Source organism: Mytilus edulis, chromosome 14, assembly GCF_963676685.1.
Source record: "Mytilus edulis chromosome 14, xbMytEdul2.2, whole genome shotgun sequence".
Classification (NCBI taxonomy): domain Eukaryota; kingdom Metazoa; phylum Mollusca; class Bivalvia; order Mytilida; family Mytilidae; genus Mytilus; species Mytilus edulis.
Window position 1 is genome coordinate 55,345,286 of NC_092357.1, and position 112,902 is coordinate 55,458,187.

Genomic DNA, 112,902 nt, shown 5'->3' on the forward strand with positions numbered 1-112,902 from the left:
AAATCACATGCATTTTAACATTTGCTGAAAAGTATTTTAATGCATAAGTTTTTTTACCCAGCATTTTATAATTTTCCTTATAGTAATCTTAAAATAGAGATTATGTCAAATAACACATGTATACCTCTTGTCAAAATTGGCAACTTTTTTACTATTTGCCATTTCGTGGAAAATTAGAAAATTTATTTAAAGGTCATTTGCAAATGCCTGGAGTAAAAATATAAACAAATGAAAAAAATAAAAAATTGCCAGAGAAATTCAAAGGCCCCTTAGATGGATAGTTAAGTTGACAAAGACTAACGAGTCCAATTTATATTTTCAAATTGAAATACAAAAGTTCCAACTAGCAACCTAATTCTTGTCAAACGGAATAAAATGCCATACTGTGTATGTTCAGTAATTGGGGATGATTAGTGGATAGCAATTCCGATGATTTATCCTCTGGTTTAGATTTGTTGATTTCCCCGTAGCGGAATCATTAATCGTCATGCGAACATGACGTCAGAGTAGATTGAACATCATCACCAGACTTGTGTCGGCAAAATCAATTGGCATTATTGTCAAAAGCACTTTTCCAATATTCATTAGATATATGAATCTTGTCTATTTATACAGAGTTTTTCCAGGACAATGCCTCAACAGACATAGAACTGATCTGGCACAATTTTATTAATTGCGTTTCAGTAAATAACTCCAAAAAGATGCCATTCAGACGCGATTTGGCAATCAAGAAAATTATATACCACTGTCAAAGTACACGCTTTTATTTTGTCATGTTAATGAAAAGTAGTGGAAAATCGAAATTAGATAATATTTTGCTATCTGTTACTTTTTTTTAGGAAAATTAACTCTTTTGAGTTGACTGACTGTAGATTTAATGAAAACAGGGAACCATCTTACTGGAGAGAAATTAGTCTCTTTGTTATTGAAGTCGACATTAATGAGATTTCTGTTTGACAGCAGACTTTTCTTTTTAATAAGAATTCAATTTGATATCGGGTTGAATTGGTACTGGATAAACCTTGGGAACTTAATTTGTATTGAAAAATGCTATCTCATTTACATTAAGATCTATAACAGTACATTTAGAGATGAAAGTTTTCCATTTATATCTTTGAAAAAAAACCAAGAACATTGTACAATTCATAGGGAAGAAAATGAAATATTGAGAACATTTTTTTTGTCAAGAAGACAAGAAAATTTAATTACACATTATTTTAAACCCCAAAAAGACATATTCACCGTGATTCACTCAGGCACAGGTCCTCAACAAATGAATATTTAAACTATGAACATAGGTTTTCAACAAGTGGGTTATACTATAGACATAAAAATTGAGAATGGAAATGGGGAATGTTTCAAAGAGACAACAACCCGACCTAAGAGCAAAACAGCAGAAGGACACAATGTGTCTTTTATAACAGGGATAAATCCACACCCAGGGGTCACAGTACAATTAAGTTCAGTGATAATTGCAAGCTCAATAATTGTTAAAACTGGTTTAACAAAATGTCAGCAGCACCAAATTTTTTAAATGTTACAAAAAAAAAGATGTAATTAAAAAAAAAGGGGGGGGTCAATGATTGAAAAGGTTACAATTTAAGTTTGCCTCTTTCAGGTTTTTGGCATGAGCTGTTTTCTGTTTATTGGTCACTATGTTGTTGAAACATTCCAAATTTCAACTCTTTTTTTGGTGTTAATTATAGGAAGGGCTATGCTACTGGTAGCAGTGCTCTTAAAATCTTTAAAATTTTTGTAAAGTTCTTTAATTTTAAGTAAATGTTTTATTTTATAGCCATTTAATTTGTTATATCAATGGTCTTCATCATTTGGATTTTTGAACTTCAGGTGGCAGTTATTCTAGTAAATCTGAAATGTAATGTGTACACACATCATAAAATAATATTCTCAGTAGAGGATCTGTCTGACCAATGGGGTAGCTAGGAGGGGGTTGCAGGGGTTGGAATGTTCCTTTATATTGGACATTCAATGCATTTGAACTGGGACATATGGTTTGAACCCCTCTTTTTCCTGGGTAACATCAACCACCCCTTTTAAAAAGGGCTGGATCTGCCCCCCCCCCCCCCCCCACCCCCACCCCCCAACCCCCTTCTGCTCAATGATTGAAAATGTCAAATGATTTTAAAATATTAGTCATTTTGAAAAAAATATATTCTAGTTTTCCCATGCAGATGCTTATAATTTCATAATAATCATAGATGGCGAAGAACAATAGAGCTACATTTTTGCAGCTATAATATTTGTAAGAATACATATCTAGAAAGTTAAAAATACCAGTTTTTGTAATTTGAAAGGTGTTTTTTCATAAAATCTAATCTATTTTCCAACATGAAAATTTGATAACATTAGCAAAAAAAATCCAATATTGACTTGACCTGAAATAAAAACATTTTAATTTATATTTTTTTTCTTTTAAAACCTGTCATGTCCTTGTAACTAAAAATAATCAAATGTCCTAAATTGAAAATAGTATTCTTTCACAAAACCAAGCAAACTATTTGAAAACATCAGTCATAATAAAGACTTCTTTGTCATTAATTTATTACTAGTGAAGTATGCATTATGATGTCATTAGTGTATGCTAAGAATAAGATGCATTATGATGTCATAAGTTTATGTGCACACAGTATTTGTGTCATGGAGACAGGAAGTGACATCCATTATGTTATGATGTCATAACTTCTAGTAGTCCTGAAAGTGCAGCTCTGTTGTTGTTTTTTGTGTGAAAAGTTATGCAACCACAAGGAAGCATAACTTACATGAAACTTGTGAAAGCTTTTGGAAACAATATAAACACTTGGCATGGCTGAACGCACTGGTTGCATGTGCCCATGCAGCTGTTTGAGGAAGAAAAACAAAGTCAAAGATAAGGACTTGCCAGTGCCAGTGGCTATAAAAATAACAAAGTAAGTTTGCATTTCCCACTGACTGACATTGCAACTTTAAAAATTTAAGTGTATGGAATAAAAAGAGAACTTAAAAGACCATTTTACCTAGCACTGATTCTTTGACTGTACATAATCTTACTCAAAGCCCATATACTAGAGTTTAGCTGAATCCAAAAGTCTCATCATTGACATCAGGTTAAGAGGGGAAGGAGTTGGCAGGTTTCCTTAATTGTCACATGTTTTATTGTATATGCCTTTTAAAAAATACCTGAATACCCATCTAATTGTACAAACTGAAAGTAAGATTATCATGCATCAACCATGTGATTCCCCCCTTTTTTTGATGATATACATTGGGTGTGTTTTGTATATAAGTGCCTGTTCCTTCACAATCAACCCTTGTGTGCATGCCTACAGTACAGGGTCCTGTAATGTATTGTAAAGAACAGGTATGTCCTTTCAATGATAAAGTTCAGTTCTTTTAGTCCAAAAGTCAAATGCCCCAGACTGGTAAAATTTTATTGAGACTAGTAAATATTTGCAAAACTTTTTTAAACATATAAGAAAAATCTCTGAATAATGGTCTTCTGATAAGTGGTTGGAAAAAATGTTGGTGCAGGTGCTCTTCTAGTCTGTGGTTGAGCACGAGACTGAGTCATTTGACTATATATAGTAGCAAAAATATACTATAATATATATGTTCTATTGTCTGCTCTTTGGTTGGGTTGTTGGCTCTTTGACATAATCCCATTTCCAGTCTCAATTTTGTTTTGAAAGTATGAAACGAGACATCCAAAAAAGTAATCATATTTATTTTTACTTATTTCATTTAAAGATTTTTTCAGGTTTAAGATGTAAATAGTCAACTAGTACTACTGTTTATCCTGTACCTTTAGATATTTCAATTTTCTGGGAAGGACATCACTATTTTTAATGAGTAGACATTGATAGATAAAATCAAAGTGTTTAGTTTGTTTTTACAAGGCTGCTTATATTTTTTTTCATGATTGCAGCTGGTACTAATCAGTTTCAAGCTGTACAAGTCCTTTTGAAAGCTGACTTGTTTCTTGTATAAAATATTTAAGACTGTTTTTATATTAATTCCTTATCAAATGAAGTCTTAAAAATCATGTTCATTCTTTTTTCTAAATTTTGTTTGAAATTTAAATTAGCTCTCAGCAGTTTCCCATCAATAAAAAATAACCCTTGTAGTATTTCAAAAGATCTTCTCTCCTATCAGCTTAATTAAGGTAGAAAGCTCTAAATTCTTTTTCTGTAATTCTATTTCTTAAATTCCGTAAGGTTTCCGCTAATTGTACACTGCGGGAATGAGAATGGAACAATGTATAGTAAAGTAAAATCATAGTACCAAAGGAAGAGACAAGATAATGAAATCTTCAAGAAAAGAAGGATAATTCTATCTATCATCCGTAGGGGGTATTGTTGCGTTGGTTAAAATCGATACCATACAAGCAGCTGATTTCATCATTGACGAGGTCTGCTGTGTGATTTTCCTATTGAAACAAGTTTTTCTTCATTTTCAGATGTCAGTTTCTCCGTGTTATAATAAATTTGCCCCATATGGCACGTTTACTTTTGACTTGTTTCTATTTTGGAAAGCTGTAATTATTTTTCCAATATTGCAGATGAGAAATATCCATTTATTTTCTCACTTTTTTCGATTATTCTTGTCACAGTATTATGCAAGATTATTGGGACAATCATTATTAACCAAAGATTTTCAATAACTGAAAAAAATTGCAAATGAGTGAAATTATAACATGTCAATTAGACAGCAACCTTTCAAAATTGGGAAAGTACAGAAAAGCATGAGTTTATGAATAGGTTTTACATTTAATCTTTTAGTAATTTTTGTTATGCCCAATTGTTTATGTTTTTTTTGTTAAATGATAATTAAATTAGATTGATTGATATTATAGTTGCACTTTAGTCATATTTCATTTCCAAATGTGTTTTAAACACAGTTTTTTTTATGATCCAGAAATAGTTTTATTTTTTCCATGTTCAAAACAAGTAGTACACAGGTACTTTGAAATTTGAAAATTTTCTAGTCAATGGACAATAAAGAAATTGCTGATTCATGTGGTCTATGCTTATCTCTAGGTTACTTTGCATTTAAAAATATGTCTGCAAAAGTTAAGTATTATTATAAATAAAGACTCCTCTAAGTAAATTTTGTGACAATATTGACACCTCATGTGTAATTTTTTGTACAGCAAGATTTCAATATTTATATAGTGCTTTTGGAAAACATTTACTGATTTAAATGTCCTTTTCTCGTGTTAAAAGTTGAGCCTTCAACTTGAGGTTCCTTCACATTTAAGATTTTAGTTTAATTCTTTAAGCATGTTGTTATTTTAGTGATTTTTTCCACACAGAAAAAATTGGATTAAAAACAATTTTGAAATCATCGTTCATATTCAAAATATATTTTTATTAGTGTATAACTGTATATTGTCAGACTGAAGTAATTTCAACAGCTTGACCTGTGCTGGGTGTATTAGTTCTAGTGTTCATGTTATGTTCTAGTGACCGTCTGCAGTTGAGACACTTTATATATTTTTGAAGTAAAAGCACAAGTTGCCGATTCGATTGCCTTATTGTCGAAGGTTTAGCTTATTCAAGGGAGACAATATTATGAATGAACACCTTGTGAAATATCTTTACAGGCGTCTCTGTGATGAAGATGACGAGCTCAGTGAGGTCGAGCCGGATGCTGTTCCGAGTGAAGTTCGGGATTGGTTAGCCTTGACCTTCACACGCTCCATGAGCAATATCAAAAGACGAGGGGAAGAAAAACCAAAGTTCAAAAGTGTTGCTCATGCCATCCGGGCCGGTATTATGGTTGACAGGTAAAATTGTTAATCTATAAATTATCAAAAAATGTATTTATAATTGTGAAGATCCCCTTTAAAATATTAGATTCCTGCCACCAAAACTGTAAAAAAACCAGCAGCCAACAAGCTGGACACTCAAGGTTAAGAGACACCATAAATAAAAAATATATCATCAAGGTATTACGGTAGATAAATTATATGGCAGTGATATCTCAGATCAAAAGAAAAATTGAACTAATTTTTATTTTCATGTGTCTGTTTTAGAGTTGTGGTTTTACAATGTTCATGTTTGTTTCCTATTTCTAGTGAAGACATTAAGAAATTAATACTTATTCTTTGAATATTTAATAAAATATATTTGATATGTTTTGTCCCCATATTTTATTACTCTTGATCTATTAGTAGAAATATGACTATAGATCAAGATCTGTCAGCAATAAAGGAATAAAGAGAAAATTATAATAGTTCATTTGAAAAAAACAACATTTTTTTATGAAGTGCATTTTGAATTGCTAATGTAACAAATTGAAATGCTGTATTTATTTTGAAATACTTTCAGAATTTACAGAAGACTTTCAAGTTCAACAGGATTACACGTTCCACCCCATGTTCTACTGTTATTAAAGGTCAGTGATTACACATTCCACCCCATGTTCTACTGTTATTAAAGGTCAGTGATTACACATTCCACCCCATGTTCTACTGTTATTAAAGGTCAGTGATTACACGTTCCACCCCATGTTCTACTGTTATTAAAGGTCAGTGATTACACATTCCACCCCATGTTCTACTGTTATTAAAGGTCAGTGATTGCATGTTCCACCCCATGTTCTACTGTTATTAAAGGTCAGTGATTACACGTTCCACCCCATGTTCTACTGTTATTAAAGGTCAGTGATTGCATGTTCCACCCCATGTTCTACTGTTATTAAAGGTCAGTGATTACACATTCCACCCCGTGTTCTACTGTTATTAAAGGTCAGTGATTACACGTTCCACCCCATGTTCTACTGTTATTAAAGGTCAGTGCCATGTTTTTACAGTTTTAAAGCAGTTTGTATAAGGTTAAATGGCCAATTCTAAAGCTGTTAATAAAATATGAATTATATGTCAGTAGATAGAAAATAAATTAAACAAATAATTTTTTTTATTTTCAAAAGTACGCAAATTACAATTATACAATAGAAATACTGGGATTCGTTATCATGAAAAACTTAAATGAATGGGGATTTGATGTTTTTGTTTTTCTATTTTCAGCACTTGGATATGGGATTTGATGTTTTTGTTTTTCTATTTTCAGCACTTAGATGAATGGGGATTTGATGTTTTTGCTGTGAACGATGCCGCTGATAATCATTCTTTGAAATTTGTTGGTTATGAACTCTTACAAAAATATGATATAATTGCAAAATACAAAATCAACAGCACTGTTCTGGACACTTTCCTGTTAAATCTTGAAATAGGATATAGCAAATATAAAAACCCTTACCACAACCTTTTACACGGTGCAGATGTTGCCCAGAGCGTACATGTGATATTAAACCAGAGTAAATTAGTGGTAAGTATTTTCTAGAAAAAAAGTTTGGTGATATATTTTTCACTAATATGTGAACAGCATTGATGGTCTTGTGGTAGCTTGTTTGCCTCTGGTACAGAAGGTATTGGGGTTGAACCTCAATCATGTCAAACTGAAAACTTTGAAATTAATATTTGGTGCTTCTCCAATTAAAGTCGTATAATATTAATGTAGGAGAGTCCAGATGTTTTTTTTTTATACCCATTTCTTTATTTTTTTATACCCCTGCTTTAAAAAAAATGGGGGTATACTGTTTAACTCTGTCTTACATTCCTCCTTCCATCCTTCCATACAACAGTATGTATGTCCGTTTGTGAATAAATTTCCGTCGCATCTTTCTCAGAAACTAAATAACAAGGATTTCTGAAATTTGGTTTTATGTATATATAAAATAAGTTAGTTATACTGTGTGATGCGTTTTTAGATCCATCACACAACAACTTCCTAAACACTTTTACACATGACATCCAAGTTGAACTTTTTGTCACATTTTTCTCAGGAACTACATCACAAGGAGATCTGAAATTTGGTTTCAGGGTTCTTAAAAATCAGCTATACAGTGTGGTGTGTTTTCAGATTCATCACTTGACCCTTTCCTCCATTGACATTCTTTTTTTTGAATACTTGATTTGCATAGGATTTTTCGATAAAATGCAAAAAATATGCTTTAAAGTATAAACAAATTGCAAAAAACAAATATTTCATCAAATAAATTCAGGTCAGATATTCTAATGAATATCCTTTTCATATTGGATACAAATTTATTAAGTCTGAAGCAGACACTTAGTAGTCAAAGTATTTCAACTGAGGTACTACACAGGTGTCAAAAGGCATCATTATTGAGTAAAGGGGGTGGCGTCAGAAGGCGTCACTATGGAGGAAAGGGTTAACAACTTCCTGTTTACTGAACACGTACATATGTTTATACTATTAAGATTATCCACTTGCCACAGGGGTATCATCTGTGAACTAATGTCACAGCTTCACTTCTTTAGGACCATTTTTTTTCTGTAGTATTGGTCCAAAATTCTTTATTCTGTAAACCCAAACCATTTGAAATATAAGAGAGCAACAACACAACAGAAACACAACATTAAAATGTAACACACAAAGAAACGAACTATAATAAATGTATAACAATGGCCATTTTCCTGACTTGTTACAGAACATTTTAAGAAAGAAAAATGGTGGGTTGAATCTGGTTTTATGGCATGCCAAACCTAGCCTGCAATACAATCTATTTCAGTTATTTATAAAATATGTGAAAATTAACCCCATTTAGACCCTTATATAAAATGTAAGTTACCAAACACATTGTGGATGAAGAAAACCGAAGTCTGAGCAAATGCACTGTATGTTTAAAATTAACATTAACAAATTATTTTTGTAGCATTGGTTGACAGATATAGAAATTTTTGCTACCATTATTGCTGCTTTGATACATGATTATGAACACACAGGAACTACAAATAACTTTCATATAATGACAGGGTAAGGATTCATTAATGTTCACAAATACCAAGGTTATAGAATGTTTACATATACCAAGGTTATCAGAATGTTCCCAGATACCAAGGTTATAAAATGTTCACAGATACCAAGGTTATATAATGTTCACAGATACCAAGGTTATCAGAATGTTCACAGATACCAAGGTTATAGAATGTTCACAGATACCAAGGTTATAGAATGTTCACAGATACCAAGGTTATCAGAATGTTCACAGATACCAAGGTTATCAGAATGTTCACAGATACCAAGGTTATAGAATGTTCACAGATACCAAGGTTATCAGAATGTTCACAGATACCAAGGTTATCAGAATGTTCACTGGTAGACATAAAGATTATTTAAACTAAGAGCCTCACCCGCAAAGTGGAAAGGGATTAAAATAAGTTTGCAAAAACTTGTTTCCCAATCCACTATAAATAAATATGTTTAAACTAAGAGCAAAAGTAATTTAAAAAAAAAATTAAGAACCTTATAGAAAAGACAACAAAAAAAACCAAGAACAGTCACCAATGTTGTTAGTCAGAAGGACAGCAATATTTCATAAGAATAAGGAGATGTGGTATGATAGAGAATGAGAGAACTATGTAAGCAATTAAAGGCAACCGTACAGCCTTCAACAATGAGAAAAAAAACATGTTGTGTGGTCGGCTGTAAAAGGCCCCTACAAGTAACAATTTAGAAAACTAATTGCCTATTTTATGAATGTTGTCTATTCTTTCATAATCTAATAACTTTTTAGAATTATGTTAAGTGTTGCTAAATCATAATAAATAATTTAAAATCTTTTTTTTTTTCTTTCCATAAATTGAACAAATTAGCCAGATTTTAAATTATTATAAAAATCTGCATTTCAGGTCCGAAGTAGCTCTGTTGTACAATGACAGAGCTGTATTAGAAAACTACCATATCAGTGCCTCATTCCGAATGATGAAAAACGATGACAGCAATATACTTAGTAATCTCAGCAGAGAGGAATTTAAGTAAGTTTTTGGTGGCTAATTGTAACTGTTGAATAATACGCCCTTGGATAAGGAATTTTATGGAAAACTGCACTGATGGGGAAATCAAAGCTTTCATCTCTTGTAGGATATTTATGAAAAAAGTTTTAAAAAAAATAAATATATATATATTAGAGTTATTGCCCTTGGACATGTAAAATATATGTATCTGGGGGTAGCATTGGATGGTGTTCTTGAATTGTCATGCATTTTGTTTCTTGTACAGTTTCAATTTACAACCAGTCAGCTTGCAAATGACAATGTATACTTTAGCATGTTTTGTTTAACATATATGATGTGAACTAAAAATAAAATCTTTCCGAGTTATCTCCCTTTCTACAAATTTGTAAAAATTTTCCATTACAGTTTAGGAAAGGGAAAGAAATGAATAATAATAGTTCTTTAGTGACTTAAATGTCACCAAGGATTACATGCTGCAAAAACTATGAGGTTAATTGAAACTCAATAGAAAAAAATATGTTATCCTTGTAAACAAAAGAGGGGGGGGGGGGGGGGGGGGGGGGGGAGATACCAGAGGGACAGTCAAACTCATAGATCGAAAATTATTTGACAATGCCATAGCTAAAAAATAAAAAGACAAACAGACAAACAAGAGTACAGTAATGGATTATATGGGTGTAAAATATTGAATGGTAATGCATTGTTGATACAGATTTTTATATACCTTTCTTTAAGAATACCATAATTCAGCCTTCACGCTTCAACTTTTGAGTCCACAAGCCAGAAGCTCAATTATTTGAAAATTTTAATTAGATAATGTTTGCTTGTAGAGAAGAATTTTAAATTCTGAAAACAATTTTACAAGCCAATGCCGTAGGACTTGTGGTTAGCTTGAAGACTGCGGCATATATTGAGAATCGTACTAATTTTCTGTCTGTTTATTTCCAGAGAGTTCCGTAACCTGGTGATAGATATGGTTCTCGCTACAGATATGTCTTTCCATTTTCAACAAATTAAAAATTTGAAGGGTTTGCTGAGTATGCCAGAAAGGTACGCTATCTTGAAAGTTCTGTCATACCTTTATTTTTTCTGTTAAATTCGTCACTATATTTGAAGAACATATTATTTGAATAAGAATTTTTTTCGGATCTGATACATTTAACAATTGAAACATCTATGAAATTGAAGAAAATTACAAACTATGAGACGCAGGACTCAACAAAACCTATTGTTGGGAACCAACTGTCACTAAAAATTATGTATACTCAGATTCTATTTCCTTTTTTGGGTACAAATTTTAGTAACACACATTTATGTCTTATGTAATCCTTGTGCATGTCTGATATATTATTTTAGTAGAATTGTCCAAACATGCATATTCTTAAATGAAAATAATAGTTCCCCATAAGAGTGTGTATATGTACAAAATATATATTTATGTGTGTTTTAATGCATAAGACCCATTGGTTGCCTTCGGCTGTTGTTTGCTCTATGGTCGGGTGGTTGTCGCTTTGACATATTCACCATTTCCTTTCTCAATTTTATTATAGGTTGCACTTTGTAAATGCTGCTTCTCAAAACACGCCTCTTTTGGGGAGATCTTGAATATTCATAGAAAATTAATTTTGTTTACATACTGGTTCTCAGTTATGCTCTCTGTGTTCCATCTCACAGAGACATAACTTGGGAATGTTACCAGTAAATAGACATGTGCATATTGTTTACATTGAAATCTGTGGTAACCTTTCATTCGAGGTAGGGGTAGTTAAGAAAATTAGTGTTAGTTTAAACTCTGAGAAGTTCACGGCATATAAACGTTAAAAATATGCCGCACAGCCCTATATTTTGACCTTTTAAAAAAAATTGTGGTGCATATGGACTTTTAATTTTAGGATAAGATTTTTTTCAAAACTTCATAGTAAAAGTGGTACAGTTTTAGCCGTAAAAGGAGTTCCTATAGGAAATTGCATTGTCAATATTTACAGAAATGCAACCTAAAGGGACAGGTGACAGGGATGTAACAAAATGTTTACATGAAAAAGAACATTTTATTGATTGTATTATTTATTCTAATATGACGTGCTTCATTCCGTTTGTGAAGAAACCCATGCTCTAAATCCAATAAACTTAAAACACTTCCAACCTCTTAAATGGTGCACATGTTGTTACTTATTCATTTATGATGACTGTAACGTGTTACAATTTGAAATTGACATATTTGACCTAGATACGACAACCGTTCATGCTGGCTGTTCAAACTTCTCCCTCTGAAAAGTCATTGCCAGTAGTTTGCTTGTTTACAAACTAAAAAAGGAGGTTCATGAGCCTACAGAAACGCTCCGCACTTATACACATCAGACATAGATATTACCTTAATTGTCCTAATAAGAATCGAAATAATTGATGCAAGCTATACTATATTTTTTAATTAAAAACTATAGTTTTCCAAAAGGAAAATCCTGTTGGACAATTTTTACTGTATCACATGGGCCCTAATTTAGTCAGTGATTACTGCGAGACATTTTTTAAAGAGATTGCATGGCCTTAGAATGTTGAAAGATTTTTCTTATGTTAATATTTCATTTGAACTTCAGCATTGACAAGGCTAAAGCTTTATCCATGGTGCTACATTGTGCAGATATAGGTCATCCTGCAAAAGAATGGAATTTGCATTACAAGTGGACAAATCAATTACTGGAAGAATTCTTTAGACAAGGAGATAGGGAAAAAGAGTTAGGACTGCCATTCTCTCCGTTGTGTGATAGAAGTGGTGTGCTTGTAGCAGAGTCACAAATAGGTAAGGACAGGCAATCAGACCAAGAAAGGCATGTAGCTGGAATCACATATATCATGTAAGGTGGTACATAACACTACAGGGAGATAACTCAATCTATTGTTAAAAAATTATTTAGCCTCTCAATGATCAAAATTAGTGTTTACCAAATTGCTATGTATCCCAAAAAAAATTTCAAACAAAGTGTGTGGTTCAATTTTTTTTGAAATTTTTATTTTTTTGTGAAATGTTCAAAGTAAATATTTTGTCAAAATTGTAGGAAAACTAAAAAGACAAATTGATTTTGGTGAATGTGTTAGGTACCACCTTAAGGACTGGGATTGAATCAAAACCTGTTATTCACGCTCATAAATTTGTGTGAACAAATTTCATGAAGATGGCATTACATATTCATTCCAGTGTAGACTTCGCAGTGCAATTTATCCTGCAAAATGGGTTCATTTAAGTAAAAAGGTCAATGTATTTGAAATTTTACAAGAATGTGAGTTTCTTGCTAATTCTATTTTTGATATCTGCTGATGATATATTTATTGTCAGAAATTATTAAAAGAGACACAAATTGACAATGAAGCCCTACAGCAGCAAAGTTGCAAGTTGCTATTTTAACTCAATATCAAAACACAAGTATTGTATTGATAAAAATAACTGTAATTATTGTTGATCATCTCAACAAGATTGATTTTCTCACTTGACCAATGGTAATCTGTTTATCACTATAATATTTTACAATTACATAACATAACATTGTTTATTTCATTGGCAATGGACACATGCGCCCTTAGTTTCTAGCGATAATTTTTCATATCACTCTACTGTGCTGAAAAAGGAAACTATCAGTCAGTATAAAATTCAAAGGAAAATTTCATAAAATAGTGATGTTTCTTTTTTTACAGGTTTCATTGACTTCATCGTTGATCCAAGTTTTCAGGTCATGTCAGAAATGTTGGAAAAGATTGTCTCCAATTTATTGAAAGAACAAAGAAGTGGTTCTGCAACGTCAATCAATGAAGATCCGGCATATGACGTAAAGAAAGACAAAAGTACGAGTACAACAAGCTTACACTCTTCAAGTGGATCATCGCGTTCATCAACTCCTAAACTTCTTGGTTCAGGTAAAGGAGCAGGTTACTACGACCTAAAACCCAGATTTATTGGTCCCTACCTTTAGTATAGATTTTTTTTTACCCCTGCTTGATAAGTTTAAACATAAATAATCTGAGGCGTCAGTAACCTGAAAACCTGGACTATGTTTCAAGAACCATGATTTAAATATCAATATAAAAAAAAAATGTATATGTAAAAAAAGAAGATGTGGTATGATTGCCAATGCGACAACTCTCCCCAAGAGACCAAATGACACAGAAATTTACAACTATAGGTCACTGTATGGTCTTCAACCATGAACAAAGCCCATGCTGCAAAGTCAGTTATAAAAGTAGTATGTTTGCCAATATGACAACTATCCACCAGAGTTAAAATGAAGAGGAAGTAAGCAGTTGTAGGCCATCAAACAGCCTCCAACAATGAGAAAACCTGTACTGTTTATTGTTGTCTATGAAAAAGCACAGATATGAAAAATATGTAACAATTCAAATGACGATTAGAAAAGGCGTAATTTATTACCAAACATTTTACAGAAAAAAAAGATCATCAACATAAACCAAGGACGTCCACTTAACTGCAGGCTCCTGATATGGGACCGGCATATAAAGAATGTGACAAGGATAAACATGCTTGTGATTGCTCAAACCTTCCTTTACCTGGTGCAGTGGTGTAACAGCACATCATAAGAACAAATTATAAAACTAGTTGCAAGAGGTTTAATTCAAAAGATCTATACGATGGACAAAAACAACTAACATAAAAACAATAGAGAAACGCACAAAAAAGTAGTACTTTGCCAATTTTGCAACTTAAATAGATAAATCATGAATAACCAGAGTATAAATAAATAATATACAGTAGACTCAATTATTTTCATGGATTGATGAAGAACAGCATTTTCGTAGATATTTAATTTTGTGGTTTCCCAAAAGTCTGCATATAATCATACAGCATATTTGTAATTCTTTGAACATTTAAATTCGTGGTTTCCTTATACCAACAAAATTCACGAAAATCGGTATCCAACAAATAATAATGAATTCACAGTAGATTAAATCAAACAACCACAACAGATTTAGATTATAGTTTCAGGGGAGATATTTAATAAAGTGATTATGAAGTTTGAGCAACCTGTTTTGCTATCTAACAAGCATAGGCCTTAGAAATTGTAGTTTAAATTCTGAACAGATAGAAATTTTACAAGAATTGCCTGTTGGGTCTATCACCAAGCTTGATGACTGCTTATGATATTGCAAGATCACCAAAAAATGAACACAGAATTTAATTATTTATTAATAATAATATTTTTTACTGTAAATTCAGAAATTATTGCGTGCATTTATTATTGCGATTTTGTCATTTTACACTTGAATGCGATTTTAATTTTTACGATTTTGAGAAAAGTCATGCTTAAGTCAGTTCAAATATTACAAAATGCGAGTTTTAATTATTGCGTTTACAACTCAGTCGCATTATTCGCAATAATAAAAACCTCGCAATAATTTCTGAATTTACAGTATTTGAAAATCATTATTACTTGTATAAACTGTAATGATTTTTTTAAATATGCAAACATCAGATATTGAAATAAATATGTGTTTATTTTATTTTTCAGATGGAAAGTTTGAATTCCTAAAGCCCTGGCTTGATCATTTGGTGAAGAATAAACAGATATGGAAAGAAAGGGCAGCAAAAGGTATTTTTTTTTAACAGTTTCTATATATGCTCATCCCTGTTAACTGAACAATCAACAAGCAGTATATTCTGACATTGTGCAACCAAAATAGTATTTTTGCAACATGCCTAGATGGGATGGTTAGATACAGATCTACCTAAAACACAACACTGAATAAAAAAAATTAAACTCCTTCAAACAGCTTTAAATTACAGCAATACAGGAAATACTTTTAAAATTTGCTGATTGTATATTTCAAGGTACCTAGAAATAATTTAATTTTGGATGTAACACGTCTTCTGATTGGCTGACATTATTTTGTTACGAGCCCATAGACATGATTTAGTCATGTGACTGTGACGTCATCAACGTTTTTTCATGGTTTACTATGGTTAAAAATGGAATTTAAATTATAAGAAATGAAAAAAATTTGGTGCACACTGAATAACGCGCGTAGCGGGTTATTTAACAGTGTGCACCACATTTTTTATGTTATTTCTTCATAGACAGAAAAAATATTACAGTCATTCCTTAAATAAAAAATATATATATATTAAAAAGTAATATCTTATATCTTTGACAGATGCAGAAGAGAGAAAGAAAAAAGAGGCAAAAGGAGAGAATACAAATAACAATAACTCAGACACTTCTAGTAAAACGAGTGATGTTAAAACAAATGATTCTCAGGCTAATTCTCCCATACCACTCAATCCTAGCGGAAAATAAACAATTCAGGATCGTAAAACCATAGCTTTGTCACATGATCATTGTATTCATCAAATAAAAAAAATCAGCCATTTTGTTTTCTGTCATCTGCTGTCAATCTGATTGGATGATCTCACTAGTATCTGCCATCTTTAACCTGGTGAACTTTTGACCTTGAAGTACTTAAAAATTTGAATCATGTGTAGAGAGTTCGTCACAACACTGTGAATCTCACCTTGTTGGATTTTATCTGTGATTTAACCGTTGTTATGATTTTATTTATACACATCTCATACAGCTTTGTTTGAATATACATGTTTGTCAAGGTCAAATAGGTCAATAATTGTGGTTATTTAAATAACTTTGGCGTATTTTGGTGGGAGGGAGGGATTTTCTAATGATTCAGGTTTATTTACTAATTCTTTGAACTTCTGGGGTCTTTATAAATAAACAATCTTTTGTTGATATATATATATAAAAATAAAAAATAATATCATTAAAAAAATATAACAAAATCCTGGGCAAGTGAGGATGATGTTTTATTAGCAGGAACCACACATTTTTTAGTGTTTGTTAATTCTAACAGTTTTTGGATGTTTCTGCACTGTTTGTTTTTTCCTGTGCCATATGGTCGTTACAATTTAAAATGTCAGCCATGGGAGGAATTGTTGAATGGAATTTTAAATCCATTAGATGCTAAGATCTGATTTCTTCTTGTAATAAGATAAGAATTTGATATGAAAAAAGATAAAAACTGTTTTTACAAAAAGTGGTACAAGTTGCTAGATTTATAGTTTTAATTTAGATTCAGACTTCAATTAATGATAAGGTGATCTGGGAGGTTGCCTTTTTTAATAGGAGTTAGTCGCGATCTGGGGTTGAAGTCATAAAACTTTGCTCAGTGCTCATAGCACAAAAATCATGCTTGAAACATGAAATCAAACATTTTGATTGGTTGATTTTGGAGTATGAGTACAAAAAACTGACTTGAAAGTTTTATGACTTCAAGGCCAGGAACAGATCTAAGTGAAAATAAGGAAGAATGTCTCTAAAACTCTATACAGCACTGAGTTTCATGCATTTGGACCTAAAAATATATTAAAATTGGAACTTCCTTGCACTACTGCAAAATTTTAAACTGTCAATAGCAGCTACATTTATATTTTGTATAAGTAAAATCACCACTTTGTTAAAGCTGTTAAGTCATAGTGTTCTTTTTTGTTATTTTTCCTTTTTTCTGGTAGACCAAAAATATCAACTTCAATCATATTGACGACTTAAAGTAAATCAGAATAAAAGCAACACAAATTATTTTACAAACAAAACCATTTAAAAGAAATATCACAGAATATATTTGACTAGATAATTCTGGGAAATAATAAGACTGAAAACAGTAATGTTAGTATACAGATCTGAAAAGTGACTTTTAATGGCAGTATATGAAGGGCTGGTTGTAATAGGGAAGTGCAACATTAATTTAAGGGCATACGATACAGTTACAGGGAAGGTAATGACGTTGCTAACGTAATTTGTTATTTTCGCGACGTCAAACTGTGACATATCGGGAAAAGATGCATTTTTTGACTGATTTTTATCCTTCAAACTGATTTAATTTGAAAACGAGTTCATGGACCCCCATTTTATAAAACGGCATTTTGTTTCATTTTGCAGGGAGATTATGTGACCCAAATTTTATAAAACTGTAAATAGAGGATTTTTTTTAATTTTGATATTCATGCAGCAAAAAATGACGTATTTTCCTCAATTCATGAACATTTCATATATATGAGTTATTTCTGAATAAAAAATGCATAACGTTTTCGGATACTTATAAAATACAGAAATTACCGATTATTTAACAAAAAAACAATTTGTGTTTATCTTTTATAACAAAAAAGTTATGTCTTTCTTTCGAAAAAGAAATTACGGCCACAAATCTGAATTTTAAGCAAATATACCAAAATTCGACCTTATTTTACTCAAAAAGTAGCACATGAAGGTATATTTTTTATTACATATTTGATTTAATCAGGTAAAAAATAGCCTTTATGCAAATTTTCACGAACTTGTAAATACAGGGTCAAAACTGTATCGTATGCCCTTAAGCCTTAAATTGTTAATGTATTGTTTTAATTTGTTCACATCATACTTAGGTATAGTTCTGTGGCCTTGCAATAGAAAAACTCCAAACTGCATCTTTCTATTAGATTGATCTTATATAATGGTTTAATGTTTTGAATATTTTCAAGGTTTATTATGGGAAAACTATGTACAATAGTCTTTTCACATAGAGATAATGAACAATAATTTAATTTTAGATGTAACACGTCTTCTGATTGGCTGACGTTATTTTGTTATGAGCCCATAGATATAATTTAGTCATGTGACCATGACGTCATCAACCCTTTTTTCATGGTTTTCTACTGTTTAAAATGGAATTTAGAATTAAATTATAAGAAATGAGTAATATTTTTTCTGTCTATTCGAAATAACATAAAAAATGTGGTGCACACTGTTAAATAACCCGCTACGCGCGTTATTCAGTGTGCACCACATTTTTTATGTTATTTCTTCATAGACAGAAAAAATATTACAGTCATTCCTTAAATGTCTCAAAACTATATTAAGCAGCAGAACTTTACCTTTATCATATATTTAACTAATAATTGTTAAGTTTTTTAATAAGAAAATATATATGCAAACATTTTATTATACAGAAATGAGATACTTGTTATTAGATGCCAGAATATGTACTTGCTCCTCCTGAATTTTAAGTATAAACCTTTTGAACCAAGATTGTTTTCCTAGCTGGTTCTAACCCACCAGGACAATACGCCCACAATTCAAAAAAAATTTGGTATTTAGTTAGATATTGATTTTATATTCATTAATTCAGATTGAGAAATAAAATTTATATAAAAGGTTATTATTGTAAACTTCCCCAAAAAGATCATCAATTTTTAATCTTAGGAATTGTGGGTATAAATTCCAAAAGCAGAGGCCGATTTAGTGGAGGTTTGAGAAAAAATTTTAGTTCATTATATAGGGATCACTGAAGTGTGATGGGAGTGGGCCCCTTTTAGGCAGCTAGTGGGCCCCTAATTATGAAAAATTCTAGACCCGCCACTGAAAAGCATACCAATGGTGTATTTCAATTATTATTGCAAGTTATTCACCCACATTATCCCTTTTTCACATAATTTGTAATTTATTGATTGTATCATCAATTCCCCCCCTCCCCCTTTTTCCCTCCTCTACATCGCAAGGCAAGTATCTCATTATCTGTTGCCTCACAATCATCTGCAACGGTGTGTTTTGTGAGAACTCAATCAAAAATATTGTTTTGTACATAAAGGTAAGATTTGTATATATAAATATATATACAGATTTGTTATACATAATGTACAGTTGTTATAAACATTTCAAACATTTATTTTAACTAGAAATAGAATTAGTCTGATTAAAGTTATATTGAAGATTGCTTTTGAATGTTGATATGAAATGTGAAATCTGAGGGATTCTAAATAAATTAATTTTTCATTAGTTTTTCAACCTTTTTTTTTATTTATTTTGACAGTTCTTTTGGTTATAATGTGTAATTGAAAGATCATCTGTCTTTTTTATAAATTTTATCTCAATTATTTATTTATTTTTGTAACTTTAGATTTTGCACTACATTCAAGCGTTTAGCATACTATTTACTTATCTAATTATTGGCATATTAATTTATTATTGGGACATAGATGCTGTATATAATTATATTTAGAGTTTTTAGACCATGAAAAAAAATTATATTTAGTTTAATAATTACAGATAAATTTTACAAATAATTTATATATAGAATGAATTATATCTTTATATTGTTTTGTTTGATTTTTCCCCAGATTTTCAATTTACATTTTTACATAAAAAAAGAGAAGTAATTTAAAATATAATTTCGAATCAGATTAATATTTAACATTATATACCACAATTTTTTAATCTCATTATAGTCTTTCGGAGCATGTGATGTATGTTGTAGGCACAAAACCATTTAGTTACAACCTTTTTTTTTTCATTTATAGTTGTCTCCCTTTTATAACAACAATTTGCCATAATGATAGTGTATTTGATATTATCTGACTTCCACCTAGCCATGGAAACACTTTTAAATATATAGTATTTTTGTTGAGGAACTTTCCTTGATTGTAATGGGCATTTGATATTTTTTAATTTATGCACGTCATATATAGTAACATTTGAAATGATTCAAATTGACTTCCAATTGTTATAATATGCTATATTAATTGAATTATTAATTGGGGAAGTCAATAACTTAATATTTAACCCTTTCCTCCAAGGATGTTTACATACTTGATAAGCATAGGATTTTTCAATAAAATGTTATTACTTCATTGAGAAAAAAAAAAATTTCATAAAAAGAAATTAAATCAAATATTCTTATGAATATCCTTTTCATATGGATACAAATTTTATTTAGTCAGATGCAGACATTTTGTAGTCAAAGCGTTTCAACTGAGGTACTACACAGGCGTCAAAAGGCGTCATTATGGAGGAAAGGGTTAAAGGAAAATATGATAATGAAATATTTTTCAAAATACTAGTTTCTAGGATTGATGTAAGTAAAATCTATAGATTTATATTAACCCAAATTACCCAATAGGATATGAAAATCAGAAAAGACACATATATATATATGTTTATATGATAACCGACTTGTAACCATTTCTGTCAGTTTTTATTTTATCAAGAAGAATGATGTTTTAGTTATCCTAATTCCAAGACTTAAGTGTTTTGATAAAACCAAATAGATCTGTTTTTATTTATATTACCCACATTTTTAAAGAATGGTTCAGCTATTTAAATTTTTTACACCTTAATTGTGATGTTAAGATAATTGTTTTAAGTGATTATTTATGTACACACATTATTAAAACTTCGTTAGAATATAAATAATTAATCTGTAAATAAAAACATGATTCATTAAATTAAAGATATTAAAATATGAATTCTTGTTTTGTTTTTATCTGTTGAGTGATCTATACAAACATACAAACAAACACATATTATATTAGAGTCTCATCTCTGTCTAATATTTGATGTATTACAGGCTATTTTATAAAAGAGCCACTCTAAAAAGAGTTATAAGAGTCTGTAAAACACACATTGAAATTCTCTATATTACATACATAACATCTATATGTTAGCGTAGTATTAAAAAGCAATTCATAGTAATCATAATCAGAAGATAAAGAAAACATTATATAGAGTTATAACAAGTACAAAAATACACTTTCCCTTAAAATGTACTTCCTGTAAGATTTTGGCTGTGAAAAAAAACAAAAATGATTCATCACTACACAAATTTTTTAAACTACTTTCTACATTACATACATTGTTAAAAAAGATCACTCACAAATTTGCATACCGGTATTCTGGGCATTCGAATAGCACATGTTTTTCATCTTCAATTACATCTATAATAACATTCAAAAGCCAGTGCTGCAGTATTGGGTGATTTCTATTATACAGTGTACAAGTCTTTTTGTGCCAATTGCTATTATTTATACATAATAGCGTGCAATTGTAAAACAGTTATACATTTGCCTTGTAGCAACTTCCAGTTTGTCAATTGATCTAAATTTTACAACACTATTTGTACAAGGAAAATGTTTGTAGAGAAACAGGTCAACACCTTGCAAGGTTCAAAGATTTGAAACATTGAAAATTTAGATATATGAAAAACAACTATGACTTCAAACAAGGACGTATATGTTAGTTATACGTCCTTGCTTCAAATTAGAACTGATGAGCAGCTTACATCTTTTGGAAAATCGTACCAACATGGTAGAAATTTAGTGAAACAGTAGACGTTCAATGGCATAAAGTGGAAGAAATGTTTAAAATGACCAGTGAAAATGTTTTGGGGTTGTAAATAGTTCAAAAGTACCAGGATTATAATTTAGTACGCCAGACGCACGTTTCGTATACATAAGACTCACCAGTGACGCTCATATCAAAATAGCTATAAAGCCAAACAAGTACAAAGTTGAAGAGCATTTAGGATCCCAAATTCCAAAAAGTTATGCCAAATACAGCTAAGGTAAATTGTTTCTGGGACAAGAAAATCGTTAGTTTTTCGAAGTTTTGTAAACAGGAAATTTATAAAAATGACCATATAATTGATATATATTGATATATAACCTTAAGGATATTCTGTCCATATAAGATCACCAACAAAATTCTCCATGAAACAACTGTATCCAACAACATGGATACTCTACTAATGTAACAAAAAGGATACGGATTGGGCATGTTCTCCAAACACCAGCTGAGGACTAGACAAGAGTTGCGATAAGTTGGACACTAGAGTGGAAAGGGAAAAAAGGATACCACAAAACAACTTTAAGAAGAACAGTTAAAGCTAATATGAACGACCACGGAATCGGAATGATTTTAATTTTGATCAACCTTTTTAATTGCGATTAGAACATCTTATATGTATAAGCACAACAGGTTAGTAGAAATGTTAAGAAATATTTTTCCTTTTTTTCACTTTCTGATTTTAATTTTATCGCTTTTTTAATTCAATTTTTACTTTGCATTTGAGTCAAATACATGCATATACATTAAATATAATCTGTTCTGTCCAAAATTTACATATTTTTCGTTTTACATATACTATACATAAAACAACGACAAAAGGGACGATTTTACGTCTCCTATAATTTCCCCTTTATCGGACAGTAATAATCCGGACATCCTGGCATTTAAATTTTTCAATGGGTGATGGAGATAGGATTCCTCTAGATTTTTCATCTATTTGAAGGTGATAACTGATTATTTATATTGTTTATTATTTTTTAACCAGAGGATATAGTATGATAAAAATCAAAATGGAGATATTATATAGTGTCTTTAAAAATATTAAGTGGGTAAAATTACTAGATTCAACTGGTGTCAATATATATCAATTATATTAATTTGCATTGAAGTCTATGGAAAATCAAGAGGATTCTTATCCGCATCACCTCTCAACATTGTTTATATAACACAAATTCTAATCATTGATTGGTCAGTAACATATTGTGATGTCACTGCAGATCTGAGAATTGTCACCATCCTACAGTGTTAATATATTACAAAAACGCGTTCTCTTGGAAAGTGACTGTAGTGAAGTTCTGAATTTCAATGAACGTAATATATGTATTACTGGTAAATCAGAAAGTCAGGAATATCGTTATCACAAATAACTCCAACCTTAACTTAATTCTTCCATATATAAACATCATATGATGGAAGTTTGGCTGTACACTTTACTGAGCCGAGTATTTGAAACACGATCGGTAATTATCGATCGTTTAAACAAACTCATTATAAAATGTTATCAATTCAAAAGTGACCAAAGGTACATGTACCAGGCTTATAATTTGAGTACAACTGACGCGCGTTTCTTCTACATAAGACTCATCAGTGACGCTCAGATCTAAATAGTTAGAAAGCCAAACAAGTATAAAGTTGAGGAGCATTGTTACACGATGATGACTGCTGAACCCATATTTTGACTATTTTATTTATTATGTCTGTTTAGTTCACGCATCATTGTAAATATAACGGAATATGATGAGACTGTCATCCAAGTGAGAGGTTTGGCGCTTTAAAATCAGGTTTAATCCACCATTTTCTACATTTGAAAATGCCTGTACCAAGTCAGGAATATGACAGTTCTTGTCCATTCGTTTTTGATGTGTTTTGTCATTTGATTTTGGCATGTGATTATGGACTTTCCCATTAGATTTTCCTCTGAGTTCGGTATTTTTGTGATTTTACTTTTTGAGAACCCAAAATTCCACATTGTATTTAGATCTATGAATATTGTTTTAATTAGTTTAAATATGGATTTTGTTATCAGTAGAATAAATAGTATTGCTATATATATGGACATTAATGGTTATACAATATTTCGATACCTGTATTTTGGCACTGCACATATCCTGTTTTTCACTGAAATTTATAATGATTTCTTGACACTATATCCATGATATCCATTGAATGAGTCCTGATTGATATGTAAGTTTTAGATACTTCATTTTTTATGATTTTTTATTGTCTTTAAACTACCTGTAAGTAACTGCTACCACTGTCAAATCTGTACTTAGTGTCTTTTTTGTTGTGGTTATGAAATTACCTGCCACGTCCGGTCAGTGTGTTTTGTCAGTTGTTTTCTGCTTTGTATTGATCTGTTGAGGTAAGGCTTTTTCAACTGCTATAAATAAATTGTTCTTACGTTGTACTGTTACACCAAAGTCCTAGGTCAGGAGAAATGTTTTTCAGCTGCAAACTAATTTAGCCCCGCCACAAGCTGTATTTGCCTGCCCCAAGTCAGGAGCCTGTGATTCTGTAGTTGTCATTTGTTGCTGTTGATCACGTTTTTTTCGTTGATTGTTTTGTATACATATATAAATCAGGCCGTTAATTTCACTCGTTTGAATTGTCCTTTAGGGGCCTTTCAAAGGCGACGTTGCTGTATGGGTTTGAATTGCTCATTGTAGATAAACTCATCAGGACTAAATTTTGTATATACGTCAAACGCGCGTTTCGTCTACAAAAGGCTCAACAGTAACGCTCGAATCCAAAATAGTTAAAAAGGCCAAATAAAGTACGAAGTTGAAGAGCATTGAGGACCAAAATAAAAGGTCGTATGGTAACCTATGGTTTTTAACTTCTACATCTTCCTCTTTGATGGCAAACATACTACATCTTATCTTTATACTCCTTTGATGACGAGAGAGAAGGTGAAAGTAAAGCATAACCATTGAACTCAGAATGATGAACACAAATTTTCAACATAGACCGATGGTGAATATATACAATGTATATCTTCTATTGTTGTTTGAGGCATTAAAACAAAAACCTCCATGGGAGAAAATCTCTACTTAACAACGAAGGGGTAGCATAAAAAAGAGAACACTGACGCAATGAGGGTAATTTGAAATCTTATTTTAATTACAATCTTCCACAAGAGTTTGGGACTTCGAATCACATTGTATCAGAAAGAATAGATAATGTTCTAACACTTTCTCTTATTTCTCTTGGAGCTGCTCTGTCGTTTTCTAAAGATTCGCCATCTTGGATATCACTTAATGAAGAAGTTCCATTTAGTCTGCTACTGATCTTTCTCGAAAAGAAAATTGGCTCAGATTTTCTTGGTGGGGCAGATTTCGGTGGTTGAATATTACTGTATGAAAAATCCAAATCATTTGCCGTTCCTCCGATAGATAGATTTGCGGGTCGACATTTTCTATTTACATTTTTTGAGAGAATAGAATTGTTACTCGACTTTGACGCCTTACGAACCGAGTTCCTGGACTGTTTGATCGTATTTGGTGATCCCTTTGTTGTACTTTTACAAATAGAGCGTCTCACCTCTTTAATTGAACTCTGAGAACATTTCGATGAGACCACTGAACGTTTTATTGATTTTGAGGACTTTGTGACTGATACTCTAGTGCATGAATTATTTGACACTTTGTTTGGCGAGATTATACTTGAACATGAACTCATATCAGAGTATTCTGAGACGCTTTCCAGATTCATATTGTTAAGCTGTATTTTTTTATGCTTTTCAATTGTTTCAACAAATTTTGATGGTGAACTACACTCAATGTCACTATTTCTATTACTTTCTTGCATATACAAAATGTTTTCATCTACTGGAAATTTGAAATGAGAAGTGTTCCCTTCAAATAATGTTTTGTGGTTTCTAGAACGACAAGTTTTCCGAGTCCTGCAGCAGTCATCCGGTGCATTGGTAGAAATGCGTTTTCTTTTCTCTTCTAAGCGAATCTTTGAACGACTTATAACCGATTCCAACCGTCTTTCATCTTGAAAAGTACAGTGGTGGTGAATTGATTTCTTTTGCACGGCGGAAACAAAATCGTCATGAAGGAAAACATCGTCTTCATGTTCACTTCCGCACCCGACAGACGTTTCTTCATTTAGTGTATACAAGTTACTATTTTCTTGACCATGTTGACATCTTGGTGATTTTTTTCTGACTTCTCGCGACATTTTTGGAGTCCTCAACACGGCATTTGTCGTTGAAGTTCTAAGATATCTATCCATAAATACTAACACACGCCTTCTTTTGTCTGTTTGGAGTATGCCCTCACCGGCTGCATGAAAAATACACATCAAAGAATTCAAATACAATAAACTTATGTTGAATGTTCTATTTGTTATGTTAAAACTACGGTAAATTTTCATTGTGCTAGCTGGTATTATTGCAATCAGGAAGAAGCATATGAGAGTGATAACAGATTTCCATATGTTTGCCCCTCGCGTTCGATTTTCTGTTACATTGGTTGCTGTAGCTACTCCACGGTCCATCGGTGTCACTCTATTCGGAATAAAAAAAATTGAGGCATTTCTTGATCGCGGAGGAACTGGACTATTTTGACTTTGTAAATTTTGTGCATTGTATTGTTGAATCCTGGTGATGGAGGCAGAGGAAATACGGAATATTTTAGCATATAAAGTAGTAACAATTATTGACGGAAGAACATACATCAACACTGAACTACCTATGTTTATATAATCCATACCATAGTGACGGATATCAAAGCAGTAAAGTAGGTCAACAGTCTCGGTTTCATTTCGCTTTATCATATCCGTTGTAGTGATTCGTACCAAAAGTTTAACAGTTGCTGTTATAAAAGGTATCATGATAAAGGCAACAGCTACGTTACAATAAAACATTTTGGTGATAAGGACATCCGCGTTTCCCTGGCACATAGCCATACGATATCGGATTACAGCCACTACTGTTATACCTATTGGGAAAGCATCCAGGAACAGTGACTGGAGCGTATCTAAAAAAATATACTAATCTATTAAAACGTAAGAAACAGGTTATAATTAAATGGCTGATGAAAATGTAAGAAAGACAATGAAACATAATTAAAAAAAGAAATACGCATACATACAGATATGTATACAAGTAACGAAATAAAACAGCACAAGCAATTAAGCAAGCAAAAAAAAAGACATCAAAATATGAATAAAATGAAAAATGAAATTGTTTTTATCAGTCTTTTCCTATGTTACTCTTTTGATCATACACACGTAGATTATAGTTAAACATAAACTTAAACTATATTTGCTAATCTCAAACATTTGGTTTTGAGCGTTTCTGATGAAGGCAAATCCAGTTAGGCGTCTCGGTAGCACACAATTTATCAAGTATTATTTTAATTGTATATAAATATATCAACGAATGTCAATAAATGTCGTTATTAGAAAGTACTAGAAAATGTTTAGCATGTCTTTATTGACATTTTGTTTGCGAGCAGCTTAAAACAGTTTAAAACATAATAAAACTGTTGTCTTACATTTTGCCATTTGTGTAATTTCGAATTTGGTACAATTTTATTGGCTAACATTTCGATAAAAATTTGCTTAAATAAATATGAGCTCCCGTAAATTATAATTGAAAAAAATAACTAATAGGGCCCAGACGAAAGAGCTTGACAGAACAAACCCGAAAACTAGCTTTGACCTATAAATCGCTTATTAATACTTTTCATCAAAAAAAAGAAAAACACAAAAAAATGATATGTCTTTGTATGGCCTTCAACAGTGAGTAAAACCCATATCACAAGATCCCGATAATTCAAATAAGAAAACTGACGGAAAGATTTGTGTCTAAAATAATGAACGAATAAACAAAAAGGACATTTGAATGAGTTTTCGTTTGGTGGAAATATCATAAAATCAACGTTTATACAACTAAATCGAATCAAAGTCACCTAAACAGCAATATGAAAATAAAGACTAGTATTTTAATTCTGTAGAAAAAAGTATAATTGTCGAAAAATTATTTATAAAAGTGTATTATTAAAATTGCAAGATATTGAAGTGCCAACGATCCTCTAATCTTCAATCTGATACCAGGGTAAAATTAAAGGTCTTTCGTCATCCCGAACTATAATATTAAAATCACAAAAATACTGAAGTACGACGAAAACTCAAAAAGGAAAGTCCCTAATCCAATGGCAAAATCAAAAGTTCAAACTCATCAAACGAATGAATAACAACTGTCAGATTCATAATAAAGTTCTTAGGTACTGTTACATAAAACTCTCGGTTTTGAAATTTTTACAATCATATAGGAACTCAACATCGGCAAGATGAAATAATAAACACAATTATCGACGGAAAAAATCTCCGATACAAAAAAAAGCAAATATGAAATATGAGATACAGCCAAGTCTTATAAAAATATGATTTATGATAATTGAAATTATATAAAACAAAAAAACGTAAAAAACTAATTATTAACCTTAATGATGTACTCAGTTGATCTACTGTAAAATTAAATAAATCAAAAATTCAAAATTGATACTTTAAGAACGAAATTTCAACGAGACCGAACGAGACTGAAAAGTCAGAAGAATACATCCTTAAGCTGAAAGAGTATTAGTTAAGGAAAAAAATAAGCTTAACATATTGATAGGTCATGTAGCTCCTTTTCGAAATATTTGATTTACAAAATATGGCGGGTAAAGGCTGACTCGGACTTTTACCTTATATTTCCATTGGTATTATTTGGGTATCAAATCAAAAGAAAAAAAATCAAGAATCTTCTAAAATTTTGTCAAATGACTTTTTATGAGCTATTCAGTGACGGTCTTATGTTTAAAGATAAATAGGTGTTATGGGGCAAAATATTTTACCTTGTATCGTATTGAAAAACACAAAGGAGTCCAAACATTTGACATTTATTCCAAAACCTCACCTAAGTACATCCTTAAGTATTTCGTATTATTGATACAAGAAAGTAATTAGTAAGAATAATAAAGCTATGGCAAAAAAATAACAAAAATAACAAAAATAACAAAAATTAACAAAACGTTATTGATATAGAAAATGATTATAAAATGTATAATAAGTACATACCCTTTATCACACAGGCTATTTCAGTAGCTAGACCTTTTTGCAAAACCCATGTCTCAGCCGGTATGTAGAAAATAATAGCAAAGATCACAAATATCGTCTTTAAACATTGAATCCTGTCGCTGTTGTTTAATTTGGGTTTGTCGGCTTTTAGTGACATTATGAACATCAAATTGGCGCCAAGACCAAGACAAAGCAAAAAAGAAATGATTGGTGTGTGAATGTTCATGGAATCGAATGAATTTTCCATTTCTATGACTTCTGCTTTGGACGATCAAGAAATAAAGTACAGACAATGTGTCTCCTCAGTGAGTTAATCTCCTTTTTAAAGAAAATGTGCTAATACTTTGCCTTGGTAATTTTCAGTCGGCTTCCAATCCTGATAATATGCCGCGCAGTAAACCTGTGAATCTACGTAGGTGGTGAAGTGTCAACGTCGCCTTTTTTTTTATATGTCAAACATCATGTTCAAATATATGTTAAACTTTGATTTGATCGAATATTTCATTTATTGTGAATGTCATCAAAGTCACTAGAAAAGACTATGACCAGGCAATGAAGTTACATAAAAAATTATATATCATGAATACCGGAAGGAGTAAATGAAAATAAACCAGAAAAAGTGCCATTTGACAAAAGATAATTATATGAAGCTAATGGATACTAAGCATATTATAATAGATGTAGATTCGGCAACCGACTCGATTTAGGCTACCCTTTGAATGATGATGTAGTTGGTTTTTTTTTATACTTGCTTGCAGCTCGGCAATCCTATAACAATGAACAATCTTTTACTTTTCTTCTGGGCATGGACATTATGTCTTAATTCCCGGTGATCTCAAATTCAGAGTGGTCTAAGAAGTCGAGTTACTGTTTCGCTGCAGTAATGGTTAGCCTGTCAACACTAAGGTTGTGGGTTCGAATCTGACACGTGACAGCAGTGTTCGACTTTAATCTTAGTTTTCTAGGATTGTCATTTTTCTTACAGAATGTATATGTTCTCTCCAGGGGACTCCAGTTTCCTCCATAAATAAAAACTAACCGCCACGAAATAACGCATTAGTGTAGAAAGTGAGGTTTATCAGCCACCAATCAATCCATTAACACGACACACTGTTTTGTAAGTAGAGCGTGGAATTGTTAACCCTTGTATTACCAATGTAATTTCAACTAATCGGGCGGAGCTCACGTTTTAATTTGCATAAGGACAGTCTATTTGAAGATGTGTGTGATAAGGATGATTGCCGTTATAATTATTACTGATTTCTAATCACCTATCAGTGTCATAAAAGGAATTTACAAAAGAATGACTGGACACTTCATTGATAAGTTTATCCTAAAGCACCTATCTACAGATGGACTTGGTTTATTATGAGCGAACCGGTTAAACTCCCAGTCAAGTGAAATAAATCGAGTAATACATACACGTGTTCAACTGCAATTGTTTTATATGAGTTGTTTTGTTTAGAATGTTTAGTCCACACATTCGTAATACTAAGTATGATATAAATGTACAAAGGTGGCTGTAAGGAATCACGGTGTTTTGGATAGTTTATCACTTATGGGCCTCGTGTGGATATCATGAATCATTAACAAAAAAAGACCCAACCGAAACAGTAATGAAAACGAATGTTCCTGTACCCTGTCGATACAATTTTCTTAAATATTTTGACAGTCGTGCTTTTCTCTAACTGTCTATGACCACTTCAAGCTAAAACTTATATGTTATAAAAAGATGTTAGCGGGCAACTTTTTGTTTGCATAACGTTGGTTAAAAGGAAAGCATTTCGAATAAAAACAAGAGTATCAAACATCCTCGAATAGTTGACACGTTATGCGAATATAGTATGTTTACTTCTGGATATTCAACGCACGTAAAATATACATATACAAGCTCAATGCATACTTAATGTTTACGCATGTCCATTCGGTAGTGTTTTTTTCTGTTGAAATTAGAAATGTATTTCAACTGTTGGGATTATATTGTAAAAAATCAAAGAGTTGGACACATTTATCGAATTTGAATTGAAATAAAGGATTGTATCGATCATTGAAAGTGGTCATGATTTTTGTAATAAAGAGTTGCTGCTTACAAACAAAATATGGCACCAATGGTACTTCATAGTAAATATATTCAAGTTATCCCTTTGGAAATATCTCTTCCACTGTTAGACAAAGATATTTCCATCTTATCAACGAGAGGCAAAAGATGCCAAAGGGACATTTAAACTCAAAATAAACTCACAACGCCATTACAAAAAAAAGAGACAAAAACACAAACAACAATACTCAAAACACAAAATATAGTAACCCATTTACAGAGTAACACGAACTCCACCACTGGGGTGATATCAGGTGTCATATTTCTTTTTTGATTTTGATATCAAAGTCTGACTTCAATACCCTTTTCTTTATTCACGATTTCAACACCGAAAGAGACTTATATACGGCTTGTTACTTGCTGTAAAGATTAACATCACTAGTTTACTTAAAATTCCGATCGAACCTGAATGCATGAATTAAGACCTACTGAGATTATTGTTTGGTAAGTCTTTTTATTTTTTAGTGTAGCATTTTGTACAATGTATACATATTAGAACACTATTACTTCGACTTACGGCTTTTCATTCACCCTAGATATCTTCCCTCCTTTTTTACGTCACTCCATAGGGAAAAATATGAGATTGTTTATAAATAATAATCAGAACGAAGTAAAATCATTAATTTAGTCTGGCAAAAGCATTCAAACACAGGGAGAGTCATATTTAATTAGTTAACACGAGTTCATAATTAACAATACGGATTCATGTCAGTTTTCTGAGGCTTTCCAACCCTGAAAATATGCAGGAATAGGTCTTTTTAAAATACATTTATAAGAAAGCAATGAGTGTGGTTGTTTTTTATAGATGCTTTTTGTGCTTCTTTGTTAAAAATATTTGTTTGTTTTTGTTCTAATTGAGAATGTGACCCAGTGAAGACTGCTCTAGCCTTATTTTGACAATTTTACCTATTATGTCTGTTTTGTTCAGGCATAGTTGTAAATATAATGAAATTTGATTCGACTGTTATACAAGTGAGACGTTTAGAGCTATAAAGCGAGGATCAATCCATCATTTTCTACATTTGAAAATGTCTGTATCAAGTCAGGATTATGACAGTTGTTGTCCATTCGTTTGATGTGTTTTATTATTTGATCAGGGACTTTCTGTTTTGAATTTTCCTCGGAGTTCAGTATTTTTGTGATTTTACTTTTTGATAAAGCTTTTTATTTGAATTCCAGATTAGAAATACAGAATGTGTGTCACTTTCACCTCTTAATCATTGCTATTTTTGAATATTGCGCGATTTTGATGGTCTCAACACATGCTAATTTGAAGAGGAAATACGACGCACACACGCTGTAAAGTGTTAATTAGGTCATCAAAAGTTATCACACCTATTGGTTTTTTTTCTAAATCAATACATGTACATGAAATAAATTCAAATCGGGTATAAAAACGAAGATAACGGTGCATACATCTTATATATATATATATATATATACAACTCGTCTAAACATCCACCCAACAATGTTAGATCTGTAAATTTGCTTTCGCAAATTTTTGGTTCTTCCCTCGTCGGGATTCGAACCCATGCTACTGTGATATCGTGACACCAAATCGCCTGCACTGCAGCCGTCCCACTAGACCACACGACCAACTGGGCTCTCAAAAAAAGAGCTTTCGCTGGTCGTGTGTTACCTTTCCTCGTCAGTTTTAATCTAGCGGCGTACTTCAGTACATGCTATATAAGGCATGAATATGTTATTGTTACAGATCAGCTAAATTATCTATAGTAAAGGATCATATATATATATTTATAAGCACGTCTTAACCACTGACAACTATATATATATATTTATATGCACGCCTTAACCAGTGACAACTGTATATATATTTATAAGCACGTCTTAACCAGTGACAACTCTACAACAGTTACTATCGTTCCGATCACCGGTGATGGTGATACAAAGCTGAAAACACATTGTATGTATATAGTTCGTCTAAATATCAGCTCAACAATGTTAGATCTGTATATTTGCAGCGACAAATATATGTTATTCCCAGATAGGGATACCAACTCAAGCTACTGAGATAAAATTATCGGAAGATAATAAGCAACCTAAACATTTATATGGAGCGTTTCAAAGCATCATTTACTTTTATTTGGTGTTTCTGTAGAATATTAAGAAAACTTGAGGTGCCATGGTAACTAAAGCTTTTACACAGGAACTAAAGAGGTAAACATTTGATTGGTTAACTTCCTGTTGTGTTTATTTTCTTATATATGCAATGAAATGTTACGTGAAATTTTTACTATAGTACTGGACACGATAAAACCTTACTCATGCAAAGTATATCTTTATTTGAAACAAAGATAAATTCTGCACATTTTTTTTGGAAAAGTGCAAATTTAACAAAGAAATATATGTGGTATGGGTGCCAATGAGACAACTCTCCATCCACGTCACAATTTATAAAAGTAAAGATTAATTGGGAAAATCAAGGGTTGTATTGCACATATTAAAGGAAATTATCTGAGGGGATTTAGTTTCAAACAAATATTGTATGAGAAAATTACTTTGAAATAGGACTTTACCCCGAATACTAGTGGAAAGAGCAAGTCATGTTCATTGTTTTGGGGAGCTTTGTCTAACTTGTTTCTTATTTTTATGCTTTAATTTTATTTTAGTAGCCGTTTTATAAAAAGTGAATCACCAAAAATACTAGAACTCAAAGAAAAAATCAAAAAGGAAAGTCTCTTATCACATGGCAAAATCAAAAACTTTAACACTTTAAATATATAGTTATTAGTACATGTAATTATTTGTAAATAGGACTTTACCACGAATACTAGTGGAAAGAGCAAGTCATGTTCATTGTTTTGGGGAGCTTTGTCTAACTTGTTTCTTATTTTTATGCTTTAATTTTATTTTAGTAGCCGTTTTATAAAAAGTGAATCACCAAAAATACTAGAACTCAAAGAAAAAATCAAAAAGGAAAGTCTCTTATCACATGGCAAAATCAAAACTTTAACACTTTAAATATATAGTTATTAGTACATGTAATTATTTTTGAGGTAGTAACCACAAAATATTTACAAAAACTAAAGATTGTTCAACTTGAATGCCTGGTGGTTTTGTCTGGCTCGCCTGTGGGGTTGTTTATTTTATCAACATCTTATTGTCAGAAACAGTACAAAGAACACAATGGTTGGCAGAAGACTAAAATAATTAACCAATTAAATCGAACTTCAGTTAATGTTTATCTTTAAATTAACAACCCAACAACTCATTTGTGCAAATTTAACAAAGAAATATATGTGGTATGGGTGCCAATGAGACAACTCTCCATCCACGTCACAATTTATAAAAGTAAAGATTAATTGGGAAAATCAAGGGTTGTATTGCACATATTAAAGGAAATTATCTGAGGGGATTTAGTCTCAAACAAATATTGTATGAGAAAATTACTTTGAAATAGGACTTTACCACGAATACTAGTGGAAAGAGCAAGTCATGTTCATTGTTTTGGGGAGCTTTGTCTAACTTGTTTCTTATTTTTATGCTTTAATTTTATTTTAGTAGCCGTTTTATAAAAAGTGAATCACCAAAAATACTAGAACTCAAAGAAAAAATCAAAAAGGAAAGTCTCTTATCACATGGCAAAATCAAAAACTTTAACACTTTAAATATATAGTTATTAGTACATGTAATTATTTTTGAAGTAGTAACCACAAAATATTTACAAAAAGGGAAGCTTTTAATGTCCCTCGTTGGAAAGCAGTGAAAAGTTAAGATTTTATTATCACATGTTTTTCATAAATGAGTGAAAATACGACAAAAATCTTCTTTAATGATCTAAAAATGTGAAATGTTAGGAAATGAAAGGTATAAATGAACTAAAATGGAGATTATAATGAAGACAAAGATGTCCATTATTGGTATATATAAACCTAGAATCATCTTCTATATCAACTTTAAGTAGGCAGATGAGATAAATATTTATAATTTATTGGTCTACATTATATTTTATCATGATGCGGCTTGATTTGGATTTTGGATTTGATTTTTTTCAAGATGTTGCATTTGAAAAAGGGTCGAACAATTATTTCCTTGAATTTGACAGTTGTACTAATTTCAATTCATCTTACATTTCATTGCAATTCGAGTCATCAACACAAATCTTGTGCGTTTCTAAAGCACCATTATTTTTATATTTAGTGTTTCTATAGAATATTTTGGAAACTTGAGGTGACATGCTAACTAAAGTTTGTACACAGGAAAAAAGGGTGATGATTATTTTCTTATACGCAGTGAAATGAATGTGAAATTGTTTGGCTATAGTACTGGACAAGATAAAAATTTATTCATGCCAAGTATTTCTTTATTTGAAACATTTGCAAATCTAACAAATCAAATCAAATCAAATATTTATTCTCGTATAAAATTTTACAGTTTGCGAACAACATTTATTAATACATAAAACATATATACATACATATCAAACATTCACAATAAGAACAGCATCAATGTTTTTTAAAACAAACAAGCTGTTAAGTTTAACAAAGATTAATAGGGGAAAATCAATTGTGGTATTACACCTTTAACGGGTAGTATAGGTGACTTTTTCAATCTTGCATTGTAATTTTGTAAAAACAGTGAACCTAAGGTAAAGATTCTGGAACAAATTACGAAAATTTGATGATGCAGGCAGATAACTTATAAGTATTTATCTTTTTATAAACGTAGATTATTTCTGTTTGATTTTTAATGTTTTTAGATTCAAGTGGCAATTTAACGGGGGAGATTAGTCTGATAATAAACTCGTCATATTTGTATTAACGTCAGACGCGCGTTTCGTCTGCAAAAGTTTCATCAGTGACACTCGAATCCAAAAACGTTAAAAAGGCCAAATAAAGTACGAAATTTTCTGAAGGAATCTACATGAACTTTTGCTATCTTATATTGTAGGCGGGAAAAAACCGTACGGTGACCCTATATTTTTTTGATATTCTCAAAGAATTCTCGTAAATCTATCTTTTAGTATTCTCGTTTACAATTCTTTCATTTAGTTTAGATTTCTTACCACATAAGGCTGTTTTCCCCTGCATTATCTGTTGTCACAACCTGTAGCTTCAGAAAATGCTCGGTGACTTATCATTTTTCTTAATTTTTTTGAGCATATCACAATATATACTACGTTTTGGCAAAGTATGAACACTTTCGTTGTTGTTCCACGGGTTGTATGTCGACTAATATATAATTTGATTGTGCGTTTCTCTAATACTGTGAAAGTACTTTTATTCGTGGGGTACCAATTTTCGTGGTTTTCGTGGATGACTCTATCCACGAATTTAAGTGTCCAACGAAATAAAACAACCATTGACCAAATCGAGACATGGAAAGATCCCCATCGGTAGGTTTGACTACTGATATGATCTAGATAATATATTAAATAACGCAAAATCTAAGAATACTTTAATAGCAGTCACAGAACTACAATTGCATGCAGGATTATACCCATTTAATCTTTTATAACCTAAATTGTACAACTTTTGATCTTTTAATTCTCATAAAAAATATTTTTGATCGATGAAAGTCAGATTTCCGGTATTGATATGCTAGTATGATAAAATGTTCATTTTAATTCTCATAATTCTCGTACATATGGGAAATAATAATTTCATGCTGGGCTTGATTTTGGTAAGAATTATTTGACAACTCAAGATACGTTTATAGCATTTGTTTATGTTACTGTGTTCTTTAGGTGACATGTTTATGGCCTAATTAACACCTTTGGTGGTCTCACTTTACCATGGGTTAATTAGTGTTATCACTACAATTTACACGGGTCTATGTTTACTTTGCAATTACCCTCAATCCAGACTATTTGTAACCTTCTTTCTAAAAGCTTTAATTTTTCAATATTTTTTTTTTTAGAAAACTAAAATCCACGAATTTAAAAACCCACGAACATGTAAATATTGCTCAAACCACGAAAATTGATACCCACGAATTAAAGTACTTTCACAGTATATACTACGTTTTGGCAAAGTATGAACACTTTCGTTGTTGTTCCACGGGTTGTATGTCGACTAATATATAATTTGATTGTGCGTTTCTCTAATACTAGTACGAATGTTCATTTATGTTTGCTTGTGCTGTATTTCTGTCACGTAGTGTTATTTTTAGCGATATTCTTTTAACATTTTCATGAAGCAGGAGGTTTGGGTAGCAATTAAACCAGGTTTAATCCACCATTTTCTCTTAAAATGTCCTGTACCAAGTCAGAATTATTGCAGTTGTTATCAAAAGTTTCGTTTCTATGTGAGTTGGCATTTGCTTTTGTTGCACTTCGGTTTGCTTGCTGTTCCTTTGTTTTCGTATAATGGTTGATTTGTTTTTAACTGGTTTTGTTTTCTCTCAATAGATTTATGACTTTTGAACACCGGTATACCACTTGTTCCCTTTATTTACTAATCGATCTCCTGATAATTTTTCAAAAATTATGACAAAAATAAACATCTTGTCTGAGAACATAGAGAAAACAGAAACTAAGTGAAAACATTAGGTGTTATTTTGTATGAGCAATACGCACTGACACCATTATAAATAAACTGTTGTTTGATGAAAAATGTCATTTTATACAATTAAATTCATCATAGAATTTATATTCTTTGTTTATGTATTCCTTTCTTCTTAGTCTCCGTGAGCCACACTATCTGCACGTTAGTTTATGTGTTTCTAACCTTTAAAGTTACATGCTTCGGAAATATATGTTTCTTTCATTTATAAATAAAAATCATGGTACACATAGACATTTCTTCTACTAGGAATAAAAAACAATGAGACATACACCACAAGCTCAGAGACATGTTTTACTGCATCCAAGCAGTGCAAGATACAAACCCTGCAATCAAAATAAAACTGATGGTCCATGAATTCGTTACTTCTTATAGGAAACATACTTCTGCGTTCACACAGCGCATGAAAACGAACCCTGAAAAAATATGAAATAAATGTCGAATGCTTTTTTTGCTTCCTTGAAGTACCAAACATATGTATCAATACAACAAAGGCAACAGACCCTGCAACAAAATGGTTGAGGGTTGATATGGTGTGTGATATTGAAAAAGCCATATCATATACACTTTATTATATGCATATACCTCAAGTAGATGTTTTTTATGTAACATGACGTCATACAAATTATAGGTTTGACATGACGTCATACAGATTAGGGATTTGAAAGCCTTTGCAACGGTGACTGCAATCGATGACGTGACGTCATACAGATTAAAGGTGTGATAAAGCTTTTGCAACCGTGCTGATATCAATATCATCACGGATGGCTGATACAGCACGCTTGCCAATGATTGTATTACACATACAATTTATCTGTATTTACTACTAAGTATATAAGAAACCTTTATAATTTACAGCATTTCACAAACTGTTACAAAATATAATTTACAAACTGAGATAAATATAAATGTATCTATGACAAAAGCATTCAACATGTTCAATATGATTTAGATAAAGACTATTTAAATCAGAGAGTGATAATTTGTTTCTCTGATAACAACAAAACAACTACACTATTACATCAATAAATATTTACATATCTTTATCAGTTGCAAATCAAAAACATACAATTTAAGAAAGAAAAAAACCATAATGAATTGTTCTGTTGTTAATTTAAAGATAAACATTAACTGAAGTTCGATTTAATTGGTTAATTATTTTTGTCTTCTGTAAACCATTGTGTTCTCTGTACTGTTTCTGACAATCAGATGTTGATTTAAAAAACTACCTCACCCACGAGCCAGACATAACAACCAGGTTTTCATGTTGAACAATCTTTAGTTTTTCTGTGTTATGTACAGTGGACTGGTTTGAGTCTTGTCGGTGTTTTTCCTTTTTGTGTATGCTATTGTCTGCGGTTGTGTTTCTTCGACATTGTTCATCGAAACTGCTCTTTTACAAATTAAAGTTTTTAATTAACAAAACCATGCATAATCTTTACTTAAAAGAACTCAAGATATAAAATCCACTAGTAACTTATGTACTGCATATCAACCGATACGAAGGCTATGCATACTTTACTTTCTTAGTATACATAGAAAGATTTTTGTATAGTTGTTTAGATACAAAATGAATATACATGTAACCTACTCTCTTCCAGTTTATTTATAACAGCCCTGTATGGTTGATAAATCTCTGCTGGAAACTTGCGTGTTTTCTATTTCATCTGCCAGTTCCATATGGACAGAATCTTCTTGTAGAGATTTGAGAAATTCAAAAAATCCCTTTTCACTCCCATGCAATAGTATGTCCATTAGTTTTCTGTTCTTTTGTATTTGTGCTGGACAGGCATTTATCATTTGACTATCAGCTATTGTCAAAATATCACGTGATATTAAATGATCTACTATTTTTTCATGATTTATACAATCAATAATATTTGAATAATTCTTCTGTAGACGAACTCTATAAACTGGAACAGTCCATTCGGACAATCCTACAATTAATTGTTTAGAAGTTTTTATTATCACTTGATGTACATGTACACTCAAAAATAATGATGAACTTTCACGGGAAGTCATGATCATTGAGCATTTACCGCCGAAGTAATATATTATTTTTGGAAAAAAATGAGGAGAAATTTTTTAGGGAAAACTGAGCATAAAAGTAAGACCAAAAAAATCCGAAACAAATACTGTATGTTTTTTTTTTTTTTTTTATCTTTTTAGTGAATAACGGTTTATAAAAACACGGGTCATCCAGGTTAACATTGCAATTCTATTAACGACATAAAAAAATCCAAACCAAGTATACAAATCCCTAAAATAAACAAGTGTGTCACAAGTATTGTATGGTCAGCTGATATGAGCATATCCGTTCCCCCTTTTTTTTGTGTGTTTTCGCATTGTTTAATTTCCTTCGTAATGCTTTGAAAACTGTTGCTTTTTTCTTATTGTGTCATGGACTACTTAGTCTACTTTCAACTTCTTGATTGACACCCTTTGTTACTTTTCGCTTTTAAAACAAAGATTATATCTTTTAAACATGAAATGAAACAAGAACATCAATCTATTTGTTTATTTTTATTACAAAAAAGAACCCAGATCATACCTTTACTTGGAGGTTGTTCTAATGCTTCACATGAACTTTCTTCCTGTGAATCACATTTAAATTCATCAGCTAGATCTGTGTAGCCACTTGTCCGTAGTGCATCAACAAACACTGTATAAGTATGCCCTCCCCTTTTATTTATTACTTCAAGCAAGGCTTCATTCTGATCATCTTGTCCAGCATGCTGCTCAATGCGACGTCTATCATCTGATGATATCACCAATTGTGACATCATATAATCTAAAGTCTGACTGATATCTATATCCTGTATGATTCTCTCTGTATTTAGGAAATATGAAATAAATCTGATAACACTGTTTTACTTTTATAATCATGATCATTTATATTTTTTGTGTATTTTTTTTCTTAATTACTTTTAAATCTTTGTTTGATTGCATCATTAACCTCTGCAATATAGAGCAAGCCATTTTCAGGTCCATTTTGATACATGTTCACTGACAGGCAATGCTTTTGATTATCTTTTAATATGAATGAATTCATCAAATATTGTTGGTTATTATCACAAGTAGGATACTTATTTGATGACTGAATCGGATGGTTCATCAAACAATCATCGATATATGATCATATTCAGGTTGTTGGTCCCATGGCCGATTTTTTTTTATATTGGTTATTGCAGAAAACACATTAAGTTCAATTCCTTTAACTGTTTAAGTGATACTACATTTTAAGAGGTAGGTTTTATGGAAAAATGTGAGTAAAGTTGATCTGACAGTTTATTTTGTTATCGTATATAGTTAATATAGAACACTGATGGATAACTCTGTAAGATTGTACACACCTTTAAATTTTCCCTCTAATTCTACTTCGTATGTCATGTATGATAGTACACTGGATAACTCAATGCGATGCAGAGCTTTGACTAAAACTTCAAATGTAGCTTCTGGACGTCTCCGCCATATGTTTAGAACCTCCTCCGTTTGGCCACGAAGATTTGTCACGTGGTTCATTGCAATGTGTTGCATGTCCACCACTTTTAACCCAAGTTCTATTCCAAGCTGATAAGTTTGATTACCTATATGATTAGGCAGTTGTTTTATATTAGACTCTGATGGTCTCAGAAGCAACACGTCTCTTGGTTGGTCTAAAATATATTCATAAAACCCAATTATTCATCTATTTCAATTACACTAATATAGAATCAACTGACCATTGCAACAGTACTCACCTACTGTGGATTCATTTATTTTCCTTGATACTAAATTTTGTAGATAAGGGGAAACTTAAGATGCTGGATAATCGTTGATTTCGGGGTTTCGCAATAGTCTGAATTATACCTTGTAATACTAGTAGTCTATAAAATGTTGATCTTAGTTAAATATTTAAGTTGGTAGTTCAACTTTTCTCTATGCTATCCATGTAATGTAATATCCCTTGAATAGTAATGAATTTATATTCTTTATCTATATCTACTATATCTTTCAATGGAATAAGTCAACTGACTATTTCAACTAAGTTAAATAATTAAAGATCTTGTATACATGATAAAGTTTGGTATGCATAACTATTCAGATTTGAAGGTCCTCAATACTTTTCAACTTTGTCCTTTATATTAAACAAGTCGAACACGTGCTTTTATTTTGACTAACGCAATCAGCATCCCCCTTTTTTCAGAAGTACACAATAAGACGTAAAACAGTAATTATTATTACATCGCAAATAACCCGAGTAATGCTGACACGATAGTATAGAAAAAATATCGTATCGTAATTCCGAATTCATTTCGTAGTTTACAATCAAATTGATACATCCGCGATTCCGGTTTCTATTCAGACTCGAAAGATGCATGTTGCATAGCATCAATTTTCTAAATAAAGTCATTAAAAGCCTTTTCATTTGTCAACGTTTGCTTTACAAATCTCTTTAACCTTTTACATAACACGTACGAATCGTTTTGTTCTTGCTGCAAATCAGTCATACCGGTAATGGGTTCATGACGTCTGAATTTGATAGTGTATGTGAAAAATAAGCTCCACATCATCGGCACATGATTTTTAACCGCCATAACAGTTACCAAAAATAGCAAGAAAACTACATGGGGACATTCATAGCAATTTTTGGTTATTCTCGACTAGGGGGATCATGCAGGCTTTGCATTTAAATGGTTACAAACGGTAATTATTGAAAATATTTCTATTTCTATTATGAAAATTCAACTAAATATAATTTAAATAAGCAATGATATACCATTTTCGCTATTCCTTTTAAGGAGGGATGAAATACTTTCGATCGCACTTCAATGTACGACGTAGACACGTCTTGTGATGGTGAAAGTTTCTCCATAGTTCAATTTTCATCCATGGAGATCAGTTTATTTTGGAGATCCCTGATATATGTTCACTCTTTTATTTATTTTATTCAAGCGTCACTGAAGAGTCTATAGTAACAGAAAGGCGTGTCTAGCGTATAACATGTAAATCCTGGTTTCTTTGATGAATTTGATTTTTAATTGATTCTAAACGCGTTAAAGTTTATGAATGTTTACTTACCCAACACTTTTTGATTTTCTCTTGAAATCTAGAATAAGAAATGACAATTTTACAAGCATTCTTAAAATACCTTTCACAAAAATTTAATATAATCAATCTTTATGCATTGAATGTTTATCTATTTCTAGACAAATGCATTCTGGTAACAGGAGTTATCAAATAGTTTTCAATATGGGATTTTGAGGGAAATGAGTGAGGAAGCCTAGAATCATATCAAAACATACGACAGTACGGTTATGCAGATTTTAAAACAATTGTATCTTCTAATCGAGTAAAGACATTTCAAATTAAGTGTTCAAATTATAGCCTTTTTCAACTGATTACTTTAAAAAAAAATATGACCAATCTGAACTATTATAATTTAGCATATTATGAATCAGACTTGTTAAACCATCGATTATACATTCACAGATGATAGTATTCAGTATTGAAGTTTAGAGCCTTCGTGTGTTAAAATTTGACACTTTCATTTGTTTCTTTTAACTTGAAATGTGAAATTAATAGATGATGCATTAAAGCAGTGAGTCAAACATTCGGTCTTTAACAGGAAACAACTTTATACTTTCATGCGTAGTGCTGCTAAAGCTATAAATAAACATGAGTCCACCATGTTGATGGTTGGATTTGTGTATCTTGTTCTTTAGTTTTCTATGTTGTGATTGTGCACTATTATTAGTCTGTTGCTTTTTTTGTCTGTTTTGGTCATAGCGTTGTCAGGTTTTTTTTATATGAGTCTGTATGATCCTCTGGTATCTTTTACCTCTCATTTGTATTGTCTCAAATGATTTCTCATAAATTGTAGTGTTGTATAATGAAAACTTGGAGGTAAAGTTTTACTATAGGAATCTCACGTATGGCACATTATCATGATCTATGAAAAAAGATCAAGATCATATGAACCCTTTCGGACAAACGGATACCAGTAACAGTTAATCTATACACCAAATGTATTTGGCATGTGACTCATAAATTGATTCAAACAAATGAACTAAACACAAAAGCTTAACGTTGACCAATGAGCATGCAATCTGGTTTTATAGGTCAAATAAACCATGTACAAGGAACATGAACTCTTTAAAGTCAAACAATAAAAGAATATGGTTGACTATTAAATATTAAATTATGAAAGCTTAATGTTTATATTCAGGTTAATAAACAACATAAGTCCTGACACGGTAGTAAATGCTACAATAAACAACTTAGACCACAAGGCCAACACAGCCCTCAAATAGTTGACATATGGCTATTAGTATCTGATGTTTGGGTTTGACTCCGAAAATTAAAATTTGATTAAGATCAATGTATATAATAGAAATAGAGATCTTACAACAGGTATTAATATCATAGTTGTCCCATCACTAATGATAAGGGAGACGATTGTGTGTTTAAAAAAAATCCAAATCTGTTAATGAAACAAGAAAATGAGTATAAGGATATTGATCATATAACATAAATCATTGGTAAGCAATACAATAGGTCGCACATGTTTACCTGACATAGTTTGTGTATGTCGATATCTTCCTCCTTCAAACTGCAATGAAGCTGCTTAAATGTAGCAGATTGTGTACTCTTCTTCCAATTATAAAGAGCGTTCATGTTTACATCAAAGACCAGTTTGTTGCTTGATTCCTTAATATTATCCCAAGACCTAACTGGATTTTTTTCCTTTAGGTGGATATACATTTTCCTCGTTTCTTCAATTGTCATTTCAGCTGCTAAGCGTCCCAAGTATCTATCATCTGGATTAATATCTAGCCATGCCATATCAAGACCTGTAATATATTGCAACTTACATTACTACAAATTAAACCTTTGCATTATCAACTGCTATTTTTTTCTGATTTATTTTATTTTTTATTTAAATATCTGCTTAATTTAGACCAATACATAATAGTTATCAAAGGTACCAGGATTATAACTTAGTACGCCAGACCCGCGTTTCGTCTACATAAAACTCATCAACATCATAGATTTAAGTTTAATTGAGCTATTGCTCATGAAAAATACTGAATAGAAGGAAATATAGAGAAAACATCAGTGACACAGCAACCGCATGAAATAAATGATATATAGCTGAACCAATAGTCAGAAATGTTAGACAAACGTTATGTTCCTAAGCGCCCCTTCCTCAAATATGCAAATCAATATAAAGATATTATACCCCAAATAAAAATGAATTTATCATAAAAACTTAAAATTGTCAAAGTGAAGTACAAGTTGTGCTCATTAGAACAGGCGCACTAAATTTGAACTTGATTGGTTTATAATTATTCTGAATTCCATCCAACAAGTTTCGTACTTCTACATACTGTATACAAAAAAAAGAATCAAACAATATGTATTCATGTATTTGATTTGATCTGAAGAGGAACTAAAGCCTGGACTGGTGAGGTACATATTCTGTCATATTCGAAATATAAATGTGGGTCTGGCAATATAAAACAAATAAGATTTAATCAACATTTAAATTCAATCTTATGTTGTCAAAACACACTTAGTGATTAATATCATTTGGCGTGTGTTTATAGTTTACTGATTCGTTTTTGAATATCCAGCATCTGATTTGCTTTTAACCTTCTCAGTAGGTATGTAATCATGGGGTTACTGTTTCATTGCTTTGTACACGAATTATCCGATATCCCTTTTATTCATATTGGTTTACATATATTCTTTTGGTTGCCGCATTATTGTTCTCCATTTTGTTGAATACAAAAACCTTTGAAATAGTTTGTTATAGAGTGTTATACTAGTAATACTAGCATATCAAACTATTGATAGTAATACTAATAAATATCTTACCCAGACAATCTTCCTGGCATCTGTCATCCTTCATAGGTAACTGTAAGATAAGTAAAACTAAGTTTATATGTCAATAAATATCTTATGATGTCCTTACACTTAAGTTGATGAACGTGAGCAGCACATATTGGTGTTTTAGTCTTGTGAAACATGTGTTTAAGTTAGCTCAAAATGGACTTTTACCTACCAGCCAGTAACTGCGATATATCATGTATATCTTTTATAGGCATTTTGCGTCAATTGTCAATTGTCTAAATAAAGCCCCCATTATTACTTGAAGCCCTTTCTTACTAATTTAAGGTTTGTGTATGGGCAGAAAGGAGGAGTGTGCACAAAAAAACGATGAACCCAATTTGTTTTAATAGTATAAATCAGACCGCTAGTTTTCACCTTTTATCACCAAGGCCTTTTCACATAGCTTTTGTTCACGACATGGATATTATTTATCTACTTCTTCTTATGTTGTATATTAAGCTTATAACATGTACGTTATAGTATGTTTGCATTGGTAGATATATTTTAATAAATCAAATACAATTTTAATTGAGCAGAATAAATTGATCATACAACGTCATTTATATAGCGTTCAATATAAAACCAATCTAAAATAGTCATTTGGATCTGAACAACCCTTATACATCAATTGAAAAAAAACTATGGCTGTGACTCCCTTAAGTAGAGTTGACTGTAACATATTTGTTTTTCGTTCATTTTTTTTAATATAAATAAGGCCGTTAGTTTTCTCGTTTGTATTGATTAAGATTGTCTTATCGGGGCCTTTTATAGCTGACTATGTGGTATGGGCTTTACTCATTGTTGACGGCCGTACGGTGACCTATAGTTGTTAATGTCTGTGTCATTTTGGTCACTTGTGGACAGTTTTCTCATTGGCAATCATACCACATCTTCTTTTTTATATTAGAATTATTTGCTTGTTAATTTTTCGTCCCTATTTGGTAATAAAGCCCACCAACTGTTTCGTTTCTGAAACACCCTAAGCCTTTAAAACTTCTGTATTGAACTTTCTTAATTAATATCAGATCGGAATAGTACTTTAAACACATGAAGCTAAGAAAGTGATGTTTTTGTATTGGTCGATTTAAAGACTTAATAATACCTTATGAAGTCATTGACAGTAAATCAGTAAATTTTCATGCTTATCCACTGCGATAACAGCAGATTTTTTCAGACAATCTATTGCAGTCAATTAATATCTGTTCAGTCTTTATTCAGATTTGTAAGTAGTCTGTATTTACCTATTCACATTAACAGCATACTGAATTGTTTAACAATCTACTGAATTGTACTGAATTAAGTGCAAGGGAATTATCTGAACAGTGCTGAGTGAACATGAAGGATAAGTCTGAACATTTACTGAATTCTGTAGACATCCAAATAATAGTTCCAACTTTTCATATGTCTATAAATCAAAAATGCCGTTCAAGCCTAATATTCATTTACAAGTAAAGTAACTCTTCGTCTAACAGTAACACATTTTAAAATTCTATAAAAGATAGATACCTTGTCTGCAAACCATCTAGACACAATATTAGTCTTGTGTATTCTATTGTGATCCGGGCATGCCCATTCTTCCTGAGACATGTTCGATCTCAACATGTGGTCAAAATAGCAAAGATCTGACCCACAAACTATACCAATTTGAATGGTAAAAGGCAAATCTCTCGTACAATCAGAATCATCTGAAACCGAGAAATAGAAATTGGAAATGTTTGTAATGGCATGTGTGAGGCATTCCTGAGCTGTTGATGCTATTGTTGGTACAATAGAGATTTGGTTTTCTTTGTGAGAAAGAGAAACTATAATTCTGTTTCCCTGAATGTCAATTCTCATATCGTGTTCATTATCAATTGTAACATCAGCACTGTCTGTAAAGATCATCAGACGACTGGATTTAGTGCTGACTCGAAGCTTCCACATTGATATGAAAGTCGCAATGAACCGGTATAGAATAGCAGGTGGTACAACTTCCTCCTTAAACATATAAGCTAGATGTATGCTTCTGTCAAAATCTATTTGTGGGTTGTCTTCTCTTTTGGTTCTAATTTGGCATGGTACTAAGAAAAATTCTGAATCATTTTCATCGTCTTTTTGTCTACAAATTATGTCCAAATGAACTAACATTTCTACTATATAATCTTTATGCTCTGAGATCTCCTTGAAACAGTCTTGTTTCCATATTTCATGTAAATCCTTTCTCAACAATTTTCCACTCTCTTTGAGGTCTCTTAATATTTCAATGAGATGTTCTGGCCAAAACTGTTCATCAGTAACGATGGAACGTAGCACGTCTACCAAAAATACTGGATCAATTATAACGTTATTTCTCAAGCAAGCTTCATCAAAGTAGATCAGTTTACCTAGGGCATGGTTAACCTTCAGAAACTTCTGTAGCTGATCTGGGGTTAACGCGTGTTTCTCATTCTGCTGGTTAAGGTCATTCAGTTCACCAATGGATAGTATTTTCTTGTTTTCCTCTACTTTTTTGGCTAATTGAAGTTCAAGGGGTACAAACTTGGTTGGCATTAATTCTCCACAACAAGGATGGTCTAATGCAACTTCCACCAAATGCTTCTTCAATGTGTCTAATTCTTCGTCCTCTTTATTTCTTGCATCCACAAAAATAAGTGGTCGATATTGAAGATGTTGTTTTCCTCCATGATTTTCAAAGAGTTTTTCGATTGAGTCTTCTAAAATGTGTCTCTGTTCTTCAATATCACCCTAAAACATACACAGATCAAAACGTTATATATACAATTCTGCTAATCAAGAGATAGTAATGATTTATTTTGTGTACGGGGCAATCTTATTTTTTTTTTCTAACTCAAACTTATTTTAATATATCATAAGATATATAAATACAATGATATACTAGCCGAAATTCTTGACTATTCTTAAAATGGAAATATTAAATGCAACGATTCAAAAATGGGTTGTTTGGTTGTTTAATAGGAGTTAACAATTGAACAAGTATACTTGTATACTCACATGGGTACTTAATGATGTTGTTTTTATGTAAAAGTAGAAAAAATGCATTCAACCCCTGTTTAATGTGTCAAGCAACAGCGGCCATGATTATTGATGGATCAAAGTTCAGATGCACAGAGTTACGCAGAATATTCAGGATAATAATTTTGTGTAGTTGCAGAGATCTTGAATAAAAAGAAAAGTGTTTACAACTTTCTTTTTTTTAAAGATTTATTAAGTCTATAAAAATTACGAAATAATTTGAAAAAAGGTACACAACAACAATACATTATACGTGGTTTAATCGATCTATGTCAACAACAACAGAATCTGATAGCACACATCTGGTTCATCATTGATAATTTTTTGTTGAAAATTACTTATTTCTAAGATGTTAAAAATTGGATAAAAATATTAAACAGTTTTTTTATTATAGTAAGTACTATACTTGTGTACAATCTTTCTGTAGAAATTCAAAAATTTAGGCTGAAAACTGTCAGAGTTTATTATACTTAAATATGTACCATTTAGTAAATCCGACGGCTGATAAAAAATACCGCAAAAATTTTCATAATGACAGGTTCATTTCTTCAACATATTTCAAACTTTTCTGTAGTTTTAGGGATAAAGGTGAAAACCACAGATGAGTTCTTAACACAACATTCAAGTAGGACTTTGTCTTACAGCCTTTGGATGGGGTAAACTTTCCAAAAAAAAACGTGTATGGTGTAATGGTGTATGGAATATAGTGTAATGGTGTAAGGTGTATGGTGTCAGGGGAATGGTGTAATGGTGTTTGAGGAAGGTGTGATTGTGTAACGTGCGATCGGGAATGGTGTGAATGATGGTGTACGACATTTAATTGGTTAAAAACGATGTTCTTTTTATTTTATTTTTTCGAATTGTAAACATATACAATAATAGTAATCTTAATATTTGAAATTCCTTTGCGTTATGGTCAATTTCGGATCGTTTATATAGAACAGGTAATTGTGCATGATGAAATGTGTAAGGTGTATGGTTCAAAGGTGTAACGTGTATGGTGTAAGGGTGTATGGTGTATGGTCAAATGGTGTATGGTGTTAGTGGGAAGTTTACACCATTCAATGACTGAACATGGCAACGTATTAAAATTACACAGTTCTTTAAACTATGTGAGTACTTACTTTTACTTGATCTTTGTGTGTTGCAACAAATTTGATTTTTGGGTATCCTCCATTTTCAGTCAAAGTCTTACAATATGTAAGGACTGAGTTAACCCAATGGACGAGATAAACTGCAACGAAAACACATACATGTCAATATGTTTGAAAGTATAAAATTGCCTTCCAATAATTACTAAACAATAGGCATTTATAAGTAAATGACATCAATTGATTTCAAAAACACTATCTATTCTGATCACTTGAATATATCTTTTCAATTGTTAGCAGCCGTGTTGAATTAAAAAAATTATATAACTTTTCAATCATTTCTGTTGTAAGATTTTTTCATCTTTCTTTTCAGGACAAATATGGTGTATTCCCGCAGACATAGTCTTAAACAATACTGTGTTATTTTCATGAATCGTAAACTTATATAAGCAACAACAGAGTGTACGGAATATGCATAATCATTCTTATACCTATTATATATATATTATACATATACACGACGAGGTGATTGTAGAACATCACAAATCGGTCTTCTGCTCTTTGTGTTTAAATAATAAAAAGAAGTATAATGAAATCTGGATAAAGAAAATCGATTTAAAATCAATGAATAGTTAGTTCGATTTTAAATTAACCAATAATACAAGATCTTGTATTGCTGACCTTGTTGCTGTATATTTTTTTCGAAAAGAGCCTATTGATTATTATATTGAGGCCTTAAATATTCAAAGAGAGCTAAGGCGATCAACAGTTTACCTATATTGTAATACTATAAAATATTTTATTGGTATGTAAATAGACATATTGTTTTACCCATTTATAAACGATATAATACCTGCTGTGTTTCGTTGATTAAGGCAGCCGGGTAAGTCTATATAATCTGGTATTTCATCATAAATACCCTGGCTTCCATTAAAAATCAACACAAAAGTGCCTCTGCTAGATATGAAGAGTTGGTGTGTCAAGTGATATATCTTTTGACCGCCAAAGTCCCATAAATCTATGGGGACAATTACCATTTCGTAATTGCCTTTATTACATTCAGATCGGATAAGTTGAATAATTTCATCCTCTGAAATGTCTAAGGCAGTCAATTTATCGTCCGTGTCTACCTCCCTCTTGTCATATCTAGTAACTCCCTGCATCAAAGCACTGTTATCATCTGGAGATTTCAGATTTGCAACATTTTGACCTGAAAGCAAAATGTATGTTTTTTGTTTTTTTTTTGTATGTAGGAAAGTTATCAAAGGTACTAGAATTATAATTCAGTACAACAGACGCACGTTTCTTCTACATAAGACTTGATATTCATTTAAACAGCCATGTTTGAATACAAATAGATCAATGATACACAATCATAGCTTATTTTATAGATCTTAAAAATGATACATGCACGGACTATATATAGATTTTGACTAGACTAGACCATTTTGCACATAAATGTTAGACTGGGGAATAGAATGTTGTCTACCCTTGGACTTTTCCATTCTAGGCAGTAAAAAACTTATTAAAACTGGTGACGATGTTGATGTGTGGGGTGTATTTAGATGCAAGTAAAAGTAAAAGTAGTATACCGCTGTTCGAAATTCGTAAATCGATTAAGAAAAAAACAAATCCGAGTTACAGACTAAAACTGATAGAAACACATCAAATATAAGAGGAGAACTACGACACGACAGATCGATAGAAACACAACATTAAAAAGTTACACACACAGAAACGAAATATAATATAACAATGCCCACTTTTTCTGGCAAGGTGCAGGACAGTTTAATAATTTAAAAAAATGGTCGGTTAAACCTGGTTTTAAGCATGCCAAACCTCGCGCTTTCATCACAATGTTAAATATATCATTAAAATGACAACACTAAATGACCACGTTCGGAGTGGATATGTGTCGCAAAAAGTAAATGGTGATATCTATGTTCTGGCAAAAAGGTTATAAAAGAGGGACAAAAGATACCAAAGGGACAGTCAAACTCATAAACCCAAATCAAACTGACAACGCCATGGCTAAAAATGAAAAAGACAAACAGACAAACAATAGTACATATGACACAACATAGAAAACTAAAGAATAAACAAAACGAACCCCACCAAAAACTAGGGGTGATCTTAGGTGCTCAGGTGCTTATAAACTTATAAAGGTTATCAGCAGTGCGATAGTTGTCTAAGAACTTCAACTTAAAAAGTTTGCAATTGACCCTTTTCTTATAATGGTAAAACATAGAAATTATAAATACCTATTCAGATAAAGCGTATGAAAGAATCTTGTGCAATTAAATTTCAGATGAAATCAACATATCTTTAATTTTGAGTTCTCTGTCGTACAATTTCACAGATATCCATACATGCATGCACAATTCCTGAAACATAAAAAACTACTTTTCGTTGGACCCCTCAATCCCAACCAGTTTGGACAATAAAAACTAAAAAAATCCATACTTTCTTTTATGGCATGAAACCTTTTGGTACAATTTCATAAAGATCCATAGACTAATACACAAATAATTATCCGGCAACATATACATCGTAGTTTTTTTGTTCCTATTGAACAGTTTGGGCCTAAACCATCAAGATCAATCCTGTTTGAAGAATGTAACCTTGTGGTGTAATTTCACTGCCATTCACTGATTAATCATTTCGGCGCCAAAACGACATTTTTGTCGTTTACCGCTAAGCACGCCAAAACGACATTTTTGTCGTTTTTCAGTAGAACATACAAAGCATTAAAAACGTATATAAAAAACTTTATTCGACTGCCGAAACCATTTTAGTTTTAAAGAAAAATAATTGACTTTGTTCTGTTATTCAAGAATAAACATAAAAGTCTGAAATTATATATTGAATTTTGGGGTTGAAAACTATTTTTTTCTGAGATAATGTGCAATTTTTTACACAATCTATTCTCAAATTATAAACTTTGTATGCCTTTATTTATTAAATTAACTGAATGATATTAGCTCACATGGTTGACTGTAAAAAAAGAAGTTGTTATTTTATTTTTAAATTGTAACGTTTATCTGAATGACGTCATAAAAACTTATGCTGTGTGTGACGTTTATGCGTATAAAAGTGGCAGGTACTTGATATTACTGGAAACGTCTTGCAGTAAAACCATCGAGTTTTTACCGATTTTTACAATGTGAAGTGTTACAGATCGAAATTCATTCGACAATTTGTTTAATATTTTGTTGTTTGTAAATTTATTCAATAAAACTGTTAGTTCAAATTTAGAAGGTTAGCTCTGCAAATAGTCGGTAGAATTCGGGAATATCTCTTTTTAAATGCACCCATTTTTCCTATTTGGGGTTAGCTTCAACGTGGTTTGACTTCACTAACTAGTTTTAAAAACAACAAATATTAAAGTTATAACTTATAATGAATAATTTTGACAATGCCGGTCTTCTCATTGTAAAATAATTTTCTGCTAAAAACAAATAAACTGGACCCGGATTTTTGTATTTATCATTCAAATACTTAATTATGGCATACAATCTGCATATTCCGCCTTATGTGTCCATGTGTCTCGTTTTGTTGTCAATTCAATATTAGAATACATATTCAACTTTGAGTTAAGATCGTGTTTTGATTTACCCATCACTGAGTATTTTTGAATTTATTTTTGTCCTTTGTTACTGTGGGTTTTTTTGGTGCTTGGTCCAATCTTGACACTGGGAGAGATCATATATACATAACTATTGTATAAGGCAGTATGACGACTCGTAGCCTTGTCCCGATGACTTTGGTGGCTATAAGTGAATCATTTGTAACCATACGTACAGCTATCATGACTTATTATACGAACTTCTTCAAAAATAATACTGGTGCCAAAAGAAAATTCTGAATTGTTTATTTTAACAACCATTAGTTAGTGTTAAAAAAAAACAAGCTTAAGAAATAGAATAAAACAATATATAAACACGGTTGGCAGTATGACGACCCGTAGCCTTGTCCCGATGACTTTGGTGGCTATAAGTGACTCATTTGTAACCATACGTACAGCTATCATGACTTATTATACGAACTTCTTCAAAAATAATACTTGTGCCAAAAGAAAATTCTGAATTGTTTATTTTAACAACCATTAGTTAGTGTTAAAAAAAAACAAGCTAAAGAAATAGAATAAAACAATATATAAACACGGTTGGCAGTATGACGACCCGTAGCCTTGTCCCGATGACTTTGGTGGCTATAAGTGACTCATTTGTAACCATACGTACAGCTATCATGACTTATTTTACGAACTTCTTCAAAAAAAATAATGGTGCCAAAAGAAAATTCTGAATTGTTTATTTTAACAACCATTAGTTAGTGTTAAAAAAACAAGCTAGAGAAATAGAATAAAACAATATATAAACACGGTTGGCAGTGCATGATTCTATATATATAAATTACATACAAGCTAATACTAGTTCTGACAATTCAACCTAACTCACGCAATTGATATACGAACTTAATTTGTTTACATACAGAAGTTAGCATGTAGATCAGTCCATCTGATCCATTAAAATTATTACACTATTGTCGTCATTTTGAATCGGTTTTTTTCGTTACTAAGAAAGACTTAACAAGACTGCAATTTAGCTACTTCGTATGACTAAATATGAAAAGGATTAAGAAATTATAATCAATAGAGCTATGGAAAAGGGATAAAAATATAAAAACATATAATGAGGCATCCCTTGTAATTCCAGTGTTTTTAAATGTTTCCGTTTGGTTTAAAAAATCAAATTTTCAACTTGAAAATAAAGGGTCGTCTAAATTTATATATTATTCACACAAGTACAATCTTCAATCTCACTATGGATGATAAATGAATGACTACATTTTAACCCGGGACCATTTATCTGTGTCAGTCAACAGCGTTGTTTTCCACTCATGTCTGAGAGTTGTTTTATTGTCCCAGTCCATTCGTTGTTTTCGATAGTATTTGAGTGTTTTTTTTTTTATTGACTAACAGTTGTGTTCGTTAATATCAGACTGCTAAATTTTAATTTAGGAAGTTAATGGTATAACAAATATGTGTAGCCTCCAATAATATATTCGCAGCCAATTTATACTTTTGCTTTTAGTGTTTGAAATATCGTATAATGCATATGTCCGACTATCTTCTTCTCAGACTGTAAGTTGACCTCTATATATCTTTGTAAATTTGTTTGTGTACTTGAGTTAAAGTCTCATTTTCACTGAGTCTGGCATGCATGGATCTCTTTTTAAAATTGAGAGAAGGGCTTTTAGTGTAAGTCGACCAGTTTGTGATTATGAATATTTGTGCATTAATTAAAATCAAATGCATTACATGAAGAATTAATCACAGAAAAAGGAAAGTACGTCGTCCGTAATTATAATTGGAGTAAACTATTGGTATCAACATATACCTCTTTCATTTCATTAAACTTCAAACTAACTGTGTACATGTCCTAGTAATTAGAAACTATACATCATAATGTAGGAATCAATGAAGGAAAATAGTTCAAGTATTTAGGGCTATATCTATTTTAATGAAATCCCTAAATAAACTCTTGCCAAAAGAATGTGTCTATACGATGAGATAGTTTCTCCTCATTTTTTGCCGATATCACACCAGAGAAAAAGAGGTTCTTATCAGATTTTCCATGTCAACGATCGCAACAAGAAACATACAATTATTTTAGAGACAGGCCCCATTTAATGACATATCTGAGGTTAAGTCAGACATGTATTTAGCACAGCACAGTATTTCTTAAACCTGTACCTTTAATTGTACACTTTTTTAAAACAGTATCTGGAAAAAATCGGCTTACTTTATATAAAAAGGTCAAGACAGTTTGAACCACAGATATTTATACATTAAATTTAGACACCAAGTGCTGCATATAAATAAATATATAGTTAAATTATGAAAATGTGCATTTTGTTGACATCTAAAACATTAATTGACTTGAATTATAGAATACCTAAAAATTAATTAATTTGAGGCTATATAAAAAAAGAAGCAAAATGAATACTAAATATTCACAACTGCATGTACTGGTCTAGTCAGAAAAGTGACATTCTTCAAAACCAAACCAGCAAATCAAAATGAAATATAAGTCACACAATTGTAATGTTAAAGCAAACTTATTTCAGATTATACATTATCAGAAAAAAGATAAGTTATTGTTGTGTATTCATGAAATATTTGCCGCAGAACAATTTATTACTCAATATTATAAGTTGAGACTTATATGATGGTTGAATTATTACAATGCAATATACTGGTATCCCTAGTTTTGTGGTGATATGCAAAGATCTGCAAAGTGTTCAATCGAACTCTTCATCGATGGTGCTTAAGAAAAAACAGAACTGCGCCAAGTATGCAGAAACTGAGAACACTGCTCGTTTATTTTAATCATTAATTTAATGATATCAAATCTTGCATATGGTGATGCTTTCTAGAGGGGAGTAAAGAGAGGAGGTAACTACACGAAAGAAGGCGATATAAAATTGCCATTTAACGATGAACGAACAATTAAAACTTTCTTGCAGGTTGATCTTTTTACCGATTAAATAGTATTCTAGAAAAAAAAAATTATAAAAAAAAAATAAACTTCGAATTTTAGTCTGAAAATTAAACAAAAATCACTGGAAATACACATTCGTTACGTGAACTCAAATTAATTCAAAGGTGGCCAGAGATATGAGACATTTCTCCGCATATATAAGATATCCAATTAATCGATTAAGGAGGATAGCGTGCATGTGCTTGTATGTAATGTGTTGACGTTACGTTACGTATCATTTTAGTAACGTCATTGAAATATGTATGGCAACGTAACCATGTGAAAAAACAACGTCTCGGCGCTGAAAGGGTTAACGACGTTATTGGTTAACATATTCGCGACATGGACAAGGTTAGTCACAACACTAGCAAGAAAGACCAGACGTCCACACAATATGACATGATTTATTTTCACACATAATAATAACAACAAATACCTTTAAATACTTTCTGTTTTCGACTTGGCAGACTGAAGAAAGCTTTTAACTTTGATTGTATTGTGTGTAGGCCTGGCGTTCTGACATAAGACTTAACATCACTTCGATCTTGCATTTCCTCCTCATGTTTTGCAGCCCCTAGACTGGATGTAACTTGACCTGGACTGGATGATACAGAACCTTTGTTTTGGATTTCCTCCCTTTGTTTAGCATCAACAAAATCTGACATCTCCTCATTGGATTTTTCAAGACCTGGTTTTGCTATTTCTTTACTCCTTAGCAAACTTTGTACAGTTGCATTCAAGATAGTCCCTGAAATAATATACAATATAATTATATCAAACAAAGGTTCGTTTCCAAATTTTTTGTTTTAATCATTACAAAATATAAATACACGTCAAGTTAATAAATAATCTTAGATTCCTATATATGGTTAACAAAAGCATAGCATAGTTACATATGGTCACATTGCAAAAAGTAATGGATAACAACTGATTACTGATTTAAATTACCCATGCCTCCATGACTCAATGCAATCTAAAAACGTTTCGAACAAGTAAGTTTATGGCTTTATCTAAGAGTAAACCTAGGGTTTAGGATTGAATGTTGATAGTTGTTTGCTTAACATCCAGTGTCGAATATTTCAACCATTTTCAGGACTAGAACAAGTTAACAATAATTTGAAAAATAGGTCAAGTAAAAGATGCCGTCCAGATAAAAAAAAGTCGGTGAAACTTCGGCTGCAAATGTAAAACGAGGTTATAATGGATAGAAACTTAGATAACATTTTCTTCACTTGAGGCATCGGATTTAACGTCCCCATTCTGAATGCTTGTGAAATTGATACAAAACGGACGCCTCACTATGAGGAAGGTTTCATTGCCATTCGGAAATATACCAATGGTGACAATATTTCTATTCCTCGGTCACCCATTGGGATAGGGATATAAGAGCCATCTTACAAATGTTTTGGAAGTAATTTGTGCATTTTAAATCAGGAGTTACTGTAATAGTCACTGAGAATTTATGTTGATTACATTTGATTTGATTTTTAAATCGATAAAGGATCATCTTAGAGAATGAGACAAGTTTGACTATATAAAGCATTGATTATTTTTCTCAAAGATTTAAAATCACAAGTTTAAACGTAGTTAATTAACATTCAAACATGTTACATTAGAAAAAAATATGTTTAAAGTTTTTAAAATCCTCTTTGCAACATTTAGAGAAAATCTTGAAAGTTTGAAAATTCAACTTGAAAAAAATGAATATCTGAGCTATAAAGTTTTAGAGTTCAGTTTATTGGATGAAGGTCATTAGTTTTCAAATACAAGTGGCAAAATGCTACAAAGATATGATTTAAACATCCGTTCCAGTACCAGCTAATGATAACACATATATATATAACCAATATAAGCACAAAGATAGTACTTGGATAGTAATACACTGTTAAAATATTAAATTAACCGTCTGTTAACTGATAACAAAGGCATTTTGTAGTCTTGGGAAAGGAAACCAATTTGACTTTACATAATGTCGTTATGATAATTCGTCACAAGGGTTATGGTCAAATAATCAATATGTTCGTCTTTATAAACGTGTTCACAGTTATAATATAGGGACGAATAATTTTCAGCTATGCACGCAAATAATGCAAGGACAGACTGTAGAAGGTTTTATGGAGAACAGACTTTAAAAAAAAAATGCCTGTATTTCAAATTCTTGAAGAGTGGGAAACTCAGACTGTCAGATTCCTATTTTTTGAATATTCAAGTTTATAATCAGAATTGTTTTGCCATTTTTTGCTGAAAATAAACGATAATAATTTCTCCTATTCAATTTATCCAAGACACAAAAAGCAATTGTGATACATATTGGCAAATAAGTTTTAGAATAACAAAGAGGAACATTTTGGAGTTTCTTTGAATTACTATCAAAAGTCAAAAGAATGAGTGAAGACCATTTCAGTACACGGAAACCAAGAAAACAAATAATTAAGTTTGATTCAAAATGTAACTGGAGATACAAATTTACCTTATATTATTAATTGAACTTTGACCTGAAATCTTGGTTCCATCTTTTACTCAAAATAAATATTTTACTCAGTTAATTTCTATATGATTATATTCGTAAAATGTACTTACCCTTTTCTAAGAATATCCAACAACGTTCCTTTATATTCATTCCAGCTCTGCCGAGATAAATCCATATACCATCTGTTGACTCTCGCTGCTCTGGAGCCTCATCTCCCACTAGAATTTTGGCTAAACATGTCTTGCCAACACCAAATGGACCAGTAAGAAAAACACGGTTCCAGTAACATTTATATGATCCGCTGCTTAACAGACCTTGAAATTCCATATCAGAAAAAATACCTTTTTCTTCCTTGGGGCCTAAAGGTATAAATCCGAAATTTATATAACATATCTGAAATTGTTAACCTGATGAAAAAGAAACAGACAGTATCAACAAGACGTTACACGTGAAGTAATCCATCATATATTCTTTAATTGTTATACATTTTAGAAATAAATCACAAGCTTACTCGGCTTTATAAAGAAATCAAAGTATCATCATACAGAACAGAGCTGTACGTAGTACAATTCAACATTATAAAGTTCTAGATCAAATGTCTGATCATGCATTGATACACACAAACTGTTTACACAGAGATTGACGGCTATCAGCTTAAATACAAATATATTATCAATTTAGTCACTGAAGTATGATGAAGTTGGCAAGGCCTGAACATGGTAAAGAAACTGAGACGAACAGACAGTTATGTAACTTTATAAAAAAAATATCGTTGTATATTGTTTATGTGCATTCCTTTCAATATAACTTAGGAAGACAAATTGAACATTGAATATTGCTTATTATTTCAGTCACTTGACCGTGTCTTAGGAGGAGGGCCTAAAAAAAAGTCGACAAACTAATAATTACTGATAGAAATGAAAACTTGAAATTGAATATCAATGATTTATCAAACTAAAAGAGGGACGAAAGATACCAGTGGGACATTCAAACTCATAAAGCGAAAATAAACGCCATGTCTAAAAATAAAAAAAAAAGACAAACAGACAAACAATAGTACACATGACACAACATAGAAAACTAAAGAATAAGCAATACGAACCCCACCAAAAACTAGGGTTGATCGCAGGTGCCCCGAAAGAGCAAGCAGATTCTGCTCCATAGGTGGCACCCGTCGTGTTGCTTTATGATAACAAACCCGGTAAATAACTAAGGAAAAACCTGTCAATTGTTGACGCTGTCACTAACAAGGCAATCTCTATATCTTGCTTTCTGCGACTTTCTTTGCAGGTGAAACAATTACGAAACAGTGTGTAACAAAGGAAATCATGCTGAGTTGGTATTACACAATTTTCCTAATATATAACAGTAAGTGACTTCACTACAGATTTCGAAATAGTTACATCATTTGAACATAGTACTAATGAACACCATAAAACTGAAAATATGAAATATTCGTACAGAAGTTGACGAAATCTGGAAAACACATCCTTTAAGAATAAAACCTCATCAATTGACAATGGCTGATAATTTTACACACCAGATGCTCCTTTCGTTCACAAATAATTAATGAATAATTACATGAATTAAACAGGAAGTTATTGTCTAGATTAATTGAAAATTGCGTGTACAATACAGTAGTTTAAAACCTTAAAACAAACAACAACAAAAAACCAATTGCCTATTCATTAAGGAGTACACCAAAAAAATTAAAACCAAAGAAACTAAGCTGAAGGATTGCTGTTAAAAATCCAATGTCAAATCAAATGCATATCCAGGACACTATTGTCAAACAGGAATCGACAGACAAACAGAAATCCCTTTTTAAAAATGATATATCTTTTCTAGTACAACACATAGGAGTCTAAGGATAAACGAATTTACATTGTTAAATAAGGGCGACAGTAGTATACTGTTGTTCGAAAGTCATAAATCGATTAAGAGAAAACAAATCCAGGTTACGAACTAAAAGTGATAGAAACACATAAAAAAGTGGTAAACAATGAAACAACAGAAACACTAAAAAGCAACAAAAAACCAAACGACAATTACACACAGAAACGAACTATAAGATAACAATTGCCATTTCTCTGACTTGGTGCAGGACATTTTAAGAAAACCTGGTTTAATGATTAGCTAAACCTTTCGCTTTTGTGCCAATGTTAAATATACCACTAATATGACAACATTATATGACAGGACTACAATACCAATAAATGGAAGAACATTCAGGAGAGAGAAATACACAAAAAAACAATACGATAGAACATTACGACAAGCTGATAGTTATTAAAGATACCAGGCTTATAATTTAATACACCAGACGCGTGTTTCGTCTACATAAGACTCATCAATGGCGTTTAGGTCAAAATAGTAAAAAAGCCAAACAAAGTTGAAGAGCATTAAAGATCCCAAATTCCTAAAAGTTGTACCAAATATGTCTAAGATTATCTGCCAGGGATAAGAAAATCCTTAGTTTTTAGAATAACTCATACTTTTCAAACAATTCAATTATAAAAATAACAATGTCATTGATATTATTGTTTGACCGGTGTTGACTAACTACAGAATAAAAACAAACACGTAAAAAATCATAGATCAGCACATAAAAACCACCAAACAACGCATTGTATGTCACCCGACTAGATCGATACAGAAAAGTGACGTCATAAGTAAATTTCTAAAAAATTTCATAAAATAAAAGTTTAAGATTACATAAATTTTGTTATAGTGATATTCGATGTATCCAATAACAATGAAAATTACAATACTCTTTTTATAACATTGTGTAAGTAGTTAGATATCTAACTGACAAATGTATTATTACGCTATGTCGGTATTTCTTCTAAATCAAACTGTAAACTAAATACAGCGTGTAAGTTAAGTTGCCCCTCACTAAAATTTTATAAAAGTGATTAACTATCTGTATCCTCACACACAAATAGAACACAACTAAGTTACAATTGCAACTACAAACGATAAGACATTTACCAATATCTGATAAGTATAACAAATACATCAAAACTAAATACCTGAATGTTGGATAATGTCTTATAGCAATGCGAATTCACACTCAGCAAAACAGTAAGAAACGGGAATCGGCCATAATGGCAAACCACAATCTAAGACGTGGTAAATATTTCCTTAGTTAGTTCAGACTAGGAGAGATCGAATGGGTCAACCAATTCGTGATGGTGTTCATAAAATTTACGAAGTGTCATTTTGAATATTTCCTCCTCATTTTATGCGTAAGGAGCACACTCCTGTATATGAAGTCCGTGTGGTGTGAACATGCACGAGCAATTGCGATATGTACACCATATGAAGGGTAGGGAACTGCTGATCGATATTCAAACTAGAATAATTTATGTAGGGGGGTATTTCAAAGGGAACAAAAGTGAGCGGTAATGTAAGGAGACATATAACCAGCTTTAGAAAAGGCAAACAAGTATCTGAGTTCTTAAAATTTACTGGATGGAGTAATCGATCTTCCGAGTGAGTACCTGTGTACACTTTGCTATCCCTCATTTATACCACAAGTATGAGTTGATCGTATGAAATTCATTTTACTTTAAAATCGTTGGATAGCTGTCTCATTGATCTTTAACACTCATTTTATTTGATATAGCCATTTTTTTTTATAAAGGACTTTCCGTTTTCTTAATGATGCATTCCACACATGCAATGATATCATATAGAAAAGTTACCTTTTATGACTTGTGCAAGACCCTTTTGCTGGAGGGCATTTGTGATCACTTCGTGGTCTTCCTTTGCCATGACAGTCTACAACACAACCGATGACATATACAGGTAATACATAGGAAAAGACACATTAACTGAAGGCTATAACTTCCAGAATTTGTAACTAAGGGGATCAAATGGAATGTCTCTTAATCTGCTTAGAACGATTATTAATCATTTTAGGCTACTTATAATTCTCTAATTATTAAGGCCAAGTATTTTTTTCTGTTTCATATTGTAAAAATACAAATTTTAGCTCAGATTATGACTATCGTTCTTAGTTCATATCAATTTTTTGAAGAATATTAAACATAAACTTATGATTAGCGAGTTGGAGAGGAAATCAAATTGCATAATGCAAAGAACTGGTCAGACATTTTCTTGAAGTCATCATAATCACGTTCAAGTGAAGTGAAATATTTTTTTGCTAAAACACAGAGTCTGTTGATAGTACATGTACGCTTGAAATGGAGTGCCGGAGAAAAAAACTTTGACTTGTTGGCTTTAACATAAGTGTTGCTTTAAATTCTTAATTTTTTATTTCACCCTTATGTCACTTTAACGAGAAGTGTCATAAAATAATGAAAATTGCAGTGATGAAGACGCACCTTTTTACTCTATTCTCTACGTTACTCATCCAAGTCTATCAGACACATACAAACTGAATCATACATTAATGAATTGATAATTTAATGTTTGACGAAACTGGTCTTCTGATTGGCTTAGAGAATTTTATTTATCATCTCATATACATAAGTTTGTCACATGACCGTGACGTCATCAACGAATTTTTTTTCATGATTTACTGCTTATTTTATGTGCACCACATTTTTTATGTTGTTTCTTAAGAGACAGAAATAATATTTCAGTCAGTCCATAAATGTATTAAAAACCTCACCAGCCTAAAAATGCCTACCCTTAGATATTGTATTGGTACTTAATCTGTGTTTAATTTATGAGAATAAACAGTATTAATATAACATCTTCTCAAATCTTTTATAAATCAATAGTTTTATACTCTTAAGTCGGTAGTTGTCCAATAGATATCCTTATATTCCTTTTGTCAGAAATCAACCTTTCACCTTTTCAGCAGGCATGTTTTTATCATTAATAAAATAAAATTGACTTTGTCGGGAACAAGCTTCACTGTTGACTGTTCTATGGTCGGGTTGTTGTGTTTTTGACAAATTCCCCATTTCCATTCTCAATTTAATTATTTTTGTAATGCCAAACACTATCTGTTTATTTTTTAACAAAGTATTCGATTTGACTTTTTTAAATTGAACATTACAAATTACAGAGAAGTCTAGATTTAAACAATTGTTTACTGAACACATACCCCGTAACTAGAGAATTGACGCCGCTAAAATTCGACCTTTATTTGTATTTTGCGGAAATAAGCATCGTGTTTCAAGTATTTAGAACAACACGTTTAATAATTACATGCGTCCTAAGCGCTTTTCTAGATTTACTTTGATCATAAACACTCAAAGCCAAATATTTTAAAGCTGAGGATGTATAAGGATCAAAACAGTCGAGGCGGCATGTGCAAAAAATACCTAAAAAAGTTCAAATCCATCTATGGGCAACTTTGTACGAGGGAGTTAAACCCTTAGTTACTTTATAATTTCAAAATTTATAAACGAACAATTTTAGAAAGGGTTTGTTATAAATCATGTGTGAACCGAAATACTGACTACTGAGCTTATCTAGTCTTCATAATATTTGATAGATACATACTTAAATTATATAATGGAAACTTATTTTGGGACGATAGTTCGAAAAGACAAACGAACAAATTAAGGTAACAGTGAATGCACCATAAGCCGCCGCGGGACATTCATCGGTAAATTCCAGACTGTATGAAAATGTTATCAGCAAAGAAAAAACTAGTTCGTTTGTCAAGTTGTCTGTAAAATGTTGGAAAATTTCAGATATTTATTAAATTTTGCTGTTGATAAAATTCAGTATAAATATATACTGTATTCTCTTTGATTATTTCTAACTATTTGATTAGACAGAAAATGTACCTTGAGGAAACTCATGACTTTTTTCTTTCCTTTTTTCTGCTTAGATGAATAGTCGTAGTTGTCTTTATTTGCAGCCAGATCATATGGAGTGATACCCTAAAAAACCAATCTCTAACCTGTATCTATCAATTAAAATCATTCATTTTTACAACAACTTGCAAGTAAAATACAAATAGCATTTGTACATTTTTTGGTATCTATAAGGAGACTGTCCTGATAAGAATATATTAAATAAATTGTGTCTTCTGTAAACTTAATGTATGAGGTTCAAGTCTTATTTCAAGATTAACAAATTGAGTGGTTATCGCATCGGACTACTAACACAATGGTTCCTGATTCAATCCCAGTTCCCTAGTAGATTTAAAAAAAGAGCAGGCTAATGCCGCTACAAGGCAGCTCTCACACCCACAAAATGGAAAATAATTAATATAAGTTGGACTAACTTGTTTCGAAATCAATTATAAATAAATTTATCTAAATTGACATTTCTAGGACACCAGTCAATGTATCAGTGTATTATTTGATTTTGAAGATGTATCTGATCAATTATACTGAAAAAGTAATATGTTATATTATTATAAGTACATTAAGTATGCATACGTCGCTTGTCTTTATCATTAGTGTTTTTATTAGTAACAATTTATACCTAATAATTGTATAAATAGTACTTAATATAGATAGTAGTTTGAGACTGTCATATAATTGATCGGCGAAGTCAAATCCGTAGTGTTGGATTGTTGGTGTGATTTGTGAATGGCTGCTGGAAGTACCAGTTGAATGTCGTAAGTATCTGGTTAATGCTTGGCTGGTACATGTATATGTTCATAAACAATGTCAAGTTTTCATAATGAACTGTAAGTTGTTCGTTATGTCTTTAGAGTCTCTTCCATTTGTTGATAGCTTGTTGTGTCTGATAGCTGTTATGTGTTTTATCAATGACTAAGTTGTTGTCTTTACAATTATCATCGTCTTTTGGTTGGTTGTTGTTAGTGTCTAATGCCTGGCATTTGTTTGATAAATGAATAAACCTTGATGGATGTGTTTTATAAAAAGTGTATAACTGTTAGACGGATGTGTCTGTAGGCTATATTGTGTTTTGTCCAAGATTGTTATATGTTGGTTGTGTCTTTATAAATAGTGTTTTGTTGTACCTAACGACTGTCCTGTGTTTGATTGATTTATTTTTGCTAGTAGTGACTTTTAGACTACTATTGATGGCTGTTGTATGTGCCTGATTGATTAGGTGTTTCTTTTATAATTGTAAGTTGTTGCTTCTGGTTTTATACTAAATCTCTGATAGTTGGTATTAGTTGGTAGTGCTTGATATTTAGCATTGGTAATAATACGAAATTGCGCTGCCTTTGAATTTTTTTTATGGCAGTCGTGTGTTCGAGAGAATGTTTGATGTTATTTGTATCTTGCAATTTAGTCTGTAAAAGTTGTTAGTAATTTCTTTTGGAATCTGGTTATTATTTGCAAATAAGTGTCTAAAAAATTAGTCTCATCTGATCGTTGGATAGTAGCAGTGTCTGATACCTGCCAAATACTGATTGTTAGCTGTGTTGTGTTTGAAGTGTCTGTTTGCTGTCATGTGTTTAATTTAACACAGTAAGTTGTTCGATTTAAACATAATTGGTTGTTAGTTGTTCCTGATTGGTGAGATATTCCCAATAAATTGTTCTTTGTCTGTCTTCTTAAATAATTTCAATTGGATGTTTGGAGTGATTTATATCTGTTTTATCTCTAATTGATGGCCGTTAGTTGTTGGAAGTGTCTTTGTATATGATTGTTATTAGAAATACATGATCTATGTGTGGTGTTTGCTAAGTGATTTTGTTTATTGTTGGCAGTGTAGTTTGTGTTGTTGTCAAGTGGTAATATGTTGTTGATTGTTCCTGATAATTGTCATGTGTTACTTAGTGACCGTAAGTTGTCGGTCGACAGTTGGAAATGCCTTATGGTTCTACCAAAAAGTATACAATGCTTCGAAGTACTGCCTTATGGCTACCTTATATATGTTAGTACAAGGTGTTGCTTGTGTATTTACAATACTTATCTTGTGATTGTTGGTTTAATATGATTGCTTTCCAATTTTTTTAAATTGATATCTGGAAATTGTTGTTTATATCTTCACTATTAAGTCAAAATTTGATACCTGATTGAAATTAGTTGATTGCGTCTTCCTAATTAACAACAAATGGTTGTTGGTTGTTTTCGATGGCTTTTATATGTTTGATTAGTGATTATTAGCTATTGACTGTGTTTTTAAAACTAGTTATCACAAATGGTGATTGTGACTTAATAATTTGTAGTAGTAGCAAATGGTTATTGGCTGTTATTTGTCTTTGTGATTAGTATGTACTTGGTTGGTGACAGTTTCTTCACGATAAGTTTCAAATGAATGTTGGCTGTTGGACTACCTCGTAGCTATCGTGTGATTGATTGGTGACTCTTTTTGACATTATTTTCATATAAATTACTGTAGGCTGTTAACTTGTTTTCAAATGCTTGTTGCCTGTTGTAGTGCTTGATAGTTATCATGTGATTGATTGGCCATATCTTTCTTTATAATTACTTTCAAATAGTTGTTAGTTATCGATCATATGTTTGATTTGTTACTGTGTTATTAATGATGATATAAGGTTGAATCTATGTGATAAGTGTAGCATTAGTTGATGGCTATCGTATGTTTGTTTTTCATATTCGTAAGGGGCTGAGGCTTTGTGGTTGTGTCTTTAAAGTAAGGATTAAACATGTTAAACTGATTATAAGTAGTGCCTGATTGTGAAATTTGTTTGATTTTTGAGAAGTTACAGCAGTGCTAACATAACGTTTTTGCCTTTTCATCATTTGTCTTTTTGTCATTTGTCTTTACAGTGTGTTTAATGATTCGTGATAAGTTGTCTACTTACTGTCAAGTGTTTGGTTCGTGACTGTTTTTGTATGCTTGATGGCTTCTTATAAAGTCTCAATAGTAAGTTTTAATTGATTCCTGAATGTTGCCATATGCTCGACTGGTGACCATTAGTTTTTGGCTGTTTCGCAAATAATGTTTATGTAAAAACTAGTTGTTGAAGACCTTGGTGGTTGTCAATTTTTGGATTTGGGGTTGTGATTATTGGGACTGATGAAGGCTTTGTATCTTTAAAATTGGTGTCTGCATGGTTGATGTAAGTGCATAATGACTAGCCTGAATTTCTTGATTTCATGATTTTATATAAAGAAACACTCTGGTCATAAATGTGTGTTTTACTAGGTAACATACAATGACAAACAAATATTGTAACCAAATCAATTTTGGTGAAATATACAACAGTATTAATATAGCAATGGCTATGTAGTGATTTGTTATTATTTTTTTTTTATAAAGAGGTTGTTTGTTGCATCTTGCTTCCGTCATGCGTTTGATTGGAGACTTTGTATCTTAAGTCTTCTTGGTAAGTCGTTTGTCTTCAATGTCTGGTTGTGGTTGGTTGTATCTGGCTACTGTCATGTTTTCAAATAGTGACTTTGAATGTTATTTTGTTATTGAAAGTTGTGTGTCTTTAATGTTTTTGTTTGGCTTCTAATATGTAGTTTGATGGATGACTTTGCAGCTTTTATGTTTGACTATTCATTCTCGATGTCACTAGTGTAAATTGTTGATGACATGTTTTGAGTTTATCATGTTAGGTGTTTGATTCTTGAGTATTTGATATATTGTTGATTGTATCAGATTGATTGTTTGTTTCAGTTTCAGTTTATTAAGTGTATTCTGGTAATAACTCATTACTGTCATGCATTTAAAATCTTGCTTTGAATCCGTGGTATTTTATTTTTAGTGTTTTGATGTCAGTGCAATAAAGGAATTTGGTGTTTGTAGTACCTTGTAAATGTTATTTGATATAGTGGCTATGTATCCATACACAATAATTGTGAGTATGTTTGAGTATAAGAAGGCATATCAACAATACTGGTAGATCGATAGAAACGTTAGTCCGTGTTTTTTCTTCTTCAATTGTTGACATTCCTCTATTCTGATTATAGATGTTAACATTATTAATTATAAAAAATTATAAAAAATATTATCGTTTTTTATAATTATTAATGTAAACATCTAGATTTCGAATAGAGGAATGTCAGTAATTGAAGAAACAAATCTAAATCGAATAAAGATAAGAATTAAAACTCATCAATAAATCCTATAATTATTCAAAATGGGTTTTCACTGATAAATTAACACTTAGAATATGTCAAATGTTACCTTGGGTGTTATAATCTAGTATATAATGGCAAATATTACCTCGGGTGTTTTAACCTAGTATATGAAGTCAAATGATACCTTGTATGTTGTAACAAATGGACTGATTCCTCCTTTTTCTATTAACCATTTGGTGACAGGTAGATGTCCATACTTAGCGGCCACATGTAATGCTGTATTTCCAATCTATTATATAAAAAAAGAGTCTATTAATTTTGATAGATGTTCTAGTCAATATAGCATAACTAATACCAACTAAATTCACTTAATGATACTAGTTATTCACATCTGTAATATCAACATATATAAATTTTCTGTGCCACAGTGGACAATATATATATATATCATATCAGAATCAGTAGTAAAAACTCAGATATTAAAACTTCCATCAGAAAGCTCATGAAGCAAAAAAAAAATGTTGTCGACGACATTTAAGAACTTCTTTTATCAATGGATTCAGAAAGATCACTATGATCCATAACAACTACCAAAAATTTAACACAACTTGTAATCAAATTTTTATTAAGAAAACACTTTGAAACCTCATTATTAGATGCAGTGCGTGTAAAATGATAATCCATTCTGTAAAATTTTACAAATTGTGTTGTGTATTAAACCTGTCTGATAAAATACTTTATTATAAACAGAGGTAGATTCGGATAGCAGATATATCTTTCGTTACCTTGGATCTGGCATGAATATTACATCCAATGCTGGCCAGGTAACAGACAATATCTAAATGTCCTCCCGCGGCAACTTTTATTAATGGTGTGTGTCCATTCTGTAATATAATTACACAACAGACCTCAAAACTTGTGTCATAAACTGTACAATGTTTAAAAGTAAATTTAGGTAAAATATATACATTGCATATCACATGAATCAGATATTAAACTTGAATAAACAAGAATGTGTCCACAGTACACGGATGCCCCACTCGCACTATCATTTTCTATGTTTAGTGGACCATAAAATTGGAATAAATTCTCTAATTTGGCATTAAAATTAGAATGATCTTATCAAAGAGAACATGTATACTAAGTTTCAAGTTGATTGGACTTCTACTTTATCAAAAACTACCTTGACCAAAAACTTTAACCTGAAATTTACACTATCATTTTCTATGTTCAGTGAACCGTAAAATTGGGGTCAAAACTCTAATTTGACATTTAAATTAGAAAGATCATATCATAGGGCACATGTATACTAAGTTTCGAGGTGATTGGACTTCAACTTCATCAAAAGCTACCTTGACCAAAAACTTTAACCTGAAGTGGGACTTACAGACGAACAGACGGACGGACAGACGAACGGACGAACGGACGGACGATCGGACGTACAAACCAGAAAACATAATGCCCCTCTACTATCGTAGGTGGGGCAAAAAAATTACCTCTTACACAAGTAATTATATCAATTATATATCATAATTGTATAACAAATAAACAACATGATTTGTTGCGAGATGCCAGAACAAATGATAGTGATCAGATAATGGTGAATAGACATGTTGCCTTTCTATATAGCAAGCAATAGTAGTTGGCTCTCTTTCTGTAAAATCAACTTGAAACGGACATCAAAACTTGTTTTATAAGAAGGCAATTTTATGTTATAAGAATAATCATTATCAGAGGTTAGTGAAAACGGAAAACTACCATTATTGGTGGATGCATTGAAGGCTTCGTCATCAGTGGTGTTTCAATTGATGTTATCATCTTCAGTGGGGTGTTCATTATGGACATTGTTTGTTAATTAGGGACATCACCAAAATAAGTTAATGAATCTATGGCGACATTAGTGGTGCATAAAATAGGTATATCACCATTATTGACTGATGAATAAGGAATACCACCATCATGGTTTGATGAATTGAAGAAGTTTTCATCAGGGTTATGTTAATTATTGATATCAAAATATTAAGAAAAGCAAAAAAATTCTTATGTTGAAAATTAAAAAGTAAAAAGTTTACGGACATTGGACTGCAAATATAAAATTCCAGATAAAATCCTTCTATCATATGCCTTAATAGAACAGGAAAAACAACAGTAGATATAATTTTTATATTGACAATAAAAACATAGCGTTTTTCATAATATATTCAATTTCCTATTTGATTATATTTTTGTTTGTTTCCTAGTACCTAATTTCTTATGTTTATGACCGAAAACGTAGCATTGAGATGTATTTGACGGAATTGTCGAATATCATCGGAATGCCATGCGATAATGTTACGGAAAGGCATGTGATAATAGTCAAAAGCATGTGATAATTCTTTTATATCAGCCCTCTAAACATAATTCCGGAAATATGGAATTCACGTAAATTCAATACTTTTATCATCATTTGTGGTGGATGAATTGAAGGAGTCATCATCACCCTCAGAGAATAAGGAATAACATGGATGAATACAAGGAGTCATCATCAGTGTTGGATGAATTAAGAAAATATCCATTATTGGTGAATAAATTGGATGAGTCATCATCATCATTGTTATGTGAATAAGAGATACGAACATTTGTTGTTAGATGAATTTTTACCTATTGTGTCTGTTGGTTTGTTCACACATTGATGTCAATATGATGAAATTTGATGGAACTGTCTTACAAGTAATAGGTTCAGTTAGCTTTAAAACCAGGTTTAATAACCCATTTTCTAAATAAAAAAAATGCTTGTACCAAGTCAGGGATTTGACAATTGCTATTCATTCATTTGATGTGTTTGAGCTTTTAATTCTGCCATTTGATGTGTTTGAGCTTTTAATTCTGCCATTTGAAGAGGGTCTTTCCTTTTTGATTCTCGGAGTTCAGTATGTTTGTGATTTTACTTTTTATTTTGTTTGTGGTGTGAATAAGGGATATCACCATAATTAGTGGATCAATTGAATGTGTAAGCATTATTTGTGTAACTTTCAAGAGACAAAATTAGTGTTGTGTGAATTTATTGTGCTTCAGTTTCAATAGTTTGTGAATTTCAAAGTGTTAACTAAAAAAGGACAAAACAATAAAGTATATATATATGTCTAATTAATTATCAAAAGTACCAGGATTATAATTTTATACGCCAGACGTCTAAAATTGAGAATGGAAATGGGGAATGTGTCAAAGAGACGACAACACAACCATAAAACAAACAACAGCAGAAGGTCACCAAAAGGTCTTCAATGCAGCGAGTAAATTCCAAATTATACAGAAGAAACTAAAATTAAAGATAATACAAGACAAACAAAGGCGAGAGGCTCCTGACTTGGGACAGGCGAAAATATGCGGTGGGATTAAACATGTTTAAACATATGAATATCAGGCACAATCCTTTTCGTTAGGGGTTTAGTATCACACCATCATAACATATATGAGAAGAACATAACCCGTGTCATGCCAACAACTGATTTTTAAATAAATGTGTTTAGTTCCGATGCAAAGACCCTATAAGTGAATCAATATAAACGCCAAAATATGCAATTTTTAATGACCGACAACAGTATTGTAAGAATATCCCTTTTAACTTAGTCTATTTAAAGGTTTTGTTAGCTTCTGAGGTGAATACTGCCATTTTGTGCTTTATAAAGAACATTTCCATAAAAAATTGGATGTGTAATACCTGAACGTATAAAAAGTCTGCATGTTGAGTTATATTTACAAATGATGTTATAATACCGATGTTTACTTGTGCTATTACAAGAGCAGTTCATTTAAAAATTAGGAGGATTTATCACAGAATGCTTTTATTTTAGCTATTTGTCGTTGTACATGTTTTACAAGAAGAAAGTCACTCCGATCAGTGATGATTTTAGACAACGCGTCTACGTATGTTGCGGGAGCATAAGAAATTGAACATTTAATAAAGTCATCATATGTAACTTAAAAGCTTAACTCTTACGGAAAAAACTTGGCGATTTATTCCGATAATAGCACCTTGGCTCGGAGGATTGTAGGAGAGATTGATAGGATTAACGAAAATTGCATTAGGACGAGCACTGCTGGACAACGAAACACTCAACACGATAATTACTGAAGTAGAAAGTATACTTAAGTCCTAACTACACAATAATTTTGGCCACTAAATTAGACTCAACTAAAATATGCATTTTGCCGTGCAGACAGACTGGAGCCAGCATTTAATCAAATTTGTAATTCAGTACAATACAATAATCTTATATATACATATGCATACATCATATATAATAGTATCTATACCAAGTAATTTAACACACAACTTTGTGAACCAAAAAATATACTTCCGGCAACAAAAATAATAAATATCTATTAACTTCCAATAACGTTCAAATGATAAATATCATATAATGAATACCCGTCATAAACAGACACTAGCCGCCCAGGAAAAACCAACTTAAAAGGTTTGGAAACCTTCGCACGGAAGAATGCAAGAACCGTTTCTGGGTAATGATGCCGCACTCCATCATGATCATGATTATATATAAAAAAAAATATACAATTTTTTATTTAAAAAAGGAAGTTTTAACTATACGATGTCTACGGCTAGAATGACCACCTAGACAATTTTTTCACGAACCCGCGAAAAACAAATTAACATAACAAAACATTAGGTCACCTGACCTATCGAATCATACATCATTGACCCATACAAAATATTATAGAAACTTTAAGACAGTATTTTCCCGCTATACTGCTAAACGCTGAAAAATATATGTCCTAACTACACAATAATTTTGGCCACTAAATGAGACTCAACTAAAATATGCATTTTGCCGTGCAGACAGACTAGAAAAACAAAGAACGGGCGTGAGAAATGCAATATGAATACAATGCAAGATACTTATCAAATCATAAATCATAATAAAAAATAAAATTCACACACCTAGTTTTTTCGTAACCTGAAGCCGATGATCAAGTGAATCGGCCACGTTACCTTTTTAGCAGTGTCGCTTTTCCACCGACCGTGTCGTTTCCAACACCGTTCGTTAACATCTGAATTGGCGGCTGCAGTAGCCCCACCTGCTCTCAAAGAATGCAAACCAATGTTTAAATTAGGACAAATACTTTCTAACCTAGAAACTATACATTCTCTAGCTCTGGTATAACTTAACCGTTTATTTTTATATATTAATGAACAAACTTGTTTTGATCTGAAAATTGGTCTGAATAAAAAGTTTTCTGATTCAGAATTAATCATACTAATTGAAAATACTTTTTCAATAATAAATATGGACAGGCAATTGACTCTCCTTTACAAATGACAATTTCGTCACCTAATCTATATTGGTCAGTTTTACTCTTAAATATATTGATTGAAAAATGATCATCTTTGAAAACTATACCCTTACAACGAATGCCGCTTACTTCATCATAACGAAGAAAACCAGCAAAACATAAAATAATCATAGTTAAATCACGTATAACAAGTAAATCATTACAATCTTTATACTTAGAACATAAATTTATCAAAACATCTACGGTAATGTGATCTTTTTTCACTCTCGGTCTGTGTGGTTGTCGTTTTGCAGCTTCCATTAAATTCACAACGAAAGAATTTGTTGTCGGATCTTGAATTCCTTGAATGTTATGCGCCCACTTGATCCCGTAAACAGCAGATTGCACTACACTTTTTGACGATCCTTTATCCAGTAAATGAGTTAAATATAACGCAACGTGAATTGGAGAAGCGGGAATAGATTTTCCTCCTTCTTTAGATATAAACTGTTCCCAACGTTTAAAAGAATAAAAATATTTACTATTGGTGTTGCTGCTATGTGAATGTAACAAAAACTCTTCCATTTTCCCACCAAGTTGAGTGAAATTTTCTGAGATCGCTCCACACTGTGAAATCTCCTTCTGAAGGGTACATTTTAACCCGATCCCTAAAAAACAAATACAATGATAAATATCTAAAATCTAATTTTAAGTGCCAACATAGTGAAATTTGTATCTGTCTTTCCGAATAATCCGTTCTTTCCTCTTCCTCTTATAACTACACTTGATGACAACAATCTGCTGTCTACTACAAAACTCTGTTTGCGAACCTTCAATACCAACGTTTAAAATTGGCCAAAAAGGAGCTTACCTCCAGTATGGAACAATTAGTGTACCGATAGATTTTTCTTGTTTCATTTTTTGAATACATTTGGAAACAATTGAAGGTGGTGGTACAATCCAATTAATTTCGCTTTTCCAATCTTGATCAGAAGCATTAATACCTGAAGTATTAGGACACCAGCGCTTATAGTTAAAGACCAAACATTTTGTATTATAATCTGACGCAAATCGATCTACCGTATGAGGACCCCACAAATTATCTAGAACTGAATACACTTCTGGGTCTATTCCCCAGTCATCACAGTCTACACTTTTACTGATCTGATCAGCCTTAACGTTTTCCTCTCTTGGTACCCACTGTGGTAACAATACAATATTGTTAAGCTTACATACATTGGCTATCTTGATAGCGATTAATTGTAGATCGCCCTTTCTACTACCTTGCTTAATAATGTAAACAATATTTTGATTATCAGTATACCATTTAATAGTTTCCCCTTGTAATGTTACTAGTAATGACAACAAAACTCTATATACCGCTTCTAACTCTCTCCATGTGGAGCTTTTAAAACTTTCTACTGAATTCCAACTACCCATAACTTCAGTATCACTGATACTGACAGCATACCCTCCGAAACCTATACCGGAGGCATCACTGTAAACAATGCAAGAGTACTGTTCCACTATACTCAAATCTCTGCCATTCAGTATGGCTACGTTTTCCTTCCAGAAAACAATTTCATCTAATGCTTTGCTATTCAAAAGCACAGGAGCGTTCCAACTTGCTCTATACAATAAGCAATCGTACATACTCCTTGTACGCAATCGTACTACTGGGCCCATTGCCCCTTTCATAGAAATAATCTGTCCAATAATGGACGTCAAAAACTTGGCTGTTACTTTTATTTCACCTTTTCCCAACCTGTGAATAATCACATTCAGCGTATCTTTCAACTTATTCAATCTAGGTTCTGTCACATAAACAATACCATCTTTCATGTCCCACACCAAACCTAGCCAAGTAACTGATTGACTTGGTTCCCAACTACATTTTTCTTCGGCAATTAAAAAACCAGCCGACCTTAAAGCATAACGCACAGTTAAGCTACAGAAATTAGCCTTACTAATTTCACTTGCCCCACCTATGCCATCATCAAGATACATTATAATCTGTAATCCTTGGTCTCTTAAATATTTTACAATGCATCTAACAACCTTTGTAAATATGTATCCTGCTGTACTTATACCAAAAGGTAATACGTTAAAAACGTAGTATTTTGTTACTTTTTCGTGTTCATGAAACCAACTGAAACCTAAGTACGTTTTGTGATCTTCAAATATTTCAATATGATGATATGCCGATCGAAGATCGTATGTAAATAGATAATCCCCCTTTTCGAACATATGACTAGCTTCAACAGCATCTTCATATTTGAACCTAAATTTGTGTAAGTGGGGGTTTATATGCCTGCAGTCAAGAACAAGTCTGAATTTTTCTTTATTCCTCACAACTGTTAGAGGATTGACTACTTTAGGTAACTCGGGTACTTGAGATATACAACCCCGACTAATTAACTTAGAAATCTCGGATTCAACAAACTCTGCATTATCAAATGCTGTCTTATTGTTCCTTAAACAACAGCTTTCAGGTTCTGTATAAAACGGAATTCTGTAACCATCTCTAATAATACTAAGAATATAGTCCTTTGCATTAATACTTTGCCAATAAGCGTACACGTTGCGTAACCTGTTTACCGGTAAATCGTTAGAGTTCACCTTTGTAACTGTACTTTTAAATGTGTTATCAAGCTTAGCTAATTGTAATTGTGTATCTTTTACAATTGTGCTTTTGTCAAAACTATCAAAGTTTTCTACAGTTTTATCAAAACTATTTACATTTTTACTTATCTTGTCAATCTTGTTTCTTTGCATTGTTGCACCAAAAGCATCAGTTTGATGGTGTACCCTCCAATGTCCGGGAATACCACACTCATAACATTTCTCTGGGCGTTGAATTGGAACATTATTTCTAGGTGCGTTGGAATTAAATCTCGACGACTGAGAGGTACTGTAAGGGGTTGATCTATGTTGTTTATTTTATTTGTTCGTTCTTGATTTTTCGTGCAGCTTTGTTTTCGGCTCTGATGATTCGTTTCTCATCTTCAGAGTCGTCGGCCAGACTATGAGTTTCGTATTCTGTCACTGTTTTCCAGCCACTTTCAGATTGGTCTGCCAATTTAACTAATGTTTGTCTATGCCGTAAAATATCCAAACCTTCACTGACACTTTGTGCTGCCTTTTGGGTCTGTTCGGTTTGCTCCGGGTCTTCCCTCAGAAAACATCTAGCTTCCTTCATCTTGTTGGCAACCTTGGAATTGACTTTAAATTGTTCTTCATTCCCCTTCCTTTTAAACACATAATTGTCCGAATTCATCTCTTCAATCTTAGCAAGTTATGTTTCTGACAGTTGTCGTTGATTTTCGTTCGTCGACTTTTGGAAGGCGTCAAAACTGCTTTTGATAATCCTGTCAATGTGATGTACAATATCATTCTGTGCGGTTGAAACAGCTTCTTGCACACGCTGTTTAATCAAAGAATCTAGCTGTACCGGATCCGACATTTTAACTATACGATGTCTACGGCTAGAATGACCATCTAGACAATTTTTTTACGAACCCGCGAAAAACAAATTAACATAACAAAACATTAGGTCACCTGACCTATCGAATCATACATCATTGACCCATACAAAATATTATAGAAACTTTAAGACAGTATTTTTCCGCTATACTGCGAAACGCTGAAAAATATATTGATCGCCCACTTACATACGTTTCATCGGATCCAACTGACGACGAACCACTCACTCTGTCACATTTATTATATGGAAGACGAATCAGGACATTACTGTATAACAGATTTGAAGACTGTAGTCTACAACCAGGAACCAAATGCACTACGCATGAATCATTGACTAGACAATCGAAGTTACTAAAAAACTTCATAAAAAGATGAAAACAGGAATTATTAACTTCACTAAGGGAACATTATCGATATACTGAACGCAACACACAGAACATTAATGTCGGATATGTTGTTCAGATTCATGACGATGTATGAAGAGTATATCGTACTTTAGCTGAATTGACAAATAAGTTAACGTCAAAGATAGACTTACACGATCAGCCTTTACTCGAAAAAAAATGATGGGACATCTACACCAATCAGCAAACTTTATCCGTTAACACAGAATTCTTTAGAAGATGAAACTAAAGCAGCTCATGGACTGTTAAATGTTATTACGAATATACTTTAAAGTTTTAATTTATTTTCTCAGAACTTTTATCTTTTAATTTATGATCACTTTTATTTCTTGTGAAGTAATTCTCTTGCGATCCCCAGTATTTTGGAAGTAACGCATAAACGTAACGTTCTCGCTGCCACCATTCATTGTAACGTCCCGTTGTTGTGACGTATTGACTTGAAGAGCTTGAATAGGGATACATACATGCTAAACACCTTTGTTTTTGTTAGCCTTATAGTTGCCTGATTTACCCACTAAGCGACACTATCAATGATGTGTCCATCAGTGGTTTGCGAATTTACTCTGCTATCATCAGGGGTGTGTATTTAATATGTAATCATCACTGACATGTGCATTTAGAGTATTATCTTCATTGACGTATGATGAAAAATTTTCAACATCAGTAGGGTATGAAATTAGAGCATCATCTTAATCAATTACTGATTTTATGGTGTCAAAATCAGTGGTGTTGTAATTCTAGATGTGGTGTTCATTGGAGGTCATAACTATGAACAGTTATTTTATACACCCTTGTTGCTATCAGTGGTGTGTGAATCTATTGGTCTTGATTATCTAAGATGTTTGAAAATCAGTTGTCACTATCAATGTCTTTGACACTATGGTGTCACAGTCAGTGGTTTGTTATATCAAGTTGTCTTTTTCATTAATATTTTCATGTATGATGTCACAATCATAAGAGTGCAAATTGAAAGGGTGTCAACATCAGTAGTGTATGAAGTTATGATGTGCTGTTAGATGTCACCATAAGTAGGTTGAGAATTAAGAATGTTAGGACTTAGGATGTGTGAACTACTAGTAGATGCTTTCATTGTTTATATGTTTGGTTTAGATAAAAATTAAATAAATGCAATTCCTTGATCAAAACGACTATATAAAAACAAAATGTTTTTTTTATGTATAAAACATTTGTATGAAGGATCCAGAAGGACAAGGCACGAAAAATGAAATCCCACTGTACATAATTTTATTAAGTATGTATTATGATTATTTTTTACATTAGATCTGAGTTGTAAATATCATCAACTCCACGTAAAATCAGAGGTTTACAAAATAATGTTTTGTTAGAAACCAAAAATAAACCTTTGTCATGTTTATTATCTGAATCAGTTTGACGATTGATTGATTGATTGATTGGTTGTTGGTTGCTTTACGCCGCATTAGCACAAAAAGGCTATATCGCTGCGAAGTTTGACGATTGAAATGTTAAGATTATTTATTTTAATTCTAACAGTAGTGTAGTGGTTGTCCATTATAAACCTGTCTCATTTACAACATGATTTTGTATTGTTTCGATTAAATATAATAATGATCAGACTGAGGAGATTTATATCAATACTAACCATATCTCTTACTTCTTTTTCACAGCCGACTGTGACCAGATAATTGACTATCTCTCGGTGTCCTCCGGCAGCCGCTTTCAATAATGGTGTCTTTCCATACTTTATAATCAACATGAAATAGACATCAAAACTTGTGTCATAAACTGAACAATGTTGTGTAATAAATAAGAATGAAAAAAAAAATTCACATCAATCAATAAATCTGCAGAATACATATCATTTGTTCAAAAGTGTTCTCATCAAATCGAGGAAAATATCTGAGGTTAACATAATGAAATTTTGTTAGAAATTAAAATTAACCTTTGCCATTTTTATTATATGATTCGATTTGAAGATTGAAATGGTAACATTATCGGTTTAATTCTAACATTATTTGTTGTCCATTAAACCGTATGAGTTTGTACTGATTCAGTAAAGGGTTGCAAAAATCAGACTGAGTAGATGGTATCTATAATCACCTTGGTGTCTCTGAATTCCTTATCACAGCCGACTGTTATAAGATAACGGATGATCTCCAGGTGTCCTTGCTGTGCTGCATACAACAATGGTGTCATTCCTACCTGTAATATCAACATATAACAAACATCACAAACTTGTATGATAAACTGGCCAATGTATTGTAATAAATATCTATGTAAATAAGATTTATATATCACATAAAAGAGAAGTCAGATCTGTTAAAGATTATTAAGCCACATATACTTATATTCTTGTTATGCGTTCACTTTTCTACATTGGCTAGATGTTAAGGAGGAGGTTTGAGATCTCATAAACATGTTTTACCTTGCCGTATTTTTGCGCCTGTCCATTGTCCGGAGCCTCTGACCTTTGTAAGTCTTCTATTATTTTTAATTTAGTTTCTTGTGTATAACTTCGAGTTTAGTATGGCGTTCATTGTCACTGAACTAGTATGTATATTTGTTTAGGGGCCAGCTGAAGGACACCTCAGGGTGCGGGAATTTCTCGCTGCATTGCAGACCTTTTGGTTACCTTCTTCTGTTGTCTTTTCTATGGCCGGGTTGTTGTCTCTTTGACACATTCCTCATTTCCATTATCAATGATAATAAACAATAACAAGTAGATTAACAACATATCTTGTTGTTAGATGTCAGAAATATTATCCGAACTGTCATCTAAAAATAATAGATTTGTTTATTAAAAGAATAAAAGATCTACTTCACTGAATGAAGAAAGACAAAACAAATGAAATTAAGTCCTACTTTACATAATTCTGTTAATTATTTTTTAATTATTTGTGTTATATATCAAGTGTGTCAACATCAGCAGTGCCCACATTTTGAATGTTGTCGTCAGTGGTAAATCAATATAGGGTGTCACCTTCAATGATGATTCGATTTAGTGTGTTACCATCAGTAGTGAGTTATTTTAGGTTTAGACTCTCCAGTGGTGTATGAATGAATGGCATCAGTGTAGTGTAAACTTAATGTGTCATCATCATTTGAGGTTTAATTTAACTTGTCATCATCAGTGGTGTTAAAATTAAAAATGTCATCTTTGAAATTTGGTTTCATCAGTGGTTTGCGAATTGGCCATTGTATCATCAATAGTGTGACTATCAGTGTCTTGCGAATTTACCATGTCATTATCAATATAATAACCATCAGTGTTTTACCATTTAATCATGTCGGCATCAATTGTGTGATTCACGAATTTAAGGTGTCATCCCTAATCATGTTGATATGATTGTTGTGTGAATAAATTGATCCTTATTATCTAAGGTGTCTGATTGTTAGATGTCACCATCACTGATTTCTTAATTATGGATTTCACCAACATCGGAGTGTAATTTGGAACGGTTTAACTACCAGTGGTATGTGCATTTTAAGGGTTTCTTTCAACATAAAAATAAAGAGTGTCTCAATCAGTGGTGGATGGATTTAGGGGGTCACCATCATTGGAGTGTGTATTGAAAGGGTGTCGCTGTCAGTGATCGGTGAATTAAAGGGATTCACTATCAGTGGTATGTGAATTTAGGGTTCCACCTTCAGTGGCAGTTGAACTTAGAGTGTCAGCATCAATGGTGTGCGAACGATGTGTCGTCAAAATCTCTAATTCATGATTTTAGAATGTCACCATTGTTAGGCGCAGATTAAGGATGCCCGAATTTAGGATAATTCATTTTTTCTACAAAACATTACTTAAATACAATTCTATGACTATGATCAAAATGATTATGTAACTTAATATTATAATGTATAGAACAAAAGAAGTGAATTGAAATCTCTTTTTATTTAATTCTGTAGAGTATTTATTATGATTAAAAGATTTTTTTTACATTAGATCTGTATGATTAATATCATCAACTCCAGGTAAAATCAGTGGATTACAAAGTAATATTGTTGAAAAAAAACCTTTTATCATTTTTATTATTCCACTGTTTATACATATTGAAAGTTTTAACAATATTTGATTGGTTGAGACAATCCCACGTGTCATTGATCAAATCTTCATATTCCCCTCTGAAATATCGGGCCAAAATTAGCGATGTTACGCGCGGCAAATGTACATAACGTCTTAAACTTCTTATTTTGTAAATCTTCTACTAAATTTTCTTACATAAAGATAAGAAAAAGAATATATGCAAACTAATATTTGATGTTTGAATAATAAGAAAAAAAGCATTGGTAGTGGAATAAAACATTCATTTCCCTTGGCCTCTGGAGATATGAAGATTTGTTCACCCTAAAAAAATCATATTTCCTGCGGGCAGAGCCCTCGTGCAATATGAATATTCTTGGGTGAACAAATCTTCGTATCTCCAAAGGCCAAGGGAAATGAATGTTTTATACCACTGCCAATGCTTTGTTTATTAAATATGTCGTGTTTAGTAATAAAAAAAACGGATAAGAAAAAGAATATTTGATGTTTGAATAATAAAAAAAAGTATTGGCAGTGGAATAAAACATTCATTTCCCTTGGCCTCTGGAGATATGAAGATTTGTTCACCCTCGAAAAATCATAATTCCCTCGGACAAAGCCCTCGTGCAATATGAATATTCTTGGGTGAACAAAGTTTCATATCTCCCTGAGGCACGGGAAATAAATGTACATTATCCAATTCAGTTTGTCGATGCAAATGTAACCCTTGTTTTTTTTAAGTTCTAACAAGTATTTGTTGTCCATTAGACCTGTCTGATTAACAACATGATTTGTATCGATGATATATAAATAAAAGTAAGAGGAGATAACATCTATAATCACCTTGTCAATTGCTTCCCTTTCACAGCCGACTGTGATCAGATAACGGACTACTTCTAGGTGTTCATTGTGGGCAGCACGAATTATTGGTGTAGCATAATCCTGTAATAAAACAGACATACAGATTTGTGTCATAAAGTGAACAATTTTGTGTTATAAATGTAAATGATAATTTTTTTGTGTAAAAACTGTAATGTTGAACAAGTTATAATTTGCACTGATTTTTTGTAAAAGTTATCAGCTGTCTGTTATGAACCACTTAACACAAAAGGATGATGACAGCACACAGTTCTTTTTTTCCTCATATATCTATCATATTTACTTGAATGCATGATACAGACTGATACTCAGCATTGACATGATTGATACAAACAACATCACCTGACCATATTCATCCTTATTGGCATTTTTATTTCAGGTGTCACCATCAGTTTCACAATCAGTTCAGGTTTATGCATTGTAAAACAACATCGTTAGTGGTATTTGAATTCATGGTGTCGTTATCATAAATGTGTGAATTAGGGATATCACCATTATTGGATGGTGAATTGAAGTCATCACTATCAACGGGGTTTCAATTAAGGGTGTCATCATCAGTGTTGTTAGAAGCAGGGTTATCATCTTTGTTTTGCTAATGAATTGAAGGTGTCATCTTCAGTGGGGTATGAATGAGAGATATCAACAATTTTAGTGGACCAAATGAATGTGTCATCTTCAGTTGTTGTGTAAATATTAAGGGTCAAAATTAGTGTTGTGTGAACCCTCGGCTTATTTCAACGGTTTGTGAAATTAAAAGTGTTTCATTATCAGTGGTGTGTGTATTAAGGGAGTCATTGCTACTAGTATGTGAAATTATTGGATGTCATTATTAGATGTGTTAAATATAGGGTTTACATCAGTATTGTGTAAGTTTAACTTACCAACATTAGTGGTGCTTGAATATATGATGTCAACATCAGTTGTTTATAATATTTGATTGAATCATCAGGGGTTAATTGTTAATGGTGTCCATTAAGTTGTGATTGATTTTAGAGCGTCAAAATCACTGGTCTTATATATTAAGGATGTTAACATGAATTGCCTACATTTTGGTCGTTGTCGTTAACTGTAGGTGAATACAGCATGTTACATTTAGTTTTGATTGGATATAGCATGTTAGTATCAATCGTTTGATATTTCAGGGTTTCACCCTCCAGAGGCGTATGTATAAGGGATACCAACATCAGTGTTTGGAAAATTTAAGTCGTCATCAACCATGTCATCTGGTGAGTTTTATTTTAATTTGTCATCATCAATGGTGTAACATTATGTCACCATCAGTGATGTGTCTATCAGTGGCTTGCAAATTCCCATGTCATCATCAACGGAATGACAATCAGTGGTTTGCGAATTTTCCGTGTCATCATCCATAATGTGAACTTCATTGGTTTGCAAATTACTATGGTATGACCTTCAGTGGTTTGCATATTACCATTGTGTGACAATCAGTTGTGTGAATATTCAGGTAAATCAGATGTTTACAAAATATTGTTTTATTAGAAAACAAAATTAAACCTTTATCATGTTTATTATCTGATACAGTTTGACAATTCAAATGTTAAGGTTCATGTGGACCCTATGGCTAAAATGGCCGTATTTTCACCTCAAAATTTTCTCTGAGTACAGGCAAACCTGTGCATCTGGAAAAGTTTTAGGGCATAGCATGCCCTAGATAAATAGAACTCAAATGCATTGTATGATTTAGAAAATTCATAACTTAACTGGATTTTGCCGTACACTTTTTTTCGGCTCTGCAGAAGATGATAAAATTAACAAACAGTTGAGTTTACCTTGATATGGTCCACTCAGGTACGCAGTTTAAATAACAAATTATTATCAGGTATCTATTGTCCATCTAATTTCCATGTCAATTTAAAATGCTCACTTTAATTTTTACCTGTGGGGAAGTTCTCAAACCTGTTTCCCAACTTAGTTTATTTTGGCACCTTCTGGAGGCATGAAAAAAAGTGCACGGCAAAATCCTGGTAAATTTTCATTTTTCTAAAACATAAAACATATTTAAAATTCATTTATCTAGGGCATGCTATGCCTGAAATTTTTTACAGATGCGCAGGTTTGTCTGTACTCAGAGTAAATTTTGAGGTGAAAATACAGCCATTTTAGCCATAGGGTCCACATGAACCTTAACACTATTCATTTTAATTCTAACAGTATTTGTTGTCCACTAAAGCTTTCTGATTAACACCATTATATTGAACTCATTCAATATAAACAGAAATATGATCAGACTGAAGAGATAATATCTTTGATCACCTTATCAATTGCGTCCTTTTCACAGCCGACTGTTACAAGATAACGGACTATATCTAGGTGTCCATAGTTGGCAGCACACAGTAATGGTGTGGCTCCCTTCTGTAATAAAACAGACAAACTTTTTCGCAAATTGGACAATTTTGTGTATAAATATAAATGATATATATATAATGTGTACAAATTTTAATGTTGTACAAACTATGAATTATACAGATTTTTGTACAAGTTATCAGTCTTTTATAAATCTCTTAATACAAATGAATGATGCAAGCACACAGTCCTTTGTTTCGCTTATTTCTATCATATTTGCTTGAATACATGATACAGTGTAATTCTGAGCATTGACACGATTGATACAAACAACATTACTTGATTATATTTATAGATATTCGTTGATTATCTCAACGAGATTGATTTTCTCGCTTGAGCTGTAATGGCGAAAGCGAGAAAAGCAATCGAGTTGAGATGATCAATGATAATCTGTTTATCTCTTTTTTACCTATGAAGACGTTGTCAATTTCATTAGCAACGTCACGAACCTCTTTAGATTCTAGCGATAATTTTCCATCTAAAGCGAGTAGCATGATATGAAAAATTATCACAAAAAAGATCAAAGGCAAAATGCACAAACTAGCGATAATCATTCCTATTGGAGTTTTGATTTAAGGTGTTACCATCAGTGTCATAATTAGTGCATCAAAACAGGGTGTTCATCAATGGTTTATGGATTGTAAAGCAACATCGTGAGTGGTGTTTGAATTCATGGTGTCTTTATCAGTGATCTGCAAATTTGGGATATCATCATTATTGGTGGATGAATTGAAGAAGTCATAATCAGTTATGTTTGAATTTAGGGAATCATCTTCAGTGGTGTTATCACCATTTTTCACTAATGAATTGGAGAGATTATTATAAGTCGGTAGTGAATAAGGTATATCACCATTATTAGTAGATCAATTGAATGTGTCATCATCAGTTGTTGTGTAAATTTGAAGAGTAAAAATTAGTGTTGTGTGAATTTATTATGCTTCATTTTCAATCGTTTAGGAATTTAAAAGTGTCACTATCAGTGGTGTGTGCATTGAAGGTGTTATATTACCTGTGTATTAAATTATTAGGTGTCATCATCAGATGTGTTTAATCTTGGGTGTCTTATCATCAGTATTGTATATATTTAAGGTACCAACATTAGTTGTGCTTTATGATGTCAACATCAGTGATTAGCAAACTTTGGTTGTAGTCATCAGTGGTTTATTGAATTTATCGTGTCACAATCAGTGGTGATTGATTTTAGAGCAGCACAATCGCTGGTGTTAAATGTTTAGAGTGTTAACATCAGTGGTGCTTATATTTTTGTTGTTGTCTGGTTTGGTATCTTTGGCGTTTTCTTTTTTATGTTAGATCTGTATGATTGTTATCATCTTACTGAACCTGTTCGTATCGGGTTTTGGTAATTTCAGAGGATTAGAAGTATTACAACCTGTACAGTTCTTTTTTTTGGACTCAGTTTGACGATTGAAAAGTGAACACTCTTTTGTTTTAATTATAACAAGTATTTGTTGTCCAATAAACCTGTCTGATTAACAACATGATTTTGAACTGATATAACATAATCAATGTGTTTGGCTTTATGGAGTCACAGTCAATGTCGGATTGTCATCAACCCTTGATTTAGGATGTTACAATCAGTGGTGTGTGAATTTAAAGGGTTCATCATCAGTGGTATGTAATTTTAAAGGGTTCATCGTGTGTAGTTTGTGAACTTGGAATTTTACCACTAATTGTGTATCACTTTAAAGGATTATTTCGTACTGGTGTGTGTATTTAGAATGTAACGAACGGTGATGTTGTCATTGAACATGTGATCATCATGTGTGAATTATAGGCCGGTATAATCATTGGTGTTTGAATGTAAGGTGTCACCATCAAGGTGTTTGACATTGTGGTATCGCAACCAGTGGTGTTTTATATCAAAGTTGTATCATCGCTTATAATTGTCGCATACCATTATTATTGCGTTCACTCATTTTGTACATTAATAAATGGAATAGAATATTCCGTAAGGAAATTTGGCTCTATTCGTTTTTTTGAGGGAATTCAATGATGAAAACTGGAGTTTTGCACCATCTGAACTTCCGAAAAATAATTTGTGTAATGCCAAAGATATCGATAGAGTTATCCTTCTTTTTACGCAACTTGCATTTTTTGATAATTGTGGTTAATCCGACTTTGTTTTTGTTTTACACATTGTTTTTACACTTCCTGCAGCATGGCTGGATACATTTTTGAACAGAATCACGAAGAACTTTAGTATTCTCCTTGTCCCTTGGTGAATTACGATGTAAGTAATAATGCCATTATGTCCCATATATTCTAGTTAAAGCCTTTATTAAGTGATTTGGGGTATAAGTCATGAGAAAGCATATATAGAAACAGCGTACATTCTACAAACGATGGCATTTGTATAAATATTCATGTGTGAACTTTGTAATGTTTTATTTGTATCCGAAAACAGTATCATTTGGTATATTTCTAAGTCATATGTAATTTTATGAAGACAGCAATTTTTGTACAACTCTAGTCAAGTCAGTTTAGTACATTATCCCCCCTTTTTTGTGAATTGTATTTTTTCATTGATATGAGTGTTTTCAATCATAGATTGTGGTATTTTATAACTTCAGTTGGTAGTTTACATGTTAGTTATGAGTTTTTATTTTTTTATATTGTAGCTTTTCACCAAATGTATGTGGCTTCATGATCTGTCAGCTCCTGACGCATTGAATGTTTTTATTGAATAAATGATCTACATATATATGGTTTAACTTTCTGCGCCCAAGGCAGAACAATTTGACACGCATTGATTCTGACTTTGCGCATCACTAAAATGCACCGTAAAACTATTTTTTATGTGCTGTCATAAAATAAGATCCAAATTAAAATTTGATCAGGAATTATTGATCATAAAAATTATAATTGGTATGCATTATGTCAATATCATAAGCGTCAGTCGAAATGAGTGTTAAATTTCTTATGATTTCTTATGTCAAAATGCTAGACACAAAAGCGTTAATATTTTAGACTTAGACGTTGAAGCGTCATTCATACTAAATACCGTTCAAGCGTTTCTTTATTATTACGGAAAATTACACGCAAGACGTCCCGCCAGTGGTTAGCTCTCTTGAAACTATATCGGATTCCCTTGATTTAGGATGTTACCATCAGTGTTGTGTTGAATTACAGGGCTCATTATGAGTGGTGTGTGACCTTAAAGAGTTCATTATCAGTGGTGTGAGAATCTACAGGGTGCATAATCACTGGTGTGTGAATTTACAGGGTTCACCATTAGTGGTGTGTGATTTTATAGAGTTCATCATCAGTTGTTTGTGAATTTACAGGGTTCATCATCAGTGGTGTGTGACTTTAAAGTGTTCATCATTAGTGGTGTTTGAATTTAAAAAGTTACCATCATTGATTTGTGAATTCAAAGGATTCATCGTCAGTGACGTATGAATTTGAAGTGTTCATGATCAGCGGTGTGGGCATTTAAAGAACTCATCATCAGTGGTATGTGAATTCTGAATGTTATCATCAGTGGTGTGTGAATTAAGAATGTCACCATCATCGGTGTTTGGATTTAAAGGGTTCATCATCAGTGTTGTATGTCATCAGTGGTGTAAAGAAAAATAGTATGTAATTATCAGTGGTTTGTTAATTTAAAGGGTTTACCAAGTGGTGTGTGACTTTAAATAGTTCGTCGTTGGTGGTGTTTGAATTTACAAGGTTCATCATAAGTGGGTGTGTCTTTAAAGAGTTTATCATCAGTGGTGTAAAACAAATTAGAATGTTACTATCAATGGTTTGAAAGTTTCAAAGGGTTAATATTCAGTGGTTTTTGAATTGAGAAAATTCCCATCAGTGGTGTGAAAATTAAAAAGGGTTCATATTTTCGTTCGTGTTTTTATTTTGAATGTCATCTCTAGTAGTTGCAATTGTGTCTTTAAAGAGATCATCTCCAGTGGCGTGTACATTTAAAGGGTTCATCATTAGTGGTGTGTGAAGTTAGAATATTACCATCAGCGGATTGTGGATTTAATGGGTTCATCATCAGTGATGTAAGTAAAAATATAATGCAACTATGAGTGGTTTGTAAATTTAAAGAGATAACCAAGTGGTGTGTGACTTTAAATAGTTCGTCGTTGGTGGTGTTTGAATTTATAAGGTTCATCATCAGTGGGGTGTGTCTTTAAAGAGTCCATCATCAGTGGTGTAAAACAAATTAGAATGTGACTATCAATGGTTTTTAAATTTCAAGGGTTCATCAGTGGTGTTTGGATTTATGAAGAAAAAATCACTGGTAAACGAATTTAGGGTGGCTTCATCACTGGTTCGTGATTTCAGGATTTTACAATAAGTAAGTGCGAATTAAGGATGTCAGGGTTTAAGATCTGTGAACCTTTATTGGCTTACCATCATTGGATTATCACAGGATTGAACGTTTGTGATAGCAATTTCATATTGTGTAGACTGGCCCTATTCCCATACAAATAAATGAATGTCTGACGGACTTTTATGAAATGTTTGTGAGTGACTTGGTCCAGTTTTACACTTATAAATTCCTTAATAAATGCATTTAATTTTAAATCCTTAAAACTGGATATAAGGATTTTTTTTTACCTTTGTAACCGCTATCACACTTTAATTGCATATTTGTTTTATGAAATTGGCCTGTCGCATGCAAAATTCCATTTGATATCGTAAAAATTTGTACTCCATGAAATTTGCAATCTACTTTAAAAAAAACAAACAACAAAAGTATGAGCCCGAAATTAAATAAATATAAGAATTATGGATTGATACATCAATGTATTGAAACCTCATCGAAAGATAAATATAATTTTACTATTCCAGACATGGGTTTCATCAACAAATTGTGAAATTGTCACCCCTAAGAGATAATTGTTGTCTTTCTCTTTCCAGAGATAATAGATATTAACAGGATCTCAAGGTTGCACTTTGTAAATAAAACTGTTTCTCAAACCACGTTTCTTTTGGGGTGAAATATATACTATTCGTAGATAATTAGTTTTGTTTACGTACTAGTTCCTGGTTATGATCCCTATGTTTCTTTCTGTAGAGACATACATTGGGAATATTACCAGTAAATATGCATATGCATATCAGTCATATTGAAATCTGTGAAAATCCTGAAGTCAAGGTATGGGTGTTATACAATTTTAACATGTTTAGTGTAAGTTTAAACTCTAAGAAGTTCGGGTCATTGAACATTCATAAGCGTTGAAGATATGCCGAACAGCCCTTTGACCTTTGAAAAAATAGTAGTTTATAAATTATGATCTTTCAAATATATTTTTTTTTTCAAAACTTCAAAGTAAAAGTGGTAAAAGGAGTTCAAATGGGAAATTGCATTGTCGATATTTGCAGAAATACAATCGCCAGACTCTTCGTACAATCTGATTAATCTTTAATAACTTTAAATTGATTTGCATTGTTTATAAGCATGATAAGTACCTATTTTATATGTTTGATATCTATAAAAATATGTCGTCTGTTATTCCACTTACTTTATTTCTGCATTCTAAATCTGCACCTTTTTGTATGCATCGTTTCAAATCGTTTAACTGTCCATCGACAGCAGCTGAAAGAAGTTTCTGTAAGTAAAGTAAACCCCTTTCATTACTATCTTTTGAGAACACAAAACTGTATAATAAATCTACAATGTATAAAAGTAAACAGTTTATACATATTTCTGATCTTTTATTGTTTGCATTAATTATAGAATCACATTATTTTGTTATGTTTCATATTTCTGTATGAAATAACAAACACACTAAAAACGTATAATTAGCCCTCATACCTAATATTGACAATACTTTTACAATAGTTTATGAATTTCTAGGCAAACGAAAACAAGTAACTTTTAAAATAACTTATTTTATTCAAACACATTCGAAAAAAGTAGTAAATATAATATATCGCCCACAGGAATAGTCACTTATCGATATGTGTTCTTTAGCATGCATTATATGGATTTCCCCTTTAAATCATTCAAAATTATTTCATACAAGTATAATTTATGCAGGAAAGACAATAAATCATATACCAAATAGACATTGTTGAAGAACAATTTTACCTTGTTCCAATTTGACATTCTGTCCTGCAAATAAAATAAAAGAAAATACACCTAGGAGTTATGAAGTCAAGGTTAGGTGATCTTGTCACACAAATATATGCATGCACATTTTATTTATCAATATGTAAATCGATGTTCGGTTGATCCTGTTTGAGTTCATTGTGGTTTGTTTTTGTGTTGTTAGACTGTCTGTTGTCTTATTCACACAAGCTCCACTCAATTTTATGTGTAGCAATTACGACCAGGTTAGATGGGTCAATCTTTTATAAAATATTAACCAAACAAAATAACCAGACTACTAGGACTTTTTAGTATTTCAATGTTCTATATATTTACAAAGGAAATGCTAGATTGGAGCCAGTTAAACACAACGCAGCAAAATAAGGTATTTCAGTTCAGTTTATTTCTCAGGATAGATAGAGTTCGGCATCAAGCTTTAATCATTGTTGAAGGTCGTACAGTGACCTATATTTAATTTCTGCGTCATTCGGGCTCTTGTTACTAGTTGTCTTAATTGTATTCACACCACATCTCCGTTTTATATTCAGTAGTGTTATGTTCTTTTTGATATGAAAAACAAACGACTAGATTGAGTCCTGCATTTCTTTTACGTGTAACAATATTGATTAGGCAAGATTTGGACGATGCTCCTTTGCTCTATTTATATCTATTTAGCCCAAGCTAAATGGCTTAAGTTTTTCCTGCTCTATTCATAGTGAAACTGATAAGGCTTGTCAAACCACTTATTTCTAGTCATCAACAGAAATAAAGACAAAAGTAGAAATATAGTTAAAACTTACTGACGTTTTTTTTTGTTTTAGAAGTTACCCTGAATTGTAGTATTCCTAAAATATAAACAAAACATTTCTTTTACAAAAAATTAACAAATATAAAAAAAAAAGAAGATGCGGCATGATTGCCAATGAGACAAGTCTCCTTAATAGACCAGGAAATAACAATAGCTGATTTGATATGATAGCAATATTACCTTGTAGGTAGAAGAGCAAAGTTTCCCTCAGTCGTCTTCATATTATTTACCTGTTTTTCAAAAGCAGTATCTTGTTGATTTTTCAAGTTCCAACATCTTTCCTTTTTATTAGAATTTTCTGTAATTTATTAAAACAATCAGTTGATTACAATGAAAAAAAAAAGACACAGAAATATATATATATATTGTTTTGCAGTTGCGAATTTCTATATAATACAATTTTCGAGTGGCCAACAAACCACAGTCAGATTGACAGCATGAGATGATATTTGCAAATCTGGACCAAAAATAAGACCAAGTAAAAGAAATAAAAAATTCCATGTTTAAGGACAATTCCAAGCATGTTCAACTCAAGAAAGAAGTCGAATGGCTGTTTTGTGGTCACTAAACTTTATGCAGATCTAATAATGTTGATTTTTTTTGTCTCCGTCAGATTTTCCAATCTAAACATGCTAAAGTGGTTTTCATGATCATAAACAGACATTGGATTTGACCTTTTTATTCTATTTTACGCAATGTTGGCCATGACGGGGTTATCGGGGTTATCGGGCACATTTTTCAAATATGATAGTCCATTGTCAATATCTGGTTAAATTTTACCCGGTAGTTTTAGAGTGGTCGAACGCCAAATGATAGCAAAAGATCAGACTTGCCTTGAGAGCCAAGTGAGAAATGGATTCTCCGAACAATACGTCTTGCCTGTGAGCAAAAGAAGTGCAATTTTTATAGTAAAAATTCAGTATATTCAAACCCTGAACGTAACACATTGAGATAACATAATTATTATTAGCCACTTCTCAACAAAAAAGTACAATTCATCTCATGCTATGCCCAGGTGAAACATCCTTCTTTGGTTGAATGGTCCTCCGTGGAGAACACTGAGCAACTATATTTCAATTCTTATTAAACTGATCAATTGAAGTATATATCATATAATTACAACACTTACCTAAATAGATGACAAAGGTCGTTAATGACAATGTTCACCAATGATGCAGTATGGTAGGAGGATTTTTCAATGGCACAACAGGACCCCATTAGTTTTATCTTAAAACAAATATTTTATTGAACATAAAACAAATTGAGCTTCACACTCTTTCATTTTTTTCATTCAAATTTCGTACACGTTATTATAAGCATTGGATACCTTGTGTAACAAAATCTAAAGCATGAAGGTGGTACAAAGGCAGAAGTCGATATCTTTCATTTTGATTCATGCCAGATGGAACATTAAAACCCATGTACACTATTTCCGTTGTTTGATTTTAGACAGATTATAATAAGCATTATACTGCATGTGAAACCTTGTGAAAATCAAAACACGAGAGAGGTTTAAAGACAATCGCCTCCGAGTCATATGGTTGTGATTTATGCTAGTTATCATCCCGGTATTAATGAGCTACATTGATCAAACTCGGAAAATACTATAGACTTTCCACTTCTTTGTTTAGTTAGGAATATGGTTGTTGCTGACCATTTGCTTGGTGTGTTTGATCTGTAAATTTCAAATTGATATTTTAATAAATTTAAGTTCAATTACTGGTCAGCTGCAAATCAAGCCATCTATTACTTGTTAATAAACTGTGTTAATATGTTTGATTGATTTAAGTAATTCCAATGATATTATATTGCACGTCTTTCTATGTTGCTATATAACACTATTGTTTTAAGTAAGGGTGAAGGATGGTACCTATTGAAACGTTGAAGCCCGCTGTATTTGTTTGCACCTGTCCTAAGTCAGGAACCTGATGTTCAGTAGTAGTAGGAATATGACAGTTGCTGGTCAAATGATTGATGTGTTTGAGCTGTTAAATTGATGTTTGATCAAAGCGAACCGAAAATATGAGTCAGTATAAATATAGGTCAGCTGCATGTCAAACAATCTATCATTTCTTAATTAAAAAGTAAAATCTTAATTAACTATGCTAATATGTCTTTTGTTTGAGTTCAGCCATTTGAATTGATATTTTATAGTGTGTTTTCCTTTTTTGTTAAATTACACTATTTTTTTTCAGTTGAGGGTGAAGGTTGATACCTATTATTATGTTATTTTTCCGCTGCAATTGTTTGCACCTTTCCCTAGTCAAACACCTGATGTTCAGTAGTTGTCTTTTGTTGATGTGATTCATAAGTGTGTTTTGTTTGTTTGTAATATACATGTAGATACATTAGGCCGTTGGTTTTTTTTTATTGTATAATATTACACTTGTTATTTTGGGGCCCTTTTAGCTATATTTAATTACTAATCATTGAAATATATGGCATATTATTACAACACTTAACTAATAAATGACAGAAGTTTATAGTAATGAAAGTGTGAAATAAAAGTACAGTATGGTAGGAGGACTTTCAAATAACATCAACAAAGTCAACCTAATTTACCAAAAAACAAATTCGAATGAAAATAAAGGAACTGCACCGTCTTCCCCTTGTTTGATTTCGGTCGAATTTTACCAAGCATAGGACTCCATGTGTATCCTTACAAAATTCAAACCATGAGAACGATACAATGTACAAAGTAATTTGACGCCATATTACTGTCATCTATTTTTCGTCATTTATCAATGTAGCAGTATTACACTATGTACAGAGGACAGAGAACAGAGAACTATATTGATCAAATTGAAAACAAAAGACTATTGCTTTTACACAACTTTACAAATTAAGAATATGACGGTGTTTTAATTCATTTGATGGGTTTGATCTTAAAAGGAGGAAGTGTGATTCATCAATTCAATCAGTTTAAGTGATGTCTGGAGCTGGCATGTCATTAACTGTTAATTTTGTATCATTTAGGATTTGGCTATACTTTTTGGACCTTTTGGATTATAGCTCTTCATCTTTTATATAAGCTTTGGATTTCAAATATTTTGGCCACGAGAATCACTGAAGAGACATGTATTGTCGAAATGCGCATCTGGTGCAAGAAAATTGGTACCGTTAATTTTATTAGGAGATTACTGTATTTTAATTTAAGCTTGACCTTCGTAAAACGTAGATTTTACTGTCGCAAATTAAGTTTAACTAGCGAGTCTTCTTGATCTGGCTACGAGTATATGGTGGAAAATTTATAGAAACTGGAACACAATAAATAGCAGAAGATATATCCTTATTCTATATTTAGTATTCTAGACTCGATCGATGCATTAGGACCGCGTCGGATACACAGTGTTGGATAAGCTCTTAAAAAGAAAAATCACAAAGATACGGAACTCCGAAGAAAATTCAATCGGAAAGTCCTTAATCACATGGCAAAATCAAATGACAAAACACATAAAAAATGAATGGGCATCAACTGTCATATTCCTGACTTGGTACAGACATTTTCAAATGTAGAAAATGGAGGATTGAACCTGGTTTTATAGCGCTAAAGCTCTCACTTGTACGACAATCTCATCAAATTCCGTTAGATTTACAGCGATGCGTGAACAAAACAGACATAATAAATAAAATAGTAAAAATATTAGTTACAGTCGAACCTGGAATATTAGAAAATGCCTGTACCAAGTCAGGAATATGACAGTTGTTATCCAATCATTTGATATGTTAAAGCTTTTGATTTTGCCATTTGATTAGGAACTTTCCGCTTTGAATTTTCTTCGTACTCCGGTATCTTTGTTATTTTACATATTCCTTTGCTTCATCTGTATTATACACTACTTTATTATTTACATCATCTTCTAGTATATATGTATTATTGTGTGAGTCATTCATACCCCCTTAGAAGGTTAAACTTATTTGCATATAAAGATGGACATTAACTTCCTCAAATTAATAGTGTCTTCTTTCCTGTATGGGGAGAGCTTTTAAATGCGAAAATGGGGAAAACTGATAAAAGACTGACAAATTTTAAGCAATTTCTCTGAACTTGTAAACTACATGTAGTTTGTAAGCTTAGTAACCGTTCTAACAGATAGTTATGCTGACTGTTTGAAAGAAATTATTTTAGTCTATTTTAGGCGTCCATTGTTTCCTACTTAAGTGATTTGAATAAAGATTGGTGTGACTTTTTATCCCGGCATGCAGTAATGGACATTTACCAAACAGTTTTATTGTAAAATACTGATAGTTTACTCATTTGTATTTGTACATGTTATGTGAACGACAAAGTTTTTACCTTTTTTTCGTGAATTTGAAACAAATTGATCAATTTCCTTGTTCATGTTCTTCTTCTATGTAACATCATCCATTATCGGAAGTAGAAAACGGGGAAGACGGAAATCATGGCGATTCAAATGAAATAACCGTATTGTACGAGAATATGAGTTAAAATAGAAGGAAATGATATAAAAACCAATCGTGACCTGGTCCTTCTTGAATAGTAGAAACATATTGACATTGACATTTCAAGCAACTAGAATTTGTCTGGGTTTAAATGAGAGACTTATCTGGCTATAGAAGCAGGTTTAGTCCATCATGTTCTACACAAGTTAGAAATGTGAGAGTTGTGGTCAATTCGTTTGATGTGTTCGAGTTTTTAATTTTGCCGTTTGATTAGAGACTTTTCGTTTTGAATTTTCCTCGTAGTTCGGTATTTTTTTATTTAACATATTCATTTTCTTCATCTCAATTATTCACTACTCAATTTTTACATTGTCTCCTAGTAAACATGTATTATAGTGTGAGTCATTCATACCCTCTTAGATAGGCTAAACTTTTGTTTTTAACATATAAAGATGAACATTAACTTCCACGAATCAATATTTTCTACTTTCCTGTATGGGGAGAGCTTTAAAATGCGGAAATGGGAAACATTAATAAAACGTTGTCAAATTTTAAGTGATATCTCTGAACTTGTAAGGTTCATGAATTATGTAAGCTTAGAAAACTGCTACAACAGAAATCTATGCTAGCTGTTTGAGAGAATTAGTTTAGTCTATTTTGGGCGACCATGTTTTTCCTACTTTGGTGATTTGAATAATGAACGATATGACTTTCCATCCCAGCATGCAGTAATGGACATGTACCATGTTTACAATACAGTTTTATTGTTTTACGACTGTTATTTAACTCATTTATGTGTGTACATGTAATTTGAAATACAAAGTTTTTACCTTTTTTCATGAATTTTTAAACTAATATATCAATTTCCTCGTTCATTTTCTTCTTCTATGTAATATCATCCATAAACGGAAGTAGGAAACGAGAAAGACGGAAAACATGGCGATTCAAATGAAATGGTCGTTTTAAACTAGAATATGCCCATCCAGTTGTGCAACTTAAAATCAAAATATAAAACCCCTTAATAAAATTAATTGTGATTTCTAAAAGACTTTTTAAAAATGAGTTATAAATTCTACAGTAGAGAAGACTTACGTTATATTACAAAAAATATCAAATCCGGAATCCTCCCTTTTATAAGAATATCAACGTCACAATATTCTCTTTAAGTACATAACCCGATAAAAAACCTTTGTGATATGTCTTAAGTCGTAAATTGATAAACAGTTGAACGTGTATGAGCTAAAATAAAAGGAAATGATTTTAAAAAAGACACAATAGTGACGTGATCCTTATTCAATAGTAGAAACATATTGCCATTAGCATTTTTACCTACTAGTATTTAATTTTTGTGGTCAAATGAGAGGTTTATCTAGCCATAGAACGAGGTTAAATCCATTAGTGTCTGCATAAGAAAATGCATGTATCAAATAAAAATATGACAGTTGTGGTCAATTTGTTTGATGTGTTTGAGCAATTAAATTTGTCATTTGATTAGGGACTTTGCGTTTTGAGTTTTCCTCGGGGTTCAGTATTTTTGAAATTTTACTTTTGACTGGAAAATTTCTAAATTTAACCATTTACGAAAACTGTACCCGATTTAACCCTTTGGTCTGGTTCCCGCATTAAAAAGACAGTTCATTATAGAGTCAAAGAGTATCAATCATACAGCCAAACAAACATTAAAAATTGATAAAGTCAAACTGTATACATATGGACTCAAAATTTTCACTTTAGACCTAAAAAATACAAAAGTTTACCCCGTCTCAAAACTTTTAATTCATTTCTAAATATTGTTCAATTGTCTATAGAAAAGTCTGAATTTGAATTTTTTTCTTCTTGTTTGCCTTCAAGATTTCCTCCTGTGTGAAATACCAATTGTGTGGTACTATCGGTGGTAATCAAGATTTAACACAACATATCATTGTGTAAAACATGGTTTAATATATTCAAAACTGGTTTAAAGAGTCATAAAACGAGCTATTGTAAATTTTGATTTAAATATATTGGTTATTTATGCACGTGAAATCCTTTAGCGTTGGGTTCAATTATATTTATATAAAACAAATGGTTCATCTTTAGTGCCACAGTTTACACAATATTTTATCGTGACTGTGACAATGGGTCCAGGTGAGCTTTATACATATTTTCAGTTTTCTAAAAAAAAATCAAAGCTACTAATGCGATTACCATAAATATAAAAGTGTATGGTGATATCTAAACTGGTTTCGAAAATACAGCACTTTCTAATTCTTGATCCATGTGGGTACATAAAACATTAAAAGAAACGAAAATTCCAAAGTTCTGATTTTTTATTGTCTTTAGCACTTTGAATGTATTAAACATGTGATACATGGTAACACTTAACAGCCAAATGAGTCCAACTTCATAATTTTCTTTTCTATAAATATTTCCAATCTGAATATCTATCTTGTTGACATAAATATCAATGTTGCTGAATATGCATGGTAAATATGTCATCATGGCTTTAAGTGGAATATTTAAAGTTTAAGTTCTTTTACGTTTACCGATGTGTACAACAATTTGGTTGTATACAAAAATCATTAGATTTTTATTATTTTTGAGCATTGTTTGCTAGGGACTGCGAGCAACCAAATTTAATTTATAACTCTGTCTTTTTGTATGAAGGAGTTTTGTAAGGTAATACTTTGAATTATGACGAGCATGGCGAGGGAGAATTTAATCCAAATAAAAGAGAGAAAAAGACACGGAAATCCTTGATGTTTAGAAATACTTTAGTGAACATTTAAACCCATCTGAAATTATTAGGAAATGTGGCATTTTGTTACTGTGCAGATAAGAACAAAAACGTACTTAGAGAACTAAATACATATTATATATAAATAAAGTAAAAGCACAATCATACTGAACTCCGAGGAAAATTCAAAAAGGAAGGACCCTACCCGAAATGACAAATCAAAATCTCAAACACATCAAATAAATGAATAACAACTGTTACATTCCTGACTTGGTACCGGCAGTTTCGGTTGTAGAAAATGGTGGATTATACTGGTTTAAAAACTGGCCCTTAACCAAAAAGTGTGGTATTTATGAATTGTGAAAAGAAACTTAATTGAATCTGAGTCCAATTATTGATCCGTTAATTTGTTTACTTTCCTTAAATAGTCCATAAGCAATATATATTTCTGATTTATTATATGTATTGATAGAAACATTGTAGTCGAATGAACAGTGCATCAAATAACCTAACAACCTATTCCTACCAAAAAGGGGCATGATATTTTCATTATGAGCAAACAAACAGACATTAGAAGATGTAATATGAGTGCCCATGAGACAACTCTCCATCCTAGTCACAATATGTAAACGTAAACCATTATAGGTCAAACGGTGGTCTACAACACGTAGCATTGGCTTAACAGCAAGCTAAAAAGAGCCCCAAAATTAAAAGTGTGATAAACAAACGACCACAGAAAATTAGTTTCCTGATTTAGAACAGGTGCAAACAAATGCAGCTTGTTTAAACGTTATACTTTGTATCAACCTACACCATTACTTGACACAATAGTGTAACAAAATAAAACCCAATAAATGGTAAACTGGACATCATAATATCTTATAATGGTACTGAAAAAAATTGATGCCACGTTTCCAAATGGTTTCGAGGTACAAGGTAGTTAAAAGAAATGATAGTTGAAACAACGAACGTAAAGTGATTATAAAAAAAAACTCTCCCTGCTTGAAATTTGATATTAGCCATATTCACTGATATTATACATTTCCATTTGCAGAAAGTACAGCAGCTTGACATCTGTGTTTGAAGCTTAGTACAACAGTAAGAAGATATGATATTGCCAATAACACAGCTATCCACACAAATTCAAATAAAGTAGATGTAAGCAATAATTGACAAACGTAGTATGTCACTTAAAAACATGTTTTCATCATTCAAATAAACAGCATTATTAGCAGATAATTAACATTTATAAAACACTGTTTATCTACATTTGTTTGTGATGGAACTGCGTGCATTTCAAACGTTGTGCTCCTATCTTTTTATTCACTCTTGTTCTATATGTTGTAACGGTTGTCATATTCTATATACTATAAGGGTTGTCATATTCTATATGTTGTAAGGGTGGTCATATTATATTCCCGGTCGACCCACTTTGAAGAGGCTTCGTATTATTTGTTTTTTAATTAGATTACGTGTAAAATGTTCTCGACTTCATTAGACACACAATAGTGCCACTTCCTGTTGCGCAAGTTAACTAACGGTCCAACAATGCTCAAACTAAAGCAAAAGGGGAAATCATTGAATTACCCTGCATCACACACCTATGCACCTTACAAGTGTTTCTCTAATTTTTTATATATGGTAGGTGTAAAAAAATAAAAGAGAACTAGTAGTTTACCGCTGTTAGAAAATCATAAATTAATTGAGAGAAAACAAATCCGGGTTACAAACTATAACCGAGGGGAAAACATGAACCATAAGAGGAAATCAACGAAAAAACAGAAACACTCTAGTGCAACAAAAAACAAAGGAAAATGTATCACACACAGAAACGAACTATAAGATAACAACTGGCTTAATACGGGACATTAAAAAAAAGATGATTGAACCTGGTGTTGTGGCTAGCCAATTCTCGCGCTTTATGGCAATGTTTATAAAACTTAAAGGACATCATTATACGATATGACAATAGTACAAATAAATGCAAGAACATTAAGGACAGAGAAATGCGATAAAAAAATACAATCAAATAATACATTTCGACATGTTAATAGTTATTAAAGGTACCAGACTTATATGCAATACGCCAGTCAGCGTAAAATGTTACACAACTAATGCAAGAAACGAACAAACGTAGGAATCAGACGATATCAACACACTTGTAGATAAACTACGGTATTCTTTTAATTTGTTTGACATACTATAATAATCATCGAAGGATTGGTTCGCGTTGCTGACTTGCTGTTTATTTTCTATAATTTTTCACCAATACATAACTAATGTAAGAAACGAAAAAAAGAACGAACGAACAAAACAATAACAACCAATAACCCGTACCTCATTCGGTCAATCCTGATACTTATTTGGTAATGATTCTTGTCATTTCTTTGATAATGATTTTATTTGCCATGAACAAAGGAAGATCTTTATTTTTTCGAAACATGTGGTTGAATAATTTTTGTCTTGTTCCTTGATAAGTGTCTTGTCTTGATTTATAAACTGTTGTTCGTCTTTATGAAAGAACCAAAGACACGTGAAGTGTTTGTCTGTGCATCTGTGCGAAGGCAATCATAAAACGCTTACAAACAGAAATAATATAGAGATAAGGCTTCAACACTTTTCCGTTTAATCATGATAAGTAAGTGTTTCTTCATTATACGTTTTTATTATTGTTCCTTTTGCGTTTTCTTACTTGTGAACCACAGTGCACAGGATCTATCAAATGACATACACTACCACAATTTGGGAAATTAAACTAAGATGATTTCCCTTTACTTAATATTCACAACTCTGTTCCCGTTAAGATGATAATAATAAAGCGCTCAGGTGTATCGACTCCCATCATTCATGTCTGATTCACCAGTCTCTCGGCGAAAAGTGTTCACAAAATATTATTCGAAAGGGGAGGTGGTTTGGAGCCAATCACATTTGTATTTCTACAAATTCATTAATTATTGCGATTTTATAATTTTAAACCTTTAAATTCAATTTTAATTTTACGATTTTGAGAAAAATCCTGTTTAATTCATTTAAAATATTGCGATTTTAAATTTTATTTTAATTCATCATACTTACGTATTTGGAAATAACAAAAGGAGATTTCTAAGCTATCCACAACTGATGAATCTTTCTGTGTCGTGTAAACTGTATTTTCTTCACATCGGTTCAGATATAAACTACACAATACTATACGTTAAAAACGATTCTTCCATTTTCTAAATTTTCTTCCATATGTACAAAGTTCTTATTTACACTGAATTCAAAACTACTACTCTACATATATATGGCGTAAATAGAAACGAGTCGACAGGATCGCTTTGATGAATCAGCTGTGTTTATAATAGACATTGCAGATGCGTCCTTAAAAATTGCAACGGTGGACCCAAGACTCTTGTAGAATGAGCACGAAATTGTTTGTTCTTTTTATTGTAAGCCCATTTAATTGACTTTTCAATCCAAGACGAAATAGTCTGTGACGTATCTGGTTTGTGCGGTTTAATAAAAGACAAAAACAACTTGTTCACAAACTCAGTGGGAGTTCTTGAAATATTTTTTTTTCAAATAATAATAATAAGACCGATTAGGATCTAATAACTTATCTGATTGATAAGATGGAATAAAAATCTTCCTGCCAAGATGTTTTGGACTCAATGACGATCAAAAGTCACCCCTTTCTTCTGCACAAAAATCGAATCTTCTCCAAAACACAAAAATTGTAAGTCACTGCATCTCCTGAAAGAAGTAATTGCAATCAAAGATGCCGTTTTTCCAAGTAACAAATTTCAAATGGGCATGTTTAATTGGTTCAAAAGGTGCCTGTTTTGGTTTTCTCAAAACTATAGGTTAGTCCAATTCAGGTGAAAGGACTACTTGAGGGGTCTCGATTTAAAGACAATCTTTATAAGACGAATGTGAGTTACTCCTGAGTGTGACTGTTTTGCTGAGTGTGAATTCGCATTGCTATAAAACTTGTCACTGTACTTTTCTATCCGAAATTCGTGTATTTAATTCTCACCGGATTTTGTCTAATGTCTAATCGTTTGTAGTTTTTTTTTCTGTTGTTTTAGTGTGTTATGGTAGGGATCTGCTTACTTTTCCGGAGCACCTGAGATCACCCCTAGTTTTAGGTTGGGTTCGTGTTGTTTATTCTTTAGTTTTCTATGTTGTGTCATGTGTACTATTGTTTGTCTGTTTGTCTTTTTCATTTTTAGCCATGTCGTTGTCAGTTTATTTTAGATTTATGAGTTTGACTGTCCCTTTGGTATATTTTGTCCCTCTTTTAATCATCCAGTTCATTTATTAGAGTTTAGTTTGGTTCAACTAAATATATACGATAAATTTGGTTAACAGTTTTATTTAGAAGAAATACCGATATAGCTAGATAATAAATTAATTCTTTAATTACTACCACAATTTGATTTTAATTAGTATTGTAATTTTAATTGTTATTAATAATATTAACATTACAAACCAAATCTTGAATCATATCCTAATTCTATCCTATTTTGGGGGAAATCTGACGTCACTTAAATTAGTGTGCTCATAGATTTGGCTAACGCGGCTGATAATTTTTATATGCTGGTTTAGGTTATTTATCTATCCGTTTTTATTTTGTAGTTAGTCACCGGTTTTATCATTTATATCTATTATACTAGTAAGTCATTTTATAAATATGTACTGTTTGCAAAAGTATGAGTTATTCTAAATAATAAATAAAGACAACAGTAGTATACCGCTGTTCAAAACTCATAAATCCATGGACAAAAAACAAAATCGGGATAACAAACTAAAACCGAGGGAAACGCATTAAATATAAGAGGAGAACAACGACATAACACTAAAATGTAACACACATAGACAAAATCCCACGAGAATAATATATATAACATCAAAACCAAATACATGAGTTTGGGATAGACAAGTACCGTGAAACGTCTTATCGCAATGTGAATTTACACTCAAAAATAAGAGAAAACAAACGACACAACGTTATAATGTAATACACACAGAAACGAACTATAATATAACAATGACCATATTCCTGACTTGGTACAGGGCATTTTTAAAGGAAAAAATGGTGGGTTGAACCTGGTTTTGTGGCATGCCAAACCTCGCACATAATAATAAGTATGTTCTTATCTCAGGCAGAAAATCCTAGCTGTACATTGAATAACCTTTTGGAACTTTTGGTCCTCAATGCTCTTCAACTTTGTATTTTTTTTACTTTTGAACTTTTTTCATCAGAGCGCCATTGGTAGGTCTTGTGTGGACGAAACGTGCGTCTGGCGTATTAAATTTTAAACCTGGCACCTTTTGATAGCTATTATTCGTGTGTTTCTCTGTCCTTTATGTTCTCCTATATATTTGTATTATAGTCCTATCATGTAATCTTGTCATTTTAATGTTACATTAAACATCGCCATATCAGCGGGAGGTTTGGCATGCCACAAAACCAGGTTCAAACCACCCTTTTTCTTATTAAAATCTCCTGTACCAAGTCAGGAAAATGTCCATTGTTATATTAAACTTCGTTTCTTTGTGTGTTACATGTTAGTGTTGTATTTCTGTTGTGTCGTAGTTCTCCTCTTATATTTGATGTGTTTCCCTCAGTCTTAGATTGTAACCCGGATTTGTTTTTTTCTCATTCGATTTATGAATTTAAAACTGCTGTTGCCTTTATTGGTGTAAGGATGTTACTGGAATTTTTCCAATTGGAAATAGAACTGAGGATAACATAACTCTATTACCAGCTATGGTTTTATACTGAAGACCTTCTGAGTATAAATATGTCAAAACTCATCTGCATCCATTAGAGAGGCACTATAGGGATAAATTTTCTACACCAGCTATTGAATTTTCGAAATTTGACAGAGTATATAGATATAGGAAGATGTGGTGTGAGTCTGTTTGAGTCCCAGAGCGTCATGGCGCTCGAAGTAATTTTCTTATTTCTTTAGAAAAACCTTTCTCTTTAAACTGTTGCAGTCAGATTGAATACTGCTGGATTTGGATGAAATATGTTGGTTTTTTTTTGTTGGTGTAATAAATACTCCCTGACTGGCGGGCTCATTGGATAATCTATAATGTACTTCAGAAGAATTGTGTATCAACGTATGCGTGGTCAATTTGGGGCTATTAGAATTAACTGATAATCGTACCCCGTCATGCGTTGTTGTATTTTTGGTATTTGACAAATTGGTGGGTATGCATACACATGCATGCAGTTTCAATGAATTGTTAGGATATCTATTGCATAAGTCTGAGGGTCTGGGTTCCAGGAGCAATAGATATCTGTATGTGGATCTTATTCGGAGGCGAAAAGATCTATGTAAGGTTTATCTCAAATCTGAACCATTGCATGTGCAACCTTCCCGTTTAATGACCATTCTGTTGGTTGTTCTATTTTTCTACAATGTGTGCAGCTTTCAGGAAAATAATGTTTTATAGTGCTAATTGCCAAAGTTTCAAAGTTCTCATACAAAGTTGAGGAGAACGAGTGCCTCCTTCTTTGTTTATGTAACGAACAACCGTTGCATTGTCACATTTTTTCCTCTCAATATTTGTTTATTAGTTATAAAAACTGGCTTCATTTCTAAAGCCTTTAAGTGGAAAAGGTTTTATTCTACTGACCATGAACCCTGAACTCAGAGACTGTTGTTGATGTGTCCTCCGTACCTTGATTTTGATATAGTCTGCTGTTACTATTATTGACGTTTCCAAAAGGTGTTAATGATCTACCAATTTTTCTATTTGTATCAACCATCTGATGTGACCTTTTAGAAAAAGGAATTATATTCCTAGATTTTGACAAACTGATTGTCAATGAAAAAGAAGGTTTAAATGAATAGGTTTTATAAATAGTCTTGCATTTGGGATTAGTTATATGCATGTAGCCATAATACCTTGTGATTGTAGATATTCTCTTGCTGTTGCTTGACTTTGCTAGTTTAGGATGTGTTCTATTGCAGAATGGAGTTTAAAACCAATTATTATGTAGGACGAGCTATTCCTTCTTTTGAAATAAAACCACTGCCCCTATGTATTTTATTGATTGTGTTGGAATTATGCTTGACTTTTCCAGATTTACTAGAAACCCTTAATTTGTAAGGAGGTTGAGTATTTTCTCTCGATCTGAAATGTTTGGCCTGATTTATCAAAAGCCAATCGTCTAGAAAGCTGCTAGGCGAATACTTTCAAAGTTTAGGCTTGTAAATGAGGTTCTTTGATGAAAGTTTGAGGTGGTGATGTTGGACCGAAGCACAACAACCGAAATTGGTATAACTGATTGTTGACACACACTCTTAGATGATTTTGTTGTGTTTCCTGAATTGGTATATTTTAGGAAATATGCATCTTTTAGGTCAATTTCTCCGTTTTGTACAAAATTTAAGACATCTATTTAGAGAATCCATTTACAGTCTATTTTTCTGGAGACTCTTTTAGATTTATCGCAGGTTTCAAATCGCCTGTCTTTTTTTTTTTTTTGGTACTAGAAAAACGTACTTTCGCAGGAAAATTTGTTTCTATATTCCTATTTGTGGGATTTTTCCCGAAAATTCCAATTTGTAACCCTCTTTTGTCATTTTAAAACCCACCTGTCGTTTGTTATTCTTGCTCAATTTTGCCAAAAACAGTTTTAAACGACCTCCTACAGGTATCTCCGGTTTCTGACTTAGATTATTTACCCCTTTTTTACAGTCATTTTGATAAACCTTTCGTTTCATCATCAATCTCTTTTTTACAAGAACCAAGACATAAGGCTAAAATTAATCTTGTTTTCACTCGGCTTAGCCGCCATCTTTGGAATGCAACAATTTTAAAAGTCATTTTAACCATCAGTGTCTTGACTTGTATAAATAACAGTACTCTTACTTTTTAAAACTATAAGTTGAAGTAGTCGATATAGTTTTACGCAGTAAATCTTTAATTTGTTTATTTGTCTCGTTCTCTTCAAAATTTTTCCATCACTTGACATTGAAAGCTGCTGACTGACCGGCTTCGAACGCCATATTTTCAAAACATTTCTCGGGTTTATAAAAAGTTTATTATGAACTTTACCAGCATTAGTACAATGCCATTTACAAAGCAAAGTCTGAGTAATATCATCTAGTTTTGGTAAGTTTATTATTCACAGGAAAACTAGGCCTACATTCCTCATAATATGTTGACAATAATGGAGGATTTCCACAGTGCCAAGATTGATCAAGAACAATACCACCTTCAGACTTGTCTGGTTTAGTTTTGCCATCTTCACCAAAATTATCTCCAAGGATATCTTCTACTAACATTTTAAGTATAAAAAGAGAGTCCTTGTCAACTACCGAATATACATGAAAACGGTTATGTGTACTGTATTCACAGAAGACTGTTGGGATTCCTTGTCAGAATCTATATCTTAATCTATCGTCTCTATCTGTTTGAAAGAAAATTGCATCATCAATGTCATTGTCATGATTTTCAACACTAGTAGATCTGAGAGAATTTTGCTCACCTGACGTGGCAATGGCTGTAGAATCCTAAGATATATCCTGCCTACCTGAAGTGGCAATTTCTCTGTCTGTTTCTTGATGTTCACCTGAAGTGACAGTTTGAGAAAACGAACTTTTCGAAAAGTGGTAGAAAAATATCCATACATACGAGAATTCACCGAATTAACGGTTTCTATGACACTTGACATTTCTCCTCTCAATTCATTTTCTACATTTAATGACAGACCTGTTGTCGAAATTGTCTCAGTTTCATCTGATACATCTAATACATATAAAAAGGCACCCGTACACTTTTCGCGTTCCCGGTCTGTTTCACTGACGATGTCTCGTTTTTTTATCAGAGCAAGACAGAGTAGCTTTAGAAAAATATGCCTCTTCACTTGCCGAATGTATGGCTGTAATAAAACCTTCTGTCATGTTGACAATAAAAAGCATCTATCTTATAGCTTAAAAACTATGAAAATACACGGTATATAATAAAAAAAGTAACATTTCAAAATAGGTAATCATACAGGGTGTGAACACTTTTTGCCGAAGATGAAGACTGGGGAATCACGCATGCGTGGTGGGAGTCGATTCACTTTGGCGCTTTATTAATATTATAAAGCGCGAACAACGGTGTAAATACTAAGTAAGAGGAGATATTCCTAATGTAATTTTCATAGATTTACTACATTTTTAAGTACTGCAGCAGTACCGATTTCTTTAGTACTGCAAACGTACTGGTTGTTTTTAAATAATGGTGCAATACTGTTTTTATGCCCCACCTACGATAGTAGAGGGGCATTATGTTTTCTGGTCTGTGCGTCCGTCCGTCCGTCCGTCTGTCCGTCTGTCTGTTCGTTCGTCCGTCCGTCTGTCCCGCTTCAGGTTAAAGTTTTTGGTCAAGGTAGTTTTTGATGAAGTTGAAGTCCAATCAACTTGAAACTTAGTATATATGTGCCCTATGATATGATCTTTCTAATTTAAATGCCAAATTAGAGTTTTGACCCCAATTTTACGGTTCACTGAACATAGAAAATGATAGTGCAAATTTCAGGCTAAAGTTTTTGGTCAAGATAGTTTTTGATAAAGTAGAAATCCAATCAACTTGAAACTTAGTATACATGTTCCCTTTGATAAGATCATTCTAATTTTAATGCCAAATTAGAGAATTTATTCCAATTTCACGGTCCACTAAACATAGAAAATTCGTAAGGGTTCCACGGAACCCAGTGTCTCGCCTACTTTTGCTGTTAATCGCAGACTCAACAAAAATGAGGAAAAACATCAATAAAAATTTCCCTCTCGATACTGTCTTTTGATTGAAAGAAGCTTCCAAGTTTGGTAAAAAAATCCAGAATAGTTTATGAATCTAATAAATGTTTTATAAACTTTAACTGCAGACTGTATGTAATGTTAACTGGAAGAAAAACTAAGTTCATTTATAAGTAAAATACGGAAAAAGCTAAAAATTTTTTTACAAAATTTACTTCTGAATAATATCTTATGATCAGAAACAAGCTTTTGTCTAAGTTTGGTAGAAATCCAGGATAGTTTAAGAACATTATAAAAATTTTAAAAACTTAAACCACAGAGTGAATGTTTTGTTTCTGGCAAAAAAAACTTAGTCCATTTATAAGTAAAATACAGAAAAGTGGAAATTTATTTTTACAAAATTTTATTCTTGATACTATCTTATGATCATAAACAAGCTTCTGTCCAAGTTTGGTACAAATCAAGGATAGTTTATGAAAGTTATTAAAATTTTAAAAACTTTAACCACAGAGTGAATGTAATGTTTCCTCGCAGAAAAACTAAGTCCATTTATAAGTAAAATATGGAAAAGTGGAAATTTATTATTACAAAATTTTCTTCTTGATACTATCTTATGATCATAAACAAGCTTCTGTCCAAGTTTGGTACAAATCAAGGATAGTTTATGAAAGTTATTAAAATTTTAAAAACTTTAACCACAGAGTGAATGTAATGTTTCCTCGCAGAAAAACTAAGTCCATTTATAAGTAAAATATGGAAAAAATGGAATTTTATTTTTACAAAATTTACTTCTGGATACTTTCTTATGATCATAAACAAGCTTCTGTCCAAGTTTGGTAGAAATTCAGTATAGTTTAAGAAAGTTATTAAAATTTTAAAAACTTTAACCACAGAGTGAATATTTGTGGACGCCGCCGACGACGACGACGCCGACGACGACGGAATGTAGGATCGCTTAGTCTCGCTTTTTCGACAAAAGTCGAAGGCTCGACAAAAATGATAGTGCGAGTGGGGCATCCGTGTACTGTGGACACATTCTTGTTTTTGTACTATTTCAGTAGTGCTTCTAGACTGATCTATTGAAGTAATGATTTAATACCTTCTTTTGATCGCAGTTCTTTAATTATTGATATTTCAAGATGTTCTTAATGTCACTCTATTTGTAAAATCTGTTGTTTTTATCCATAATGATGAAAATAAGAATATGGTGTATGATTGACGATTGGAGCATTATTTGTTATGGATTTGGGTGCTGTTGACATTTGTCTTTGAGAGCAGTTACTTACAATCTCATTTCTTAGGGATGAAAACAATGAACAAAAATGTGAATCTTGACGATATGGGTCACTGGCATTTTTCTCTGATTTTAATATCTAACCAACATCATTTTTGAATTATCTGTATTTGCCACTTCTGACCACTTAATCAATAAGCACTGACAAAAGTTATTATATTATTATAAATTCTTGGTAGACTTGTCGTGAATGACCGGATGTAATGCTTGGCCGGATTCATTTTACGTTTGTGAAAATAATTCTATTTTTGGTTTGCTTTGATTAGTTGTTACAGTTCATCAAACATTAATTGCATTGTAACCAGTATTGTATGGCATCAAAAGTTGTGTTCTCCCCCGGGCATTACAGCACCGTGCTACCCTGGTGCTATCTAAGATGATTTTACAATAAAATACTTTATTTATTTTTGGATAGCCAGTACTATGTTAATTTCAATGGTGTTGTCTAGGATGGTTTTATGACAGTATGTATAGGGGCCATAGTGCTATATTTTATGGAGAGCCAGAGCTATGTTAATTTCCATGGTGTCATCTTGGATTATTTTTTAATCAAATGTAATGGGGCCATTGTGCTATATATTTTGGAGAGCCAGTTCTATATTAATTTCCATAGTGTAATTTTGGATGATTTTATAAACGAATGTATAGGGGCCGTGGTGCTATATTTTATGGAGAGCCAGAGCTATGTTAATTTCCATGGTGTCATCTTGGATTATTTCATAATCAAATGTAATGGGGCCATGGTGCTATATATTTTGGAGAGCCAGTGCTATGTTAATTTCCATGGTGTAATTTTGAATGATTTTATAATAGAATATATAGGGGTCATGGTGCTATATTGTATGGAGAGCCAGAGCTATGTTAATTTCCATGGTGTCATCTTGGATTATTTCATAATCAAATGAAATGGGGCCATGGTCCTATATATTTTGGAGAGCCAGTGCTATGTTAATTTCCATGGTGTCATTTTGGATGATTTTATAATAGAATGTAAAGAAGCCATGATGTTATTTTTTGAGAGCCAGAGCTATTGTTATTTCCATGGTGCTATCTTGAATGATTTTATAATCGAATGTATAGGGGTCATGGTGCTGTATTTTTTGGAGAGCCAGGGCTATGGTAATTTCCATAGTGCTATCTTGGATGATTTCATAATAAAATGTAAAGAAGCCATGGTGCTAATTTTTTGGGAGCCAGTTCTATGTTAATTTCCATGGTGCTATCTTGGATGTTTTCATAATAGAATGTAAAGAAGCCGTGGTGCTAATTTTTTGAAAGCCAGTTCTATGTTAATTTCAATGGTACTATCTTGAATGATATTATATTATAACGTAAAGAAGCCATGATGCTAATATTTTGGGAGCCAGTTCTATATTAATTTCAATGGTGTCATCTTGAATGATTTTATAATAGAAATTAAAGAAGCCATGGTACTATTTTTTTTTTTAAGAGCAAGAGCTATGGTAATTTCCATGGTGCTATCTTGAATGATTTTATAATAGAATGTAAAGAAGCCATGGTGCTATTTTTTTTGGACAACCAGTACTATGTCAATTTCCATGGTGCTATCTTGGATGATTTTATAATAGAATGTAAAGAAGCCATGGTGCTATATTTTTTGGAGAGCCAGTGCTATGTTAATTTCCATGGTGTCATCTTGAATGATTTTATAATAGAATGTAAAGAAGCCGTAGTGCTATATTTTTTGGAGAGCCAGTGCTATGTTAATTTCCATGGTGTCATCTTGAATGATTTTATAATAGAATGTATAGGGGTCATGGTGCTATATTTTTTAGAGAGCCAGGGCTATGTTGATTTCCATGGTGTCATCTTGAATGATGTTATAATAGAATGTATAGGGGTCATGGTGCTATATTTTTTGAGAGCCAGTGCTATGTTTATTTCCATGGTGCTATCTTGGATGATTTCATAATATAATGTATAGGGGTCATGGTGCTATATTTTTTGGAGAGCCAGGGCTATGTTGATTTCCATGGTGTCATCTTGAATGATTTTTTAATCGAATGTAATGGGGTCATGGTGCTATATTTTTTGGAGAGCCAGTGCTATGTAAATTTCCATGGTGTCATCTTGAACGATTTTATAATAGAATGTAAAGAAGCCATGGTGCTATTTTTTTTAAAGAGCCAGAGCTATGGTAATTTCCATGGTGCTATCTTCAATGATTTTATAATAGAATGTATAGGGGTCATGGTGCTATAGTTTTTGGAGAGCCAGTGCTATGTTAATTTCCATGGTGTCATCTTGAATGATTTTATAACAGAATGTAAAGAAGCCATGGTGCTATGTTTTTTTAGAGCCAGTGCTATGGTAATTTCCATGGTGCTATCTTGAATGATTTTATAATCGAATGTATAGGGGTCATGGTGCTATATTTTATGGAGAGCCAGTACTCTGTTAATTTCCATGGTGCTATCTTGAATGATTTTATAATAGAATGCATAGGGGCCATGGTGCTATATCGTTTTCAGAGCCAGTGCTATGTTAATTTCCATGGCGCTTTCTATAATGATTTTATAATAGAACATATATGGGCCATGGCGCTTTATTTTTGGAGAGCCAGTACTATGTTAATTTCAATGGTGCTATCTTGGATGATTTTATAATAGAATGTAAAGAAGCTGTGGTGCAATATATTCTTTAGAGAGCCAGTTCTGTTAATTTCCTTGGTGCTATCAACATGATCTAGGATGAGTTTTATAATAGAATGTATAGGGGCCATGGTTCTATATTGTTTTGAGAGCCAGTGCTATGTTAATTTTCATGGTGCTATCTTGCATGATCTTGCAGTAGAGTACCTATAGATTTCTTCGCAAGTTGTAATGTCTGTTGGGATGGTGTCTCATGAAATTTATTCATTCTCTTTTTATCATTTTGTCATT

The 112,902-nt window shown here is 32.1% G+C and overlaps 4 protein-coding genes, 1 long non-coding RNA gene and 1 pseudogene across 5 annotated transcripts in view; 1 reads left to right on the forward strand and 5 right to left on the reverse strand.

The window, feature by feature from the left end:
• Nucleotides 1-16,189, forward strand: part of LOC139503703 (dual specificity calcium/calmodulin-dependent 3',5'-cyclic nucleotide phosphodiesterase 1A-like) — a 133,301-nt gene extending 117,112 nt beyond the window's left edge. Inside the window, exons 6-15 of the mRNA XM_071293552.1 lie at nucleotides 5,600-5,782; nucleotides 6,327-6,393; nucleotides 7,068-7,325; nucleotides 8,734-8,834; nucleotides 9,710-9,835; nucleotides 10,763-10,864; nucleotides 12,409-12,611; nucleotides 13,502-13,720; nucleotides 15,328-15,408; nucleotides 15,971-16,189. Of these exons, the coding sequence (XP_071149653.1) occupies nucleotides 5,600-5,782; nucleotides 6,327-6,393; nucleotides 7,068-7,325; nucleotides 8,734-8,834; nucleotides 9,710-9,835; nucleotides 10,763-10,864; nucleotides 12,409-12,611; nucleotides 13,502-13,720; nucleotides 15,328-15,408; nucleotides 15,971-16,113 (1,483 nt within the window). The 3' untranslated portion in view covers nucleotides 16,114-16,189. The remainder of the gene's footprint in view (nucleotides 1-5,599; nucleotides 5,783-6,326; nucleotides 6,394-7,067; nucleotides 7,326-8,733; nucleotides 8,835-9,709; nucleotides 9,836-10,762; nucleotides 10,865-12,408; nucleotides 12,612-13,501; nucleotides 13,721-15,327; nucleotides 15,409-15,970) is intronic.
• A 19,316-nt stretch (nucleotides 16,190-35,505) lies between these two features.
• On the reverse strand, nucleotides 35,506-39,582 carry LOC139502930 (uncharacterized). The gene is made up of 2 exons (XR_011658976.1): nucleotides 39,263-39,582; nucleotides 35,506-38,087 (listed from the first exon to the last, which is right to left on the reverse strand). It is a non-coding gene; the product is annotated as an uncharacterized lncRNA (long non-coding RNA).
• A 593-nt stretch (nucleotides 39,583-40,175) lies between these two features.
• On the reverse strand, nucleotides 40,176-70,405 carry LOC139504312 (uncharacterized). Its single transcript, XM_071294380.1, has 15 exons — nucleotides 70,328-70,405; nucleotides 69,355-69,453; nucleotides 68,754-68,858; nucleotides 64,433-64,528; nucleotides 62,369-62,444; nucleotides 58,772-59,020; nucleotides 56,628-56,939; nucleotides 50,503-50,859; nucleotides 49,683-49,792; nucleotides 47,053-48,270; nucleotides 45,532-45,571; nucleotides 44,224-44,504; nucleotides 42,733-42,760; nucleotides 41,025-41,327; nucleotides 40,176-40,501 (listed from the first exon to the last, which is right to left on the reverse strand). Exons 1-15 carry the CDS (start codon nucleotides 70,403-70,405, stop codon nucleotides 40,176-40,178), a joined length of 3,678 nt encoding a protein of 1,225 aa, XP_071150481.1.
• A 3,095-nt stretch (nucleotides 70,406-73,500) lies between these two features.
• LOC139503230 (integrase/recombinase xerD homolog) lies at nucleotides 73,501-74,621 on the reverse strand (annotated as a pseudogene).
• An 86-nt stretch (nucleotides 74,622-74,707) lies between these two features.
• Nucleotides 74,708-76,615, reverse strand: LOC139504313 (uncharacterized). The gene has a single exon (XM_071294381.1). It carries the CDS (start codon nucleotides 76,613-76,615, stop codon nucleotides 74,708-74,710), a length of 1,908 nt encoding a protein of 635 aa, XP_071150482.1.
• A 3,161-nt stretch (nucleotides 76,616-79,776) lies between these two features.
• Nucleotides 79,777-107,247, reverse strand: LOC139504314 (ankyrin-1-like). Its single transcript, XM_071294382.1, has 7 exons — nucleotides 107,175-107,247; nucleotides 92,020-92,137; nucleotides 91,860-91,876; nucleotides 91,032-91,055; nucleotides 90,463-90,611; nucleotides 82,571-82,669; nucleotides 79,777-79,908 (listed from the first exon to the last, which is right to left on the reverse strand). Exons 1-7 carry the CDS (start codon nucleotides 107,245-107,247, stop codon nucleotides 79,777-79,779), a joined length of 612 nt encoding a protein of 203 aa, XP_071150483.1.
• Nucleotides 107,248-112,902: the final 5,655 nt, after the last annotated feature.

Excerpts from the sequence above, each read along its gene's own strand:
- LOC139504312 (XM_071294380.1), bottom strand. The coding sequence starts at position 70,405 with ATGAACACCCCACTGAAGATGATAACATCAATTGAAACACCACTGATG. Across the intron at positions 56,940-58,771 it reads TTGGATATTCTTAGAAAAGG|GGACTATCTTGAATGCAACT; the intron begins GTAAGTACATTT and ends ATATTATTTCAG. Across the intron at positions 40,502-41,024 it reads ATTAGAGGGAAAATTTAAAG|AGAGAATCATACAGGATATA; the intron begins GTGTGTACAATC and ends TCCTAAATACAG.
- LOC139504313 (XM_071294381.1), bottom strand. The coding sequence starts at position 76,615 with ATGCAAAGAAACAAGATTGACAAGATAAGTAAAAATGTAAATAGTTTT.
- LOC139504314 (XM_071294382.1), bottom strand. The coding sequence starts at position 107,247 with ATGTTAGTAGAAGATATCCTTGGAGATAATTTTGGTGAAGATGGCAAA. Across the intron at positions 90,612-91,031 it reads GAATGTCAAATTGGAACAAG|ATTTATTATACAGTTTTGTG; the intron begins GTAAAATTGTTC and ends TATACATTGTAG. Across the intron at positions 79,909-82,570 it reads AAAGGGAAGCAATTGACAAG|GTAGGAATGACACCATTGTT; the intron begins GTGATTATAGAT and ends TTGATATTACAG.